The sequence below is a fragment of the Puma concolor genome, chromosome A3 (genome assembly GCF_028749965.1).
Source record: "Puma concolor isolate L17-30 chromosome A3, mPumCon1.1.hap2, whole genome shotgun sequence".
NCBI lineage: Eukaryota > Metazoa > Chordata > Mammalia > Carnivora > Felidae > Puma > Puma concolor.
Genome location: NC_141669.1, coordinates 130,495,559 through 130,639,737, shown reverse-complemented (window position 1 = coordinate 130,639,737; position 144,179 = coordinate 130,495,559). Strand labels below are relative to the sequence as shown.

Genomic DNA, 144,179 nt, shown 5'->3' with positions numbered 1-144,179 from the left:
CCCGTCTCCTTCTTTCAATGAGAATTCCAACGTACCTTTTAAGGAGACACCCTCCCCTCCTCTCCGTGAATCTTTCCCGAGGCCCAGCTGGTTCATACGAGGTTGTCATTCACAACAGCATTATACGGTCACTTCAAGGAGGATTAAGGATGACAACCTTGATGGCTCGTAGGACTAGCGCTGGGACTTGGTCTCAGCTTGTCTCAACATCCTATTTAGATTCAAAACCACGTGTCTCCTCATTTCTCACAGAGACCGCCAAGTTCCACGGGGTAAGTCATGTCCAATGGATTCAACAAGCAACGATTAAGTGCCTGAGGTGTCCTACACGCTGGTGAGAAGCCGTGAACGCAGAGGGTAATAAAGAGGCTACTGTCCTCTCCAAGGCAGACATGAAAGCAGACGATTGCGTCTTATAAAAGCTCCGTGCGACGGGATGTTTCCAGTTACGAGTCATGGAGAAAGGCCACTTGAACTGGCTGGCGCAATGGAGGGGATCGGTATCACGCACGCAAAAAGCGCCGTAAGCTCAAGCCTCCAGGGGGATGATCCAGAAGCTTCACAACGCCACCGGTGCGCAAGAGTTTGCGGTTTCTCAGCTCCGCACGCTCAGCGACACCTCTGCAAGGCCGGCGGCACCCCAGCGGGTCCACCCTTCCGCACGTAGTCTCTTTCCCCAGAAGGCAAGCACAGGACAAAACAAGATGCGCCCTGATTGGCCCCCCCGGGTCACATGCTCTCCTGCGAACCAATGACTGGCTCGTGTGTAAACCCCTGCTCCCTGTAAGCCAATCAGGGCCTACCCCTGGAGCAAGGGGGTGGAGTCACCCATCCCCCAAGCGTGGGCTGCGTGGAGGTGGGGTGCGAGCCTTGGAGGGAATTCTGGAAGCTTGAGGAAGGCTGAAGCGGAAGGAACGGTGGTGGCAGACGCCCACTGACGGTTCTCAGAGGTGGGAGTCGCTTCAGGGTACCCGGAGCCGATGCGCAAGCCCTTCTTGCTGCCTCTATCCCTGGGCTGCCCTCGCTGCACGTGCCCAGTGTGGCTTCATGGTCCCAGTGGCTTTAGCAGCCGCTCCCAGTGTATGTGAAGCGCCTCGTAGCGCCAGATGCTACAGTGCCCCACATTTGCCATCCATGGGCTCACCTAACAGCATCGGAAAGCGTGGTTATTTCCCTTTTGCAGATTAGGCCACTGAGGCCTGGAGAGCCAAAGCGACCTGCCCGGTGTTGTCGGCCTGAACGTACAAGAGTGAAGGGCGCACCCAGTTGTCCTCAGATTCCTAGTGTTGGGAAGGCACTAGTCACATCCTTGGGCTGGGCTCACTGGGTGGGGTTGCAAGGTAGGAAACAGAAGCCACTTCTCTGCTGAGCTGTTACCTTTGCCCTTGAAACAATCCCACGTGTTTGGAAGGATTGCCCCCAGAGTTCTTGGTAAATGCCCGCATTGGCCATCTCTGCTGATGAATTTAACTTACCTTAAAAAAAAAAAAAAAAAAAAAAGGTTTATTTATTTAGAGGGAGAAAGAGAGAATCCCAAGCAGGCTCCACACTGTCAGCACCAAGCCCAACTTGTGGGGCTGAAACTCACCAAGGGGAGATCATGAGCTGAGCTGAAATCAAGAGTTGGATGTTTAATGGACTGAGCTACCCACATGCCCCTAATTTCCCTTTAAACTCTAGGAAAATGTAAGAGAAGTGTCCCCTTCAGACCATATGATGCTCTAAAATCCGTGTGAATTCTGCCTAAAAATAAGCTCAACGTCCCATTACATTGTATTATTAGGATAACAGCAACCATTACTTTTTAGAATCAGCAGAATCAACACGAGTTGTTGACTTTGTCCAGAGGATTGGCAGGGGCCTTGTTTCACAAATCGTATCACTTCAGGACAGGTGTTGGGGCGGGCAGGCAGGCAGAGAAGCAGGGCCAGACAACGGTTGGCCACCGTGGCCTTCTAACTAACTTGTTCCCTTCCAGCTGCACCTGCCTGTCCGCTAGAGGCATGGGTTTGCCTCTCTGGGCTTGGATAAACTCTCAGCTTCTCTCTTCAGCTGGGTCTACACCCTCTCCTCTGGGAGTGAGGATTCCAAGAAACCCTATTCCCCCCCACCAGGAAGTTCTGTCTCTGGTGGGTAGGGGCCAGGGTGGGGCATATGTGTGGGAGAGAATGAGGTAGAAGCTACACGGCTGTCTCCACCTAACAGAACAGGGCACTTTGCATTGAACACTCATCGAGGCCCCAACGCTGGAAGTTTCCACTTGCTTTCCTCTTTCTTGACTCCGGAAATGAGTTGCTTTTGCTTCTGCTGGAAGCAATCTGCTCCAGTTTGGTGGAACTTGTCTCCTGGAACTTTTGATTTCCTCCTCGTGTTCGCTTTACTCCATTAAGCTTCACCTCCAATTCAGCTCCGCTCTACAGGGGTCCCCGGCGAGAAGACGCTCAGCAAAGCTGATAGAGACACAGAGGAGGAACATGCCTTGGGACACTGGAATCAGGGGTTCCCCCCGCCCCCCCCCCCCCAGGAGCTGTGTGGCATTAATCACGTTACTTGATAACTCCTGAGGTTCGGGGCACCTGGGCGGCTCGGTTGCTTGAGCGTCCGACTTCGGCTCAGGTCATGATCTCCTGGGTCATGAGTCCAAGCCCCGTATCAGGCTCTCTGCTGTCAGCACAATCCTCTGCCCCTCCCCTGCTTGCGCCCTCTCAAAAATAAGTAAAATATTTAAAAGAAATACTCCTGAGCCTCATCCGTAAACTGGGAACAAAAGTGGCACTTACTCGTCTGGAGGTACCTCCTCCTTTTCTCTGGTGGACCACCAGCTCTCCATCTTAGGTAAAGGGCTAGAAAACCTCAAACCTCCTTCCGATCAGACTGCCATTCCTCACTCCCTGCCACCCCCGAATTCTGGAGCTGCCGCAGGCCTATTTTATATAGATATTGTGAAGTTTTAATGAGCACATAACATGCCTACCGCAGTGTCTGGGCCTAAAAAGCACCCAACGCACGGTCCTGATTATTATGACCTGATGTTCAATCTTCAGGATCTCTGTGCCTCAGTTTCCTCCTCTGTAAAATGAAGATAAGAGGAACAGAAGGTCTCATGAAGTGAGGTATAAATGAGCTGTTACCACAGTGCCTGGCTCATAGAAAAGACTCAGTAAATGTTGGCTATTAATTAAAAATTGAAATAAATACTTGAGAGACAGCAGGGCATGGTCTGTGGTTTCACATGGTCTCCTTCTAGCATTTACCACTTACTATCGCTTAGTAGAAAAGTTCTCTACCCTCGCTGAGCCTCCGTTTCTACTCCTCCCAATGGCGAAAATGATTATATGGCTTCACAGAGTTTGCTGGGAGGGTTCATTCATTTTAAATGTCTCACTGTGCAAACCCAGTGACCGTAGCAGACCTGGCTGGTCTCCTTTGAAAGACTTGCTCACAAGGCTGGCCCCTGGGTGGCATCTGAGAAGGTGGGCTGCAGGAGGATTCCCACCATTCCCGGATAAGTGTAGCTCACTGGGCCTGAACAGAATGCAGAGAGTGCTTCCTCCTGGGAGATTCGGTACGTGTCAGCCAGACTGCCTATGTGGCCAGCCCAAATAATGACCTTGGGCTCTTGGTACCTGTGCCATGATTAGTCCTCAGAAGTTGAAGCCTCAAATACGGGTTCCTATCATGGTCATGGCTCAATGTCCTTACTTGCAAGAATCAAATCAAAGAGACCAGTTTTCCCTAAAAGTAATTTTTTTTTTTTTAAGTTTCAAATGATATCCAAGAATCTAAGGCTGGCAAGGACACAAATATGAACTCATGAGAGTATTCGTGGCCTCTTTTATCTTCAACCCTAAAGAAAATTCTATCAGCTTTGTTTTTGCTCTCTTCCTCCCCAATCCAGGAAGGAGTCTCGTCTGATTGGTGACTAAGCCTTTTCTCAATTGAACGCAAGAATCCGTAAGGGAGATAAATTAAGGAAGGGCTAGTGGGGGTTCCCATGGGAACTTCGAGGACTTCAGCTGGGGACTTCAAACGGATTGGGGAAATAAGGGAGAGGGATCAAAATCAAAGAGCCCAAGAGGGTTGAGTTAGAGTTTTTTTGGTTTATGTCATTTTGTTTAAGTGGGAGATAAAAACAGGAACAAATAACCTCATGGCAGCCGTTGTATATTGTAGAAAGAAGGATTGTAAAAAGAAGTTTTGATATGTATTATCCGTGGGTCCCTTCTTTGGCACACTATTCAAAAGGCTCCAATATATATTCAAATGACTCTTGGTGAATTTGGGGCTGCTAAACTGTTTTTGTTTTTACACAGATGCCTTGTCATACTGGACCTCAGTGCAACTGGGCTTTACGTGGGTTATATAAGCCATAGTTATTCCGCAGCCATCAGTCATATTCCTTGTGTGTGTGTCTCTCTCTCTCTCACACACATGCAAAGTATTCTATTTCAGAATCTGCCAAATGATATGCACTATCGCTAACCTTCCCTCCTCAGACAGATTTACTTCTCAAGAAGACCGGGGCAGATACAGACATCAGGTACCGCTCACACCTAGACTCAGAAACCTGGGTTGGTTCAGTGATGAACCGCAGTGTGCACCATCATGGCTCCCAGCCTGAGCCCAGCAAGGGTCCCACTGTCTAAATTCTTTTAGGTCCCAATCTCTGACAGTTTAGGCTTCTTAGGCTTCTGAATTTCAGAATCGTCATTATACATGCAAGACACAAGATCAAAATTCCTTAAGGGAAGAGGACCTCAACAAACTCCTAGAGGGCTAACATCTCACAGATTCTGGAATTAAAGACAAATTAGTAACATCAGCAGAACACGGGCCCCTGAAGACTCCTGAGTTTAGAGAAGAAAGGAAAACCAAATTCTTCAAAGGAGGCTGACAGCTGTATCATCCGGGCAGAGTGTGATCGATGCAAATTTAAAAGGTACAAATGTGGGGCGCCTGGGTGTCTCAGTTGGTTGAGTGTCTGACTCTTGACTTCGACTCTGGTCATGATCTCACGGTTTGGGGGACTGAGCCCCACGTTGGGCTCTGTGCTGGCAGCATGGAGCCTGCTTGGGACTCTCTCTGCCCCTTCCCCGCTTGCACGCATGCTCTCTCTCTCTCTCTCTCTCTCTGTCTCTCTGTCTCTCTCTCTCTGTCTCTCTCTCTCAAAAATAAAACAAACATTTAAAAATTAAAGAAATAAATAAAAGGTACAAATGTTATTGGAAGAGGCACCTCACAAAGACACCCAAAATGGCCGTAAGTGTACAAAAAGGTGCTGCTGAGCTTTAATACGTCTCAAACACCAAGTGTTGGCAGACAAATAGAGCGACTAGAAAGCCCCAGCACTGCTGGTTGTGGACAGGTGAAAAATCGGGGCCAACCACTTTGCCAAAGCTATTGCGTTGAATAAATGTGTAACTTTCGGCCCGGCAGTCCCGCTCCTTGGGACTATCCCCAACAGAAATGCAAACGTATGTTCCCCAAACACACGTACAAGGATGTTCACGGAAGTATTATTCACAGATAGTCTCAAAGCACAACCTACCCCCAAAAGCTCAACAAAAGAACAGATGAATCAGATGTGGTATATCCACACAATGGAGTGTTCCACGGTAGGGACTGGGAAATACGGCTTTGTGTTTGTAACCCAGGCTGCTGTTTTTCGTGAATAAAGTTTTATCAGAACATAGCCGTCCATTGGTTTGAAGACTGTCTATGGCTGCTTTCACCCAATGGCAGCGGTGCCGAATGGCTGTGATAGAGATCAAATGGCCGGAGAAGTCTCCTGTATTTAGTATCTGGCCCTTTACAGAAAAAGTTTGCTGAGCCCTGCCCTACATTGAGGGGAAAACAACGTATAACTACCTACAATAATAAGGATGTATCTCCCGATGAGGAATTAAAGAAGAGTTGGTTCTATTTTTATAAAGTTGAAAGCAGGCAACGCTACCCCATGACGTGGATGTGAGAAGTCGGGACAACTTACCCTTGGGACACATGGTGACAGGAGGGGATGTAAAACTTCATGGGTACTGACCGTGCTCCGCTTCTGGATCTGTATGCAGGTGACACGGATGCGTCCTCTCGGTGAAAATCCATCCCGTGGTGCACATATATGCACGCTTTTCTCTCTCCAATGGCTATTTCAGTGGAACGTCTTTTACAAACATCACTGGGGCTCCCTGTGTCCCATATAAAACTCCAAGCCCTCTGCCTTGCTCTCTCATGTGTTTTTGCCTTCACGCAGGTGGAGAGTTCCCCCGGCAGGCACTCCTCCCATTGTCTTTGATAGAATAACACAAACTCACTCTTCAAAACTCAGTTCAGTCGCCCCTCATCCAGGATGCTTTCCTACCACGTCCCAGCACTCACAGACAATCCAGGGGAGAGAGAGAGAGAGAGAGAGAGAGAGAGAGAGAGAGAGAGCGAGCACACCTAGAGGGTGACACTGGATTTCTGGGTAATTTGGTACGTGGCATCTGAAGGCAAACTTAAGTTATTTTTGGAGAATAAAAGAAGTGTGACTGGCTGAATCTTGAGTGTTTGTCACCTGACAGGCCAGGTGGGCATCCCTAGAGAAGCTCAGTAGTTTGTAGCTTAGACCAATCTAAGTTTAACCCATCTAGAGTTGAGGGGAGAGTAGCTTGGTGTGCTGGAGAGAAGGTGGGACATACTTGGAAAAAAGACCTGGTTGGCAGTCAGGAGACAGGGAAGTTCAAGCAACCACAAGGCCAACCCTAACCGCCTTGAGCAAAGGGCAGAATTTGTCTTGCATAACAGAGAAACCCGGGATGGGAAGTGATGCGTTCAGTTAGGGCTCGATCCAGCCTTGGAAGTGACGCCCGTCATCAAGAATCTGCCTCCTCTCTTCTGGCTCCTTTCCGTCCACCCCACCTCCTGGGTTTCACACTCTGGCGGGTGGTCTCCCTGCAACCCCGGAAGCTCCATGTACATGTCTTTAAGCCCAACAGAAAGAACGAGTTTTTCTTTCACAACAATTCATGAGTGGTGGCAGGGCCACATCTCCTTTGCCTTGCTTGGGTCACGTGCCAACTAACCCCTGGATGAATCCTTGTAATCTGGGGATGGAACGTGGAAGTCAAGAATTGCCCCGGCAGCAGGGGATGAGGAGGAGTGGGTGCCATCCAGACCTTGCACGGCCTGAGGGTGAAGGAGGGATAGGCCCCCACAAAGGAAAGTCGAGGTGCCGTGACCAGTGGGGGAGGATGGGAGGCTGAGCAGGTCAGAACTACAGCCGTACCAGCAACTGCTTAATAACTGTGACCTGAAAGAATGACGTTTCCTGGGGTGCCTGGGTGGCTCAGTCGGTTGGGCGTCCGACTTCAGCTCAGGTCACTCTCGCGGTCCTTGAGTTCGAGCTCCGCGTCGGGCTCTGGGCTGACAGCTCAGAGCCTGAAGCCTGCTTCTGATTCTATGTCTCCCTCTCTCTCTGCCCCTCTCCCGTTCATGCTCTGTCTCTCTCTGTCTCAAAAATAAATAAACGTTAAAAAAAAAATTAAAAAAAAAAAAAAAGATGGACGCTTCTCTACTGTCTTGTCTTTGTGTCATTCCCCAGGGCTGGCGATGAGTGTCAGGTGCACAGGCTGCCCACCCTGCAGCCACTATGGAGCCCCCGGCTGTGTAAGGGTCCCTGTCAATCACAGCCACTTGACCTCAAGGAGAATCATTATGCTTTTTTAAAACCATACAATGGAAACAAACAAGAATCAAGCCCCAGATTGATTCAAGCATAAGAGTAGAACACATTTTGTGATCTGCAAGTTAAATGTGGATTCAGACCACATCCTCACTCCAGTTTAATTTTTTTTTTAATGTTTACTTAGTTTTGAGAGAGAGGGAGAGAGATAGGGCACGAGCCAGGGAGGAGCAGAGAGACAGGGAGACAGAATCCGAAGCAGGCCCAGGCCCTGAGCTGTCAGCGCAGAGCCCGACACGGGGCTCAAACCCACGGACCGTGAGATCACGATCTGAGCCGAAGTCGGACGCTCAACCGACTGAGCCCCCCAGGAGCCCCGACCCTCACTCCGGTTTAAAAGTCACATCCTCCTGGGCTGAGGTGGGAAGGGACAGAGGGAGGGGGCAGGAGACTTGGCTTCATATTGTGGCTCTGACTAATCAGTGTGACCTTGGGCAGTCTGCTGACCTACCACAGGCCTCCGCTTTCTCGCCTGTAAGATGGAATCATTGTCGTGAAGATTGCAGGCGTGACTGAAGTAGGCAGAGTTCAGCGGCAGAAACAGAAGAGCCGTCCTACCTGTTTCGAAGAGAAATCGGGAGAGGGTACTAGGTGCCTTCAGAAACCACGGGGAGTTCACGACGAGCGGTCCTGGGTTGGGTCTCCACCAGAAACACGGCAGAACCGGCCCACCAGGGGCCTCCGTGTGTCCGCCTCCGTCAGGAAAGTGGACAGCCAGGGGCTGCCTCCGGAACCGCATGCTTCGGGAACACACAACAAAGGCCGGGGTCCTGGGAGCGAGAGGCCTTCACCGAAGGATCCTGACGCACCTGGCCCACCTCTCGGGCCAGTCCTGACTGACACCATCTAAACTCTCCCTAAAGCCCTCCTGGTGCCCGGCATCAGGCAGGGAAAGAAGGAGGCTGTCAGACGTGTGATGATTAAGGATTGTCCCTGAGCCCCAACCTGCCCTCTGTGCTCTCCCGCGACACTGGGCTGGGGCTCTGGACGCCACCTGTCTTCTCTGCCGGCTGGGAGGGGCTGGAGGATGGGGAAGCACGGTCTCTCCCGTCTGCTTGCCCGTCCAGCACCGGCCTCCTGATGGTGTCAGCATCCAGCCGGGACGCGGTGGCCCCAGCAGGGTCACGGTGCCGCTCTGCCGCCGGCCGGAGCCCCGCTTCAGGCCCTTCGAAGTCTCGGCAGGTCCGGCCTTCCCTGGGACCCCCAGCCCTGGCGCGGCAGACGCTCCCCAAACTCACGCCCTCAGCGGCGGCTTCGTGTTCTCCCTTCGCCTCTGCAGTTCTTTAATACTTAGGTCACCGTCCTTTATATTAAGTGTATGAAGGCAGCTGGTGTGATTTGTCCCGACGGGCCTCTTGGCCACATGCAGGGCCTTTGGTGCCCAGCTCCTCCTTCAGGGGCCGTGGGACCCGCCGGCAAGTGGCTTAATCTTAATCAGCCACAATTTCTTCATCTCTGTAAGAGGGAGAAAAACAGTCTCCCTCCACAGAGGTGGGGTGACAGTTCATCGCGTTAATGGATGTAAAGCAGTTAATACGGCACCCGACAAACGCTGAGCTCCCAACAAGCGTCCGTGGTGGCCCTGCACGCCAGGCCATCCCTGCTAGAGAGTCCTTACCAAGTGTGTAAAGACTTCTGGAAAGATACCTGGACGCCCCCGTGAAGACCCCTCAGGCAGACGCTGCTGGGCGCACAGGACAATCGTCACCCTCCTGTTCCTCCCGTGTGGGGTGGCCGCCTCCTGGAACAGAAAATGGCAGGTGCTCCGTGTCAGGTCTCGGGCATGTGACCTGCCCTGACCAGTGGAGAATGGGGGTCCCAGAGGCTCCTGAGAAATATTTTCCTCACTGAAGGGAGAGTGGGCTGCACTAAGAGAACATTCTGGGGCCTGGGTGGCTCAGTCGGTTGAGCATCCAACATCAGCTCGGGTCATGATCTCCCGGTCTGTGAGTTCGAGCTCCGCGTCGGGCTCTGCACTGATGGCTCGGAGCCTGGAGCCTGCTTCGGATTCTGTGTCTCCCTCTCTCTCTCTCTGCCCCTCCCCTGCTTCGGATTCTGTGTCTCCCTCTCTCTCTCTCTCTCTGCCCCTCCCCTGCTCATGCTCTGTCTCTCAAAGATAAATAAACGTTCAAAAAATTAAAAAAAAAAAAAAAGAACATTTTTGCTCCTACTTTGGGTCAGTGGTTCTCACCCGGGGGTGATTTTTGTCCCTCAGAGGACATCTGGCAATGTCTGGAGACATTTTTAGTGGCTGCAACTTGGGGGAGGGGTGCTGCTAGTGGGCAGAGGCCAGGGGTGCTGGTAAAGCACCCTTCAGTGCACACGACAGCCCCCCAGCAGAGAGTGGTCCACTCCGTATGTCCACAGTGCCGAGGAGAGAACACTGCCCTGGATACAGCTGTGTGAATAGATGACGTTGGGGACGGCGACAACCATTTGGGGACCGTGACGAAAGATTTGGAGAGTCAGAGGCGACCAGGGCCCCGACACGAATGAGCTGTTGATACAATGGCAGAGGCACCGCTCTTCAAACTCCTGGGTTAGTGACACAAAGGCCTCGTATTCAAATTATCGTTCATCGGATGTTCTGTTATTTACCATCCCAATATTCTGACCTCCCCATTTTAGCCCGCGTGCACGAATCCCCACGGACAGCCACTGCTTCGATCCCTTGAATCCTCACCACAAACCCACGAGAGAGGTGAGGAGACGGAGCCTCAGCATCCCTGTGGGTAACTTGCTGAGACGGTGGAAATGGAGACAAATGGGGGGGGGGTGCTCACATCTGTGTAGCACTTGGTGTCATTATGAGACGTTTCAAACATAAAGTGCAGATGGCAATCTAATCAACACCCACCGATACGCCGTCCAGATTTAACGAGTGTGAAAACTTGCCAAAGGGGCTTCGAATGCTGAATTCCTGGCACGTTCCGTGTCTCCCAGTATTTATGCGCTTCTTCCCTTTAGGCGTCAGACCCTCGTGTTCCTGCTGGGAAGATGAGTGTTGGAGTAAGACTACAATTCCCAGCTGCTCCTGCAGCCGAGTGTGGCCACATCACTGAATACTGGCCAATGATAAATGCCGAGAAGGGACGTTTACAACATTTGGGTCATGTCGTTAAAGGATGTGCACGCCCTTTCTCCTTTGCCGCTGGCTAACTCACAGGTAAAATGAAGACAGCTGGAGTACAGATGTGGTGGCAGGAGCTAGAGCAGCCATATTGGGCCATGAGATGGAAACCGTGTCTGGACGATGGAAGAATGAGAGAGAAGGGGCCTGGGTTTCAGATGATTAGGAAGCCGCCCTACTAGCCCCATATGCTTAAGCATCCTGCTGCCTGAGAAAGAAAGATAAGCTTCTATTACATTGTAGCCATTGCCATCTCGGGTCTCTATTTCCGTAGCTGAACCACTTTCTGAATATGTGCAAGGTTCTAGTGTTTTCATATGAAGATTTCATCTGTTCCCCATAACCAGACAGGGTCTAGAACTAAGAAAATTCATTCAGTTGTTCATTCATCCAATAATTTTGGGGTGTCTATAATGTGCCGGGCACTGCTTTATCGGATGTTAAGCATGGAGGGGCGCCCAGAGTTCTTCTACACTGGCTCAGTCTCTGAGACCTTGGTTTCATCCTCTCCCTGTTACCTCTCTAGCCTGCTTCTTTCCAACAGTTTAGGTCAGGCCAGTGTCCATTCCTGCTTAGTTTCTTACACCTGTCTTCCTGCCCCCCCTACTCCCATTATTCCTTGTTCTGGATCTTCTCAGGGCTCCCCACTGCCAGAGAGCAAGAAGTTCAGACTTCTGGAGGTGGACAAGGCCCCGCCCATTCTGGAAGCCTAATCTCTTGCCAGTCTGTTCGAGCCACAATGAACTAGGTGACATTTCTTTCGTGAGTTCACTCGGCTTAGGAGCTCACATTGCTTACTTCCCTAAGGCTCAGAGAAGTTGCACAGACTGGCTCGGAGTGAAGCTTGAAATTGACTGAGGGTCCCCTGAGCCCAAGACACCAAACTGCTCTGAAGCCAGTTCAAAGTCTTAAGTCGCCCCAGTGCTCGGCCTCGGAGCTCTTACTGGCAGGGATGGGAGGTCTGATGTAGAATTCCACAAAGCAGGGTCTTGCGGGTGCCCTGCACCAAAATGCCAGTGGGGAGCAGGTGCAAAACCTAACTTCTCGCCCACCCCAGAGCTACGGAACGGAAGGCCGTGAGGTGAGGCCCGACTGCTGGCATTTTCCACAAACTTCTCACGCGTCACTAAGGCTCGAGAACCTGCTGGGGCTCTGAAAATATGGCCTGCAGGTTGCACTGCTGGTGCCTTCTTTCCCATTTTCCACGTCTCTCCCGACGCCCCAACCAGAGCCCGCAATGAGGGGGTGAGGCCGTTGGTGCTGTTAAGAGCTCTGCACATCCCTCACCTTACCTTTTATAGGAGATTAATTAAAAAAAAATAAGACGCATTCAAACGACTCCGATGGCATTTTCTTTCACCTTGAAAATGTGACACTTTAAGCAGTTACCGTACCAAGGAGTAAAAATGCTTACCCCTTAGCGACAGAGAGAACTAGAAAGGGTTCTGGGACCCACACGTCTTGAAGTTCAAGGAGGGAGGCCCAAAGTCTGAGGCAGGGAGGGACTAGCCCAGGTCCAACACATCCCGGTTGAATCTTGACTCGTCCACTTCCTCTCTGTGGGGTCTTGGTCAAGTTCCTTCGATTCACCTGTAAAACAGGGATAATAACAATCTGCCTCTTAGTGAAAAGATCACGTGACTGGGGGGGTGCACTGGGCACAGATACGGGAATAGCACTGGGGCAATTATTCCGTTCGCTATTCCTAATATTATTTTCAATGTAAGATGGAATGTAGAGAATTTCTCAAAGCTCATCCAACCCTACCAGAGTTAACCTCAAGGGATAGTCTCTGAAATCTGAAATCCTATTTTATTTCACAGTAGGTTAAAGCTTCATTGACCTTTTGCTCAGCATTATTACTGTAGGCAGGCGATGTGTTGCTCTTAATGTCTGTGATTTATCATTTCTAACAAGCCCCCTCTGCCTGGAGACGCTGCCCTTTCCCACATTTTGGGGCACAGACAGCTTACTGCCTCTGGTGGAGAGATGCACCAATGTGAACCAGCACATTTCAACAGAGGGGGAACCTTCCAAAACACAGGGGATAAAGTTAGACATGTCTTTAAAATAATATGACTCCAGGGGCGCCTGCGTGGCTCAGTTGGTTAAGCGTCAGACTCTTGATCTCGGCTCAGGTCGTGATCTCACGGTTTGTGGGTTCAAGCCTCACATCGGACTCTGGGTTGACAGCATGGAGCCTACTTGGGATTCTGTGTCTCCCTCTCCCTGCCCCTCCCCTGCTTGCTGTCTGTTTCTCTCTCTCAAATAAATAAACTTAAAAAAAAAATGATACAACTGGATAAGGGGGAGTTGGGAGAGAAGAACAAGTTTTTCACTTAAAGGGACCCTCCCGCTTTGTCAGTCAAGAGGTGGCAGTGGGGAAAGATCAATGCCACTTGATAAGCTATCGAATGATAGAAAGTGACCAACGAGGTCCTGCAGATTCCCCTCCTCCCCGACATGGCGGCATGACTGCTTCCTCAGAGGGCTCAGGGTGCATCTGGAAGTTTCCTCCCTTGAGGAAAGCAAGGGAGTGGTAGACAGGAAGGGCTCACAGTGGAACAGGGTTAGTGTAGGGCCATCAACCAAAGACCAATGAGAACAGAGACACCAGCTACCACAGCCAACGTGGAAGAACACTGGGGGTGGGGGTGGGAACAGGTCTCCCTCTCGAGATCTCATCGTTTTTGTTTTGTTTTGTTTTACAATTTTTTAAAAATGTTATTTTGTTTTTGAAAGACAGAGTGTGAGCAGGGGAGGGCCAGAGAGAAAGGGAGACACAGAATCCAAAGCAAGGTCCAGGCTCCGAGCTGTCAGCACAGACCCCGACGCGGGGCTCGAACTCACGGATGGCGAGATCGTGACCTGAGCCGAAGTCAGGCGCTTAACCGACTGAGCCACCCAGGCGCCCCAGCATACTTTTTTTTTTTTTTTTTTTTTTTTTTTTTTGCAGATCAGAGTTTGTGGTTGGAAAAATCGGACCCTCTACGGGAGCATCCAAATTAATGCCAGGAAATAAGACCTTCCTTCTGCCAGGGGCCAATGTTGTCCTGTGGCTGAGTCTCAACTTGCTTGCCTGTTTCTTCACCAGTGAAAGCCTGGCTCACCGCTCTGCTGTGTTTCAAGATTTATTGTGGGGATCAAACAAGATACTACGTGTGGAAACACTCTGAAAACAGAAAGCTTCAGAGACGAGCAGTGTGGTGACGATGACGGTGACAGCAACAATGAGCCAGCGGTGGTGATGGGCGCTTCCGAAGCCAGGAGGGTGGCGGGTCTGCCTTCAACACGCTTGGCATTTAAGGGATAAGCGGAAGAGCTGGAAGGGTTCCACTTAGTCATGAAAGAGTCCCACCTCCTTGTGACAACACAGCCCTGGCAGGAAAGGAAAAGCAGATTCTCCCTTGATTGACCAGGCTCGTTTGAATGACAAAGCTGAACGAAGTCAGTAAACCTCTGAAGTCACATTTTGACATTTGGCTGTGACAGCCATGGCAGGGAAGGAAACTCACCAAGAAAGTGAAAGCGTGGCCTTGTCCCCAGGGCTTACGAGCTGCTGCAGTTGCTGGGGAGAGAGACCTTGTCATCGACACAGGAAGGAGCAGGTCCCGAGGGGTACCTGGCCCACGGCCAGAGCCCAACACTGTGACATCAGGGCTTACGGGACCTTAAAATAAGAAGGCCAGAATTCCTGCTTTTATTTGTTCAGCCACTGCTGTCTTCTGGGTGGGATTTACCGTGCTGGGCAGTGTGGCCAGCAGGAAGGGTAAGGGCCAGGCCCCAACCTTCAAAAACCCACAGTTCAAAGTCAAGGATGTGGAGCATGCGGGAGTCCTTACCCGTGGCTGGTGCAGCAAGAAACTGGCACAGACACTTGGGGGAAAAAAAAGTTAAACGTACGTGCCTCCTATGACCTAGAAATTCCCTCCTAGGCGCCTGCATGGTGGAAGTGTGTGCAGATTCTGCCAAAAGGCACGTGCAAGGGTCCTGGGGGCAGCAATTCATTATAACCCCGAGCAGCCGTCAGCAGAGCCGAGGTGAACAAGTCGCGGCACGCACGCACCGTACCCAACCAGGGGCGACTGCGTCCCACGGGGACCGTTTGGTGGCTTCTGGAGATGTTTCTGACAGTCACAACTAGGGAATGCTACCAGCATCTAGCGGGTAGAGGTCACGGGCGCTGCGAAACGTCCTGCAATGCGCAGGGCAGCCCTACAACAAAGACTGACCCTCCCCAAAATGTCAGTGGTGCTGAAGTTGAGAAATCCTATCGCACATCCTGAGAAGGAATGAACTACACCAGGGGAAGGATCAGCTGTGACTGCATATGCACCGTAGGGAAATATTCAAATGGACCATTGAGCAGAAAGAAGCCAGACACAGAGCTGCATGCGTGTATGACTCTGTTTGTATTCAGCTCAACCTCAGGCAGCGAAAACAGAGAGATGAGCCAACGTGTTGAGGCTGTTTGTTGGAGTGAAGTTTTCTTAGAAAGTCTATGTTTGGGGGAGAAAAGACCACCCACCGATTGGCCCCAGGAAGTTTTGGCGAGGGTGCCCGCTCTGTGATCACAGGTAAGTCTCGGAGCCTCTCTGGACCCGTGTACTCCCCTTCGCTCAATGAGAGGCCTGCTTAGCCCAAGAATTCTCTGGTCTGTGCTCATTCCTGTTGCAACAGGCACCTGTCGCTTTCGTCTACGCAGCTTCCATCGCCCCTTTGTCTGGTGATAGCACCTCACTGTTTCTTTGGAGAACCACCCGTCGCCCACCGCACACAGTCCTGGGGGGCTGTCAGTCTAGGTGCCCCGCCCTCCCTCGGCCGTGACCAAAGCTGAGCCCACCAGGCTTTCCCCTGGATGGTGCGTTAACCTGATCTGGGGCCAATTCATCCCTGGAGCAGTGCTCCACAGAGACTGGGGACTGTCATCCCCAGAGGTTCCTGGAGTTCTCCCATCCTTTCCTGGGTCTGGCTCGTCATCTTCCCGTCTATTCTGTGAGCGACCCATGTCCTTTATAAAGTCCCTGCGATGGACCCAATGTTTGTGTCCTCCCCCCCCCCCCCAATCCATAGGTTGAAACCCGCATCCCGACGTGAGTGTAGGAGGTGGCGGGGCCTCTGGGAGGTGATTAGGTCATGTGCGTGGCACGCTCGTGAACGGAATGAGTAACCCTTGCAAGAAGAGGCCCCAGAATGCACTCTCTTTCTGCCAGGTGTGGACACAGGGAGAATCGGCCGGCTGCAGCCCGGAAGAGACTCTCGCCACAGCCCAGCCCCTCTGGCCCTGTGATCTCAGACTTCTGGCCTCCAGAAGTGCGAGAACTAAACGTCTCAGCCACGTAGGCTAGGGTTCTGTTACAGCAGCCGGAAGTGACTAAGAGGGCCCCGTGGCACTCCTGTCCCTTGCAACCCAAGAAGCCCGGCTGCTGCTTCCCAGCACAGGATGTAAATAGTCTGCACAGGTCGGCAGTAACTCCTGTTCTGAGATACGAATGGCCTCCTGTCACCCCAGACCTGCCCCCGGTGCCTCCTGGGCCCTCCCGTGATCCTGCGGCTGAATGGCCGGTGCCTGGCACAGCCGAGGCCTCCGGGCCCTGCCCCCACCCCACAGTTGTCCTGTCACTGTGTCCTGTGTCCCTCCTGCACAAATGACTCCGCAGGCCGCCCCCGCCCGCACACCCCTCCCCTCCCCAGCTCAGCCTCGTCGACTGTAAAATAGGCGAAGCACAGGCACCGCCCTGCCTCTTCCTCAGGGTGACGGAGGTGACAGGGCACTGGGAATTGTGAAAAACGCTCCCCGCACGTGAGGCATTCCTGCCACCGCCCCGAGATCGCACAGCACACAGGGGGCCAAACAAATTTCCCAGGAGAAAGCACCATCTCAAAATAAAAGAGCACCGCTAGGGGTTCTGAAAGGGACCCAAAAATGATAAACACGGCTTCCAAAAAGGCAGAGACTTAAAAAAAGCTCCCCTGCATTTCTAGGCCGGAGCTCGTGTTGGGCTGGGATCTCTGCGGGGGACTCACGTGGGGAGTCTGCCCGGCTCCGCTCTGTGTCCAGACCGGTGGGACAGCATCACTCGTACCTCCCGTCCCTCAGACGGTGACCGAGGGACCGCTTTCTGTCACTCAGCTGGCTCTCCCAGGAAGCCGTATGAGGAGGGTGGGGGTTGAGAGGTGTGAGCTCCGGGAGCAAGAGGCAGAGGCTTCTGGTGGAGTCCCAGGGCCTGCAGGGCTGTGACCCCCTGCTTTGTCACCCGGCGGCCCTCCATCCTCCAGAGGGGACACACGTGGGCAGGAAATGCCTCAGCTCCTCCTGGACACATGTCCCCGGACGAATCCTGGAGGCTCCACTTACTGGGTGTCTGGGGGCAGAGCCTGATGCACGAAGCAGGCGGCGTGGCCCCGGTGTGTTCACGAACCCATCTCCCCCTCCCGACAGTCTTCTCCTTGCCCCCCACTCTGCGGGGAGGCTGGAGGTGTAAGAGCTTGCCCCGAGTCACAGGGCTAGGGGGTGGCAGGGGCGGGCCTCACGTGCAGTCTCGGGGCTCCAGGGCCCAGCCTCTCGGCCACTCTGCCCTCCTGCCCCTCACAGGACAGTAGAGGTGTGGGGAGGTCACCGGGCAGAGGGGCATCTGACCCACAGGAAGTCCTAACGCGGGCTGCAGCCGGAGCCTGTCCTCCCGGAACCAAGCATCCCTGTTCTTCAGAAGGCACCTGCCGAGGCCTGGGCTTCTCTGGGACGAGGCAGACCCTCCCTACACAGACAGCTCTGATCCAGGAAGAGACTCAAGTCCTGTGGCGGGTGGGTATCACGAGTCCCCAGGGGCAGGGCCGGGCGATGCCCCCAGGAAGGCTGGCCAGCCCATTTCTTACCATTTCTAGCAAGGCCACAGGCCAACATCAAGGACACCAGCCCTTACTCCTTGTCCAGGGGAACGCAAACTCAAGAGAAGCCAAAAATGGCTATTTTCACGTGAAGTCTCTGATTTGTGAACATTAGGAATGGGTTTTTTATTTAAAAAAAAAAAAAAAGTCAGCATGACATGGCTCAGGGACCCCCAATTGTCACCTCTTTCCAGCAAGGCTACGACCTGTTTCTCCGACGTTAGGGATTTATCTGATCGATCTGACCAAGCCTCCACCGCCTTGCCCCTTCTGTGAAGGGAGCGCACTGTGGGCACGTTCGGGGTTGGGGAAAATGAGAGGCAGTGAACATAACGTGCTCAGTATAGAGTAAGGCGTTGGTCTCAGCCTGCTCGGGTCACTGTAACAAACAGCCATAGACCGGTGGCTTCAGCAACAGAAACCCATTTCTGAGGACTGGAAGTCTGAGATCAACAGTCCGGCCAATTCAGCTCCCGGGGAGATCTCTCTTCTTGGCCTACAGATGGCTATCTTCTCGGTAGGTGCTCAGAAAGAGAAACAGAAACAGAGATAGGGACAGAGATAGAGACAGAGACAGACAGAGGTAGAGAGAGAGAGAGAGAGACAGAGATCGCGTTCAGCAGTCTCATGGGACTGAGAACCACAGGTTGGAGGTCTCAGCTGCCAAAGCATCTGGAAGCCGGGGAAGCAAGATCCCTGACGGGCTGGCAGGTGAGTTCTACCAACCATTCAAGGGCGAGTTAATTCGTGACCCAGGCAAGTTCTCCAAAAACTAAACTAAACTAAACTAAACCAAACCAAGTGGAAGTTCCAAGCTGCTCGAATGAGGCTGGAGAGGGGAATGTTGTCAGGTGGGGACAGCGGGGAGCCAAGTCAAAGATGAGGGCACATGGGAGCAGGTAAGTCGCAGGCAAACTACACAGGCGAGAGTACACGGGGAGCAAGGGGCTGGCCTCCAGTGACCTTCAAGATCAAGGTGAAGATGTGTAGGCTTGACACTGTGGGTGAGGGGGGCTGATGTGGGGTCCTGGCTAAGGGAATGTTGCAGCACACGTGAGGCCTTTCCTCCCATCCCATCAGGAAGGCTCTGCCCTTCTAAGGGAGCCCTGTCAGGGCCGGGTAACTACAGCCCATCATGCCCGAGAGAGACCCAGTCAGCATCTCTCACCTAAGAACTCCACTAAGAGAGGGGCGCCTGGGGGGCTCAGTCGGTTAAGCATCTGACTTCGTCACCATCTGACGGTCCGTAAGTTCGAGCCCCACGTTGGGCTCTGTGCTGACAGCTCAGAGCCTGGAGCCTGCTTTGGAGTCTGTGTCTCCCTCCCCCACCTGCTCGCTTGCTCTCTCTCTCTCTCTCTCTCTCTCTCTCTCTCAAAAATAAAATAAAACATTAAAAAAAACTGTACTAAGAGATACCAAAAGTATAAACGGATTTGGGGTGTAAGTTTGTTTATTCTCTAAGCAAATAACTTACTGAGCACTTACCTACTCCAGACACTCTTCCAAGTGCTGGTTCACAGGGACGAATAACACAGACCAGATCCCTGTCCCCAGAGCTTACAGCACAGAGGTGGTGGATAATAAATGAGTAGATAAAAAATAGACAAAAATCCTTCCCATTAGCGGCACTTCTCTGAAGGGAATAAAACAATGATGAATGACCTGAGTGGTCACTTGTAACCCGATGGCCAGGAAAAACCTCTCTGAAGCCACGTCGTTTGAATTAAGACTTGAAAGAACAGAACGAGCCTGCCACGCAGAAAGATGAGGGAACAGCAAGTGCAAAGGCCCTGAGGTGGGAACCGTCTCCACATGTTCAACAAATGAAAGTAAGGGCAGTGTGACCGGAGAGAACGAACCAGAGGCGGATGATGACAGGAGGCTGTGGGGGCGGATCACGCTTGGCCATGCAGGCCCCGGTGAGCAGTGTGGGCGTTGATCTAAGTGCTCTGGGAAGATTCTGGAGGGTTTCGAGCAGGGGAATTCCATGAACAGACCTCTTCTACTTTAAAATGCTAACTTGAGGCACAGAGGAGAGTAAGAATAGAACCTGAGAAAATTCTGAAGCTCCTGCAGCTGTCTGCACAGCGACGGTGGCTTCAGCTGGCACAGTGGAGCGGAGACAGAATGAACTTGAGGTTGATTCTGGAGGCGGAATTTGCAGGAGGTGACAGTGAGTGAGTTTTGGCCTGAGCAGCTGCAGGGGTGGGGGGGGGCCATGAAAAGCTGGGGGCATTGCCACATGGAGAATAGGGCTGCCACCAGTTTATCTCAAAGACCCCTGATGAAAGGAACTCTTTCTGTCAATCCTATGCGGCTAGAGAGGTTGGAAGGACAACAAGGGAGCCGGCATTTACCTACCCAGGCGCCGCTAGCCTGGCTCTGGGCGGGGCGCTGGGTGACAGCTGACTCCTCCCAGACATCTGTGGGAGAGAGTGGTTTGACGGATAGATACGCTGAGGCTCATCCAGGGAGTGTGGCCACTCTGGGGCCCCCACAGCCATTAGGGATTATAGCACAGTGAGTTTAGGATTATGAACTGGCTCCCAGTCCAATGGGAGTGGGTGAAACGTGGCCATGCATGGGGTGGCTCGGTAGCTTAAGTGTCCGACTCTTGATTTCGGCTCGGGTCATGATCTCATGGTTCGTGAGTTCGAGTCCCGCACTGGCGCTCTTTAAAAAAAAAAATGAGTTTTGGGTGCTGGGTGGCTCAGTCGGTTGGGCGTCTGACTTCAGCTCAGGTCATGATCTCACGGTTCGTGGGTTCGAGCCCCGCGTCGGGCTCTGGGCTGATAGCTCAGAGCCTGGAGCCTGCTTCAGATTCTATGTCTCCCTCTCCCTCTGTGCCCCTCCCCCACTCATCCTCTGTCTGTGTCTCTTTCTCTCAAAAATAAAATAAACGTTAAAAAAAAATGTGGCCACGCTTTTCAACTCTCTCTTCAGAGATGCTGGCTATGATGTAGATTCAAGAGCCACACTGCCTGGGGTGCCTGGGTGGCTCAGTCAGTTAAGCATCTGACTTCAGCTCAGGTCATGATCTCACAGCTCATAAGTTCGAGCCCCGCGTCGGGCCCTGTGCCGACAGCTCGGAGCCTGGAGCCTGCTTCTGATTCTGTGTCTCCCTCTCTCTCTGCCCCTCCCCTGCCCCTGCTCAGGCTCTGTCTGTCTCCCCTTCAAAAATAAATAAACATTAAAAAAAATTTAAAAAAAAAGCCACACTGCCTGGGTTTAAACCCCAGCTGTGCCATGTACCTGCTGTGTGACTTTGGGCAAGTGACTTGCCCTCTCTGTGCTTTTATTTGCTAAATCCATTACCTGGATTATTTATCCCTCATAAATCTCTGGGGTATGGTGAATCATTATTCTCAGCCAGGTGTCCTAACTTGCTTGAAGCTCACCCGCCTTGTAAGTAACAGGGCTGCACTTTGGAGTCAGGGTCTCAGAGTCTGGATCTGTAGGTAGTGCACCACACTGCCTCGGTCATGGGTCCCGATCTTCAAAACAGCTGCTGCTTTCTGTCCCCGTGTTCCACACCCAGGAGACCAAACTGGGAATTTTCAGGGAAGACGGCTTAGCTCAGCAGGGCCTGCAACTCTCCCTCGCCCAATAAACTGGACCCGGTTTGCGCTTGTCATAAAGCTCAGGTATGATTCTAAAAACCAAATATATGTCCACGGCAACCTGGAGCTCCAGCACCACACTCGCCGTGGGGACGCCTACGGGTAAGAGAAAGTCGTTAGAAGTTTCATGGGTTCCTTCCCCCTCCGAATCAAGCTATATACGGCTTCAACTTTCAAGCGCCCATTTCTACCGCTCAGGTCAGCCACCTGCCACTTGGGGGCAATTTTAGAGAACCCCAGATGTATCTTTTCCTCTACCTTGAACTTCTCACTCAGGGACTCCTCCTGCTCTGTTCCTACTGCTTTCGTATCACTAAGACTGGAAGAAAGTCTAAAATGCAAAGATACACCCAGCAGTGTCTGCCCCAAGAACCTAAGGTCGGGGGATGACAGAAAGCAGGACAAGGGCAACGCTTGGTCCCCAGGGTACAGCGGAGACATTTCAGGCAGCAGTGGGACACCAACTTGGGAGGGAGCTCAACTAGTTCTGGAACATTCCTCTAGTCTGACGACACACTCCTTGGAAGGACTGGCACAATCCTCAAACGTCTATTCAAATTTAGATTGAATACTCTCCACGTATTCTACAGCAGTAGAAAAGGACCCACTTCTCAACTTTCAAGCAGGCATCTCGTTCAACCTTATTTTGCATGTTCCAGACAAACCTGGCAGGTAGATCGCTCAGAGTTCCAAGAAGTCCTCAAGAAGATCCCAGCATTACAATGATGAGCTCCTCTCACCTCCAGGGAAGGAGGTGAGAAGGGGGTGAAGGGGGAACCACTGGGCTTGCATTCTAGGTAGGCCGCCGTACCTTCTGCCTCAACCATCGGGGTCCTCCCTCCTCCCTGGTCCCCTGTTGTCATCTTCACAGCCAGAGGGACCCTGTAGAACCTGAGGCAGGTCACATTTCTCCCCCGCTCAGAGCCCTCCAGTGGCTTCCCAGCACACTTGGGAGTAAAACCCAACCTCTGGCCGGGGCCTGCAAAGGCCTTACTTGGCCTGGCCCCACTGCCTCCCAAGAGCCCCCACAGAACCCAGCAGAGATGGGGCTCTTGAAATAGCACCGTCGGGGACCACTGGGCATCCTCTGGGCTATCAAACACACGAACGATTCTGTCTGTGAACAACCTCAAACAGGATCAAAGCCATCCTGCCTTGCAGACGCCAGCAGAAGTGCCCTCCTGCCAATGGGTAAATTATTCTTATAAATAATGTATTGGCCTGGGTCTGCCTGTACTAGTCCGGGAATAGGATTTTAGAAGCATGTTTAGAGCGGAATCATGACTGAAGCATAGCATAAAGTTCAGCAATGCTCAATGAGGGGAATGAGAAATCAAGCAAAACGAAGTGTGGTGAGCTCTCCAAGGTACATAAATAAATACACCTGCTGTTGTTTCTTACTCCACAATTTATATAGTTAGGAAGCAAGAAAGTCACCCAAAGCCAAACTTTCTACCAGCCAGACTAAATGGGCACTGGACCTGTTGTCCCACCACTCCTCTGGGCCAGGGGGCCCCTTGGGACATGAGTATCTGGATCTAGATTTCTCACAGGTAACACATACACCCCAGACGAGCAAAAAAGCTGCCAGGCCAACAAGCCTGACTATTTGGCACTAAACAAGGATGGCAACCTGGATACGGGTTAGATCAGAGGCGGCCAATAAGGGGAACGCGCACGGCAAATGCAACCTTCTGGAAGCATCTCTGGCGAAACGATAGGATCTCCTCCCAACACTTAGGAAAGACCTTTCTGATGAACAAGTCTGCCCGGGGCATGACAAGGGGAGCCCATCATGCGTAACAGATTATCTATCCATTCAGTCATTCAGCAAATATGGAATGCCCACCATGGGCGAGGCCCGAGGGATGCAGGGTCAAACAAAGGAGATAAGGGCCATGCTCTTCTGGAATCTAGAATCTAAAGCTGCCCAGTGCGGAGCCATGAGTCATATGTGGCTCTCAAGCACTTAAAATGTGGCTGGGCCAGACTGAGATGTGCTATTAAGTGTAAAATGCACACCAGGTTTCGAAGACTTGGTACAAAAACCCCATAAAATATATCATTAATAACACATATTGATTATAAGTTGCAGTGACAATATTTTTGATACATTGGGTTAATAAAATATATTAGTAAGATCTGTTCCACCCATTTGCTTTTTACTTTTTTTTCAATGTGGCTACTAGAAAAATTTAAATTATATATATGGCTACGTTTGCACTTGGGTTATCCTTCCACTGGACAGTACTGATCTAGAGTAGCTGAAAAACAGTAAGTAAGTAATCAAATATCATTTAAGGTGACCTCAGAAAGTGATAGGTGCTCCGGAGAAGATAAAGTAGGATATGGGATAAAGGGTGACGGGCAGAATGAGGGGATTTCTTTTTATTTTATTTTTTAACATTTATTCATCTTTGAGAGACAGAGACAGACAGAGCATGAGCGGGGAAAGGGCAGGGAGAGGGAGACACAGAATCCGAAACAGGCTCCAGGCTCTGAGCTGTCAGCACGGAGCCCGACGCGGGGCTCGAACTCACAGACTGCGAGATCATGACCTGAGCCAAAGTCAGATGCTCAATCGACTCAGCCACCCAGGCGCCCCCAAAATGAAGGCATTTAAGTGGAATGGTCAGTGTTATGGGCTGAACAGAGCCCCCCCCCCCCCCCAGTCATACATTGAAGTCCTAACCTGCAGTATTTTATAACATGATTATATTTGAAGTCAGTAATATATTTGGGGTCTTTAAAGAGATAATTAAATTAAAATGAGGTCACTAGAGTGGGCTGTAATCCAATATGATGCTGTCCTTATAAGAAGAGGAAATGATGGGGTTCCTGGGTGGCTCCGTTGGTTAAGTGTCCAACTCTTTTTTTTTTTTTAATGTTAATTCATTTCCTGAGAGAGAGAGACAGAGTGTGAGCAGGGGAGGGGCAGAGAGAGAGGGAGACACAGAATCCGAAGCAGGCTCCAGGCTCCGAGCCATCAGCACAGAGCCCAACACGGGGCTCAAACTCACAAACTGTGAGATCATGACCTGAGCCAAAGTTGGACACTTAACTGACTGAACCACTCAGGTGCCCCTACAATCCATATATTTCAGTGCAGACACACAATATTTAAATCTTTTGTCCATTTAAAAAAAAGTCTTTATTTATTTTTGAGACAGAAAGTGTACAAGTGGAGGAGGGATGGAAAGAGAGGGACAGAGTTTTCACTCTTATGTGGATCCTGAGAAACTTAACAGAAGACCATGGGGGAGGGGAAGGGAAAAAAAAGTTAGAGAGGGAGGGAGCCACACCATAAGAGACTCTTAAAAACTAAGAACAAACTGAGGGCTGATGTGGGGTGGGAGGCAGGGGAGGGTGGGGGATGGGCATTAAGGAGGGCACCTGTTGGGATGAGCTCTGGGTGTTGTATAGAAACCAATTTGACAATAAATTTCATATTAAAAAAAAAGAAAAAAGAAAAAAGAAAGAGAGGGACAGAGGATTGGAAGTGATCTCCATGGTGATAGCAGACAGCCCCGTGCAGGGCTTGAACCCACGAACTTCGAGATCATGACCTGAGCCGAAGTCGGATGCTTAACTGACTAAGCCACCAGGTGCCCCAAGTGTCCAACTCTTGATCTGTCAGCTCAGGTCTTGATCTCGTGGTTCACGGGATCGAGCCCTGCATCCGGCTCTGGGCTGACATTGCAGAGCCTGATTGGGATTCTCTCTCTCCTTCTCTCTCTGCCCCTTTGCCTTTCTCTAAACATTAATAAACATTTTTTTAAGTAAGAAAATGTAAAAAAAAAAAAAAAAAGAGGCTATGAGGACACAGACACACACGGGGTGGAGAAACCCACTGGCATCTGTGGGTACCCACAGTTTACCTGATCTCGGACCTCCAGCCTCCAGAACCACGAGAAATAAATTTCTGTGGTTTAAGCCCCCCAGTCTGTGGTGCCTTGCTACAAGAGCCCTAGCAGACAAACACAGTTGGGAATAGACTTTCCCGGGAGGTGGCATTGGAGTCGACTGATGACAATGGCCCATCTCACCGACATCTCCGGGAGGACTATCCCAGGTACAGGAAACAGCAAGTGCAGATGCCTGCGGGGACAGGCAGGGACAGGACTCTGTAGCTGGCTCCTGGTGAAGGAGGGGCAACATGGGAGGTGGGGCACTGGTGGTCAGGTTGGAGCAACCAGCCCTCCGCCCCACTCCTAGTGCAGGATATTGTACCTCTCTTCATTTAAGGCCTCCGCTAAGCAGTATTCTCCAGGATGCCTTCAGGAAGGTCTGTATCTTGGAACCCATTTATAGCACTTTCCACAGAGTCTGTCGACCCTGCCACAAGCCAAATGCATCCAGGCGGTCCTGCTTCCCAAGATCAGCTGGTGAATCACTTCAGCAGAAGGCCCCAGGGCCTCCAGGAACTGGGGTCTGTCAGTGAGGACACTCATGGGTATTTTTAGCATCATCTGTCCTGGGGACCCGAAAAAGATCTTGAAGGGTGGAAAAGGACAGTCCAAGAGCTACAGGAATAGGGCTGGTCTGAGGTGGTGACGACCACGTGTAGGGGAGGGGGTAGAGGTTTATTTATTTAAAAAATTAACATTTGGGGCGCCTGGGTGGCGCAGTCGGTTAAGCGTCCGACTTCAGCCAGGTCACAATCTCGCGGTCCGTGAGCTCGAGCCCCGCGTCAGGCTCTGGGCTGATGGCTCGGAGCCTGGAGCCTGTTTCCGATTCTGTGTCTCCCTCTCTCTCTGCCCCTCCCCCGTTCATGCTCTGTCTCTCTCTGTCCCAAAAAAATAAATAAATGTTAAAAAAAAAAAAATTAAAAAAAAAAAAAAATTAACATTTAAGTACCTGCTCCGTTAATCCATTCTCCTTTAAAGTCATAGAACAGTCACAGTTTCTAGGCTCCTCCCTAGATGACCATTGTTACTGTTATATGCTTATTTAAAAAAAAAAAAAGATGTACAGGTCTGATAACCAAAGACTAACGACACTGATTCCCTATTTGGGGTGGGGAGTGGGGGGGGGGGGGAGTCTGATGGAAAGGACAGCCGAGGGAGCGCTGCCTACTGACAATACCATTTTATATCGTTTAGTCTTTTGGAATCTTGGTAATCATCAGCAAGACGAAAATAAAATAATTTATTTTCAATAAAAAAAGAAATTCAGGGGCGCCTGGGTGGCGCAGTCGGTTAAGCGTCCGACTTCAGCCAGGTCACGATCTCGCGATCTCGCGGGATCTCGCGATCTCGCGGTCCGTGAGTTCGAGCCCCGCGTCGGGCTCTGGGCTGGTGGCTCGGAGCCTGGAGCCTGTTTCCGATTCTGTGTCTCCCTCTCTCTCTGCCCCTCCCCCGTTCATGCTCTGTCTCTCTCTGTCCCAAAAATAAATAAAAACGTTGAAAAAAAAATTAAAAAAAAAAAAAAAGAAATTCAATAATATTATATCAACAAGAACAGGGGGCAATCCCTAAAGTTGCACAAAAGTGGAACCAAAGGAAACGAGCTGCATTTGGAGGGTTTGCACAGCCACATGGAGGTTACCAACCGAAGTACCTTCTACAACCAGCACCCAGGCTATCAACCTTCAGTTTGATGATCCTAAAGGACTGTACGTGAATCTTGGACTCTGTAGAGCAGACATGCTGTTGCAGTGGTTTGGGTATAACAATTCTGAAATGATTTTGCATGTGTTGTAGGATTGAGCAAATGCATAAATATTTGGGTTGTGCTGAAAGCCCGGGTTCCCACTGCGGGAGAAGGGAGACAGCAACGTGGAACCCGAAAAGGCAAGGAAGAGCCCTGTGGTACCAGGCTGGTGTTAAAGACATCAGTACAAAGTCACACAGACACGCACAGGCACACGTATATGCTCTCTCCACTGGGAGGTCAAGAGGCAGTGACACCCCAGCGGCAGTGAGCACATCCTCCACTCCATCTTGGTTTCTAAATACCATTCCCCACGGAAAGCAACCGGGGCTCCTTGAGAAATGGCTGAATCCAGGGTCAGGACAGGAGAAGTACAAGGTGAGCCTGAACTAGCCAGCTGTGCAAAAAGCGAGGAAATGTTCCAAAAATGGCAGGATATTATCAAAGGGACCCAGATGGAAGACAGAGGTAGTTCATTTAGGTGCCGGTTCCCAGACGAGACCACCGGGCCATTCTTGCTAGAAGACGCCCCTGGGTCTACAGAACTCTGTTTTTTCCCAAACCTCATTTACTAGTCTTTCCTTCTACCCTCTGAGCACCTTTATAGTGTTCTCTCCTTGTGCCCTCTGAGCACCTCCATAGTGTTCTATCCTGTGCAAAGCCTTTTGCTGTTGCCTATAGCCAAAGGACCCTGTCTGACTGCCAAGTCTCTTTTCCCCCATTCAGAAACTTTATGGTCTTATCCAGAAACATACAGGAGGTCCAGTGAGGATCTCCCTGGCACTCTTTGACCAACACACTCTCCTCCATCGTCCATCCTGGGAGAATTAGGTAGATCACGTTCCTAAGGAGCCTTGAGGCTCCTTAGGAACCACAGCTACCAGAAGCCAACAACAGCAGCCCCACCCTCCAGAATCACTCAGGGGAGTAAATGTTCCATTCGTGTTTCAGTGGGGGTGCTGGTTCCTATTAGAAAGAACACGGTTTAATGTGCCCAGGGGACGCCGAACAACACATGTGCCTCTCTCCGGCCGGTTTCATCGCAATCAGGAGGTGGGTAACGTTTTAGACTCAGTTCGCTCTCCCCAAATTGCCTGTAAAACAACGGGAGAAGATGGAAGTAATTTCCAGCTGCTGCTGAGTGCAAACATCCCACTGGGTGCAGGGTCCAGAGATGGAGGGAGGGGTGCCTCCTCCTGCTTCCTCACTAATTGGCCGGGTGAGATGGGGCCAGCCACCTGACCTCCCTGCACCTCGGTTCCCCACCCAGGATGTAGGGGCGGCCAAACCTGCCTGATCAGCTGTGGAAAGCCAAATCGGTAATAAAACCCAGGAGCACAGTCTGAGAAGACACTGTGAAACATCAGAGGAGGAAGCCACACATTTATTTCCTGCTTGCTCTCACCACTTTTCCCCAGAAAGTAGAAAACACGCATGTCCTGGGAAGGCAGCAAACTCGCTCAACTTATTTCACATGAGATACAGAGGCACAGGGCGCCCGGGTGGCTCAGCCGGTTAGGCATCCGACTCTTGACTTCGACTCCGCTCATGATCTCACGGTTCGTGAGTTCAAGTCCCATGTTGGGCTCTGTGCTAACAGCACGGAGTCTGCTTGGGATTCTCTCTCTCTCCCTCTCTCTCTGCCCCTCCCCCACTCGCACGCATACACATGCTCTCTCTCAAAATAAATAAGTAAACATTAAAAAATAAAAAAGAATAATGACCCCAAACACAAGGTGTCCAAATCCTAATCCCCAAAACCTGTGACTGTGTTACTTCATAGGGCAAAGGGGACTCTGCAGATGAGATCAAGTTAAGGATCTTGAGATTGGGAGACGATCCTGGATTGCCTGGGTTGTAAGAGGGTAGGAGGCAGGTGGGTCAGAGACAGAAGACGCGACGGCAGAAGCGGAGGTAGCGATGTGGGGCCACAGGCCAAGGATGCGGGCGGCCTCTAGAAGCTGGAACAGGCGGGGAAACGGATTCTTCCCTGGAGCCTCCAGAAGGAACATAGCATGGACGACCCATTTCAGATTCTGACCTCCACAGCGAGGTAACAGATTTGTGTTGTGTTAAGTCACAAAGTTTGTGCTACTTTGTTACAGCAGCACCTGCCGGCTCACCTGGAAGGAAATGGATTCTGAGAAATTGCCCTGTGGCCTCAGAGCCGCTGGGAAAGCTGGTGCCACACCAATTATGTGGGGGTGATGTGGCAGACAGGGGGCTGCAGAGACGCGCGCGCGTGTGTGTGTGTGTGTGTGTGTGTGTGAGAGAGAGAGAGAGAGAGAGAGAGAGAGAGAGAGAGAGAGAGACAGACAGACAGACAGACAGACAGACAGACTTGGAGACGGCAGCAAGGAGCTCTGCACACGGCCACCAGCCTCCTTCCTTCCGCTCTTGCTTTGTGAGGGAAGAGTGAGCCCCCCCCAGGATTGGGCTCCGACTCACATTCTGTTTGGGCTACACGCTGTTTTTTTTCCAATTATAACTTCTAATAACAGGAACCATAACGACAACTAGAATCTATTGAGCTCTAACTGGGGACCAGGCGCTGTTCTAAGCTTCCTACCTGTTCCCCCATCCGATTCTTAAAGCCGCCGCATCAGTTATAGGCTGTGACTACCCATGAGAACATCAGTGTTCCTTCACAAAGGAAATTGCTCCTGCAAAGTTCACTTCTCTACCACCCGTACCTCGACTGCTGCCTGCAGTATGGCCAGGGTGTGATACAGACTTGCTGAATGAATGAATGAATGAATGAATGAATGGTGTGGCCTGCAAATAAGCAGGTGGATACCACAAGTCAATGACCATTCCCAGCCCCTGTGAGTCTGTGGTACAATGTGAGGGACAGAATATACTTGGGGGTGAGGGTGATGGCGTGTAAGAAGCAAGTAAGTAGCCAGGGGGGACAGCACGGGAGAAGGCAGTTTGGGGAAGAAAAGCAGAAAGAACTGGAAATTATGGGAAAGGTGCTGTGGCCAGAGAGTTAAAGTGACTGGTGAGCGGGACGGTGCCAAGGCCAGAGGGACTCACGCCTGTTTCCTGTGGCTTCTGTAACAAATCGCCACGCCTGGGTGACTTAAAACAACAAAAGCGTACTCTCTCCCGATTCTGGAGACCGGAAATCCGAAACCAGGGGGCTGCCCTACTCCCTCCAAAGGATTTCGGGGAGGATCCTTCCTTGCCTCTTCCAGTTTCTGGGGACTCATAGTAATCCTTGGGTTTTGTGGCCACGTTGCCCCCATCCCCCCCATGCCTTCACACAGCCATCTTCCCTCTGCGAACTATTCTTGTAAAGACACCAGTCATTGGATTTAGGGCGTGATCCAGAAAAACATTACCTCAGCTCTTGACTCAATGACATCTGCAAAGACCCTCTCCCCATTAAGGTCACTCACGGGACCCGGAGGTTACGACTTGGACCTATTTCCTTGGGGGGTATGATTCAAGCCCCCTCCAGACATCTTCCCACAATGTTTCCAAAGCCAACCTTTCTAGAAGCTACAGGCCCCGCGAAGTCCCCCACTGTCACCGAGATTGAACAAACAAGAAGCAACAGTGTATGCATGGCGACAGGCGCTAGAAATGTCACTCGAAATGTTAAACAGCCTCCTTCCTGTGTCTGGGTGGTATATTTAGGCCAGTGGGAATGCAATTCAGTCAAGGCCCCCCAAACCCATATGTTCCCTTCCCCTGGTTTCTGTAGTTGTGTTTCGGTTGGTGAACACTACAGCCAAAATCAGGATCCCGAAATAAGAATCTAGAATATTTGAGTAAAACGATCTTTGAGTTGGAAGGCATCCCCTATCAGCGTTCGGCCTCTGTCTCCTGTGACCTGTTCGTGGTCACCTAGGAGTCTGCTCTCTGGCTCTCCCTGACCCCGGGACCCCCTGCCCAGGCGAGTCCCCACGTGGGGGCCTCCTCGGCGAGCAGGAGGGAGGCATGACTTCGCTGAGAAAAGCACCCAGCCTGTTCTGAATGGTATTCTCAATCACTCACCATCTTTTTCCAGCCTCTGCTAGATTTAGACTTCCTTTTCTCTCTTTCTTCTAAAGGGCCATGCATTATGGATGAGGGCTATTTCTTATTCAGCAGCTGAGAATCACTCTTCTATCAAAAACAGCTCTGTGATGCGTCCTCGGATAGCAAGGCCCACCCCTGAACTTGGAGAGTTTCCCGGCCTGAGCCTCTGAAGGGGCCCGTCGGGCAACGCTCTGGGGTGACACATTTGAAAGGTAAAACGCACAGGCCGGCACAGTCCTCAGTACGAACGCACGAAGCACGCCTGCTAGACAGACGGTAGCCCCAAACGTCATGGGACCCCTGGAGTCAGCGGAGAGAACTGGGGGTGAGTTCAAGCCTTCAGACAAGCAGTCTCTTTCCCGGGGGGACTGCAGTGTTGACGTGTCCATTCTGTCCTGGGCATGTCCGTTCAGACGCTTGCCCCCTCCTTTGACTTTATTCACCTAAGCCTGCTCTAAGCCAGAGAGGAACAAAACAAAACAAAACAAAAGAGATGCTGGTCAAAGGGGACAAACCTTTAGTCACAAGGTGAATAGGTTCTGGGAGCACCTGGTGGCTCAGTCAGTTCAACATCCGACTCTTGATTTCAGCTCGGGTCACGATCTCACGGTTTGTGAGTTCGAGCCCCACGTCAGGCTCTGTGCTGACAATGTGGAGCCTGCTTGGGATTCTCTCTCTCCCTCTCTCTCTGCCCCTCCCCCTGCTTGTGCACTCTTGTTGATCATGCCTCAATAAAGCTGGGAGGGCGAGTGCTAAAAATAAAAGAGGAAAAAAATCAGGGTACAAACTTTTTTTTTTTTTCAATATATGAAATTTATTGTCAAATTGGTTTCCATACAACACCCAGTGCTCATCCCAAAAGGTGCCCTCCTCAATACCCATCACCCACCCTCCCCTCCCTCCCACCCCCATCAACCCTCAATTTATTCTCAGTTTTTAAGAGTCTCTTATGCTTTGCCTCTCTCCCACTCTAACCTCTTTTTCTTTTTTTCCTTCCCCTCCCAGGGTACAAACTTAATTTAGTACGATCCTCACTACAGACACATAGAAATAAAGGCTGACAAAACTCACCCCCAAATATTAGCAAAACTAAAAAAAAGGGGGGGGGGTTGCCACATCATTTAATTATTTAACATTATTAAGGGAACCAGTGCGGGAAAGAAATAGTCCAAAGATTACTAATAGTAATTACAGTGGTAGTTTTCTTCTTTCTACTTCTAAAATGTCTATTACTATCAGATATTAACTAGTTTTACTATATAACCAGTCCCTTAAAACCTGCTTTCAAACACCACTCATGGAGACACGCAGACAAGGAAGCATGCACAAATTGTTAAATCGTTGCACTGTGAATTTTTTCTAGTCACAGTAAGAAATTCACAATACTAACATGGCCAGTACTTGCCAGGCGCTAACGATGTCTCAGATGCCATTCTACATGTTTTTCAGGAATGACCTTTTTTAATTCCCTATGAGATAGATGTGCTGACTATCATCCCTTTTATTTATTTATTCACTTACTGTTATTTATTTTTTTTAATTTACATCCAAGTCAGTTAGCACATAGTGCAATAATGATTTCAAGAGTAGATTCCTTAGTGCCCCTTCCCCATTGAGCCCATCCCCCCTCCCACAACCCCTCCAGCAACCTTCTGTTTGTTCTCCAGATTTAACAGTCTCTTCTGTTTTGTCCCCCTCCCTGTTTTTATATTCTTTTTGCTTCCCTTCCCTTATGTTCATCTGTTTTGTCTCTTAAAGTCCTCATATGAGTGAAGTCATTTGGTATTTATATTTCTCTGACTAATTTCGCTTAGCATGATACCCTCCAGTTCCATCCACGTAGTTGCAAACGGCAAGATTTCATTATGTTTGATTGCCGAGTAATACTCCATTGTATATGCAGACGACATCTTTCTCCATTCACCCATCGACGGACATTTGGGCTCTTTCCATACTTTGGCTGTTGTTGATAGTGCTGCTATAAACATCGAGGTGCACGTGTCCCTTCAAAACAGCACTCCCGTATCCCTTGGGTAAATACCTACTAGTGCAATTGCTGGGTCATGGAATAGTTTTATTTTTAATTTTTTGAGGAACCTCCAGACTGTTTTCCAGAGTGGCTACACCAGTTTGCATTCCCACCAACACTGCAAAAGAGATCCTCTTTCTCCGCATCCTCACCAGCATCTGTTGTTGCCTGAGTTGTTAATGTGAGCCATTCTGACAGGTATGCGGTGGTATCTCATTGTGGTTTTGACTTGTAGTTCCCTGATGATGAGTGAAGTTGAGCATTTTTTCATGTGTCAGTTGGCCATCTGGATGTCTTCTTTGGAGAAATGTCTATTCATGTCTTTTGCCCATTTCTTCACTGGATTATTTGTTTTTTGGGTGTTGAGTTTGATAAGTTCATTATAGATTTTGGATACTAACTCTTTATCTGATATGTCATTGCAAATATCTTCTCCCATTCTGTCGGTTGCCTTTTAGTTTTGCCGATTGTTTCCTTCACTGTACAGAAGCCTTTTATCTTGATAAGGTCCCAATAGTTCATTTTTGCTTTTGTTTCCCTTGCCTCCAGAGACACGTTGAGTAAGGAGTTGCTGTGGCCAAGATCAAAGAGGTTTTGCCTGCTTTCTTCTCTAGGATTTTGATGGCTTCCTGTCGTACGTTTAGATCTTTCATCCATTTTGAGCTTATTTTTGTGTATGGTGTCAGAAAGTGGTAAAAGTTCATTTTTCTGCATGTCACTGTCCAGTTTTCCCAACACTACTTGCTGAAGAGACTGTCTTTATTCCATTGGATATTCTTTCCTGCTTTGTCAAAGATTAGTTGACCATGCATTTGTGGGTCCATTTCTGGGTTCTCTATTCTGTTCCACTGATCTGAGAGTCTGTTCTTATGCCAGTAGCATACTGTCTTGATGATTACAACTTTGTCGCACAGCTTGAAGTCCGGGACTGTGATGCCTCCCGCTTTGGTTTTCTTTTTCAAGATTGCTTTGGCTATTTGGGGTCTTTTCTGGTTCCATACAAATTCTAGGATTGTTTGTTCTAGCTCTGTGAAGGATGCTGGTGTTATTTTGCAACTATCATCCCTTTAAAGATGAGGGAACTGAGGCACAGAGGTTGAGTGACTTGGCCAAGGTCACACAGTTAGTATGGACTGGAACTTGGATTTGAAACCAAAGGCTCTCAGTTGACATCCCTTACTGCTTCTCTGTGGAAAAGTTCAATGCACATCAATACCAATTAGATAACATATGTTCTCATCACTATCTAGAATACCACGCAGCCATTAAAAACACAGGGTAGTCCTCTATAAACTGACATAGAAAGTCTTCCAACATACAGTATTAAAGAAGGTCTCTGGGGGATGTCCATGGTTGAACTGAAGTCTCCTATGGCAATTCCTGATTTTTCTTATCAGAAGGGAAACAAAATCAGTCCACATTGAGGATTATCCTTAAACAATGTTGCAAACACTTAATATTTTCCAAAAGGCATTTACGCATATCACCACACACGGAGTGTGAAATGCTTGCAGCCCCTGTGAGGAATGTCCCCCTCCCCAGAGACTGTGGCATCTTGCTGTTCAATGTCAGTGTTAAGAAAGAGAGTCCTATTCATGGAATGGGCCTCAACTTGGTCACTGCCATTGTGATTGCCTGTTACTGTGGTCACCATGGCCACCCAGGGGAAGTAATGATTAAAAAAAAAAAAAAAAACAGGTAGAGGCACCCGGGTCGCTCAGTCAGTTAAGCGTCTGACTCTTGACTTCGGCTCAGGTCATGGTCTCACAGTTCATGGGTTCAAGCCTCACCGACAGCACAGAGTCTGCTTGGGATTCTCTTTCTTTCCCTCTCTTTCTGTCCCTTCCTTGCTCTAGATCTCTCAAAATAAATAAATAAACTTAAAAAAAAAGGAGGGGGGGTTTTCAGAGTCCAAGGCAGGTCCCCTCCAAGCCACGGCATCATCCTTCACCTTCAGGGAGACGGCTTTCCAGCGCACGAGCTCAGGGGCGCCACCTGCAGGAGGGAGCTCTGAGCTTCTGCGTTATCACGGCCCTCTGAACACTCATGAACCATCCCATCCATCAGTTACGAAGTGCAGACAACTCCCTCCAAAGTCCAAGCACCCTCCTTGCCCTGGAAGCTCCCCAAGAAATAAGATTCCTCTTTTGTGGCGGTTTTCATACTGCCCAGCATATATGTTATATTTTGTTTTGTTAATATGTCTCCGTCGCTACCAGGATGTGAACTCCATTCTGGCAGGGTTTTAGGCTTGTTCACTGCTGAATCCCCAGCATCCAAAGCTATTTCTAGCATGTGAAAAATGCTCAGTTCATATGTGTGAAATGCACAAATGAAGCAGCTTCAAGTTGCACCCTTAAGGGAAAGGGGCGTGCCCTCGCCTCCCTCCTTTTCCCTTTCCACTGGCTGGAACTCTGACGTGTTAACTGAGCACCTGATCTGTGCAGATGAAGACACCTTTACGGATGGTGGAGCCCTAGGGCACCAGGCACCTGGCTCCCTGCACCGAGCCGCACGAACCAGCATGAACTACACCTGTGATATTATGGGGACAAGAGCTGAGAACGAACGCGTGTCGGCCAAGCCGCTCCCGCTTTGGCCTCTGATGCAGAGGGCTAACCCCCAGCAAACAATTGCAGCATCCCATGAGAAGTGAGCTCTGAGGAGAGGCACCGGGTTCCGCTTGGATGGGCATCGGGGAACTCACCCCTGATAAGAACATGGTGACCGGGTCTTGACAAGTGGACAAAAGGAAGTGACGACGACCCTAGCAGAGCACACAAGCCATGCAGAGGTCTAGAAGGACAAGGGCCCCAGCATGCGCAGGGGACAGCAAGTCCGTGCGTGTGCTGGGCTGTCAGGCCGGGGGCGGGGGTAGGGGGGGCGGGGAGATATGTGGTGGATGCAGGCAGGGTCTTTTGAAGCTCCGAGTGTGCTCAGTTTTAGGGCAAATGTTCTTTCTGGCTCAGGCTTCTCTGGCCTGCGTGAAAAGTTCCATGGGTTGTGCCTTGCATGGAAAACCAGTGAGCTCTGGGATTTGGGTCGGAGGCCAAAAATGCTGGACTGGTCTCACCTGGGCCAGACTTGGTTACCAGAGAAGGACTAGAGGCCAAATCACCAGACCCCTCCGTCAGCAGGGCTTTGCCCCAGGCCTGGAGAGGATCGGGGACATCCTAACACCACGTATCGCTTCTGTCTCCCTCTGACTTCCAAACCCACCTTTGGCTGGTCTCTGACCTCCCACTGCCATTCAGATGTGTAAAGTGCATTCAGACCCTCAGCTAACCACGTGCCCAAACTTTGGCTCAGAAAGTACAACCATTCCACGTATAATCTCCAAAATGAATCTGACGTTGTTAGAGTGGTTCGCACCCAAGCTGGAGCCAACAGCCCAGGAAGACCCTATATTCTGCCCCTGAAAACCAATGACCAAAATGACCCAGGGAGATGTCACATGACAGCTTTGCCCCAAAGCATCCTTTGTCCTTCTAAAATGCGCTTTTCAATGTATGCTCTGGGGGAGAGTTGGCTTGGTTCCTGAAACTCTGCTCTAATTGTATATAATTTTTATAAATATAGTAATCAGGACTCACTATGCCTCACAATTTAAATAGAATTGCATTTTTATGGGAACACGAGAATTTGACGGAAAGTGTGCCAGCACCCTTGAATCCACAGACCTCACTCCTAACGGGAAATCGGCAGTTAAGATGCTCCAGAAACCACTGCCTTCTTGGTGGCCACTTGGGAGCAGGAAAATAACAGAAGAAAGTCCTGTCTTAGCTCTTACCAACCATACAAATCCAAACTCAGAGAAAGGAAGTTACAAGAGAGCACCCTATGGTCTCCATTTTTTTTTTTTTTTTTTTTTTTGCCTTTTAATGGATTTTGTTTTTCTCCAAAAATTAGAAAGAAAAACCTCTTTCAAAGTCAGCAGACATATTTTTTCATCGTCATCTCTGGAGGAGAGTGAACCATCCCAGGTGGTCTCTGGGGGATTTCAGTGCCCCCCACGACACAGCCCCTAGGCGTGCTTGGGGTCTCCACCCTGCCCCCTTCTCTCCAGACTCAGAAGAAGCAAACACAGAAGCAAGCTTAATTTTTTTATGTTTCCTCACTGAGTCAGAATAACCTGGAGATGACCCCCATGGGGGGCTGGGGTGAGCCGGGGGGCCTGCGGTTCAGGGAGGCAGTTTAACAGAGAAACCCATTCAGAGGCTTGAAAAAAAAAAATGTCCCTTCTTTTTTCTTTTTCTGTTGCTTCACGACTCCCATCTGTAGCAACAAGCTGTTTTGTTTCATTAAAAATACCCTGAAAGCAGAGAAGTCCGGATTAATTACCCCCTTACCCTAGACTGTCAAAGAAATCAGGGCACCAAGATCGCTGAGAGATGCTGATTACCAATGGCTCCTGTCTTACCCCAATCAGGCAAACGGTGAAGGGATGAATTGCACCTTGTGGGGAAGGTTCATGACAAAGTTATCAACATCTGATACACAGGCAAGAGGGTGACTCAAAATCACACCAGAAGAGTTCTGCCCAGGGATCAGCTCTCGCTCTTGGACAGTGGTTTTCGAAACGTGCTCCCTGGTCCAACGGCACCAGCACCACCTGGGAACTTGTTAGAAAAACAAATTTTTGGGCCACCCCAGACCTGCTGAATCAGAAATGGGGTGGGGCCAGCAAGCTGGGTTTTAATAAGCCCTGTGTTGGGGGATGCTGATGTTGACCCAAGTTTGAGAACCAGTGGTCGAGGGGAGATGTAGCTTCGTTGGACTGTCTGGGTTTTTTCTTGATGGAAGCCAAGATTCTGGCTACATATGATGGGTCCTTAACTGTGTGATTCTGATGTTAAGCCCCGAAAGGGAGGGCCTCAGGCCCTTCGCCAAGAAGAGTTCTTGGCTTTGCTCGAGAAAGAATTCAAGAGCAAGCCGTTTAGAGAAAAGGAGAAAGATTTATTAAGTATAAATTATTATTTATTAAGTAAGAAATGAGCTACTTCATAGACCAAGTAGTGGACTTTTCTCCCAGGTGAGTAAGAGAACCCTCCTTTGCCTCTAACAAAGGATTTTATGTTGTTGTTGTTTTTGTCGTTGTTGTTTTAATTAGCTAACTGTATAGGAAGGGACTCACCCTTAAACTTTGGGTTTAACATTTACATTGGGTGGTTGGTTTTTCCATTGTCTTAGGGTTGTGGAACCACTCACAGGGAGAAATTTTCAAAAATGTCCAGCCTCTGTGGCTTTTGTTGTTGGAGGGAGTGTGGTCTTGTGATTCCCCATGAGTCGGACCTTGAAACTCTTTTTAAGACCTCCTGGAAACAGGTCACGATCTTGCGGTCCGTGAGTTCGAGCCCCGCGTCGGGCTCTGGGCTGATGGCTCGGAGCCTGGAGCCTGTTTCCGATTCTGTGTCTCCCTCTCTCTCTGCCCCTCCCCCGTTCATGCTCTGTCTCTCTCTGTCCCAAAAATAAATAAATAAACGTTGAAAAAAAAAATTTTTTTTTTTAAAAAATAAATAAATAAGACCTGCTGGTAAAGTGTCAGCCTAAGACTGAAATGGCTTTACTTTGGTCAACTTGTCTCCCTAGTCCCCTTTCCCTCCTGCCTCAATTCCATTAGGTGAAATTCCAAAACAGGAAAGATGGATCAAGGGTGCAAAAATGTTCCATGTCTCATCGATACAGGTGTATACGTATGTAAAATCATCAAGCCACACACTTAAGATTTATGTACTTAAAAAATATGAAAACATAAAATTCCATGGGTGATCCTGATGCCCCGTTGAGACTGGGAAAAGACACCTACTATGTTACTCAAAGGAAAACTGTTTTAACCTGAATCCTGCTAATTAAGAACTAGAACTTTCAATAGCTCACACTGCTTTGTTCTGAAATCATCATATGCAATTTTTGAGCTTTGCAAAATAGATGATTTGGTTGGTGATTATTTACTTTGCAGAAGTGTTCACAACAGGGGTTCTTTAAATGCCAGGCTCCCTTAGGTACATTTGAAAAACGGGATCTGGGGCGCCTGGGTGGCTCAGTCGGTTAGGCAGCCGACTTCGGCTCGGGTCATGATCTCATGGGTTTGTGCGTGGGTCCGGGTTCCGGCTCTGTGCTGACAACTCGGGAGCCTGGAGCCTGCTTCAGATTCTGTGTCTCCCTCTCTCTCTGCCCCTCCTCGCTTGCACTCTGTCTCTCTCTCTCTCTCTCTCAAAAATAAATAAACATCAAAAAACTTATTAAAAAAAAAAAAGAAAAATGGGATCTAAGTTGCCGAAAGGCTATGTCTTCACAAATCTTAATAAATGTTAATAGATGCACAAAGTGATGGTGATTTATGGATTTGGGGGTTAGGGGGAAGGGGTGGAAGGAGGGAATCCAGCGTTAATTCTCTGGAGAAAGGCCAGGGCTCCCCAGAGCAACAGGAAATTACTTTCGCCGAATGCTCTGGGTATGGAGTGTTGTTTCATGTGGGTGGAGGGAACCCCCTCAAAGACGGATAGTGCCCAGTGTGGAAGGTGAACGAGGGTATAAAGGCAGAATGTTTCCAACTTCAACATGCATCGGAATCACCTGTGATCTTGTTAAAATGCAGGTGCTGGGCGGGGTCTGAGATTCTGCGTTTTCTACAAGCTCCCCTCCCCCCTCCAGTCCCCCTTCCCGGAAGCCAAGGCTGCTGGTCTGTGCTCCACACTCTGAGAAGCAAGCACATAAGAGAAATAACTTCTATGGCTTATCTCACTTCACCTGTACAACCGTGCTCTAAATATATATTATTATCCTTATTTATAGATAAGGTCATTGAGGCACAGAAGAGCTAAGTCACCTGCCTAGCAGCTGGGGTTTGAACTCAGGTCTGTTGGGTCCTTGCCTTGCTGCCCACACATTCAGGATAGAGCCGAGCTTGAGCAGACAGGGCCTTTCTTCTTCACCCTGCCACCCCCATCCCTGCTCCCACTCCCCCACCCCAAAACTCTGAAGGTACACAGTCAGCTAGCTGCCAGCCAGCCAGACTCTGTCTCCAATTATATTCAATTACAATCGGAAGACTATTCTTGGAGAAACGAATATAGATGAGGACTGTAGTAACATCTCCTCCCCTCCCTGCCACCCTTTCCGTCCTTACTGAGGCTAAAATGCCAAAAAGAATACCAGTAATTAGGACCTGGCAAGAGGCCAAGGTGCAGAACTTACTCTTATCCTTCTAGGCATGACCTTGGGCCCCATCATCCGCTTTAGTCTTTAGGTATGTTTCCCCTGGAACCTTGGAATGCTTCCCCTTCCCCCCACAGCCCACTTTGCAAATTACACAGCGGGGGCGGGGGGAGGTCATGAAAAAACTTCTTTAAAAAACGATTACACCTACAGATCATCTCTCTACCTTCCCTCCAGTACTCACAGCAAGTATTTTAAAACGTGAGTTTCTGGGGTTGCCAAGGGCTCCCAACAGTGAAGAGAGGTTGGAAACATGGAATGATTTAAGTCCCAAGTCAGAGGAGCCTCTGAGGCCACGGTGGCCTCCGGCCATCCCTGTCTCTCCCTGAAATCTCTAATGGCAGATATACAAGTGCAGGTGGCCATAGATCTCACGCAGATGCCTACTTCACTGACCGTGCTGGGAATCCAGAGGCCCGTCTTCCGCTGGGCATGGCTCTATGCAACCACACTGGTCAATGTTTAGAAAAAGACACAATTCCTCCTGCTCCCCCTCTCCTACTCCTGCACAAACACCAAGTAGCTATATTAACTTCAGACAAAGCTGACTTCGGAACAAAGACTGTTCTAGGGATCAAGAGGGGCATTACATAATGATAAAAGCACCCATTCTCCAAGAAGACCCAGCCATTCTGTGTGTGTACGTACCTAACAACAGAGCATCAAAATGCACGAGGCGAAAAGTAATAGCGCTGAAAGGAGAAATAGACAAAGCCACAAATGTAGTCGGACACTTTGACGCTTCTTGGTAATTGTTGAACAAGTAGGCAGACAATCATTTTGGGTACAGAAGACCGAAACAATACTACCAACCAGCTAGACCTAATGGACGTTTTTGCTACACTCTCCCCAGCAACAGAGGAACACATATTCATCTGAAGCGTGGATGGAACATTTACCAAGATACATATAATCTGGTCCACAAAAACAAAACAAAAAACCTTAACACATTTAAAAGAACAGCAATCATACAAGTCATGTTCTTAGATCATAAAAAAAAAAAAAAAATTAACGAGCACCCACATAGAGAAAGATGGATGGAACATCCCCAAATGTTTGAAAATTAAACAACGCGCTTCTGAACAACTCATTGAGACTCAAAGAGGAAATCTCAAGGGAAACTTAAAAATATTTGTGCTGAATGAAAATGAAAATAAAACATACCAACATTCATGGAATGCAGCCAAAGCTGTGTTTAGATGGAAAGTTATAGCATTAAACACATTTATTCGAAACGAAGAAAAATCTAAAATCAGCATCCAAAGCTTCCACTCGAGAAACTAGAGAAGGAAGAGTAATTAAACCCCAAAGCAAGCAGAAGGAAAGAAGTAGCAAGGATTAAAGCAAAAACCAATTAAGTTAAAAACAGAAAAACAATAGAGAAGAGTGCAAAACTAAAAGCCCGTTCTTTGAAAAAAATCAGTAAAATAGATAAACCACTAAAGAAAGTGAACAACAACAAAAGAGAGAGAGAAAGAAAGAAAGAAAAGAAGGAAGGAAGGAAGGAAGGAAGGAAGGAAGGAAGGAAAGAAGGAAGCTCCACACTCACGTGGTTTTACTGGCAAATTCTCCTAAACATTTAAGGAAGAAATAACACCAATTTTGCGCAATTTCCTCCAGAAAACAGGAGAAGAGAAAATATTTCCCAACTCATTTAATGACGCCAGGATTGCCCTATACCCAAACCAGATAAAGACATTATAAGAACACAGGTGAAAAAAAAAATCTTCAATAAAATGGCAGCATATATAACCCAACAATCTGTAAAATGTAAAGTGTGTAAGAAGGATACCATGACCAGTAGGGTTTATCCTAGGAATGCAAGGCATTCAAAAACCAACTGAAAAATGTTAACTAATTAAAATTTAAATTAAAAAAAAAATAGAAAAAAAATCAACTGAAAAAAATCAACTGATGTAATTCCCTATATTAACAAACTAAATAAGAAAAAATATGATCATTGCAATAGATACAGAGAAGGCCTTCAACAAAATTCCACATTTGCTCAGGATCAAAACTCTCAGCAAACAAGGAATAGAAGGGAACTTAACCTAATAAAGGGCATCTACAAAAATCCTACAACTAACAGCACACTCAGTGATAAGAGAACGCTTTCCCCCTCAGATCAGCATCTAGGCAAGGACTGCCTCTCTCACCGCTTCTCTTAGCCATCATGTTGGAAGTGTGGACAGGTTGGAACCAGTGAAGTTAAGAAAAAAAGATAAAAGGCATACAGATTGGAATATATTCCTATTTATACCCAACATGTTCATCTATGTAGAAAACCTGACTAAATCTGTAACAGATGCCCAGAATAAACTCCTGGAACAAGTTCAATATGCAAGAGTAAATCAATTAGAACTTGAAGTTCCAAAAATACTATTTACAATAGATACTTAAGTATGAACCTGACAAAATGTGTGAAGCCTCTATATGCCAAAAGCTATTAAAACACTGAGGAAAGAAATAAAAGATCTCAATAAATAGAGAGATATATTGTGTTCATGGGTTGGAAGTCTCAGTATCATTAAGAGGTTAATTACAGTTTGATCTATGAAGTCTGCAATCCAAATAAAAATCCCAGAAAACTCATTTTTAAGTATTGACAAGCTAATTCTAAAATTTATATAAAAAGGGAAAATGGCCCGGAACAGCCAAAATCATTCTGAAAAAGGAGAACGGAGTTGGAGGAATCTCGCCGCTTGGTCTCAAGACTTACCACAAAGCTACAATAATTAAGATGATATAGTATTGTTGAAAGGGTGGATACATAGATCAACAGAACAGAACAGAGAGCCCAGAAATTGACCCACATAAATACAGTCAACTGAGTTTCTGACAAAGACACAAAAGCAATTCAATGGAGAAATTCTCATTCAGAGAAGGGGCCTCCGTCCCTGGGATTGATGAGGGACCCAGAAATGCACCCAGGCTTGAATTATCCTCGGCTTGGGATGGAATGACCCACCTAGGAAGCCAAGAAACCATTTCTCAAAGAGTCACCACATCCTCCTGTCTGGAGGTTTTTCCTATGTCAAATACACATTCGCCCAGCCATTTCCTCATTCACTCATTTGCTAAATATATATGTTCTTACTAATCACATTATGTCTGCCATGTTCTCTGTGCTGGGGATACAAAAATAAATCAGACACCTTCGCCGTCCCAGAGGAGGTTATGGTCTAGGAGGAACTGTCATAGACATTTGTGTTTTCTAGAGCTTCTAGACCAACTCTTTCTGAATCTCTCTCGAGTTCAGAGGAATTCCTCCCTTTCTTTGGCTCAAGCCAGACACTTACTTTCCCAGCATCCCTCGCACCCAGGGCATAGTCATGTGACACAGGCCTCACAAATCAGACACTGTACTGTGACCCTTTAATTCAGAAGTAAGCCACGGAAGACACAGACACCCAAAGAATCTCCTTTCAGGGAGGGTGTCGGGCTTTCCGGGCAGCGGAGGCTGTGGTATTTAGTGAAATTTTAGCTTTATTCCTGGCTGCAGTCTCCAAGCTAATTCTGGTGGTCTTCCCGGAGATTCTGTGAATTATCTAAACTCCTTTTAATAAGTCTTCCTTCTATTTATTTATTTTTTTAAATGTTTTATTTACTCTTGAGAGAGAGAGACAGACAGACAGAGCATGAGTGGGGGAGGAGCAGCGCGAGAGAGGGACACAGAATCAATCCGAAGCAGGCTCCAGGCTCCGAGCTGTCAGCACAGAGCCCGACATGGGGCTCAAACCCACAAGCAGCGAGATCATGACCTGAGCCGAAGTCGGATGCTCAACCGACCGAGCCACCCAGGTGCCCAGTCTTCCTTCCATTTAAATGTCTAGAAAGGATTCTGTCATTTGCAACGAAGAACTCAGGCTGATAAGGGGGCAAAGACAGGAAAACGGTTAACTGGAAAACAACAGGGATGGGACGTAGGGGGATATAAGGGTATCCAGGGTCTGTGGTCTCAGCCATGAGAAGAACAGACTCCTAGGACAGTGACATTGCAGGCTGATAAGGTAAACCCTGTGAGGCTCTTAGCATGGGTCAGAGGACAGAATAGTCCCCTTGTCCACAGGGGATACATTCCAGGACTCCTGGTGGATGCCTTTAAACCACAGATAATACCAAACCCTGTATGTACTACATTTTCCCCTATACGTACATACTTATGATAGAAGTTCATGTATAAGTTAGGCACAGTAAGAGTGTAACAACAATATCAGTAAAGTAGAACAGTTATAACAATAGACTGGAATAAAGTTACGTCCCTCTCTCCGTCTCTCTCTCGTGATAATGTGAGCTGATACGATGCCTACCTGACGAGATGAAGTGGGATGAATGCTGTAGGCACGGGACGTAGCACCAGGCTACTATTTACCTCCCGACACCACGTCAGAAGGAGGATCGTCGGCTCCCAGGCGTGGTTAACCACAGGTAACTGACACTATAGGGGAAATACTCCAGGTGAAGAAAACAGCCCACCCACAAGGCTCAGCAGCAGAGCGGCTGTGAGCACAGTCCTTAGGGTCACAGTCCTGGATCAAAATCTGACTCTGCTGGGATGCCTGGGTGGCTCAGTCGATTGAGCTTCCGACTTCAGCTCAGGTCAGGGTCTTGTGGTTCGTGAGTTCGAGCCCCGCGTCAGATTCTGTGCTGACCAACAGCTCAGGGCCTGGAGCTTGCTTCGGATTCTGTATCTCTCTCTCTCTCTCCCTCCCCTGCTCATGCTCTGCCTCTCTCTGTCTCTCAAAGATAAATGTTAAAAAAAATCTGACTCTGCTACTATTTAGCTGTGTGGTGTTAGCTCAATTAGTCAACCTCTCTGAGCCTTAGCTTTCTTTCTTTTCTTTGAAATGGGGACAACAATACCTAACTCAGATGAGGCTTGTGATAATAGAATAGTCTTTGTAAATACATATTAAGCATGATAAAGACTTATTAAATGGCAGTTATGATCAGCATTGTCCTCAACCCAGCCGGCCGTGCTGGGGAAAGTCAGGAAAGGAATCTCAAAGGAGAGGGCAATTAAGCTGGACATTAAAGAATCAGAACCACACAAGAACATACCACACAACTAATGCACCTGTTATGCTGAATTATCTGGGAAACGGACTGGTATATTGGTGAGGCAGGACTAAACCTTACCTCAAACATACAATATGAATCTCTTTTTTAAAGTTTATTTATTTATTTTGAGAGAGAGAGCACGAGCAGGGGAGGGGCAGAGAGAGAGGGGGAGAGAGGGAGAATCCCAAGCAGGCTCTGCACTGTCAGCACAGAGCCTGATGCGGGGCTCGAACTCACGAACCGTGAGATCGTGACCTGAGCTGAAATCAAGAGCTGGATGCCGAGGGGCACCTGGGTGGCTCAGTCGGTTAAGCGTCCGACTTCGGCTCAGGTCATGATCTCGCGATCTGTGAGTTCGAGCCCCGCGTCGGGCTCTGTGCTGACTGCTCAGAGCCTGGAGCCTGTTTCGGATTCTGTGTCTCCCTCTCTCTCTGCCCCTCCCCCGTTCATGCTCTGTCCCTCTCTGTCTCAAAAATAAACATTAAAAAAAAAAAAAATTTAAAGAGCTGGACGCCCAACCGACGGAGCCACCCAGGCGCCCCCATAAAAATACAACATGAATCTTGAAAGCAATATGCTGAATGAAAGAAACCAGATGCATAAGTGTCTATTCTGTGTGATTGCACTTGTGTAAAACTGTAAAACAGGCAAAGCGGATCCACAGCGACAGAAAGAGCATCAGATGCTGCCAGGGAAGGAGGCTGGGGGCGGGGAATTGCCTGCCAAGGGGCATGAGTGACAGAAAAAAAATGCCTGGGGTGCTGGAAAATTCTACATCTTGACGGTGGTGGCGGTTACACAGGTGCGTGCATTTGTCAAAACCCAAACCGTGGAGGTAAAATGGGTCCGTTGTACATAAATTACACCTCAATGAAGTTTATTTAAAGGGCAAGCAATATAAGGCATTTGGAACACAGGAGCCTTGATAAAGCCCAGAATCCTCTTGCTTCTGTCCCTTGACAACCCGTCCCAACCGCCAGGAGTTCCTTTTTCCACTTCTGCCCCTTCTCTCTCTCTCTCTCTCTCTCTCTCTCTCTCTGCAAATTGATGGCTCCAAGCAACACGGTTCCCAGAGCATCATCACAGCTTGTTAACTTACAGTCACTCAGACAAATTTCTTTCCCTCCCATCCAATTTTGAATTAAGTCAGGAAAAGAAAGATTGGCCAAACATTACTAAACAGAGTTGGAATTTATGACAGCGGCTAATTTTTCCAGAAGCCTCTGCTAACATCTCCCCTCTGACTCAACGAAGCTCTCGATCTCCGTCTGGCTGCTCCCACCGTCTTCCCCGGCTGCTCTAATCGCGGTTCTCCCGCGCAAGTGCTTTTGGAGGGCGCCTTCTGCGTGCCAGATGGTGGAGTCTGGGGATACAGCGGTGAGCGACGGGGTGGTCCCTGCCTTCACGGGGCCGGGTGAGAACCCAGACAAGTTAAAACAGATCACGAGACAGGATGGAGGAGCTCTGAGGGAGGACAGCACAGAACACTGGAGGAACGTGGAAGAGATGGGAGGGGGGGAGGGAGAAGAGGAACCGAGAAAGGCATCTGGAGGAAGTGACCCTTGGAATGAGTTTAGGAGGAGGGACAGGCGCTCAACAGGTCCTGCTTTTTTAGTACTTTTTCATAACCATTCCCTGTGGACCATACCCAGGTTCTGGGCTCAGCTTTTCGCACGTTTTAATGATCAGTGATCATTTCAATGATAACAACCACCTTCCATCTTCCAGACGGAAGTAACGAGGACTCAGAGGTAAAACGACTTGCTCAAGGTCACCCAGATCAAAAATAATAGTAATTACAGCTAACGGTCCATATCGCCTTCTCTTGGCCGGCTCAGAGTTCTTTCACTGCTCGGTTATTTCACTGAATCCTTTTGACAGTCCTACAAAGCAGATATTGCTAGTAGAGCTTTTTATACCTGAAGGCACTGAGGCTCAGAGAGGTTAAGTGACCCACCCTGAGTCACACAGCTAAGAAGCAATGGACCCAGGATACAACCCCTCATTGTCCAACTCCGAATCACATGTTCTCACCCATGACACTATGCTGCCAGACTTGCTCCAGGGGCCTCGTTGTCAGGACCGTGAAAAGCACAGTCTCCCGTGAGAGTGCTGTGCAGGGTGAAGAAGGTCGATTCTGTACGACTCTTAGCATGTGTCTGGCACACCGCGAGCACCCCGTAATGTTGGCTGCTGTTATTAAAGAATGATGCTCAGGGGTGCCTGGGTGGCGCAGTCGGTTAAGCGTCCGACTTCAGCCAGGTCACGATCTCGCGGTCCGTGAGTTCGAGCCCCGCGTCGGGCTCTGGGCTGATGGCTCAGAGCCTGGAGCCTGTTTCTGATTCTGTGTCTCCCTCTCTCTCTGCCCCTCCCCCGTTCATGCTCTGTCTCTCTCTGTCCCAAAAAAATAAGTAAACGTTAAAAAAAAAAAATTTAAAATTTAAAAAAAAAAAGAATGATGCTCAGGCATTCAAAAGTGACCTGTCCTTCCAACATGCTTGCCAGGCATAGCTTGGGCACTGGGGACGCAGCGGTGGAAGAGACAAGGGTCCCAGAGTCCGCAGAGCTTGCTGCTTACAAAGTACACACAATCCTATCTATTTTTTTAATTTATTCTTAAGTTTATCTGTTTGAGAGAGAGCGTGCAAAGCAGGACAGGGGCAGAGAGAGACAAAGAGAGAGAGAGAGAGAGAGAGAGAGAGAGAATACCAAGCTGACAGCATGGAGCTGGAAGTAGGGGCCCATCTCACAAACTGTGAGATCGTGACCTGAACTGAAATTAAGAGCTGGACCCTTGGGGCGCCTGGGTGGTTCCGTCGGTTAAGCATCCAACTTCAGCTCAGGTCATGATCTTGCAGTTCGTGAGTTCAAGCCCTGCGTTGGGCTTTGTGCTGACAGCTCAGAGCCTGGAGCCTGCTTCAGGCTGTGTCTCCGTCCCTCTTTGTCCCTCCCCTGCTCTCTCTCTCTCAAAAATTAAAAATTAAAAATATTAAAACATTGGACGCTTAACCTAGTGCGCCACCCAGGCGCCCCACAATCCTAGTTAAAAAATGCTTTCATCCGAAGGGTGACCCAACACACACAACAGGAGATACAATTGTATTTATAGTACAATCTCAGGTTATGTTTTAGGGGAAAAAAAAACAAAACAAAACCTTAGCAGAGGAAGCAAGGCAGGGAAAAGAAATGCTCCATAGGAGTTAGCTTTGGGTTTTTCCCCTTTAATTCCTTCCCCTACTTTACAATTCTAAGGGGAAAATGTCCAAAAGGTGAGAAATGGTGATGGTCCAGGAGCAAGGGCGACAGCAGCTGTGGGGGCACCCCTATTTCTGCCTCCCTGGCCCTCCTGAACCCCCAGCCCTGCTACCTTGGAGGCGCAGAGGGTCCCGCTTCCCCCTCCAGAACCCTGTCTCTGGCATCATAAGCGTGAGTCCACGGACCCTCCTCGCGTTCCACCCCTGCTTCCCCCTTCCCTTGAGTTTTGAGTTTTCTCCCCCTCTTGACATTCAATTTCATCCAGAAAAATAATGAGACAAGGGTTCTAAATTGGAACGAATAAATGACATTGCGATTCATTATTTAATCTGCTCTCAGACTTGAGTGAACACTTTCAGGGGTAATTACCGCACGACTCCAAATCCATTTCTAAGAAGCAGTCGCCGGTGGCGTGTGCAGAAGGTAACGGAACAAGTCAATATCTATGCAGCAACATTTCCCAAGAATGTCCGGCCTGAAGAAACCTCACCCCGTGATGATGGAACCGTTCAATTGTTTTTTGGTGCGCACGGGCACACACACACACACACACACACACACACACACACACACACACACACACAGATTGTGGCCCTCCATCAGTCTAACTCCTAGGGCAATAGGGGGACAGAGTGGGGAGCAGCATTCTAACAAGGGCCCCCAAAACTAGAGAGAGAGAGAGAGAGAGCCCAGGAAGGTCACATGTTCATAGACGTGCAAGCTACTTTTGTTCTGAAGGAGTTCAGCTACTCAGGAAACATTTTTTTTCGATTATCTACACAGCAGGTGCATAGCATGTTTCAAAAACATGACACAATTCCAGTTCCATCCACGTTGCTGCAAATGGCAGGATTTCATTCTTTCTCATTGCCAAGTAGTATTCCATTGTATATATAAACCACATGTTCTTTATCCATTCAGCAGTTGATGGACATTTAAAACTGGAAGGTATTACGCTGAGTGAAATAAGTCAGTCAGAGAAAGATACCGTATGTTTTCACTCACATGTGGAACTTGAGAAACTTAACCATGGGGGAGGGGAGGAGGAAAAAACCAGTTACACACAGAGAGGGAGAGAGGCAACCCGTCAGAGACTCTTAAATACAGAGGACAAACTGAGGGTGGACCGGGGGGGGGGGGGGCGGGGGGGTGGGGAGAGTGGGTGAGGGGCATCGAGGAGGGCGCTTGTTGGGATGAGCACTGGCTGTTGTATGTAAACGATGAACCACGGGAATCTTCCGCCAAAACCAAGAGCACACTGGATACACTATATGTTAGCCAACTTGACAATAAATTATATTTCAGGGGCGCCTGGGTGGCTCAGTCGGTTGAGCGTCCGGCTTCGGCTCAGGTCATGATCTCGTGGTTTGTGAGTTCGAGCCCCGCGTCAGGCTCTGTGCTGACTGCTCAGAGCCTGGAGCCTGCTTCCGATTCTGTGTCTCCCTCTCTCTCTCTCTCTGCCCCTCCCCCGGTCATGCTCTGTCTCCCTCTTTTTCAAAAATAAATAGGGGCGCCTGGGTGGCTCAGTCGGTTAAGCGGCCGACTTCGGCTCAGGTCATGATTTTGCGGTCCATGAGTTCGAGCCCCGCGTCAGGCTCTGTGCTGACAGCTCAGAGCCTGGAGCCTGTTTCAGATTCTGGGTCTCCCTCTCTCTGACCCTCCCCCGTTCATGCTGTCTCTCTCTCTGTCAAAAACAAATAAACATTAAAAAAATTTTAAATTATATTTCAAAAAAAAGACAAAAAAAAAAAACCCATGACACAAAAGCACTAAGCATAAAAGAAAAACTGGGTAAACTCATCAAAATTATGACCTTCTGCTCATCAAAAGACTCCATTAAGGAAGTAAAACAGTAAGCCACAAACTGGGAGATAGTATTCACCATACGTGTGTCTGACAAAGGACTTAAATCCAGAATAGACAATGAACGCTGGCAACTAAATAGGAAGACAAAAGCCAATCTTAAAATGAACAAAAGATTCGAACAGACAGTTCAAAAAGGAGGCACAAACACGGCCAGGGAACACATGAAAAGATGCCCAGCATCTTAGTCATCAGGGATGCCTTAGTCACCAGGGAAACGCAAAGTTAAAACCACAACAAGCTACTCCCCCATATCCGCAGAACTAGCACAAGTTAAAATGTAAGACAGCCTGATGATAGCAGGTGTCGGAGAAGATGTGGGACAACTGGAACTCTCACACATGGCCGGCAAAAACGTAAAGTGGCAAACAGGTCAGCACTTTATTATAAAGGTAAGTAGGGGGAGGGGAGGGAGAAAAAAAAAGAGAGGGAGCGAGCCAAAGCATAAGAGACTCTTAAAAACTGAGAATAAACTGAGGGTTGATGGGGGGTTGGAGGGAGGGGAGGGGGGGTGAGGGGCATGGAGGAGGGCACCTGTTGGGATGAGCACTGGGTGTCGTATGGAAACCAATTTGACAATAAATTTCATATTAAAAAAATTAAAAAAAAATAAAGGCAAGTATATACCTATTATATGACCAAGCAGTTCCACTCTTAAGTATTTAGCAAGAGATTGAAAAATTAAAAGACTCGTACATGAATGTTCACACTAGCTTTACTCATTAATACCCAATAACCGGAAACAATCTGAATGTCAATCAATAAATAAATGGAGAAATAATTGGAAGTATAGTCATCCAGTGGAACACTATGTGTCAAATAAAAAAAAGGAACAAAATACTGATATAAGCAGTAACACGGATGATACTGCAAAACAAAATGCCAAGCTAAAGAATAAAGAAGCTAGACAGAGAGGCGCCTGGGTGGCTCAGTCGGTTAAGCACCCGACTCTCCGTTTCAGCTCGGGTCACGATCTCACAGCTTGCGGGTTCGAGCCCCACATCAGGCTCTGCGTTGGCAGTGCGGAGCCTGCCTGGGACTCTCTCCCTCTCTCTCTCTCAAATTAAACAAACACTTTAAGAAAATAAAGAAGCCAGATATAAATGAGCCCAAACACTGTGAATCCATCTATGTCATGTTTGAGAAGAGGCAAGACTAACATATGGTGATAGAAAATGAATCAGGGGGCACCTGAGTGGCTTCGTCAGCTAAGCATCTGACTCTTGATCTCAGCTCAGGTCTTGATTTCAGGGTCATGAGTTCAAGCCCTCCACTGGGCTCCTCGCTGGGAATGAAGACTACTTAAAAAAAAAAAAAAAAAAGAATCGGGATCACTGGAGTGGGGCAGGGGTTGGAGGCTGCCTACAAAGTGATACTACTGAAGTGACAGAAATGCTCTGTATCTTTTTTTTTTTTTTTTAATTTACATCCAAGTTAGTTAGCATCTAGTGCAACAATGATTTCAGGAGTAGATTCCTTAGTGCCCCTGACCCATTGAGCCCATCGCCCCTCCCACCACTCCTCCCGTAACCCTCAGTTTGTTCTCCATATTTAGGAGTCTCTTCTGTTTTGTCCCCCTCCCTGTTTTTATATTATTTTTGTTTCCCTTCCCTTATGTTCATCTGTTTTGTCTCTTAAAGTCCTCATATGAGTGAAGTCATATGATTTTTGTCTTTCTCTGACTAATTTCGCTTAGCATGATACCCTCCAGTTCCATCCACATAGTTGCCAATGGCAAGATTTCATTCTTTTTGATTGCCGGGTAATACTCCATTGTATATATATCCCACATCTTCTTTGTCCATTCATCCATCGATGGACATTTGGGCTCTTTCCATACTTTGGCTATTGTCGATCGTGCTGCTATAAACATTGGGGTGTATGTGTCCCTTCAAAACAGCACACCTGTATCCCGTGGAGAAATGCCTAGACTACCCTACGACCCAGAAATGCTCTATATCCTGATTGAGGTGGAAGTTACAAGAGTATTTACATTTGTCTAAACTCATCAGAATGTATGCTTCAAATGTGTGCTTTTTATGATCAAGCATCATATCTGATTAAGTGAATTAAGCCTGAAAGGAAGGACCATTCCCTCCGATTCTAAAACCTTATAAATTCTAAGACTCATCTAGCAGTCTCCCATGAGAAAATTAATGAAGCAGCCCGCATACACAGACCAACACTTCCCGAGAGCACTCCAGCCCTTGTCTGTATCTCGCTGCTCTGTGAACATGCATTAAGTGTCCTGCGTGCATTACATGTCAGGGAGCAATGTAGCAAATAGTTAAGAGCACGGCTTTGGGGACAGTTGGTTCTGAATCCAAGTCCTACTTATGGCAATGCCGGTGGCAAAGCCCACAAAGACTCCTGGAGTCCACTCGAGGCATTTGCAGGTATGGGTAGCTGTACCTTCTTTTATGGCCACGTGACTTCCCGGAATAAAGACTACTTTTCCCAGTTTCCTTGCAGCTCGGGGTGGCCATGAGTCATCCCATTGGTCAGAATTGAGGGAGAAGTACACAGCTGTGAAGCCTCTTCCAGGAGCCCTTACTATGCGTGTCTCCCCCCACCCCCGGCTCTCTCCTGCCCTCCTTCCTCTGTACCTGGAAGCTGTATGCCGCCATATTGGATCACGAGGCCACACGCTGCAGAGCAACGCGACAGGGGGCGTCAAATCACCACCACCAGGCAGCCACCGTGCCTCCCAGCCCTGGCCACGTGCACCTGCACTGTTATGGGGGAGAAGAAAGCACCCCCTTTATTCATTTTCGATCTCTGTCAACTTCCAACCAAACCAACCTTAACCGAAGTGAGCCTGCCTTGACAAAGTTGTACACTTAACACGTGACAACGTCACAAGAGGGCTCCACAAACTGTTTAAGGAATGGAAAGCGGCTCCGCGTGTCTGGAATAGGGCATTTGAGGGGGCAAGTGGGGAGCACAGGAGGAGAAAGGCAGCTGGGAAATGGGCAGAGATGAGGCCACCCAGGACACCGCAGGCTGCGTGAAGGGTTTGGGTGATGGTGCAAAAAAACCATGAGAAGCCACCGAGGGAATTGAGCCCGGCAGTAGCAGACCGGCTGGGCGTTCTACACCAATCTCCCATCTGCTTCATGGAGGATCAACTGTAGGAAGCCAACTGTGGAGGCGGGTGGGCTCCCCCAGGCCGTCCCTTATCTCCCACGTGTTGTTATGGCTGATGAGAGAACTTTCTATCGTTTCTTAGGGACACAGACATCTCAAACCCAAATGCCTCACAGAGGCCCCAGTGGAGGAAGCAGGCAGGACGTGGGACCACAAGGGACGGGGGCATTTGCAGCTCGAGAGCACGCACTCCGCACAGGCCGTGACCACGCGCAGCCCCTGCCTATCCGTCAACTGCCGCCGGGTGAAAACAGTCCCGGAGCCCCACGGGGCTTCTAAGTTCTCAGGAGAGGCTCCAAAGGTGGATTTTGGGGTGGGAACCCAATTTCCCTTTTAGGCACGACCCTTCCTGCGAAGATCGAGACAAGCTTGTCCTGAGGCGGAAGCTGAACAGCAGGCTTCCAGTTCCTTGCTCCTGCTCCTCGCTCGGTGGGGGGGTGGGGGGGAGCACCACCAAAATTTAAAATGCAAATTCTACAACAGGCAGAAGGCAGAGGGCTCTGGTCTTTGAGGCTGGTGGCTCCAGGGTGCTAATCAGCTTGCAGGAAGAGCTGGCACCCCCTTCTAAACTTCACTTTCTCTCTTGTCTGGGGTGGACGAGAGGATTTTAAAACAAATGCAAGGGAGAAGTTGAGATTTCCCTCTGAAATGCCAGGGATCCTCAGAAACCCCCAAGGACGGGCCACCCACTCCATTCAAGGCTTGGTCCCCCGCACAGGGATCTCGCCCGGCCTCACCCACGCTCTCTTGTCCTGAAAGTTCATCCTCACAGAACTTGGTCAGTAGGAATCATGCTTCTCTTTTCCCTCATCCTGGTCCCCGAAGGCTGGAGACGAGAGGCTGTTCCGCTTCGTAGATACTTCATAATCACTGACAACTGCCTTTGGGGCCTGCCTGCTGCAGCCACTGTCGGAAAACCCTCTTCTTCCGGAACTTACTATGATAAAACACAGAAACGTGGACTCTAGGGAGACTTTGATCCGGCCCAGCAGGCAGATGAAGTGGCATGCACACGCCCATGGGTGTAGACGGTGAGCTGCAGCCCACAGACCAAACCCGGCCCACCACCTGATTTTGTCAATAAAGTTTTATTGGAACATGGCCATGCTCATTTGTTCCTCTGTCACCCATGGCTGTTTTCCTTCTAGAACTGCGGGGCTGAATAGTTAGTTGGAGCAGAGACTGTATGGCCCACGAAGCCCAAGATACTTATTAGCTGGCCTTTTGTGAAACAAGGTTGTCCACTTGCGAGAAGAGAACCAGCAGATACTGAGGGCCTGCCGCGTGCTGGGCAGCCGTGTTAGCGGCAACACACATCAGATCGCTTCATCCTCAAACATTTCTTCAGAGGGAAGATGTATCGTCCCCCATTTTAGGAAAAAAAGAGGCTCAGCGAGGCTCTCCAACTTACTCAGGGACCCCAAGGGGATCCGCCCACCTGTGTGGGGTTCAAATTAAGCCCAGGGTCTCCCCCCAACACGTGTGGGTCTTCATGGAGGCGGAAATGCCCCTGGTAGTTCGCAGGGGCATTTGTGGGACACTACTGGTACTCAGAGGGTGAGGGACACAGGACACAGTCCTGAAGGAGAGAGAACCACCCCGTGTACTGTCAGCACCACCGTCCGTGGCAGCTGAGTCACCAAATAACACACCTGTACCAGTGTTTGTGGCTGTCACATTCACACAGCGAGCCTTGCACGGCCCTAGTTTTCTATAAAATAATAAGTGCCAAAGAGGTCCAGTTGAGTATTTACAAGATAAAAGAATGTACGCCCACTTCGTCTGATTAAGTCATAAAGAGCATTTGCTTAAGTACATAATATCATGTAAATTACTTTCCTTTTATTTCTTTCCTTCGTGTTTTGGCATTGCCTTATTCATTTATTTATTTATTTTTTGAGACAGAGAGAGACAGAGCATGAACAGGGGAGGGGCAGAGAGAGAGGGAGACACAGAATCGGAAACAGGCTCCAGGCTCTGAGCCGTCAGCCCAGAGCCCGATGCGGGGCTCGAACTCACGGACCGAGAGATCGTGACCTGAGCTGAAGTCGGACGCTCAACTGACTGAGCCACCCAGGCGCCCCGGATATTGCGTTATTTTAAAAAATATGCGTATACAGAAGTTATATTATCTGTGAGTAGCAGTTTAGGATGGCAAAGGGGATGTTACAAAATAGTTGCTCTCAAGAGAGCATGTTAGGGGGGCCTGGGGGCTCAACCGGTTGAGGGTCCGACTCCTGATTTCGGCTCACGTCATGGTCTCGTGGTTTGTGAGATCAAGCCCCCAGGTGGGGCTCTGCACTGACATCATGGAGCCTGCTTGGGATTCGCTCCCCCTCTCGCTGCCTCTCTCTCTCTATCCCTCTTCCTCTCTCTCTCTCTCTCTCTCAATATAAACATTTTTTTAAAAAAAGAGCATGTCAAGTCTGGCAGCTGAAAACACGCCCCACAGGACGCGCAGATAATTAAGATACCGTCACGCCCCATCTTTCTCTGTCATGCTCTATCATGTCCCGGCACACTCCATCATGTACCACCCGGATCCCGCAGTGAAGACCTCCATCACCTGGCAGCCATGGGGCTGGGAGCAAGTTGCAGACTTCTCTGCTCTTCCTCATCTGTTAAAGGAGGAGCTTATATCACCTCTTTCATCGCGGTTTGTGAGTGCGCGTGACAGTGGTGAGTGGGGCTCTTTGGAAGGATCCCCAGGTAACCAACAGTAGGAAAGAGCCATTCTGGCCACGAACACAAGCATCACACAAGATGCCCAGGGCTACATTCCTGGGGGTAGGGGCGGTAGAATGTGGGGCAAATTTCAACCAGTCTCCTAAGAATTATTCGTTGAGCAACCATACACCCCACTGGGGAGCCGGCAGTGATCCCGCAGAGCTGACACTCCAGCGGGTGACCAGATGATAAACAAATCAGGCAGATCGATTCAACATGCGGCAATGCCACGAATGAGGCAAATCAACAAAGTGACGCCCTAGGAAATAAACTGCAGAGGGGGATATTATTGACAGAAAGGTTGAGAGGTCTTTCCAAGGAGTGACATTTAAGCTCTAGGACAAAGAAGACGCGGGCATGTGAAAGGCTGGGACAGAGCATCCCAGGCTGAAACAGCAAGTGCAAAGGTCCTGAGGTGGGAAAGTGGTTTGGTGTTGAAGTGAGCAGAGTGCTGACGGCACACGGCCTTGTCATTCCCAGCAGGGAACTGCATTTTAGCCTCAGAGCAACGGGAGGCAGGAAAGGCAGGAAAAGTAAAAAGAGATTTGGGGGGTTCAGAGAACAGCCTTCAAGGAGCAGGGGTGCATCCTGAGGAAATGCAGTGGGAAATGAGATGAAGTCAGGCCAGGTCATTGATACTTTATGCCCGCGGAACCAGACTCCACTGCGTTTTAGCAGCGCAGGGAATGTGGTATCTCAGTATCACTGCAACAGGACGGACAGGGGCAGGGAGAGACTGCAGCCAGGGAGGCTTCTGTTAGATCAGCCACGAATGGATGGAGGGCTGAGTGAGGGGGGCTGGCGGGCAGGATGGAGGAGAAGCCAGGGGGCAAAGCCTGACAGAAGTGCATGAAAGGGTCTGGGGGAAGGAAGCCCGGGGCAGATTTGATTGCTCCGCAGAGGGGAAGGTCCCAGGTGCCCGGGGAGGGCATGAGGGACAGACTCAAACACATACACCAAATGTGCTCAGGAAACACAGAACATGTTGGGATAAAAGAAATATGTACGTATATTTGAAAATTCTTTTAATGTTTATTTATTTTTGAGAGAGAGAGACAGAATGTGAGTGGGTTGGGGCAGAGAGAGAGGGAGACGCAGAATCCGAAGCAAGGCTCCAGGCTCTGAGCTGTCAGCACAGAGCCCAATGTGGGGCTCGAACTCATGAGCCGTGAGATCATGACCTGAGCCGAAGTCAGATGCTCAACCGACTAAGCCACCCAGGCGCCCCAAGTATATATATTTTTAATCTCTCAGTCACTTAAAAGCATCATTTAGTGATGGGGGAAGGCTCTTGGAAATGTTGACCAGGATGCCGTGTAATGTTAGCAAAAGTCCCGGGCAATTCCTTTCTCCGGGTCAAATGCCTGACTAAGTGAAACGCCCGCCAGGTCCCTTGTTCTGTTGCACCGCCCTTCCATCCTGACAATGACCGACGGTCTGGTGGCTATTCTCTCCTCATCCTCCTCCCCCATCCCTTCCCGCCCACCCGCCCACCCTGTCTCTTGGCGGCGGATGGCTTGCTCTCCATTCAGACCCACATCCTCCTCCAGCTACCACCCTGTTTCTCTGCCCCCTTTACAGATAAGCACCTTTACGAGGGGGACTCTGTGTACCACTTCCCCAACCTCCCCGCCCAGCCTCCCGAGCCCTCTCTGACTAGGTGTCCTGGCGCGCCCCCCGCGGAGGCAGCTCCTGCCCAGGTCACCGGTGGCTGTGGCTGACTGTGGCCCCTCCAGCAGGTACTCTCACTTCGAACCCCACTCGGCCACACCCTGGCACGCTCAGGCACGCCGTCTACCCAGAATCCCTTGCTGCACTAGCTTCCGGACACAGCCTCTCCCTCCCCTGCACACTCCTTCTCCCCCCCACCCTGCCCCACCTCCCTGGCCACTCCTGCTGAGTCTCCTTTGCTGCCTCCTTCTTCTCCCTGCAGCATCTAAACATCAGCGGGTTTCCAGGGCCAGGTCCCCACACCTCTTCCTAGGGACTGTCCCCCAGCACTCTCTCATTAAATTGCCTACCCCGGTGCCCCCCAAATGCCTACCCCCGGGGCCAGGCCTCTGCCCTGAATCACAGAGCCACAAATCTAACTGCCATTTGACATCTCCACTTGGATGTCTCAAGGATCTCAAACTCTTGACCTTGACCTACCTCCTCCCTGACCTTGATCCAACCTTGATCCTGGGGAGTCTTTCACCTCCGGAAACGGCGGCTCCAGACGCTCACGTCAAAATGTCGCAAGTCATCCCCAGTCATCCTTGCCATTTCTCTCCTGTCCCGCATCCAATCCTGTCCCCAGGTGTGTGACCAGTACCGGCAGACGAGAACCCCACCCGGTTTCCCCAGGGGTGAGACCTCAATGCAGGCCCATCTGTGCAGGAGTGAGAAGACTGTGGTCAAGTCCTAGGACCTCCCACTGCTTCCTTGCTATGTGACTCTGAGCACCCGGCATCTCTGAGCCTTGGTTCTCCCATTCGTAGAATGAGACGCCAACACGGGGCCTGGCTTGGTCAGCAGGGGGGCTGTGACAGCCCAGGGAGACGTTGCAACTACACTGCCAAGTCGCACAACGTGACCATTTCGGTTATGGCCGCATCTGCTTCTGCGCTTGGAACCCACAGGGACAGCTGTGCTGCATGATGCTGTCGCGTGGTCTTGTCATCAGGAGTTTCCCCAACACCGAGCTCTTTGCGGCCACAAAGTTTTGCTACACAGAAGACGTGGAACACAGGCCACCCCCAACCCCGCCTCTCTGGATAATTCCCCAACAGCCTCCCCCACATGAAACCTCTGTGAAATTCCATCTTCTGAAAACTGCAAACAGGTCGTGCGAGAAATGACCAGGGGTTCAAAAAAGCCAGACTATTTGCCATTTCTTCTTTTTCAAAGGTCTCTCGGGAGGTGATTAGCAACAACTGATAGGGGAGGAAAGGGCAGAAACGAAGCCCCAAGGCTTTCCCAACTTTCCTCAACAAGCTGTGACTTAGAACAAGGGCTCAGACCTGGGCGGCCAGCAAAGTATGATGAATAACACTGCTCATGTGAGTCCTTTGCTATCCATTAAGACCCTGCCGGTGCCCCGACAGCAGGGCTTGACGTACCAGAGGTGCTTTCATATTCCCCGCAGGGCAGGGCGCTGCACGATTCCGTGAGTGGCTAAGCTGCCCCACTCACTTGCTACTTGTGCACAGACTGCTCCACAGAATGCTGTGGACACAGCCACTGGCAGCTGACAGCTGAGCTCACAGCTCAGACACTCTGACGACGAACGTAATAAAGGTTAACTCAACACCTACTAGGTGCTAAGCGCCATGTTAAGTGCTTACCCTGCCTTAGCTTCTTTGACCCTTTCAGGCAAGGATACCAGCAGCCCGTTTCACGGATGGGGAGACAGAAGCTTGGAGGAGTGTAGTCAGACAGGGGCCCAAGGGCACGTGGCTGCCATGACTCGATCCCCGGCCATTTGCTTCCAAAAGTCATGCCACTTTCAAGCCGCCTGCCGGGGGATTTCAGACTCAAGTGCTCTCTGGGACAGGCAGGTAAAGTAAATGCAGGCCGGCGGGGACAGTGGTGCCTGGGAACACATGCTTATCTAAGGGGACAGCAGCTACTTGGGAGATACACGTGATATGGATGAATCTCAAATGCATCACCTCAGTGAAAGAAACCAGCGTCAAAAGGCTACGTAATGCATAACTCGATTTACACGACATCTTGCAAAGGCAAAACTATAGGGACAGAAAACAGATCAGCAGCTGCAAGGGGCTGAGGCTGGGGAGGGCTTGACCATGAAGAGGCAGCAGGAAGAAATCTGGGAGACCAATGGAGACGCTCTGTGTCTCCACTGTGGTGGTGGTTATACACCTGGACGTTTGTCAAAGCTCCCAGAACTGTATGCTAGAAACAGGTGAGTTTTACTGTACGTGAATGATCTTCAACAAAATGAGGCAAAAACCAACTAGAGTTGAGGGGTGGGCCCTAGTGTGTGATCTCTGCCCTGAACTGCCCTGGAAAAGCTGTAACAGATGACCAGTCATGGGGACACGGGACAGTCCATGGGTGTGGCTGGAAAAAAAGCGAGGAGGAGAAGGAAGTGACTGGTTGGCCTGGAACCTCACCCTGACCCACCACTTATTGGTGGGCTGACCCTGGGCAAGTGGCCTCCTCTCTCTGAGCCCCTGTCCTCTCTCTATAAAATTGGGATGATGATACCTTCCTTTATATGGCTGTTATCAAAATTAAGCAAGGGGCGCCTGGGTGGCTCAGTAGGTTAAGCTTCCAAATTCAGGTCCAAGCTCAGGTCATGATCTCTCAGTTCGTGGGTTCGAGCCCCACATCGGGCTCTGTGCTAACAGCTCAGAGCCTGGAGCCTGTTTCCGATTCTGTGTCTCCTTCTCTCTCTGCCCCTCCCCCACTCACACTGTGTCTCCCTCTGTTTCTCTCTGTCCCTCAAAAATAAATAAATGTTAAAAAAAATTTTTTTTAATTAAACAAGATTCTAGAGGTAATGCTTCTAGAGAGGATGCTCCATAAGTCCTCCTGTCCTTTAGGAGTCACATGGACTGAGCAATCATTCCTCTCGGTGGCTAGCTCTCCCAAGGGGTCCTCCTAGGTCATCCTTAACCGGCTGGCCAAGCTGGGAAAAAGCAAACTGTGACTTGCTCTTTCTAGACAGGAGAACCCCTAGAACATCCACCTGTAGAGACCAGGATGGGATCCTTAGCCCACCCCCCTCACCACATTATCACAGCTGAGTTTATCAGAGCAGCTGGGTATGGGAGGTACCACGAAGGCAGAGCAGCATGGTGGTTAAGAGCAGGGACTCTTCAGCCAAAGGGCGGTGAGTTCAAGTCTTGGCTCTGCTGCTTCTTCGCTAGAAGACCTTGAATAGGTTACTTAAGCTCCCTGAGCTTTGGTTCCCTGTCTGTAAAACAAGGCTACAAATAGCACCTGTTCTCAGGCTTGTGGACAGGATGGAGTGAGACGCCCCCGCAGCACCCCAGCACCCCGTAGGACTTAACTAGACATTGCCTGGGGCGCCCGGGTGGCTCAGTTGATTAAGCGTTCCACTTCGGCTCAAGTCATGATCTCACGATTCATGAGTTCGAGCCCAGGGCCGGGCTCTGTGCTGACAGCCTGGTGCCTGCTTCAGATTCCGTGTCTCCCTCTCTCTCTCCCCTCCCCCGCTCACACTCTGTCTCTCAAAACTCAATAAACGTTAAAAAAGAATAACTAAACATCACCTGCTTTCCTAGACCTAAGCCCACTGGGCATTACTCTCCCCGGAGACCCTCCCTTGATGAGTATTTGTACGGATTAAATAAAGTAAGTTCTCAGTGAGGCACCTGGTGCTTAATTGATGCTTAATAAATTGCAGCTCTCAGTATTACTGCCATTGTTCCTACTGTTGAAAGATCAAACCGGAGACATCAGGGCAGGCACAGAGGCATACATAGGGGACAGTGGATACTTGAATCCAAAATGCCAGAAACACGGTTACCAGAGAAACTGAAAGTATCTGGGCCCCATTGTCTCAGACACGAACCAGAAGAGACCCAGAGGACTCTTCAAACACCGAGAAGAAACAAAGCATTGATCTACCCAGGATCCAAAGGACAAGACTTTGGACAAAGACCAAATCCCTCACCAGAGGTCACCAAGTGAGGCAGGACTAGAACCCAGAAAAGGATCTGATCCTCCCAGCTCCTCCCAGATCGTCATAGCGGGCCACCCGCTTCATGAAGGGGATCCATAATCAAAGGAGGGAGGATAATTGAGCAGCAGCACAAAGGGAGCCTGGAAGAGAAGACTGAGTATCAGCGACCCTGACCGCCAGGAGGGAGATCCTTTCAGACTCTGAGAAGTGTTGCTCTCCTCAGCTGTTCAGAAGCTATGTGTTTTGTTCCCCGGGACACCCAGCAGGAGCTGATCGGGACAATGGAACCAGTATACATTCTTTTCTTGCCAGAGCAACATTATGCAAACTTGGGGACAGGGTTCTAAAGTCCTTCATGGGATTAGGACGATGGACGGACTTGGACTTACTTCTACTCAGAGTATGGCTGGATTTCCTCCTTCTGGACCAGAGCGGGGCCTGGGGTGTCTCCCTCATTTCCTTCTCCTGCCTGAGGATGTTTCTGTCTCCGCAATCACTGAGCCCCTGGCACTGCGTGCACACACACACACACACACACACACACACACACACACACACACACACACACACACACACACGGAAGGCTGCCCGGGCCGCAGGGGCTCTGTCCAACGCTTCCCTCATTTATCGGGGGGGAAGATGAAAGAATATTTGGATTTAAACCACGCTCCTTCCTGACCATCTGAAAATATTCCTTCTCCTTGCTTGCCAGTCTCCTGAGCCACCCCGGGGAAAGCCAAGCATCTCCCTCTGTCTTCCCGCCTTGGCCCCCCGCTCATCATTCACGTGCCATCCGAGAGCCTCCTCCTCCGAGAAGTCCTTGGCCATGTCACCACAGATCCTCCTCTTTCCTTCAATGAGCAGTTTAAAAATATCTTAAGAAATTAAAAAACCCATTTTATGGTGCCAGAAGCTATGTTTACAGCCACAAACAAGACACTCCGCGGCCCACAGGGTGCTCTCTGGGAATTGTATACACCACACCCAATGCGGCCCCTCGCCCCACACGTGTGTCCCACTCCAGCGAGTCTGAGTGGGTAAGCAGCAGAGTAAGGCACCTGCTCTGTCTCCTCCTACCTGTGCAGCTTCGAGCAGCTCACTAAGCCTCCCTGACCCTCTCTTCCTTGCCTGAAAATGGGAATGATGGTAACTACCACTTGGGATTATTGTAACTGGGGGTTAATGCAGGTCAAACACCCAAATCACCACCTGGGACATTGCAAGCACTCAGTAAGTATTCTGTTGTCCTAACACATGTTGGATACGCTATTAATATTTTCATCATTCATTTCAACTGAATATTACATGACTGCCTTCATTCATCTTGTCAACTCCTTATGGGCAGTAATGTTTCTCTGTCCCCCACAATCCCTGCTGGCAGAAAACAGAGCCACTGGGAACACCATACGTGTTGATGGTCATGAACTTGATTAAAGATTAAAGATTAACAGCTGCAAACATTTTCCTTACAATAGCGGCCAACCTTTTTCATACGAGCAGCTTATTGTGTGGCTATTTATCTGTGGACATCATGTCATGGAGCCCTCGAGGCAGTCCCAGGTGCTCCAGACTCCCATGTCCAGGGCCACCGGAACACCTCTTCCCTTCCCCTGCCACAGCCTTCACCACCTGGCCTCTTACCCTCTGGGATTTTGTGTCTCGCTTCCCCAGCTCCTTAAGAGGTTAAGACCATAGGCTCTGGAGTCAGATGGACCTGGTCAGAACCCAGCTCGCATTCTTCGCCAGCCATGAACAAGTCAGGTTATCTGCGACCAGACAGGCTGTCCAAGGGCCTTTGCCAAAGGCTACTGAAGGTCGAAGGCTTGAACATACTGGTGGGCCTGGCTCGCAGAAGACTGTGTCCTACTGCATGGCCCTCATGAGTAGTGTCACCAGTGTCAGGACTGTGTTTCAGGGACAATGGGCTCTCCCATGTTGACACGGGCCCCAGGTGAGAGGTGTGTGTGTGTGCGTGTGTGTGAGAATATTTGGGAAGTGCCGACAGAGAAGGCCAGGGTTGCAAGTCTCCATGCCTGCAGTGAACAGAGGCAGCCAGAGTAAATTAGCAAACCCACCGCCTGCTGATTCCAACACATTCAGCCATATGACTGCTCAGCTCACTGCTCCTTCTGATTGGACTAAAGGTGGGCACTGACTCGGGGCACCTGGGTGGCTCAGTCGGTGAAGCATCTGACTTCGGCTCAGGTCATGATTTCACGGTCCGTGAGTTCGAGCCCCGCGTCGGGCTCTGTGCTGACGGCTCAGAGCCTGGATGGAGCCTGCTTCGGATTCTGTGTCTCCATCTCTCTTTCTCTGCCCCTCCCCCATCCTCTCAAAAATAATAAATAAACAAAAAAATTATAAGTACTCAGGGCACCGGGGCGGCTCGGTCGGTTGAGCGTCTGATTTCGGTTCAGTCATGCTCTGGCGGTCCGTGGGTTCGAGCCCCGCGTCGGGCTCTGTGCCGACAGCTCGGAGCCTGGAGCCTGCTTCGGATTCTGTGTCTCCCTCTCTCTTTCTGCCCCTCCCCTGCTCACACTCTGTCTCTCAAAAATGAATAAATGTTAAAAAAATTTTTTTTTAAATACCCTTCAGGCATGAGGAGACGGGAATTAAATAAAACCCTTAAATGGAAAATTACACAGCGCTTAAAAGAAATGAGGACACTCAACCTGTACGGACATGGAAGGGTGGAAAAGGCACAGTGAAAATGAAAAGCGGGTTACTAATCCATACATACAGCACGATTTCACTCTCATCTTTGAAGAGATATATAAAGCAATGAACTACATATAGCAACATGAATAAATCTCAAAACTGAAGGCTGAGTGAAAAAAAAAAACAGAATGAGACTTATAAGACAAAGCCATTCCTATGAATTAAAAGCACCTTCACACTAGAACTACACTAAGTATTTCACAATATACTTACACCTCCAACTACCTAAATCACACCCGTGATGCCCACGGCAGGGATGGGGTGGCGGTGAGCAGGGTGAGTGCATGAGATCAACAGTGCAGTAGGAAACAGACATGAATTTAAAAAATAAAAATGGGACACCTGGGTGACTCAGTTGGTTAAGCGTCAGACTTCGGCTCAGGTCACAATCTCAAGGTCCATGAGTTCGAGCCCCGCGTCGGGCTCTCTGCTGAGAGCTCGGAGCCTGGAACCCGCTTCAGATTCTGTGTCCCCCTCTCCCTCTGCCCCTCCCCTGCTTGTGCTGTGTCTCTCTCAAACAATAAATAAACATTAATAAAAATAAAAATGAAGGGCTTCCCATGAAAAAATGACAGCGTTGCCTGGCAGAACTTTAAGGAAGCCCAGTGAGCCCTGCCTCTGTGTAATCCCCTCCCCTTGAGGGCAGACAGGACCTGTGACTGGCCTCCAGCCAACAGCATGTGACAAAGGCGAAGAAAGAGTGTCTCCCCCGTGAGACCGCACTAAACAGCAAACATGACCCATAGCCGGTCCCCCGGCTGCGAGGCTATGGGAGGCCCCCTCTTGGCAGACCGGAGTGAGAGCTACTCCTGCTGGCTCTGAAGACATGAGCTGCCAAGCCGTGACAGCCCTGTCACGCGTCATGACAGGGCCCCGTGGCAAGGAGCTGGGGAGGCCGCCAGGAGCTGCGGGGGACCTCTTCCCACAACGGAAGTGGTGCCTCAGTCTTACAGCCACGAGGAGCTGAGTTCTGCCAATGGGCTCTTGCGGTTCAGAAGAGGGCCCAAGTTCCAGAAAGCCACGGAGCGCTGCCCACACTGACTGCAGCCTGGGGAGCCAGGCCAAACTCTGGGCCCCGTACAAAACTAGAGGTCGTGCGTTGACGCTGATGGAAGTGAAATCTTCGGTAATTCAATAGCCGGCAACACATAACTAATACAGCAGGCCACGGCTCGGGGAATATGAGGAGTTCGACCGCCTGCTCCGAGGTGAAAGAGAAATTAAAAGTAAATGTACACGTTAGGATACACATTAAAAACGTTCCTTAGGGGCGCCTGGGTGGCTCAGTCGGTTGAGCGTCCGACTTCGGCTCAGGTCACGATCTCGCGGTCCGTGGGTTCGAGCCCCGCGTCGGGCTCTGGGCTGATGGCTCGGAGCCTGGAGCCTGTTTCCAATTCTGTGTCTCCCTCTCTCTCTGCCTCTCCCCCGTTCATGCACTGTCTCTCTCTGTCCCAAAAATAAATAAACGTTGAAAAAAAAATTAAAAAAAGAAAAGAAAAGAAAACAAATCAGGGGGCGCCTGTGTGGCGCAGTCGGTTAAGTGTCCGACTTCAGCCAGGTCACGATCTCGTGGTCTGTGGGTTCGAGCCCCGCGTGGGGCTCTGGGCTGACGGCTCAGAGCCTAGAGCCTGTTTCCGATTCTGTGTCTCCCTCTCTCTCTCTGCCCCTCCCCCGTTCATGCTCTGTCTCTCTCTGTCCCAAAAATAAATTAACGTTGAAAAAAAAAAATTTAAAAAAAAAAAAAAAAAAAAAAAAAACGTTCCTTAGGGGCACGTGGGCGGCTCGGTCGTTGAGCCTCCGACTCGATTTCCGCTCAGGTCATGATCTCACGGCTCATGAGTTCGAGCCTCGCGTCAGGCGCTCTGCGGGATTTTCTCTCTCTCTCTCTCTCTCCCTCTCTCTGCCCCTCCCCTGCTCCTGCTCTCTCTCTCCCTTAAAACAAATAAAGTACTTAAAAAGTGTTAAAAGAATGTTCTTTTTTTTTAACAGAACTTTTATTTTTATTTTAGATTCTTATTTACATCATTTTTTAATTTATATATATGTATAGAAATATATATACATGTTTTATAGCCCAACATTTTTTATTTTAGATTTTTATTTACATCATTTTAAAATTTACATATATGTAAATATATACAAAAAATTAAATATATATATATTTACATAAATGTATATATATAAAAATTTAAATTCAACTTAGTTACCATACAGTGTCATCTTGGTTTCAGGAGTAGAACCCAGTGATTCATCTCTCCCTTTTTTTTCTTTTTTTAATTTACATCCAACTTAGTTAGCATATAGTGCAACAATGATTTCAGGAGTAGATTCCTTAATGCCCCTTACCTGCTGAGCCCATCCCCCTCCCAGAACCCCTCCAGCAACCCTCTGTTTGTTCTCTATATTTGTCTCTTAGAACTTTAATTTTTTTTTTTTTTTGAGAGAGAGAGAGAGAGAGAGACAGAGCACGAGCAGGGGAGGGGCAGAGAGAGAGGAAGACACAGAATCCAAAGCAGGCTTCAGGCTCTGAGCTATAAGCACAGAGACTGATGTGGGGCTTGAACTCACAAACAGCAAGATCATGGCCTGAGCCGAAGTCTGATGCTTAAACAACTGAGCCACCCAAGTTGGATGTTTAACTGACTGAGTGGAATGTGTGGCCAAAGCTGGGTTCGAAACCCATAAAGGCTTTCCTAATGCAGAACACAAGAGAACTTCTGACCTTATCTATCACAATCTTTGATCTGGAAGACAGTCTCCCATGACCACTGTTCCTCCTGCGGTTTGGGGGAGGGATTATATCTGACCCACACTGCCTTATCTCACCCCGAACTGATTTTACATGAATTTTGTGAAGACTCTTTTCTGGGGACCTTGGGATGTTATTTAAACCAAGTAGCATTTACTGAATACTTCCTATGTGCCAGGAACCGCGACAGATCCTTCACCTACATTAACTCATTTGGTCCTTAGGGCAACAGCACTATGGGAAGTAACACTATCTTTGTTTCATAGAAGAAAAGACTGAGTGAGGCTCAGAGAGTTTTGACATGCCCATGGTCTGACATGACTGATGGGACTGACAGAGCCAGGATTCAAACCCACATTTCCCTGACTCCCAAACCCACATCATCCCTGCTTTATGAGGAAACCACTGTTTTCGTTCACAAATCAGTATAAACTCATTTCATTCTGTTTTTCAAATAGTCTTTTCTCTGGTTGTTCAAAGCTCTTTGAATTCTATTCCTGTCTTCCGGGATATTAACACTGCCTCTTCTGTATCAACCATGTGTTTCTAAAGCATATTCTCAAATCCTTCACCCAAGTTGCCAACAAACACATCAAGCAGAACAGTTCCCAAACGTTTTTGGAGAGTCACTATCCAGTCGAGATTCTCAAATGACCTGTTTATTCACCTCTCCATCACTTCATTACATTTACGGACCACTTGCTGCACCTGAACTAGGAGGTGTCAGGAGCCCTTGGATACAAGGATCTCACAGCCCAGCTGAGCAACACAGTGTGGTTAGGGCCACACTTACCTACAGAGTCAATAAAAAGGACAGGGAAAATGTTCACTGTAACATTATCTGCAACAGTAAACCCTCTAAATATCCTACCAGTAAACTACAATTGCCTATCTGATGGAGTGTGGAACAGTCATCGTTAATACATTTTTGTTGGCTTAAAACATGAGAAAGGGGCACCTGCGTGGCTCAGTCGGTCAAACATCCGGCCTTAAATTTTGGCTTGGGTCATAATCTCATGGTTCATGGGCTTGAGCCCCACACGGTTCATGGGTTTGAGCCCCCCATGTTTCATGGGTTTGAGCTTGGGATTCTCTGTCTCCCCCCCTCTCTGTGCCCCTCCCCTGTTCTCTCTCTTCTCAAAACTAACTAAATAAAACATTAGGAGTGCCTGGGTGGCTCAGTCAGTTAAGCATCTGACTTCGGCTCAGGTCATGATCTCAACGGTTCACGGGTTTGAGCCCCGCATCAGGCTCTGTGCTGACAGCTCAGAGCCTGGAGCCTGTTTTGGATTCTGTGTCTCCCTCTCTCTCTGCCCCTCCCCTACTCACACTCTGTCTCTCAAAAATAAACGTTAAAAAAAAAGTTTTTAATAATGGTATTGTGGTTATGTTTTTGTTTTTTCTGAAAGTCCTTATCTTTTAGAGATACTTAAGGAAATCGTATGATGCCTGATATTTGCTTCAAAATAATATGGGGGAGGGGCGCCTGGGTGGCTCAGTTGGTTAAGCCTCCAAATTCAGCTCAGGTCGTAATCTCATAGTTCATGGGTTCGAGCCCCACATCGGGCTCTGTGCTGACAGCTCAGAGTCTGGAGCTCGCTTCAGATTCTGTGTGTGTCTCTCTCCCTGCCCCTCCCCCTCACTCTCTCTCTCTCTCTCTCTCTCTCTCTCAAAAATAAATGTTTAAAAAAATTGTTAATAATAATAAAACATGGGAAAAAATACCAAATAATGTTAAGGTGCCTGTATTGTCTACATAGTATGTTTATAGACAACCTCCATCTTAAGATTTAATTAAGATTGAACAATGGTCAAAAGTCACAAATGTTACAGGCAGACTATGAAAATAAAAGAAAATATACAAAGTAAATAAATGCCTTTACAAACATCAAATACATAAACCTAACACATGTAAAAACTGTGTGGTCAGTGAAACTTTGCGGAGATCGTCAGATGTGTAGGTGGGCTGGACAAACTGGGAATTAATATATCAATTCAACGGAGTGTGGATCAAAGACATCTTCTTTTTCAGACCAATTTCCCCAAAGCAAGTATTCTTCCATGTTCCAAAGAACTTTCATTCGCATTCATTGCATTCAAAGTTAGCATCAGCCTTCTCTAAAATTATCATGACGGGTCCACAGATCACACTCCTGAGCAGCAAAGTTCTCTAGAAGGCACAGCCTTTGGCCTTAACATTGTAATAACAATCACACACCAGTTATAATGATAATGAGGTCTTCTCTGACCAGGCCTTTATTTTTTTTTTAATGTTTTAACTTTATTTATTTATTTTGAGAGAGAGACAGCGCACAAGCAGGGGAGGGGAAGAGAGAAGGAGAGACAGAATCCCAAGCAGGCTCTGCACCATCGGCTCACAGCCTGATGAGGGGCTCGAACCCCACACACTTTGAGATCGGGACCTGAGCCAACATCAGCAATCAGACACTTAACAGGCTGTGCCACCCAAGCTCCCCCGGTCACATCTTTAAAATCTCAATATCCCCACTCCTTGCCCCGTACACAAGGAATTCTGTTGTGTCCCCATCGCCATCCGTCACACCACCATTTTTCATTGCATCCAAGATCCTATTTGCTCTGAGACACAGCATTATTTTAGGCACCACTAAAAATGAAAAAAAAAAAAAAAAATGTTGCCAATCAAATGGCATGATGCTTTAATACTAGTCCTGCATCTGTTACAAAAATCAGTGACACCAGCCTCTCAACGTTTTAACATTTCTTTCCCCTGGGGCGCCGGGGTGGCTCAGTCGGTTAAGCATCTGACTCTTGATTTTGGCTCAGGTCATGATCCCAGGGTCATGGGATCGAGCCCCATGTCAGGGTCTGCACTGACAGCATGCAGCCCGCTTGGGATTCTCTCTCTCTCAGTCTCAAAATAAACAAATACATACATACATACATTTTTTTAATAAAAAATAATAAAAAGCATAAAATGTCTTTCCTCTTTCCAGGGATATTTGGTCACTTCCTCTGTCTTTGCTAGTGCTGACGGGCACATGGTAGGAGGTCCCTGGTTAATTTCAGCGACCAGCCGCAATACAGTTGCACTTTCCTTGAGTATTTCCCTTGTTTACGTCTATGAAGCTCTTGGGTATTGCTTTATAATAAAAAATGGAATTACGATTATCACTTCAAGTGATGTCTGTTTGTGTCACTCACATCCAATACCCTGTTGTTCTCCTCTCATACCCTTCTGCATACGTAACAGAGATGCTGAATCCAACAGAATGTAATGTTACGATATTTTAAATGGAGATTAAGCTCAGCACATGTCGTTCCAACGGTGCACATAACTCGGCAGAAGGGACAGCCATCAGAACAGCTATGATGATGTTTATGTATGAACATACAATGACAACCACATATGACAGCTGTCTCCCCGAGAGCAAGCACGGGAGAGCAGTTCCATTGACTGCAAAATACAATGTATCCCGGTTTCTGAGGTATTAACATGGGGAGGGGATCACAATTTAGAATTTATGAAATGAGGCCTTTACTTTACTTGTTCTTCAGCCCCCCAAAACCACGAGAGGGAAATCTCGTTGAGGGCAGACATTCTCTCTCCTGTTCTCTGCTATATTTGCAAAGTGGAGAACAGCGCCTGGGACAGATCCATCGATCAATCGATCAAACGATCAATATTTGCTGAATGAATGATTCGGTTCTGCCCCAGACGTGACCCAATATACAGACTGTATACACACATTCCACTCCTACCGCGTGAGTCTTACTTACACTAATTTGGCACAGAGCTACTTCATTTGGGGCGTCACACGTAAACCTGAACCAAAATAAAAACTTGAACGTACATCTATAACTTGGAAGCATTTTTTTAAAGGACTCGTTTGGACCCAAATCACAATCATCCACCAACATCTGTTGACTACAGTGGCCCTTCTATTCAGAAAACCATGCTGGGTTCTCGGGGTGCAAAGAAACACAAGGCAAGCAGGAGAGTTAGGGAGTGCACAAACACAAGGACGCGCACTCGTCCTGTTTGTTAAGCACTGACCCAAGTCAGGAGCAAACAGACCAGTGGTCCTTGCTTCTGTCTCCAGCCCCACACCCCAGATGAAGGATCCTGCAGGCGCCCAGTGGCAACTTGGAGAGGGGGAGTGGGGGTGATGTCCGATACTGACCAGACCTGGCTGTAATTTCTAGAACCCTCCTCTTCTTAAAAACAAGGTCAAGTCTCTGTTGCTCAAATAGAGTCACAGCCCGTTCCATTTCTATCTCACCTCTTCCCTTATCCATCTGCATTTAATTTTTTTTATTTACATTTATTTATTTTTGATAGAGACAGAGCTCAAGTGAGGGAGGGGCAGAGATAGGAGACACAGAATCCGAAGCAGGCTCCAGGCTCCGAGCTGTCAGCACAGAGCCCGACGCGGGGCTCGAACTCACAAACTGCAAGATCATGACCTGAGCCGAAGTCGGACGCTTAACCGACTGAGCCACCCAGGCGCTCCTCATTTGCATTTTTTAATTACAGAAATCACACATGCTTGTAAGTCTGTAGTGAATTCAAAATAAAAAGTTAAAAAGTGAAACATATTCATTGAATTTAAAATTTTAAATCAAACACATGGACAAATTTAAATTTTATTTAACGTTTATTTATTTTTGAGGGAGAGAGAGAGAGAGACAGAGCACAAGCAGGGGAGGAGCAGAGAGAGGGAGACACAGAATCCAGAGCAGGCTCCAGGCTCTGAGCTGTCAGCACAGAGCCCAACGTGGGGCTCAAACTCACAAACTGTGAGATCATGACCTGAGCTGAAGTCGGACACTTAACCAACGGAGCCACCCAGGCGCCTCACATGCAGACAAACTTAAAGTGAGGGTTTCCCACCCATTATTCAAAGGCAAACACTGGTTACAACTTGCTATTGAGGACACTGCATCCGTATCCATGCTCATAGCTCTGTCTATACTGTATCTACTCACATCTACAGCCACACCCAAAGCTAATTCATTCTTTTTAAAAGCTGAATGTTCTCTTGTATGAATGCACCCTGAGTTTATTCAAGCACATCTTTCTTACAGGTCATTTCCACACAAGACCGTAAACACGCACACGTGTTGCCTCTTTGTGAAAATTTCTGTATTTCTGTATTTCCTGTGAGAAATTCTAAAATTTTTGTAAATTCAGTAAGGCAAAATGACGTGTGCGTTTTAAGGTGATGAGACTGATAAAACCGTCCTCCAGAAAAATTGCACCGACATACCTCCATTCTTCCCGATGCACTCAAATATTAACTGAGCATCTTCTATGCACTAGTCTCTTTTCTAGGTGCTGGGAATATAGCTGTGAACAAGACAAAGTCCCCGCCCTTGGGGAGCTTACAGTCTCAAGAAGGAAGCTAGGTAATCAACAGATACAAAAGCTATGATGTGTCACATGACAAGAGATACAGGAAAATCAAGCAGGGAAAGGGATGGAATAGGGAAGAATGAGTGGGGACCATTTTATTATTTTTTTTAAATATAGTTTGTTGTCAAATTGGCTTACATACAACACCCAGTGCTCATCCCAACAAGTGCCCTCCTCAGTGCCCATCACCCATTTTCTAGTGGGGACCATTTTAGATAAAGTAGTCAGGAAACTTCTCTGAGAGGTGAAGGAAGGGAGGTGATAGATATGAGGGAGAACATTCCAGACAGAGGGAATAGCACTCCTGCCAAAAACGTAAGACTCTGTTTACCCAAGCCCTCACTAATACGGCTGATACTATTCTCATTCTCGTTCTCCCTCTCCCTCTCTCTCTCTCTCTTTCCCCTTCTGTCTCTCTCCCAATTGTTGGCAATCTGAGGTAAAACAGATACATTTTATTTGAGATAAAACATCTTTCCCCATGTTTCGTGATCATTTATAATTCTGTGGATTGCCTGTTGTAGGACGGGTGCTCGTTTTTCTGTTGTGGGGTTTGACTTTTCCTTATAAATTTGTAAGAGGGTTTCATTTTGAGGATATTGAAACTTGTCAGTTAGAGAACAAATATTTCCCAGATCTACAATTTTCCTCTAACTGGATTCTCATGCCTTTTCCCACAGAGAAGTTTAAAAGTCAATTGTTTATGATTTGGGACTTTGTGGCTTTTATTTTTTTTTAATTTTTTAATGTTTATTTATTTTTGAGAGAGAGAGAGAGAGAGAGAGAGAGAGAGCAAGCAGGGGAGAGGCAGAGAGACAGGGAGGCACAGAACCCAAAGCAGGTTCCAGGCTCCAAGCTGTCAGCATGGAGCCCGATTGCAGGGTTCGAACTCATGAACCACGAGATCATGACCTGAGCTGAAGTCGGACACTCAAGTGACTGAGCCACCAGGTGCCCTAAGGGATTTTGTGGCTTTTAAAATGGGCTTCCCCAACCCCAAACTATATGAATACTTTCTAAATTGTTTACTACTTTTGTGTTTTAATATGTTTAAGACTGGAACTTTCTGGGGGGGGAGGTGGAGGGGTAAGGGGATATATGGTATGAGGTAGGCAATCTCTCTTTCTCCCCAGCTGAGATCTCAAGTATTCTGGCACCATTTATTGAACACCAGTTTGGTGGTCGAGACCGTGAACTCTGGAGCTGGACCGTCTCGGCTAGAAAATGTCTCCACCCATCACCGGCTACGGGACGTCAGGGGTGTCTCCTAACCTCTGCGCCTCAGATTTCTCACCTGTCCAATGGGAATGATACCGGCATGTGCTTCTTCAGGTTGTCCTGAGGATTAAGTGAGAGTACAGGAAAACACCTAGCATAGTGCACGACAAATGCAAGTTATTGGTTCCTCCCCTAACTGTGGGTGCCACTGTGAGCGTGCCCTAAGCTCCCACGAGCCTACATGAGCTCTCACTCTGGTCCCTCCCTCAGCCACGACCAGGCCGCGTACACTGTCCTTGCCTCGTGGGTTGCTTTTGTTGGTTTGGGTTTGGTTTTGATATTTGAAATTGTATCTTCCTTCCTTCACTTCCTTTTTTCAAGATTTCTTAGCCAGGTCGCATTTTGACTTGTTATTGTCCATAAACTGATCAGGGTTTTATTTGGGGGAAATGGTCATAGTTGTTCTACTGATTCTCCCCATCCGGGTGCAGAGCAGGCTTCTGCGTTTGCCCTCCCCTTCCGTGTCTTCCCCGGGACATGAGGGCGCTCTCTGCACAAGGTCCTTCAGTTGCCTGTTTGATTTATTCCCAGGCCTTTCAGAGGTCCAGATCCTGCTGTACGTGAGATCTTTTCCATTTCAGTTTGTAACCTGGACGCTGTCGGCCCATTGAAAAGCCCCTGATGTAAGTTATGCCCACCCCCCTTCCCAGTTCCCATGGTGCTTCTATTCATCTGACCCCTTTTTCTCTTGCTAACTCCTTACGATTCTAGAACGACCTAGAGCGTGCAAGAAATTTCCAAGTACGCTCTCTCATCAATTCTCACAACAACCCCAAGTGGTCAGCAGAGCATAGTTTTGGTTTTTGTCTTCATTGTGCAAATGTGGAAGGCGAGGGCGCAGAGAAGGTATGTAACCTCCCCAAGGTCATGGTCCCTGTGGTGATGGAGTCGGGACTTGAACTCAGGACCATCTGACTCCAAAGCACTGCCCTCATTCATTAGGGCTTCGTCATTCTGCTGTTACCCTGCAGTTCCCTGGCCCCCAAGCCGCCTCTCTGTCCCTCAAACATGCCGTGTTGACTGCCTCATTAGCATGTGAGGCCCCTAAGGGAGAGCCCTGGTCTGTTTCACCACCTTTCACGGTGCCTGGGGCAGCGCCCAGCCAGGGCCACCTTCAAGGGCATGTGACCTGCGCAGTCACACAGACCCTGCGTTCAGAAGTCCCCCACACTTGCTTCAATTTGCTGCCCCCTTCTAAATACTCTTAACCATCTGACCATTGACTTTATGACTTCTAAGTGGAGTCTGACGGGACAACGGAGCATGTGCACAGGCAGAGGAGATAACACGCAGTCCGTGTGCCCCCTCCTTCTTCACGCAGAGGATTCAAAATGCGCCTTGGACACAGGCTTGCAGCAGACTCAGGATGCACGGTGGATCGGTGAGGCCCAAAGTGAGCACAAGGTACGGGCTAAATCTAAGCAGTAAGCCCGAGAAGAAGCCCGCTTCATGGCTGTATACCTGAACTAGGCTAAGAGAGCTTCCGCCAAAAAAGAAAAATAAATAACCATGCAAGGTGACAGATGTGTTAATTAACTCAGCTGTGGTGATCATTTCACAACCTATACGTCTATCAAATCATCGCGCTGCACACTTTAAACACAGACAGTTTCATTTGCCAATTACACCTCCATGAAGCTGGGGAGAAACTTGCTTCGAACCCAGAAAGAACACAATGACACTCCAAGAAACCTGAACGATCCGGGAGCCCTACTGTCCCCGTCTCCATGTGTCTGAGAACTCTCGTGTTAGCCGTTTGCGCTGAAGAAGATGCCGCGGAAGGAGAAGGAAAGAGGAGATCACCCACAGCCCCATGTCCTTTCTGTCCTTCCTTACTCACCAGTGAAATGGAGGCAGACAGTGTTGGCACAATGTGCCCGGATCAAGAAGCGAAGTAAGAGCAGTTGAGTTTGGGGGCGCCTGGGTGGCTCAGTCGGTTAAATGTCAGACTTCGGCTCAGGTCACGATCTCATGGTTCATGGGTGCGAGCCCCGCATCGGGCTCCATGCTGACAGCTCAGAGCCTGGAGCCTGCTTCGGATTCTGCGTCTCCCTCTCTCTCTGCCACTCCCCAACTCACACTCTGTCTGTCTCTCTCTCAAAAATAAATAAATGTTAAAAAAAAAAAAGAAAAGCAGTTGGGGCACCTGGGTGGCTCAGCCGGTTAAGCAGCCGACTTTGGCTCAGGTCATGACCTCACGGTTCGTGAGTTCGAGCCCCACATCAGGCTCTGCGCTGACAGCTCAGAGCCTGGAGCCTGCTTTGGTTTGTATGTCCCTCTCTCTCTGTCCCTCCCCCGCTCACGCTCTGTCTGCCTCTCTCGCTCTCAAAAATAAACGTTAAAAAAAATTTTTTTTTTTTAAAAAGCAGTTAAGTTCATTTTGTGCAGGTTCCCAGTCTTGGGGCACGAACAAAACATCTATCCAGGTATAAGCTATAGAACACAAACTGTAATTTTGGTAATTCCACGAATGAATTAAATGCTTATATCTGCATTCTAAACAGGCACTGCACAATATAAAGGTGAACAATCAAAATCACACTAATTATTTAGAATTCAATTTTGCTTTACTTAGAACGACATTACATAGCAAGTACAAAACACTATGAGAGAGAGAGAGAGAGAGAGAGAGAGAGAAGGAATAAGCTCTGTATTTCAGGCTGAGTCCGTCCTGGCACAGAGCAGGTACCCCACAAATGTCTGGATGAATCAACAGATGCTCCGATCATCGACCCCGATGAAGTGCCGTGTCAGGGGGAGATGGCACAAGAGAGGTGAACCTGTACCAATCAAGCGAGTGAGAGATGCATGGCCGTTCACCCAGCCCCACTCCTACTGACTGTGCACAAATCCACGTGGGGCTGGACCTGGTCCAACAAGAAGCCATTCTCCTTGCAAATGCCTGCAGGCGAAGAGGAGCAGCTCACAGGGCCCAGGCACTTGGACATAAGGAACACCTTCCAGTCGGATTCTATGAACATCGGCCCTAAACTCTCTGTGGCACCGGGCACTTTCCTGCCTCTCATTCCCAGACACACCCTTCTGCAAACAGCTTCACATCTGCTCGGCCAGGACGGGGATTTTTCCTGTGTGTCTCCCAAAAGTAATGGTTAAAGCTGCCAGGTGGTATCTCCTAAGTTCTTTGAGGAGCCAGAGGGAGGAGCCCAGGGAGGAGCCTGGGAAGGCACCCGGGTTTCTTAGTTCCAGACCTTCTGCATCTTTAGCTACAGTCCCTGTTATCTGTTGACTTTCTAGCTGGGAAGTGCTCCGGCCGGTGATTTATGGCTTATCTTTACTGAAAAGACAAATGTAAAGGAAAGAGCCTGTGTCCAGCCTCCTTCCTGGGGGTGTTTCTGTCCAGACCCAGGGGATCAGTGGTCCCTGCAACCTCCGTCCCTCCACCCAGCACCGCATGGTCATGGGCTCCTGTACCTTTCCGTCTTTGCAAGTTAAGGCTTCGGCCTCTCCGATCTCATGCCCCACAGCTGTGCTATTTAGTTCCTGGCCTTTCTCATTAGCTAGACTCCTTCCACTACCCCTGGCCGTTCCAGTTGCCCTTGAACTCGGCATGAAGCTTGGTCAGCCAGCATGGGCCTCTTGCTACCCTCCTAGCCGTGTCTTCTTGCACACCCATGGCGAGGACCACCCACGTGTGCCCTGATGTGTGCACGCACATGAACGAGATTTCCTGTCGGTCGCAGCTGTCACCAGCGGGGACTATGGGGCTGCCTCGCCCTCTGAATGCGTTATTTTGTTCCTCAGAGTCACCCTGTGAAGGGAGGAACAGTCATCCCCATTTCACAGAAGACCAGACTGAGGCACAAGGAAGCCAGGAAACTGCTCCTGGGTGAGGGGCCGGCCTTCTAACTCCAAAGTCCACCCCCACCCCCCACATGCGCAGTTCTAAGCAAAGAATGACGCTGATTGAGTATCCTCGTGAGCCAGGCGTGTGACCTCGTTAGCCACATGTCCTCCTGGCCTCCTCAATCATGACATGCTCTCCACGGTGTCCTTTTGTTCTCGTTCTTTACCGAGTGACATTTACCAGATACAGATGGAAGAATCTCCATCTTTCTCTCTTGCTAGGATTTCCCTTCTACCCTGTAGGACTATATCTGAATTAAATTCTCAGCAGCACGATCCCTGAGCCAGAAGTGCATGGGGATCTCCCCAGTAGGGATCCCTGGAGCCCCAGATCTACTGAGTGGGGGCCTCTGGCAATGAGCCCAGGGATCTTCATTTTAAAGCACATCCGTGTCACTGTCACAAGCTGGTGCGTTTTGGGGAACCCCAAATTCTTTACCTTTACTGTGGGTAAGAATTAGCTGAGATCTTATTGAAATGCAGGTTCGGGGTGCCTGGGGGGCTCAGTCACTTAAGGGTCTGACTTCGGCTCAGGTCATGATCTCACGGTCTGTGGGTTCGAGCCCCACATCAGGCTCTGGGCTGACAGCTTGGAGCCTGGAGCCTGCAATGGATTCTGTCCCTCTCTCTCTCTCTCTCCGCCCCTCCCCCGCTCATGCTCTGTCTCGCACTGTCTCTCAAAAATAAATAAATGTTAAAAAAGAAAGAAATACAGGTTCTGGTTCAGCAGGTAGGGCCTGAGAGCCTGCATTTCTTATAAGCCCCCAGGTGATGCTGATACTGTGTCGATGTCCACAGACCACGGAGTACTGAGGGTTTAAGTCAGTGGTTCTCAGCCCTGTACCAACATCAGAATCACATGGGGAGCTTTTAGAGCTAAACTGCCCAGACTCTACCCCCAGGAATCACGGAATGGGCCTAAAATCAAATCAGCATCCCCCAGCTCAGTTGTTGATTGGAGTTACCCTGCCCTGGCTTGCAAAGCCCTATTGTTAAGTTTTCAGGAATTTTGTGAGCCAGTTGGTAAACAGATCCACTATTAACCATTATATTATATAAACTCAAAATTAAATTTTTAAAAGGTAATAAATACTCAAAACACATCACTTGATAATTATTTTACTACATTTAACTATTGTACTTCAAAAAAATTGTTTTTAATGTGTATTTATTTCTCGGAGAGAGACAGAGTGCGAGCGGGGGAGGGACAGAGGGACACACAGAATCCGAAGCAGATTCTCAGACGCTTAACTGACTGAGCCACCCAGGCGGCCCTAACTTCTGTACTTCTGTGCTCTTGAGGTCTTGATGCCTGTCATACCTGTTCGGTGGAAATACTCTGTCATGATATGCTAGTGTATTTCTTCTCCAAGGTCAACACTGTCAGCCACCATAAGAGCATTTACATCTAAGAAATTTGCAAATGTTGCAAATCAGGATTTACTTTCCCAGAAAACTGTCAGGGCACCTGCATTCCCCAAATACCTGCATGCACTATAATGCCCTGGGGGGCTTGATAAAAATGCATTCGGCTAGAGACCACTTGAGACTTCTGAATCCAACTCTCTGGGTGTGGGCTGGAAGATCTGGGAATGTTTTAAAAAAATGTGACCCAGGCGATTTCTTATCTCCAGTAAAATTGCCTTAGAATATCAGTGAAATCTTCCCATTTGGGAAAATTCAAATAGGATGAAGACTATTCTCACTGGCACCCTCTCCTTGTTAAGAATTCATTTCTGGTGCATTTTGAAAAGGCTTTTGATCTGGGATCCTGTCAGTTGCTGTCCCACCCAACTTCTGGGCAGAGCATTTCACCCCAGACCCCAACAGAAAGGTTCATCAGGAAGCTCAACACGGCCTTGTCCCCTAAGTGTCCTGGCTTCTGACCCCACACCCCAGAGCATCTGCCTCTGATTTTTCCCTGGTGGGGTGCCCAGAATTTTACATGCTCAGCTGTCTCATCAGACTTAGGTCCAAGTTCAAAGTTCAGACCCTTTTGCTCATGGTTGGAGAGAATCAAGGCTCAAGAAACTAAATGACTAGGGCATAAAGAAAGTTCTACCAGATTGTGTGGTCTAAAGCTTTACTGAGATCTGCCAACGTTCGCCCGTCTCTGGGGTCACGGAACTGGGCAAATGTGACCCTTAGGGGAATTGATCCTACCGCCCAGAGTTCTAATTGACAGTTATTAACCTCAATATTTCCCTCATGTTAAGTAGGAACTCACATGTATTTCCTCATTGTTCCTCCAGGAACTCTACAAGCACGTATTCCTGTCACCAGGGTCCAAATGAGGAAACAGTTTAAGAAACTTGTCTGGGTTGATGGCACTTCTGATGTCCTCATCTCTAACCACGTGTTTGTTTTCTCCAGCTGCATAACAAACCATCACAAACTTAGCAGCTTAAAACAACACAACACGGTCTCCATCCGCATGCCAGGAGTCCAGAAAAGGATTCCCAGGTCCTCTGCTCAGGATCTCGCCAGAATGAAATCTAGGTGTTGGCCAGAGACGCAATTCTCAACTGAGTTTCTGCCAAAGACAAGTACTGCTTAAATTATTATTTACTTGATTTTTCTTTAAACTCACTTTATAAAAACTCAGGCTTGTCCTAGCCATAATGTCTATTTGAAAGTACCAGCTTTGGGGCGCCTGGGTGGCGCAGTCGGTTAAGCGTCCGACTTCAGCCAGGTCACGATCTCACGGTCCGTGATTTCGAGCCCCGCGTCAGGCTCTGGGCTGATGGCTCGGAGCCTGGAGCCTGTTTCCGATTCTGTGTCTCCCTCTCTCTCTGCCCCTCCCCCGTTCATGCTCTGTCTCTGTCTGTCCCATAAATAAAATAAAAAAAAAAAAAAAAAAAAAACGTTGAAAGTACCAGCTTTGATGGTCAAGTTCTTTTTTTTCCCTAATGACGTATTAAAATAAGCATATTGTTCTTAACAAAAGTTTTAAGGGTTCTATCTAAAAATCAACTTATGCACCAACTGTATCACATTCTAGAACTTCTTGTCGTGCCCCATCCGGACTTCCTGACACCACAGCAGGCACTAACAGGTCCCGGGCACCTGACAAATGATTTCTCTGGCCAACCAGCCACACAGAAGCTACCAAGTCCAGCCGGCCAGACCCAGGCAAGTGCGGACCTGCAGACAGGTGAATATTTTTTCATACAAAGGCCTCCACATATTATCAGCACCAGAAATGAACTTGCACAGCAGATCCCAGCGTTCGCAGATGTTTTGAGAGCTTTGGAAAGCATCTTCCAACACCACATATCATTTTATCTTCACCAACCGTGAGGTAATTACCATCCTCACTTTACGGGTGAGGAAACTGGGGACGGGGCAAGTGGCAGGTTGAAATGCAAACACAGGTCGTCGGATGCATTCAGCAATGTGTTCCGTGGCAGAGCCGCTCTTTCCCAAACAACCTGCTGGTTTTCTCCAAGTGATCATTTTCCTTTCTTTCTGACAGCTGAGAACATGGCTGATAGGGATGAAGACTACACCTCCCAGCCTCTCTTGCAGCCAGGCATAGCCGTGTGACTATGTGGTGGCCAGGTGGGATGGGAATGGAAGAAATGTGTGCAACTACTGGGAAAAGTCCTTCAAGACTCTTGCTCTTTCTCCTTTCTGTTGGCTGGAACGTAGCCATGATGGCAGGAGCTTCAACAGCCCTCTTGAGCAATGAGGTGATCTTGGAAAATGGACACCAAGCACAACGAAGCAACAAGCTAGAGGGACTCACAGTCCCCGAGGACGTTTTGGAGCAGAACTGAACAGCCTCCCTCTGGACTGCTACATGAAAGGGAAACAAACCTTTGCCTGGTTTAACCCACTCTTATTTAGGTCCGTGTTATTTATAGCCAAACCTTTCTATAACTAATATAAGGTCACAGCAAGGAAGGGAAACGCCAAGGTTTCACTGTCCCCAATTCACAGATCGAGGCCTTGTTTTCTTGGAAACCGAACACCTGGCTGGGGGGGCTATGGCAACAGGAGAGATGGCTGAGTCATGGCCCACAGGTGGTACTTTGTAAACGCTTCTATACTTCGGTGGAGCCTGGACCAGAGTCCTCGTACCTGCCACCTACAAGCAATCTGGTGCCACAGATCCATTCCTTCTGACAGCTCCTCTTAATAATGTTTCCTGTAAGCCAGCTCCTCGGCAGAAATTTAAAAAAAGAAAATCAAAGCAGCCCCACCAAGCGTGCCAGGCACTGACAGATATCAGATCAAAGCCAGCTGGGCTGGCAAAATTCTGACACCTTCTTCCCTGAGCTCTTCGAGCATTTGGGAAATGGCAAATGAGGGGAATCAAAACTTCATTAGGGAGTGGACGGAAAATGAGCCCAAGCCAAATAATACCCACCCAGAGATGGTGGGGAGAGGAGGAGGAGGTTTGGCAGGAATACACTGGGCGAGCACAGAAGGTGTTGTTGGCCAGAGAAAGAAGAGAATTGTCGTTTCTGGAAGCATCTCCAATGTTGACCTAACGGCATCAGGTCTATAGCACTGGCCCAGCCCCTGGAGTCCCGCCATGATATCTTCTCACTTCTCAAATTGGGATTTCACACATCAGTAACAACTGGAGGTGGAATCCTTCCCAAGAGCAGCTGCCTCCAGCCTTAACTCCCCACTGGATTCTCCCCAAGTGGCTTCCAATGGCGCTGCGAATACGCAATTTCTGGAGTATTGATTTTCTCCATTCTCCGTTGGCTCCAACAAGGGAGACAAGATACTGCTGGCCCGGCAGAAGGAAAAACAATTAACTGGATGTCAGTATCCAGAATTGGAGAAATAATGGTAACTACCACTATTTACTTGTTGCCTATGAGGTGTCAGACATTGTGCTAATTGATGTAAATCTTTAGTCTAGTGAAAATGGCTAATATTTACGGAGTATTTGCTATATGCCAGGTACTATGTTAAGCACTCACAAAAACTCTGAGAAGTAGGTACTGTTCTTGCCTCTATGTTACAGATTAAAAAGAATGTCTGAGGCACAGAAGTGGGGATGTGACTTTCTCAAAGCCACATAGCCAAGAAGCTGAAAGCTAGCACTGACCCAATACAAAGCATCTTCTGTCACCTGAAGTGTGGAAAACACGAACAGGAACAGGATAAACGGGAGGCTGAGAGCCTAAGACATTTGCACACCCCCATCTCCGTCAATCCCCCTACTCAGCTTTATCTTTCTCTATAGCACTTATCACCATGTTACAAATTGTTTACTGTCACATCCTTCCTTCGCGCATCAGCTCCACGAAGGCAAAGATCTCTTTACGATTTGCTATGTTCCCAGGTCCGAAAACAGTGCTGAGCACACAATAAATGCTCGGGAAATGTTGGAGCAAGGAAGGGTTGGAGGGGGTGAGGGAAGGGAAGGAAGGGGGGGAGAAGTGGAGGAGGAATGTTCAGCAGCATGGAACACTGGAGAAAAAGCAGCTGTGAGCACAGAGTCACGGCGGAAGGAAAGGATAGGCAAATGGGCTACAGAACGACTCTGGGCCCAGGCTCGGGAAGGGTTATGAGGAAAAGCTGGAACACTCTGACTGGAAATAAAAGCCCACAAAACCACACTGAAGATGATAAGAAGAAATTGACCATTGGCTTTAGTCTGGGGGAGACACGAGGGAGGGGTGGGAACAGCAGCAAACTAGAAAACCCAGGCTCTTTTCAAGGGGATCTGGGGTGGAGGGGTGGTCACACTTAACTCTGACCGGTTCTTGCCACATAAGCCTCCAAGCCAGATTTTGGTGAAACAGTCCACCTATTCATGTGGGCGTCAAACTCCAAGTTGTGACCACTGTTATTGTTATTCAGTGTCATAGGAAGGGGAGTGTAGCTTGGTTGGACTAGCTCTCCTACACAGAATTATAACATCTGGACAACATATCTTTAAAAACAACTACTTGAAAGTTCTGGAGAGCAACCAGAAGTCGGTGGAAAGCCGAAGAGACCTTACCCTTCGAAGGCGGGGAATTGGATGTGAGGGATTTGCACATTTGTGACTTTTTGCCTGAGGGCACTCACCAAACTTCAGGCAGCTCAGAGTGACAACAAGCTGCAGCTTACTGGCTTTAAGTACCAAAAGTCAGAGTTCAGGGCTGGAAAAGCAGCCAGAAATTTAGGAAGGGAATCCTGGAAGGGAAAGAGCTATAGCTAGAATGAGCCCCAACATCTGCATATAAAATGCACCCAAATAATTGGCTGAGTATAAACTATATTTTCAGAGGGAGGGGAACATAGGAACTACAGAAGAAAAAAAAAAAATCAGGTAGAAATAGAAAGAACTGAGCAGAGTTTTCAGCTCCTGTTGACCATGAGGGACGTATGGTTTGGGGTATCAGTCCATCCAAATTAACTGCCTGCTACCACAAAAATCACTCTTCAGTGGAACACAACAGAATCCAAAATCTTTATAACATATCATACACGATGTCCAACAGTTAATCATAAGTCACCAGACAGGCAAGGAGGCAGAAAAATGTGATCTATCATCAAGAAAAAATAAAGCCAACAGACAATGATCCTGGGTGTTGAAAGAATTTCACACAAGAAGTTTAAGGCAGCTATTATAAATGTGTTTAAGGATTTAAAGAAAATATGTACATAAGGAATGAATAGATGACAAATCTCAGTAGAGATAGAGAAACCAAAGCAAAACAAAACAAAATATCAAATATAGATTGTAAAGCTGAAAATAAAATAATACCTAAAATGAAAATTTCACTAGACGAATATAACATCAGATTAAAGGCAAAAGAGCCACTGAGTTGAAATCTCAGTCAATAGGAATGATCCACTCTGAAGAAGAGAGAGACAAAAGATTGACAAAAAGTGAACAGAACCTCAAAGACCTGTGCGACCATAGCACGTGGCCTAATAGACATGAAATTTGAAGCCTAGAAGGAGAGAAGAGGGAATATAGGTGGGGAAAAAATAGTGGAAGAAAAAAGCCCAAGACTTTCCAAATTTGCTAAAAGACATTAACATACAAGTCCAAGAAGCTTGGCATACCCCAGACAAGATAAATACAATGAAAACTACACACAGATATATTACAATCATATTCCTGAAATTCCAATATAAAGAGAAAATCTTGGAAGCAGCCGGGGGGGGGGGGGGGGGGGGAGACACATATTATATAGAGAGATAATCATATGAATGACGGCTGACTTCTCATGAGAAACAATGAGTGTCATAAGAGGATGGAACGTACATCTCCACAATGTTGGAAGAAAAAAGACCCATCAACCCATAATTCTTTATCAAATAAAACCATCCTTCAAAAAGGAAGGCAAAATAAAGACATTTCAAATAGACAAAGGTTGAGAAAACTCATCCCCAATAAACTTGTACAATAAGAACTGCTAGGGGTGCCTAGGTGGCTCAGTCGGTTAAGCATCTGACTCTTGATTTCAGCTCAGGTCATATCTCATGGTTGGTGGGATCGAGCCCTGCATCAGGCTCTGCACGGACAGCATGGACCCTACTTGGGATTCTCTGTCTCTCTCTCTTCCCCTCCCCCCTCTTTCTCTCTCAAATAAACATTAAAAAACAAAAACAAAAACAAAAAAACCTGAACTGCTAAAGGGAGTTTTTCATGCTGAAAGGAAATGACACCAAATGGCAGTAATTCAAACCTACAGGAAAAAATGCAGATCACCAAAAACGGTATATGTCCCAAACTATCCTGCCGGAATGATCTCATGAAAGATGTGAACGACTAGCCAGATGAGTGAGGACGGTGTGTGCGAGCCTCTCCACCAAAGAAGCGATAGAGGGTTAGCCTTCTCTAACATCTGCCTCCCAGCTGCGAAAGCCAGGGCGTGTCAAGAAGAGGGGGGAGAACTCCATGAAGGGCTTCCTCTCTCCCTTCACTTTCTGATCCTGCAGACAAGCAGAGGTTGTGTGATCCAGGCCATGCTGAAGACCCATGTGGTGTGTCCACAGCCCCTGAGCAGTAGGGGTGAGCTGGCTTAGGAAGTTTCATTGGCCTCCTGCTGCCTCTGTACCTATAAAGCGGGTAGAAAGTCTCCCAAGATCAAGGCAAGGCGTTGTGAATAGGGACCCTGTAACAGGGAAAAACTCAGCATGTCTGGCTCTGTGTTGCTTCTATTTCCCTTGCTGCTGCGACCTACAGGCTAGAAGCTTCTGCTTAGCCTTACACATAGGCATGTTAATCATTGAATGAATTTTGCCTACAGCTAAGATTTACAAAACCACTTTACTCAAAACCTACCTCACCTGAGGAGATAAGGATGTCACCAGAGGGCTTATCATCATAATTCCTTTAATACTGAGAAATGGGGGTGCCTGGGTGGCTCAGTCGGTTGAGCATCCAACTCTTGATTTTGGCTCAGGTCATGAGCCCATGGTCATGGGATTGAGCCCCACATAAGGTTTCATGCTGATCAAGGAGGCTGCTTAAGATTCATTCCCTCTCTCTCTCTAGGGGCGCCTGGGTGGCGCAGTCGGTTAAGCGTCCGACTTCAGCCAGGTCACGATCTCGCGGTCCGTGAGTTCGAGCCCCGCGTCAGGCTCTGGGCTGATGGCTCGGAGCCTGGAGCCTGTTTCCGATTCTGTGTCTCCCTCTCTCTCTGCCCCTCCCCTGTTCATGCTCTGTGTCTCTCTGTCCCAAAAATAAATAAAAACGTTGAAAAAAAATTTTTTTTTAAAAAATAAAAAAAAAAAAAGATTCATTCCCTCTCTCTCTCTCTCCTCGTCCTCCTCCTCCTCTGCTCCTCTCCCCCACTCATGTTCTCTCTCGCGCGCTAATAAAAAATTAAAAGGCTGAGAAATGATCATAACTCAAAGGGGATTGAAACCATGCCCCATAGGGTTAATGAGGTTGAAATTAGAAAAAAGTTTAAAGCTTGTTTTTCAGAGAACTGTTACCCCGAATTGGCTATTGTGTCTTTTCAGACCCCACTAACTAATCCAGCAGCTACCTCTGCAGAAACCTGACTCAAGGTCAACTGATTTGGTTCCGGCCTGGGAACAAACAAGGCCCCGCCTTCCTCGCCGGAGAGAACAAGCCCAAGGCCCAGTTAACACCAGCTCTGAGAGCATGCCCATGGACCCTTCTCCCTGTCCTGAGATAACCTGCTGACATCAGGGGCTGGATTTCACCTCGTCTGGATGTTAAGTCCCCACCCCAAAGTAAACGTGGTACGCACGTGACGTGTGTGTTTGCTCAATATGCATACTCCAGCTTTCCTCATGAACAGTCATAAACTTCCCTGCTGTTTTCACTAATACGTAATCATGTAATCTCAACCCCTCTGATTATAGAACCTTGTTCCCTCCTCCTTCAGGGAGGCAGATGTGAGCCTCACCCTCTCATCTCCTGGTTTGGCTGCCTCTGGAACGAACCTTCTCCCAATGAAGCCTTCCTTGTGGCACATGCTGTGTCTCAGTGAATGACTTAGCTGCACGAACTTGGGTTCAGTTACAACCCCGTAAAAGACAAACCGTTAGCTCTAAGGAAAAAGGCCCAAAGAGAGACTGGAGTTAGAGCACGGAATCTTCTAGACTCTCTGAGATGGTTCTTCTGCTTCACCCTAGATGCAAAACTAAGTCAAGAGGGAAGGACTCATGAGGGAAATGGGTGGCCTCAGCCTTGTCCACTTTGCCGTGCTGTTGTGAGCATGCAATGTGCAACTGCTCAGCAGAAGTGTCTGAAGCTCTTTAAAAAACAAAGCATTATGGGGGCACCTGGGCGGCTCAGCCAGTTGAGCCCCTGATTCCTGGTTGCGGCTCAGGTCATGATCTCACAGTTCATAGGTTCAAGCCCCATGTCGGGCTCTGAGCTGACAGCGTGGATCCTGCTTGGGATTCTCTCCCTCTCCCTCTCTCTGTCCCTCCCCACCCACCCACCCCAAAATAAATAAATAAACTTTTTTTAAAAAAAGAGCATTATACGAAGAAAGTCCCTTCCTCTACACACACTCCACTATTCTCAGGGCGTAAAAATCCAAGGCTTAAAACATAGTATTGGTGAGGATGTTGAGAAATTGGATGACTCAAGCTTTGCTGGTGGGATTGTAATATGGTGGGGCTACTGCGGCCGACAGTACGGCTGTCCCTCAAATCGGTCAACGTAGAATTAGCATAGGATGCAGCAACTCCGCTTCTGGATAGAGACCCAGAAGAATGGAAAGCGGGGACTCCAACATGTGTCTGCACAGCCAGGTTCACAACAGCAGCACTCACAGCAACCAAAAGGTGAAACAACCAAACGCCCATCGACAAGGAGCAGATAAACCGAGTGTAGTCTACACGTGCAGTGGGACACTAGGCAGCCTTAAAAAAGGAAGGGAACTGAGACACAGCCTTCACACAGATGAGCCCTGAAGGCGTGCTAAGCGAAACGGGACAAACAGTGCAGGATTCCACTTATTCGAGGTACGCAGTCGAATTCACAGAGGCGGAAAGCAGAATTGAGGCTCCCAGAGGCTGGGGGAGGGGGAGGCGGGGATTTGTTATTTCATGGGGACAGAGTGGCAGTCTGAGATGATGACAAGGTTCTGGAGACAAACGGCGGTGATGGTTGCCTAACAGTGTGAACGTACCCTTAAGATGGCTAAAATGGTTACGCGTGTTTATGTTATGGATGTTTTACCATGATTAAAAAAGTAACAACCTTTATAAAAAAAAAAAAAAAGCCAGGGGGAGCCACAGAGGAGCCCCCAAGACACAATGATTTCTTTTTTTTTTTTAAAATTTTTTTTCAACGTTTATTTATTTTTGGGACAGAGAGAGACAGAGCATGAACGGGGGAGGGGCAGAGAGAGAGGGAGACACAGAATCGGAAACAGGCTCCAGGCTCCGAGCCATCAGCCCAGAGCCCGACGCGGGGCTCGAACTCACGGACCGCGAGATCGTGACCTGGCTGAAGTCGGACGCTTAACCGACTGCGCCACCCAGGCGCCCCAATGATTTCTTTTTTAAGTGAAATTTCCATGGGGTGTGGACTCCAGTGTCCCAGACCTCAGGGATAGGTGGTTGTCATTCACAAGCCTGCAGGCACAGGGACAGTGATGCCGAGGGTCCAGAGAGCAGCAGAGGCGGAGACAGCCACATGCAGTCGTTTGCCCGGCCTAGAGGTGCTCCCCCACTGGTGTTTCCTCCCAACGTGCCCCTTCCCTCCCCCATCACGTCGCCGGGACCAGGCGTGTGTAATATCATACTTATTTTTTTTTTTTTTAATTTTTTTTTTTCAACGTTTATTTATTTTTGGGACAGAGAGAGACAGAGCATGAACGGGGGAGGGGCAGAGAGAGAGGGAGACACAGAATCGGAAACAGGCTCCAGGCTCTGAGCCATCAGCCCAGAGCCCGACGCGGGGCTCGAACTCACGGACCGCGAGATCGCGAGATCCCGCGAGATCGTGACCTGGCTGAAGTCGGACGCTTAACCGACTGCGCCACCCAGGCGCCCCAATATCATACTTATTAATGCAGCCACTTACTAGGTAGACTCAGTGATTCCTCACGACCCCATGAGATAGGAACCACCACTGCCTTTGCTGTACAGGGGAGGAAACTGAGGCACGGAAACGTTCAGTCCCTTGCCAGAGTTTTCACCAGCGTTTGGGGATAGACACAGGAAGCAGAAATAGGCCAGCTGGCCCTACAGCCATACTCTGAGTCATAACGCCTACCGCCAGCCTAATACAAGAGGTGCCTGTAGCCAGGAGTAAAGGGATTTCCTAACGCAGGTGAGTATTTTATCGTTGATTTGTCTGGGGTTTTGTGAAGTCGGGCCTCGTGGGAGAAGCCAGCCACCTCAAGGGTGCTGATGAGGACGGCCGCCCCCTTGTAGCGAACGCTGCGTCCCGGGTGCCATCGCCGTGAAGCCTCACAATCCCCCCAGGAGGGCAGATAATGCGCCTATTTCACAGACGAGGACAGCGGGGCTCAGAGTCTTTGACCAACTTGTCTGCGTCGACTCCTGAGATGGGACCAAAATCCAGGTGTGGCTGACCTAGAATCCCTACCCCTAAACCCAGCAATCCTCAAAGGGGCCTATCGGGGCTCCCAGGGGACTCTTGGCATCATCTAAAGACATCTTCGCTTCTCTGGACTCAGCGAAGCAGCTGAACGCCCCAGTGGGCAGGACACACACCGCCCCCCACGCCCACGAGGAACCATCCAGCTCAGAACGTCAACAGTGCTGAGGTTGAGAACCCTGTTTCAACCCTCAGCGGTACTGGGTTCTCAGTTTTAGGTTCCTAAAAATCTCCCCAACGTCTTGAAATACACGCTGTGGCACGTCAGGCGTGGCTATCTCCGGGTGGTTGAGTTGTATTTTTTCTTTTGGCAAAACTGCGTCTTCTCAATTATCTTTGGTGAATATGCATGAGTCTTGTAAGTAAGTCTCCGCTTTTTAAAGAAGCTTTAAGTCGGAGAACCCTTCTGGGTTGCCAGTTCGTTACCTGATGCTGAGTTTCAGGAAGGCAGGTCAGGGTCAAGGTCTGGCTCTGCCAGTTAGCGGAAGCCACCCTGGGACTTCGCCTCTCTGGACCTCTCTGTGGCCTCATCGGCGACAAGGAGACCAGACCTTTGGCACCTGTGCCTCAGTCACCTGCGGTGCCCGGCCAGGCGCCAGGGACTGTGGGGCTGAGCGTCTCACACACGTTAGCTCTGTTCACCTGCCCCAAAGCCCACAGGGTTGGACCCTGGAGCCAAGGAAGGAGCAGCAGCCTGCCCAAACTCACGCCCGTGGTAGGTGGTAAACCTGAGGCTAGAACCCAGGATGTTTGCCTCCCAAAGGCCTTTCGTCTGCACAGCCCACTGCTCCTTTTCACGCCAGCGAAGGACTCAGCAATGGCGTCTCTGCTTTCCTGCCCGTGGGGGTGCTTTGCACAGGCTGCCCCTGAAAGACAGTGGAAGAATCCCGCATATGGCTGGCGGCCTCCAGCTCCTTGAGCATAAAGGGCTGTGTGGCACCCATCTCGCCCCATCCTTCCAGGCCCAAGGGATCTGGGCTGACTCAGGAAGCTGCCTTCCTTAACCCTCACAGGCAGGGGCGAAAGGCCGAGTTCGGGGGGGGGGGGGGGGGGCCAGCGTTCTGCAGAAGCGGGGTGAGGAGGGCTAGCTGACCGGAAGAGGAAAGAAGCCAATCGCGAGGCTCGGAGGAAACTGCATGGAGCTCGTCGGTCTTGCTTCCCCCTCCATCTTGTGAAGACGGGACCCTGCCCGCAGCAGGCGGAGGGCCGAGCTCAGGTGAGCACTGAGGCACGTGCTCCGCCACCCAGAGGCTGTCAGCTCCAGGCCGTGACCCCACGGAGGTCGGGGTGCCCGAGTTAGCAGGTGTTTTAGTACAAGCATGTTTGACGCAGTATCTGGAACATACTTATACTTAAGAAATTATCTGGGGCGCCTGGGTGGCTCAGTGGGTTAAGTGTCTGACTTCAGCTCAGGTCACGATCTCACGGTTCATGAGTTCAAGCCCTGCATCAGGCTCTGTGCCATCAGCATGGAGCCTGCTTCGTCTGGATCCTCTGTCTCCCTCTCTCTGTCCCTCCCCCTCCTCTCTCTCTCACATGTGAGTGCACGCACTCTCTCTCAAAAATAAACATTTGAAAAAAAGAACTTGTTTATTTGAAGTTCAAATTTAACTGGGCATCCCTTATCTTACATGGCAGCCCCACATGGGACAAACAGGGCTGAAGACCTCAGTGCTGGCCCTTCTCGTGACAATTCTATCCAGACTGGGTCACAGTGGCCCTTTACGTACTGGCACTGGGACCTGAACCCTCAGCCTTGGCATCTTTTTAAATACACGTTGTCTTACCCGCCTTTCCTGCATAATATCCTTCCTTGGCTCCCCCATTAGCCAAGGCTAACGGCTCACCTCCTTGGCCAAGTCTGTTCCATGCCCTGCTGTGCCCCCAGGGCCCAGACACAGAGCAGGGCAGTGAACATTGGCAGAATGAACAGATGCGCCATCGTCTACAGGAGGATGGCCCCAGCTACCTCCAGCCCGACTTCTCACCCCTCCCTCCCTCGCTCCCTGGAACCACACCCAGCTTCTTTCACTCCCCACCGTCACCCGCGTCCCACCCCAGCTCATCCTTCAGTCTCAGCTTTCCTGACTTCCACCCCAGGTTCCAGAGTAAAAAGAACGCCTTCCCATTCTGAGCACGCGGGCGATGTCGCACTGCTCTAAGCGCTCCGGGGTGGTTAATCCTCCGGACATCAGGGTGAGGTGCGCAGTTCCAAGTGTGGACCACCTTTTCATTCTCAGTGAGGGGGCGGCCAGAATTCCCGGCCACGCGGTCTGGCTCCCAGCCCATACCTGCACATGGGACTTTCCGCCCTGGGCTCTGATTGCCTGTTCGCTAGTCTGCCCCCTGCGCTTCATGAGGGGAGGGACGGCGCCTTGTTCCCTGCAGAACCCCCCCAGCACCTGTCACAGACCATGTCTGGTAGTATCAATCAACATTTATTGAGCGCTATGTTCCAGGCACTTTTTTTAAATTTTATTATTTTCGAAAGAGAGAGAGAGCATGTGAGCAGGGAAGGGCAGAGACAGAGGGAGACAGAGAATCCCAGGTAGGCTCTGTGCCAGCACAGACGCGGGGCTCGAACCCACACACGGTGAGATCATGACCTGAGCCAAAACTAAGTCAGACACTTAACCAGTTGAGCCACCCAGGCATCCCCCAGATACTTTCTAAATGTTTTCTGTGCTTCATTCAATTTCCATGACAATCTCAGAAATTGTAAGCACTATTGTTAACCCCCGCCCCTTTACAGATGAAGAAGCTAAGGCACAGAGAGGTTAGGATAGTAGCCCAAGCCCCACAGCCAGTCACGGATCTGGCAGCCAAACTTGCTGATGTGGTTGAGTGAATAAAGGAGCTTTTCTGGAGACTTAACAAGATCCCAGGAACCAGCTGGTGAAATACAGGGGGGTTACTACAGACGTGAGGAAACAGGCACAGAGGCGCCCCACACCAAATCGCCTCTGGACAGAACAGGCTCTCATCTCTAGAGGCCAGGACCGGCTGCATTCACACCCTTAAAAGATTCTGAGACCCTGAATACTTATCTAATACTTTATCCTGTTTGATATTAATGAATAGCAAACCAGAGTAACAGTAGCTGATTTTGAGAACACGCTGTCTGCCCACTGAGTGCCGACTGCCCCACACGCCCTCTGCCACCGAACTTGTGGCTATGACCCTCAGTTTATCAAGGAGGTTCAAAGCAGCAGAGTGGCTCTCCTAAGGCCATGTGGCTCCTTGGTGACAGAGCCGGGATCTGAGAGCCAGCCTTGAAACGAGGGTTTCCATCTATGAACAGGTGGTGTTGTGGGGCACCGGGGGGCTCAGTCAGTTAAGCTTCTGACTCTTGATTTGGGTTCAGGTCACAATCTCACGGTTCGTGGGTTCGAGCCCCACGTTGGACTCCGTGCTGATGGTGTGGAGCCTGCTTGGGATTCTCTCTCTCCCTTTCTCTCTGCCCCTCCTGTGCTCATGCTCTTGCTCCCTCTCTCAAAATAAAATAAAAATAAAACTTTAAAAATAAGCAGTGTGACAAACTGCGACACTAAAGTTCTGTACAAGACATGCCTCAGGGAGGGAGGGTGGCCCCCTCTTTCGCTGCAGAGCAAACGTCCCTGGGGAGAGGCCACGACAGCTTCCCTCTCTGTCCCCAGAGGCAGCCACGGATCATCGGGAAGCTGCGGTTTTTACCAGAAGGATCTCTAACAAAGCTGACTTACTTCAATTTACTCCACACTTCCCAAGACGAGGGCCCAAGCCAACCGAAATAAAAGTTCATTTGTTGCTTTTCTTTCATTAACTGGTGGCCAGTGAACACCTGTGCTGGGCACCTAGGAGTTATCAGGGTCAAGTCACAGCTCAAGCTGGTGCAGGGAGAAAGTCGAGAAGACGGGAAAATAAATGGCTGGGCAATGAGGCACCAGTGACATCCACGCAGGGAGGTACGGGGGCCACAGAAGGTGCCCCAGCCCACCTGAAGGGGACAGAAAATAAAACCCAAGATGAAGCATGGAGAATAAGTAGGACTTGGCCGTGAGGAGACGTTGGGAAGGAGGAGGGTCAGAGGGACAGCATGTGCAAAGGCCAGGCGGTAGGCATGAGGAAGCCTGCTCTGATGCCTAAATTCCCTCATCCCCGCAGAGCACGGACGGTACAGTGGGGAGTGGGGAAAGCCTGGGCAGGCAGGTGCACACTTGACGCTGAGGACAAAGGGAAGCCACGAAAGGCAGGTGCAAAGACACACTGACTGCTCCCTGCTGACCCAGGGCTCCCTGGCCTTTCCCAGCCCCCCACATATGGGGAGGGGGGGCTTGTGATTCCTTCTAAGTGTGGCCAACGGGCTGTGAGCAGAAGGGAGACATGTCCCTTTCAGGCTGAAGCACCTAAAACAGTGCGTGGGCCTGCAGGTCTCCTCCCTGCCATGGGGACCCTGGAGCCACAGGCACCTAAAAGACAGAGCAGTCGGGGGTCTGAGTCGCCATTCCACAGGGAGCTTCCCCTGAGAGGCGCCAGGTCCACAGCCGACCTCATGGGAGTGAACAGTAAACTCTGGGCTCAGCCACTGAGGTTCTGAAGTTTGTTTCTAGAAGCACAGGCACGGCAGAGTGAGTCTAGCCTGACTAAACCAGAATATGACATCCTTGCTGACTCACAGTCAGAGAGAAGCTTTGGTTAGACAAGCCTCATAGGTATCAAAAGTCGGATCAGAAATACTTAGGTTTGGGGGCACCTGGGTGGCTCAGCTGGTTAAGCCTCGGACTCTTGGTTTCAACTCAGGTCATGATCTCGCCATTGTGAGTTCGAGCACAGAGCCCGCTTGGGATTCTCTTCCTCTCTCTCTGCCCCTCCCTCACTTGTGCTTTATCTCTCTCAAATAAACTGAAAAAAAAAAAAAAAAAACTCTTCAAGTGTCAATTTCCATCATTTAACATAATTTTTTTTTAAAGACAAAAAAAATATGGGGCGCCTGGGTGGCTCAATCGGTTGAGCATCCGAATTCAGCTCAGGTCATGATCTCGCAGTTCATGGGTTCGAGCCCCATGTCGGGCTCTATGCTGACAGCCAGGAGCCTGGAGGCTGCTTCAGATTCTATGACTCCCTCTCTCTCTCTGCCCCTTCCCTGCTCATACTCTCTGTCTCTCTCAAAAATAAACAAACTTTTTTTTTAAAGACAAAAAAAAAAAAATTTAGGTTTGCAGTAAGCACCTGCAAATGGGTTTGTGCCCACTGGGATTTGATCCTGGTCTCTGCTCCACAGGCTGAAATCTCTCTCTTGTGCATCGTGGTCACATGGTGACTAAGTAAGCAGTGGCATCAGGAGAAGACAGGGGGTGGGGGGGTCCAAGGCCGCCTCGACTCAGCCCCTCAGAAACCGACAGGAGGGCCATCAGGGCTCGTGTTCTCACTGCCCACCACAGTGGACCGCCACCCTCCCACCAGCGCCTTTCTCCTCGGCCTCCCGCACTCGGGTCTGGGATGTGCTCCCTCCCGGCCACCGGATGAGCAGGTCTCTCAGAGGCTGCTAGAAAAGCGTGTCTTGGGGCGCCTGGGTGGCGCAGTCGGTTAAGCGTCCGACTTCAGCCAGGTCACGATCTCGCAGTCCATGAGTTCGAGCCCCGCGTCGGGCTCTGGGCTGATGGCTCAGAGCCTGGAGCCTGTTTCCGATTCTGTGTCTCACTCTTTCTCTGCCCCTCCCCCATTCATGCTCTGTCTCTCTCTCTCCCAAAAATAAATAAACGTTGAAAAAAAATTAAAAAAAAAAAAAAAAGCGTGTCTTCTCAGATCAAAAGGCACAGGCTGGGGCCAACCGGTGGCCAACTCTTGTTTTCAGCTTGGGTCCTGACCTCAAGGTTCTGTCCCGACAGTGCAGAGCCTGCTTGGGATTCTCTTTCTCTCCCTGCCCCTCTCCACTCTCTTCCTCTCTCTCTCTCTCTCAAAATAAACAAACTTAAAACAAAAAAGACACAGTCTTGCAAAGACAGCCCCTCGCCACAACGCTGCTCCCTCCCTAAAAGGCATCTGGGGGAAGGTCGGGGTCCCCGTGACTCTCTTAGAGCACAAGGTATCCTTATGCTTTGGTCTCGAAATTTCTTACTAGAGGAGCAAATATTCTAATCTTTTTAGCTGCTGCAAACAGGGTTTTTGCGACTGGTAGCCTAACACCCCCGAACAAACAGGCTCGTCTCCTTTACAAATGTGATTGATCAATAGCATCACGGGTTCACTCAGCCCCAGGAGGACGGGGACCAATGAAGGCTCAAAAAAAAAAAAAAAAAAAGCCAGCTGTCTCTGCAGGCTATTTGGCCTGGCCACCTCGGGTATGTCTGGAACCTGAGAGACAGAGCAGCCGGAACTCAGGTTTCTGCATCTCCTCAGTGTGGGACCCCGGGCACCACTCCTGCAGGTCACGGGCATTCAAGCTCTGTGTTAAAAACTGCACAGCCGCATCCCTGTATCTGCAGCTGATCTGATGCCAGCTGCCCCGCTTTCTCACATCTCCCTCCCCGAGCTCAGCGCGCAGCCCCACAGCCATCTGCGGAGGGAGCTTTGTGGGCAAGTGTAATCGTTACGGATGCTTTGTGTGTCTGCAAGGGGCAGCCGCACCCGCATGGGCTGCTCTGGCCTCCCACAAACGCGCCCCTGCTCCCCGTGCACTCGGTCCTTGGCCCCACTCCTCTCCGCCTCAACAGACAGAACTCTGAGCCCAGCAGAGTCTTCTCAGTTTCTCCTTATTTGGTCTCATCTCACTGACGAATCCTAAATTCACAGATGGCAAGAGCGGAAGGGACTTTAGGAGGCAGGGGGCCCAGAGTATTATTCATTTTACAGATGGGAAGACTGAGGCCCAGAGGGGAGGTGGAGCTGGCTCATGCTATGACTTAAGAGACAAAGCCAGAACTAAAACCCAGGTCCCCGTGATATAGAAAAATCTCCTAAACCTAAAGCATGCCTTATGCTTGTGGTCAAGTGCACATAAGGTAGAAACGCTACTCAAACTGGGTTGATTATTTAAAGGTCTCATGGCCTCCCATACCTGAGAAGTCCAGAGACATGCCCAGCTGGGTCCTGTAGGTGAAGAAATCTCTCTGGATTCTCCATCTCCTGGCCCTGCTGCTTCCACGCTGCTGGTGGACGGGGTCTCCCCATGAGCTGGCAGGACAGCCCTCGGCATCTCCAGGCCGTCGCATCCATCCACCTCTACAAGCCCAGAGGGAAGAAAGTGTCCACCCAAGGCCCAGGGCCGACCCACCTCTGAACACCTCTAACTGTGGCTCTCCCCCACCCAACCACCTGAACAGGAGTGAGGGGGGCCCTCCAAGGGCACCTGGTGCTGTGGTCAGAGGAGGGGACAGGGGTTCACAAAGCATCAGATGTCCGCCACTGTAAGGACCATGCATTATAGTCCCTTTGTGTCGCCCACAGACCCTGGAACCAATGTCTGCCACGTATGAATAAACAAGATGAGTGAATGGATGGTGTTTCATAAACATTCACCGACCTGCTGATCCATCAGCACTGTGCACTCGGGCTACAAAGCCCCAGGGACCCCCTGATCTCACCCCACATCCCCTACCCCCACCCCAGGTGCCCTGCAGGACACTGGACAAGCCCATGAGTCGCAAGGCAGGAAGCTGCCTATTTCAATCACTCTAATGAATCGAGAAAGCCCCCTGCCCAGGGCTGGCCCAAAGCTTCTCCCCCAAGCACTCCCCACCGCGACAGGATCCCCGACTATAGCAGCATAAACACTACTGCAGAGTAAAGAACACAGGTTTCCGAATCCAACAGACCCAGGTTCAAACCCCAGCTCTGCCCCTTAGTAGCTGAGCGTCCTCCTGCACGGTGGGACCCCTCCGTGTCCTTATCCATAGGGTAGGCATACTCATAGGGGCACCTGGGTGGCCCAGTCAGTTAAGCATCTGACTTCAGCACAGATCAGGATCTCGCGGTTCGTGAGTTTGAGCCCCACCTCGGGCTCTGTGCTGACACCTCGGAGCCTGGAGCCCACTTCGGATTCTGGGTCTCCCTCTCTCTCTCTGCCCCTCCCCCACTCGCGTGCACACATGCGCGCGCTCTCAAAAAATAAACAAACATAAAAAAAAAAAGTAGGCATAATCATAGAACCTACCTTGGGGAGTAAGGTGAGGGTGAGGTGACTGCATGGGAAGTCCCCGGTGGCTGGGACACTTCATGGGTGGCCACTGTTAGCTATTCTGGGTCCCAGAGGACCATTCTTAACCCAACAACATCCAACAGATTCGTCACATAAGCACTGCAGAAAGCAGACGCTTCTGGGCGCCACCTTGACAATAAGGAGTGGGGAAGGGGTCCGGAGTAGGGGAAAAGCAAACCCATGGGGCCACCACCGTTTCCAAAGGACTTCTGCAAACATTAACTCGCTGAATCCTCCCAGTAATGCTGGCGTGGGCTGCTACCGCTCCCTTTACGCAGACGAGGAAAGCCGAGGCTCAGAAAGTCAAAGTCCTCTATTTGCACGTCTACCGCACCCACGCAGTTAGATGACCCCAAGATCAGTCCTCTAGCCACAGTCTATCATATAGGACCTGCTCCCACTCACGGAGCCACTCGCCTCTCCCGGAGAGAAACCCTCCGACGCGACCCAGGCAGAGGTTCACGAAGCAGATGGCAACACGCCGCGCTCCTCGCAGCCCTCTTCTCCCCCATTAAGAAAGTCTACCACTTCCTGCTGTGACCTGGGACAAGCAACTAAGACACCCCGAGCGTCCCCGCCTTCTCTGTGGGGTTGGGGTGACACCGGTGCCTTCCTCATAGGCGGCTGTGCGCTGAAGCAGGGAGAGAGGTCGTCCCCACCTGCTCACCCCCATCACTTCCAAGGGGAGCGCGTCCCTGAGCCAACACAGCTGCGAGCCACCTAGCCCTCCCCCTCCTTCAGAGGCGGCACGTGACCCAAGTCCATCCAATCACGGCGCCCCAAGCGCCCGCCTTGGTGCCTGGATGGGCACATGACCCAAAGGGGCCAATCCGGTCCCTTGCAGGAACTTGAGGAAAAGACCTCTCCTGCCGCAGGAGTGGCTAAAAAAGGACCCGCTAGAGGTCACGCCCCCCACGTGCAGCTGGGGGCGGAGTCAGAGCCAACTGAAAGAAGACGACTGGGAGTGGGGGCAGGGAGGTTCTCCCCAAGAAAACTGAGATGCTGTTTCCGGAAGAAACGGGAACGCGGGCTGGGGTTGGCCAGAGCGGCAGATGGTCATCACATACCTTATCATCAGCAGGTTCTAGGAACTGAGCTGACATGTTGCCAAAAATCAGACCATTGGCTCCCTGGTGATCCCAAATTCCTCAGGCCACCTCCCAGTTTCTGGAAGGAGGATCCTGGTCAGAAAATGATTTAAGGACCCCAGACAATGCACGGAGTATTTGAATTCAGTCCCCAGCTTGGATGCGGGGCTCAGATGATTTCAGATTTATTTGCAACTCACCGCTCTCTTGCTGACGCTGTAATTATTTTGTCAGGATACTTCTTTAGCACCAGGGTTTGCTTTTGCCCGGCGGCCTCCCCAGGGCTTGTCTGTAAACAGAAGGTGGGATGTAGATGCTCCAGGAGCAGAACTGCAGCGGTGAGACTGTGGAAACCGCTGTGCACCGACTGCGGACGGGCTGGGGGGGGTGGGGCTTGAGTGTCTCTCTGCAGGTACACCTCCGTCACCTGCTGCCCCCCAGAAGCATTTGTTGCAAGTGACCTAATACTGCCAAGTGCCTTCCACCAGCACCTCCACCTGCCAAGGCAACTCAGCACCTGGTCCTGTCCTTCCTCTTAAATCTCTCTCAAATTCCCCACTTTTCAACCCCGTCCTGGTCTCTGTCACCATCCACCTGTGTTGATTGCTGTTGCTTATGAAAAAGTCTCCATATCTAGTGGCGGAAGCTCTCCAATTTTGTCATCTTCCTCGAGATTGTTGGGTTAGTTGTTCCTGGACATTTACATTTTCATATAAATTAAAGAATCAGCTTCTCAATTTACACACACACACACTTGTTAAGATTGTGAGGGATTGTATTGTACCTGTACATTAATTGGAGGATAGTTAACTTCTTTATGCATTAAACCATCCAATTCACAAATATATCTTTCCATGTATTTATGTCTTTTAATATTTTCCTAATATTTTATAATTTTCTGCATAGATTCTTACACAGATTTCATTAGATTAATTCCTAGGTATTTGATTTGTGATACTGTTACGGTGTTGTCTTAAAATTTCATAACTGTGGCGCCTAGGTGGCTCAGTCGGTTAAGCATCTGACCTCGGCTCAGGTCATGATCTCACGGTCCGTGAGTTCGAGCCCCGCGTCGGGCTCTGTGCTGACAGCTCAGAGCCTGGAGCCTGCTTCAGATTCTGTGTCTCCCTCTCTCTCTGACCCTCCCCCGTTCATGCTCTGTCTCGCTCTGTCTCAAAAATAAATAAAACATTTAAAAAAATTTAAAAAAAAAAACTTCATAACTGTTGGGGCACCTGGGTGGCTCAGTCGGTTAAGCGTCCGACTTCAGCTCGGGTCATGATCTCGTGGTTCCTGGGTTGGAGCCCCCACTCAGGCTCTGCGCTGACAGCTCGGAGCCTGGAGTCTGCTTTAGCTTCTGTGTCCCCCTCTCTCTCTGCCCCTCCTCCACTCACACTGTTCCTCTCTCTCTCAAAAATAAATAAACATTAAAAAAACTTTATAATTGTTTCTTGATGTTATATAGAAAAGCAATTGATTTTTGTATGTTGACTTCGTATCTAGAGACTTTAATTAATTTAATTTAATGAATTTAACGTTTATTTATTTTTGAGACAGAGAGAGACAGAGCATGAACGGGAGAGGGGCAGAGAGAGAGGGAGACACAGAATCAGAAACAGGCTCCAGGCTCTGAGCCATCAGCCCAGAGCCCGATGCGGGGCTCGAACTCACGGAGCGTGAGATCGTGACCTGAGCTGAAGTCGGACGCTTAACCGACTGAGCCACCCAGGCGCCCCGAATTTAATGAAATTCATTTATTTATCAGTAATTTACCTTTAGACTCCTCTGGATGTTCCAGTTACTCAAATAAGTCATCTGTTGATGATTTTATTTCTTCCTTTCAATTCTTACACATTTAATTTCTTTTGCTTTACTGTAGTTGCTGGGACCTTAGTACAATGTTGTATACCAGCCATGATCGCAAACATGCTTTCAACATTTCATCAAGTTTTTTTTTTTTTTTAGATACAGCCTATCAGATTAAAGAGGTTCCCTTCTGCTCCTAGTTTGGTAAGAATTTTTAATGACTGGTTGCTGGAATTTACCAAAAGCCTTTTCTGCTTATATTGAAATAATAAAATGATACTTCTGCCTTTATTCTGTTCATATGAGAAATTGCCTTGATTGATTGTAAATGTTGAACCTTGTATTTCTCGAATAACTTTGATTGGTCGTGACATGTTTCTTTTTAATGTATCATGAAAGCTGATACACTAATACGTTTAAAATGTTTGCATCTATGCTGAAAAAGGAGATTGGCCTATGATTTTTCTTTCTTGTAGTGTCATCAGGTTTTATCAAAGTTATCATATCCTCGTAAAGTGAATAAGGAAGGACTCATTCCATCTTTTTGTATTCTCCGGAAGAATTTTTGGTATTTGTATTATTCCTTCCTCAGATGTTTCAAACATTTTGCCAGTGAAGCCACCTGGACCTGAAATTCTCTTTGTGAAATGGTTTCAAATTATAAATTCAATTTCCTTATTAGATAAAAGACTCTATCCGACCAGCTAGGCTAAGCCGGGGCCAGACGGCCAGCTGCCTGAACCACCGACATTGGAGATGTGTTCCTTTGGGTTTGGTTGACGCATTTGCTAGTGATTCTTGTTTCAAATATAAACACTCTTGTTGGAATCAAGCATCCTCATTAGCACCCTGATGCCTCTGCCCCCGAGAATGAGCAGAGGCCAGTGTGAGCGTCAGAATAGGGAGGTAAGAAAGTGAGAACTTTCACTTGGGTGCCTGAGACTCCAGAGAGCGGAGAGCATTTTGTAGGAGGAGTCAGATGCATTTTTCACAAGCATCCACAGCCATTTTCTCTGGGCCCTGAACCTTTGTAAAGGATGACCTGATATTCACCAACCTCTAGCTTTCGAAAGCTTCCTGAGTTCCCGAAATGAAGGCCACTGATCGGATGAGGAGAAAGTCACTGAGAAAGAGTAAGGTCTGCACGTGCCACAAGCCGTGAGGTGACAAGGAAGGCTGATGGTCTTGCCGGCCACACTGGCCTGAGATGACTGACTTTGATTACCCTCAAGCCACCGAGACAGAATCACCCACCCAGCGCCCAGCCTGAGTTTAATTTCACATCGTGCGGCTTTCGCAGATGAGCGATTGGAAGCAGTGTTTATCGGGGAGATCTTTTTACACACAGCCACCAAACCTAGGCAGCGTTTTTCTTCTTTAATTTCCATCTTGTGCTTCCTGTGGAAACAAGTAAGAATGAGTAAAGGAACCACTGCAGGAAGGCAGGGAACATGCATGTGTCAGAACCAAGAAACACCTGTTCTTAGGAATGGAAGCTCAGCAGAGGGGCCGAAGGAGGGAGGTGGTCCCCAGAGGGTCCCAGAAGTCAGCATTCAGCAAGTGTGCTTTGTTTGGGACGAGCAGTGCGGTTGGGTTTGTTTTTTCTTTTTTTTTTTAAACACGTTTACACGACACAACAATTCAGAGATTTGACAAAAACCCCGCTGTCTGGCTTCTCTTGAAAACTCAGCTCTGGTGGGCAAGAGGGCGACAACCAGGAAGTGAAATAACCAAGGTGCACACTCTCCAGTTTGCCTCGCGGCACGCTTCATTCACTTCTGTTCCTTACTGAGCGGTCAGCTGGTCTCAGTTTGCCCTGGATGGTTCTGGTCTTCACACTGCAAGTCCCATGTCCTAGGAACGTGCCCAGTCCAAGCCAAGAGCATCTTAGATACCTGCTTGGCCCCAATAAACAGAGTAGATAATATTCACATAGCGCAGGTTACATTTAGGTTCTGGGTCTTTTAACCAGATTAACTCAATCCTCACAGCACCTGTGTGAGGCAGGTACTGTATCCGCCCCCATTTTACAGGGAAGAAACTGAGACACAGGCAGCGGGAGTCATACACGGCCTGGGGGACTCCACTATGAGTTGGGACTTCAGTATCGGTCCCTGGAGGGGGTCTCTAACCCAGGTGAGCCCAGACCCCTTATCTTGGGCTGTTGAGAGAGAAGGAGGCCGACGACCCGCTCCTTATCCACTCGCCACTATGGCTTTCTCCGTGGCAGGTGCTGTTCTTTGCGAACCCAACGGCTGGTTCCTCCCCTCAATTTGTTGTGGGGCCCAGCGGGTTCAGGGAAAGTGATACCTTGCCCCAGCCCCAGAGGATAAACCTAGATGGTCCCCAGCATGGTTACTCTCCTTTTCTTGGTTTAGGGCAAGGTATGCAGCCCAGTTCTGAGCAAGGAGAGGCACGAGAGATATGGGGAGGCTTTTGTTCCTTGGCAGGTTTTTACTCCCTGATGAAAGTAGTGACAAGAAGGAGGCCTCCTGCTGCTTGCTAGTTTAATGAGATTGTGTGATGGTAAGATGCCTGGAGCCATGGCAGCCATTTTGTGACTGAGGGACAAGCCTGAGGATGCAAAGTCAACAGATTCAGGACAGTAGAGCAGGAGAGTAGAGGGAGCCTCAGTCGTTGATGACATAATTCAGCCACCGAACCACCTGTGGAGTGACCCTCCCCCAGATTCCTTTATGAACTACTTAGGACGCTGTTAGTTCATGACGCTGTTACTTGCAATGGAACATATCCTAACTGATACACTATGGAACCCTCAAGAACTCCTTTGTTGGCATAAAGTCTAGAGCAGTTTACTCCCTATTTTTCTTTTCTCTGGGATCCACCCTGATCTTGTGGGGACTTCCAAAGGTCTGGGGAGATCTCCTAAGCACAAGGCGCCCCCAGACCCAGTCTCACCATGCCAGCCACATTGGAGAAAAAACTGAAAAGGAAATCAGTTGGTTGATACGCCAAAAGCTCACCATGGGGGAAGAGAGCCAGCCTAAGAGAAGGGACGTTCCCCCCCCCCAAACCCTTCATTCAGTAAGTAATGTGTTGAGGGCCTCCAAGGACCAGGTACCACCCCATTTCTAGCCCCTCCCTGCCTCCCCCAAACACCCCTCCTTCATCCCGGTGTCTTCAAGCCCTGGCTCTGGCACTCACTGGCCGTGTGGCTTTAACAAAGTCCTTTGCCTTCCTGTGCCTCAGTTTCCCCATCCTTAAAGTGGAGATGAGAATAACTGCAACCTCATAGTGTCTTTGTGATGACTGTAAGAAGATAACGATTGCAACGTTTGCCACAAGGCGCCTGGCACACAGAAGGGCCTGTAAATGCTTGTGGTTGCCATTGCTGCAGGGCGGGAAGTGCAGTAAGAAAAGACTCAGGCAACAGTGTTCCCGTTTGTCGGTAAAGAGCTTAAACTCTGAGAAAACTCATTTTATCAAGTCACCCAAATAATAAGTAAATAAATAAATTTGATTTTATAATTTTTTAATGTTTATTTTCGAAAGAGAGAGAGAGAGAGAGAGAGAGAGAAATAGAGTGCAAGCAGGGGAGGGGCAGAGAGAGAGGGAGACCCAGAATCCGAAGCAGGCTCCAGGCTCTGAGCTGTCAGCACAGAGCCCGACGCGGGGCTCGAACCCACAAACTGTGAGATCATGACCTGAGACAAAGTCGGATGCTCAAACGACTGAGCCACCCAGGCGCCCCAATAATTCGATTTTCAACTCAGATTTGTCCAAATTCAAACCTGTTCTAGAGAAGAATATGATTTCGAAGTAGGTGGTGAAGATGAAGAAAAAACAGAATTTTCATTCGTATTTGGGACCCTAACGATAAAGACAAGCAGAGAGAATCCTGTACAGCTGGCCGCATGTGATCGCTTTTGATTCAAGACGATCACCCTTGGTGTGAGAATTCAGCTAATTCTGGCGTATCGAGAAAGTCAGCCCCTAATGGCAAAGGAATGAAATATCCAACCAGCTACGGCCAGATGGTCTCCGGAGCCACAAAACCACAGGACTTGATTACGGGACAAGGAGAGGGTCGTGGGCCCCAGGCTGGAGGAGAACAACATCCAAATAATTCTCCAATGACTTCAAATTAACCGTGAGCTAAACCAGGCAGTTAGTTGCATAAGCATAGATCTTTTTGTGGTCTTAATTAAATTTCCTCGAGTATAAATACTGCTCTGAGATTTTGCGGAAGGAAAACATAATGCTCAGGAAATGCATCTGGACCCAAACTGTCTGTGTTGTGTAATTAGGGTTCAGGCGAGCTGTCACCGATCCCTGCGGCGGGTGTAAGGACTCTTTGGTTGGGCGATAATTATTAATCATTATTATTAGCAACATCCTCATAAGACCTGCGCTCCTACCTGTCGATCCCCACCCATGCCGTACACGACAGCAAACAACAGCCTTTGGGCCAAATGTGGCCGCTGCTCGTTTTCGTAAATAAAGTTGGGGAGCACAGCCACCTCATTCATTTACATACTTCTTAGGGCTGCTTTTGGGTGACCACAGCAGAGGGGGAGACCTTATGTGGCCGCGAAGCCTGCAATGTTTGCTGTCCGGTGCGTCACAGAAGATGTTTGCCGACCTTTGCACGGACAGCGTGCACGGACAGGGAGACCCGCCGAAGGCGTTGCTGGCCGTGCCCAGGAGGCGACACCACCCAGGAGGCGATAGGGAGCCGCTGCAAGATCTGGAGGTTCAGGTGAAGTGGCCTCTGTAGCAGATGCTGTCAGCCAGCGCCCCCACCCCATCCCTTCATGGTCCTTTCTGCCTGGATAAGGCTGCTCAGTGTAAACACCTCTGAGCCTCCCTGGGCATTGCAAGCCTGTCCTGCCCGGAAGCAGGACCAGCCGAAATGGTGGGGGGCGGGGGGTGGGGGACAGTCCCCTCCCCAGCGGGCTGCAGCCCTCAGCCAGTGGCAGCCAGGGAGGTGATGGGTCCATACCCCGGCTCCCCGTCCCACACTGTACCCAGTGCTCCCAGCAGGACGGAGCTCTGGATGCCCTCGCAGTAATGGTAACTTGCTGGAGACGACAGACCCTCTCCACCACCGGGCCCCGGACCCACTCACCGTCCTCTCTCACTCAAACAACCGACAACTCCTCCCGGAGCTTCCTAACTCTGCCCTTGGCTTCAATACAGCAGCCAGACTGGTCTGGTTCCTCCCTGCTAACTTCCTCCCATAGCCCCCACCTCACTCAGAAAAAAACCCAACACCTCCCTCAGACCTCTAGGGACCTAGGTGATCTGCCCCCTCGTCACCACTCTGACTCACTCGCTCCAATCCTCGCCGGTTCCCAAACATGCCAGGTTCACCCCAGGACCTTTGCATGTTCCTCTGCCGAGAACACTCTTCCTCCACATGTACATCGCTTGCCCCTCAGCTCCCTGAGTTCTGCTCAAACATCACCTTTTCAGCAAGACTGTCCCCGGCCACCCTGTTTTAACTGCATGTCCCCTCCTGACACACAACCCTCCTTCCCTGCCTCGGTTTGTGTCCACAGCACTGACCATCCTCTGACCTAATGATGTCTTTTACCTGCTTCCTTAGCTCAGTGTTCATCTCCCCCCACTACAGTATGAGCTCCTTGGGGGCAAGAAATTTAGTTTGGTTCGTTCACTGCAATAGCCACAGAGCCCGGCAGTCACTGTGTACAAGGATCCTCAATAAACATTTCAGGGAAGGAAAGAAGGAAGGAAGGGAAGGGGGGAGGGAGGAACTGTTCCTCCTATTCCTTAATGAGCTGTATCCACCCCGCTGCCCCCCCCCCCTTCCCAGGCACAGACCCTCTCACCACACCCCCAGCCAGGCAGGAAGTAGAAAAAAATCAGGAGGAAGCAGTACCTGCCGTAGGTCCCAGCTCTCACCAGTGTCTCCAGCTGTTACAAGGTAGAAAGACCTCTAGAGTCAGCTAGACTTGGCTTCAAATTCCAGCTTCTCCACTGACCTGCTGAGTGACCTCAGGCAAGTTGCCAAACCTCTCTGTGGCTGACGAGGCGGGCAGGCCAACTTTTCAGGGCCTTCGGGGCCACGCGAGGAGAACGCAGGTGCCGTGTGCTATGTCCTTGTTTGAAAGACTATCAAGGGGCGCCTGGGTGGCGCAGTCGGTTAGGCGTCCGACTTCAGCCAGGTCACGATCTCGCGGTCCGTGAGTTCGAGCCCCGCGTCGGGCTCTGGGCTGATGGCTCGGAGCCTGGAGCCTGTTTCCGATTCTGTGTCTCCCTCTCTCTCTGCCCCTCCCCCGTTCATGCCCTGTCTCTCTCTGTCCCAAAAATAAATAAACGTTGGAAAAAAAAAAAAAATTAAAAAAAAAAAAAAAAAAAGACTATCAAGAAGGAGCGTAGCTGCTGATTCTGCCACTGTTCTCCAAAATCTCCTTCGGGAAGTGCTGGGTCCAAGAACCGAAGTCTGTGGCCTCGTATTTGCTCTGGGATTCGGGTAAGTGCACCCCCACCTGCCTCCACCTGTTTATTATGTTTTGATTCAAGCAAAGGATCATTTTCGTCGGGAAAGTTCACCAAAAGGATTAACAGGGAGTTATACAAACTCAAGGGAGAGGGACCCACTTGGCTCAAATGACAGCAAACCACATCGGAGCTTGAGCAAATGCCATTCTCTGCCCCAGCTCAATATTTCCAATGAAGATTTTGAGAAACAAAATCAGATTTTCAGTGGCAGGGATGCACTTTAACACGTGCCACAGCTGCGTGGATTCAACTTGCTACATCGAAGTTGCTATTCCCTGGCCGGTTTGAAGGGGGAAATCTGGAACTCACAGTTTGCATGAACCCAAGAAGGGAAGTAGGCCTTTTAGTACTAGGCAGGGTGGGGAGGGTTCTAGCCGGGGACTTAAAGCCCTGAATTCTGAGGGACTCACTGAATTGGGAGAAATGATGACCCAGCTCTCAGGAATGTATGCTTTTTGAGCTAGAAGAGATTTTAGACATCACCTAGAGCACCTGGGGTTCTGTAACCATGGGCCAGAGGCTGTTTTTAAGAGTTCAAGAGCCAGCACTAAAGTGATACTGTATTCACCTAGTAAGAAAGGTATTTCATGCTGATTTGAAGGGGCACGTGCACCCCAATATTTATAGCAGCACTACCAACAATAGCCGAGTTACGGAAAGAACCCAAACGTCCATCGACAGATTAATGGATAAAGAAGATGTGGTTTACTGCTGTTTAACATAGTGTTGGAAGTCCTAGCATCAGCAATCAGACAACAAAATGAAATAAAAGGCATCAAAATTGGCAAAGAAGTCAAACTTTCACTTTTCGCAGACGACACGATACTCTGCACGGAAAACCCAAAAGAGTCCACCAAAAGTCTGCTAGAACTGATACGTGAATTCAGCAAAGTCTCGGTACAAAATCAATGTACAGAAATCGGTTGCATTTTTATACACCAATAATGAAGCAACAGAAAGAGAATTAAAGAAACTGATCCCATTTACAATTGCACCAAGAACCATAAAATACCTAGGAATAAACCTAACCAAAGATGTAAAAGATCTGTATGCTGAAAACTACAGAAAGCTTATGAAGGAAATTGAAGAAGACACAAAGAAATGAAAAACATTCCATGCTCATGGGTTGGAAGAATAAATATTGTTAAAATGTCAGTGCTACCCAAAGCAATCTACACATTCAATGCAATCCCAATCAAAATTGCACCAGCATTCTTCTCGAAGCTAGAACAAGCAATCCTAAAATTTGTATGGAACCACAAAAGACCCCGAATAGTCACATATTGAAGAAGAAAACCAAAGCGGGAGGCATCACAATCCCAGACTTTAGTCTCTACTACAAAGCTGTAATCATCAAGACAGTATGGTACTGGCACAAAAACAGACACATAGACTGAATAGAATAGACACAGACACATAGAATAGAATAGAGAACCCAGAATTGGGCCCACAAATGTATGGCCAACTAACCTTTAACAAAGCAGGAAATAGCATCCAATGGAAAAAAGATAGTCTCTTTAGCGAATGGTGCTGGGAGAACTGGACAGCAACATGCAGAAGGTTGAAACTAGACCACTTTCTCACACCATTCACAAAAATAAACTCAAAATGGATGAAGGACCTGAATGTGAGACAGGAAACCATCAAAACCCTAGAGAGGAAAGCAGGAAAAAACCTCTCTGACCTCAGCCGCAGCAATTTCTTGTTCAACACATCTATAAAGGCAAGGGAACTAAAAGAAAAAAATAGACTATTGGGACCTCATCAAGATTAAAAGCTTCTGCACTGCAAAGGAAATAAACAACAAAACTAGAAGGCAACCAACAGAATGGGAAAAGATATTTGCAAATGACATACTGGATAAAGAGTTAGTATCCAAAATCGATAAAGAACTTACCAAACTCCATACCCAAAAAACAAATAATCCAGTGAAGAAATGGGCAGAAGACATGAATAGACACTTTTCCAAAGAAGACATCCATGGCCAACAGACATATGGAAAGATGCTCAACATCACTCATCCTCAGGGAAATACAAAGCCACACTGAGATACCACCTCATGCCAGTCAGAGTGGCTAAAGTGAACAAATGAGGAGACTATAGATGCTGGAGAGGATGTGGAGAAACGGGAACCCTCTTGCACTGCTGATGGGAATGCAAACTGGTGCAGCCACTCTGGAAAACAGTGTGGAGGTTCCTCAAAAAATTAAAAATAGAACTACCCTACAGCCCAGCAATAGCACTACTAGGAATTTACTCAAGGGATACAGGAGTGCTGATGCACAGGGGCACATGAACCCCAATGTTTATAGCAGCACTTTCAACAATCGCCAAATTATGGAAAGAGCCTAAATGTCCATCAACTGATGAATGGATAAGGAAGATGTGGTTTATATATACAGTGGAATACTACCTGGCAATGAGAAAGCATGGAATCCTGCCATTTGCAGCACCGTGGATGGAACTGGAAGGTATTATGCTTAGTGAAATAAGTCAGTCAGAGAAGGACAGATATCATATGTTCTCACTCATATGTGGATCTTGAGAAACTTAACAGAAGACCATGGGGGAGGGGAAGAGGGGAAAATAGTTACAAACAGAGAGGGAGGGAGGCAAACCATCAGAGACTCTTAAATACAGAGAACAAACTGAGTGAGGGTGGACGGGTGAGTGGGGGAAAGGGGAACATGGGTGATGGGCATTGAGGAGGGCGCTTGTTGGGAAGAGCACTGAGTGTTGTATGTTAGCCAATTTGACAATAAATTATATTTTTAAAAAAGGGAATGGGGGGCGCCTGGGTGGCTCAGTCGGTTAAACGTCCGACTTCAGCTCAGGTCACGATCTCGCGGTCTGTGAGTTCGAGCCCCGCGTCAGGCTCTGGGCTGATGGCTCAGAGCCTGGAGCCTGCTTCCGATTCTGTATCCCTCTCTCTCTCTCTGCCCCTCCCCTGTTCATGGTCTGTCTCTCTCTGTCTCAAAAATAAATTTAAAAAATGTTGAAAAATTTTAATAAAAAAAAAAAGGAATGGAATAAATGGAATACTACTCAGCGATGAAAAAGAATGAAATCTTGCCATTTGCAATGACATGGATGGAACTAGATTATATTATGCTAAATGGATAAGTCAGTCAGAGAAAGATAAATATCATGCGATTTTACTCATATGTGGAATTTAAGAAACACAACAGATGAACATAGGGCGAGGAAAGGAAAAATAAGATAAAAACAGAGAGAGGGAGTGAAACCATAAGAGACTCTTAAATACAGAGAACAAACTGAGGGTTGCCGGAGGGTGTTGGGTGGGGGGACGGGCTAGAGGGGGGATGGGCATCGAGGAGGGTGCTTGCTGGGACAAGCATTGTTGTTGTACGTAAGTGATGAATCACTGGGTTCTATTCCTAAAACCAATATTACACTACATGTTACCTAACTTGGATTTAAATAAAAATTTTTTTACAAAGGTATTTCAGGGGGATCTGGGTTGCTCAAAACTCTTCATTTCAGCTCAGGTCATGATCCCAGGGTCACAGGATCGAGCCCTGTGTCAGACTCCTCACTGAGCATGGAGACTGCTTATGATTCTCTCCCCCTCTCCTCTTGCCCCTCTCCCCCACTCCCCTCTCTCTCTCTCTCTCTCTGTGTCTCTCTAAAATAAAATTTATATTTAAAAATATTTAAAAGAAAGTTATTTCCTTTCCAATCAACCCTTTTCATTACATCCAAGAGCCTCTGTGATTAAGATATGTTTAATTATTTATAAATTGCATAAGGATGCCACTTTTAAATTCTATTATACAAATTACGACACATGCAAAAAACTAAAATCTCGCATTCTAAGATTTTCTCCCCACGCCCTGCCCTGCCCACACACCTTCTGTGTGACCCGCCTCGCAGAGGAGCTGGGGGCCAGTGGAGGACACACTCACACCTGCAAGCTGTTGTATGGGGGTGAGCACGCAGTCAAGGTGTGACTGTGTTTTCTCATGGGGGAGGGAGGCCCAGGGCAGTTGGGGACATCCTTGAGAAAGGGGTGTGCATGGAACAGAGCCCGGAGCAGACTGACAAGGAGCCTGGAAGTCCCAAAGGGGTGGTCCCTCGGAGCAAGGCGTTGTGGGCCCCCAGCTCTCATTCCCACCACTGCTGGGGAGGAAGAGGGGACCGGAAGTCTGAGATGCCCGCTCGGGGCCATTTGTCCTGGCACATCATTCTAGCACTGCCTGGACAACTCCCTCCCATCTTCAAGTTAGCCTGAGGGTTTTTCCTTAGTTCCCATCCTGTGTTCAAGGAAGCCTGCACATCTCAGCCAAGCCGCCCGTTGGGCCTTTCTGGCGAAGAGCCCAGCTTCATCATGACTTGAGTGCTGCCCTTTGGTGCCTGTGTGGAACATGGAGACAAAGCCTGATGGTTGGGATTAGGATTTAGGGCCTTCAGCAGTAGGTCCGTGGAACACTGAAGCCTTAAAGGGGCCCTACTCCTTACAGGAAGAGGCAGACAGAAAAAAACGCTGGAGAAGTATTTGTGGGAAGAATGAATGCAGGAATGAATGAATGAATGAATGAATGAATATTTTCCCAGGTCCTAGCTCCACCGTTTCAGAACAAAAATAATCATAAGAACGGGAGCTAGGTTTTATTATTTCTAATTCTGACAGCAAGCACATAGCAGAGATCGTTTTACCAAAGCAGACACTGAGGCTCAGAGAGGAGACGCCTCCCCAGCATCTCCCTCAGTTGGCAAGGGGCAGAGCTGAGCCGCAGCCCCAGGCCGCCTGACTCCAGGCCACCTTCTCATCCTCTCTGCCAGTGGCTTCAACCTGGGGACCGGACGGGGTTCCAGTGGCCTTGTCAGCCTAATTATCTGGCCCCCGAGTGTCCTCTCCCACAACTCTGCTATCTGTTCGCCCAGAACCTGCGGGGGTATCTCCAGGGATGGGGCTCCCGCTTGCACCTTTGGAGAGCTGGAAAATTCTTCATTTGGGGCTGTAATTGGTCTCCCTGTGACATTGCCTACGGGTTCCACTCTCAGGAGCTTTAGAAAACAGGTCTATTCCTTTAGATACATGACTAATTGTGTGTGTGGCCAATTTTGATAGGAGATAGATAATATGATGTTATCCTAGCTTGATAGTATATTTACATATAATTAAGATTTATTGAGTGCTTAATATTTGCCAGACACTTAACAGATCACCCCCACTTAATGCTCCTAACACCATTCTTCATCATCAGACGCCCTTCTTCAGATGAGAACTCCAAGGTTTGGAGAGCTTGCCTCTCAGGCCCAGAGCCCCACCGATAATACACACCCGCGCAGCATTCACACCCAGGCCCAAGGTGACCTTGGCACCCTGCTCTCAGCCACCATATATCCTTCCGCCCTCACGGGCTTACAGCCTGGTTCTTGGCCTCTAAAGAAATTCCATTTGTGTCATTCAAATAATCGCGTTCTCCTTAGAATAAAGTTAGGAAGCACAGAATTCACCCATCGTACCATCACATGGAGGTAAGGATTATTAATATTTTCCATATACAATATATGCACATTCATATGGATGCACATATATACATTCACATGTATACATTTTCATTTATATATATAATCCGTCTGTAGGCAGATGGGTTTGTTTTTCACAAAACCAAGATCACACCAGGCATGTTACTTTATCACCTTATTTTCTACCCAACAATATATCTGGAGCATCTTTCTATAGCATTACATAAAGTGGTGTGGCAATTTTATGACTGCTTAGAATTTGCCACGTGTCTATGCCACGTGGTTATCTCCTGTTGGACCTCAACTTTTCTCCAAATATAAACCCTCCAACACACACCCTGGCAGGTACATCTTTGCACACGTCTCCCACTACCTCTTAGATTACTGCCTGTAAGGAAAATGGTTGGGGTCAAAGGTTACACCCGCCCCTAAGGCCTCCTAAGAATCCAGGCGCTCCTCCTAGCCAGCAGTGTGGACGAGGACTCGTTTCCCCACCCCCAACCCACGTGGAGTATTATTATCTTTTCTTTTAAATCCTGGCCTGTCTTTCAGCCAGGGAAATAAAACAATAAAACTACATCTTGTTTTAATGTGCTTATCTTTTATTACCAGTGAGATTGAATTTCTTCCAACGTCAGCCAGGGGCAGCCTGTTTTAGGCTTCTTGAACGTTACCGCAGTGTCTGTAAGGGCACAAAATACCCCGGGGCGGGGGGGGGGGGGGGGTGGTTCCAGCCAGCACAGGACTGGGAGGCGTTTAGCCAGTGGGCCTCTGCCAGAACGGGCTGACTGGTCCCCCCAGGACATACTGCCCAGCTGCCGGGGTCCTAAAGGACCTCAGAGGTGGGCCGAGACTGGACGAAATTCCCTGCAACCCAGACACCCCAGGGTGGCATTCGGCCCTGCTCTGGTTTCTGTCAACTTGACCTCCGCTAAGGCTGAACCGCGTGGCTGTATTCACTCACAAGCCTGCTGAACCTGTTCCCACTTTGCAAACTGAAGACCTGCTTCTCATTTATGTGCTCAGTGTGGGGCGGAGGGGGGAGACAGACCACCCCCCTCCCGTGATGGGCATTATGTGCACAGACATCTGCTGTCCACCTGCCCAGCGTCCCTCCCTCTCCCGTGGAAGCAGCACCTCTGTTCCCCCCGCCCAGACCCTCCTCTTCTCCTTCCCACGGCCCACCTCCAGTGTGTGGAAGAGGCTGGGCTCTGGATTCAAGTCCCACACTGCCAGGTGCCAGCTTAGCTTCTCAGAGCCTCAGTTGGCTCATCAGTAAAATGGGGGAATAATACCTATCTCACAATGCTGTTTTGAAGATTAAATGAGAACATGTTGGTTAACATCATTTTGGAAACAACAATATGCAGAGGCGATTTTGTTTGTATTGTACAACTACCTGATTGAGTAACTGGCTGCATTTTAGTCTAACCACTTCCCAAATGCAAGGCAGCAGTGGGAAAGCCTTGGAAGAGATTATAGTTATTTAGTCTCCATGCCTCCCTCGGGCCCTTCTGTGGCCTCAGGTATGGGCTGTGACACTCTAGGCACGTGATCACTGATATTTGTTGGCTTGAACTGAGATAAGGTAGGTATGAACCTTCGAGTTCCCTCTAGGCTGCAACAGCTCAGTGGTCTGTAACTTGGCGGCTGGACCTTGTCTTTTATCCAACCATTCGCAAGCATTGGTGAGCCCCAAATGTGAAGTTCTATGCGTAGGAGATCCCAAGAAGAACAAGGCAACGCACCATGGTCAAGGCGCATCATGCAGAAGAGGACAAACCCAGACACCCTAGCCTGCGCCGACAATGGCCAGACCATATATGACAACAGAACTCGGACCCCACAACACGGTGGGACTTGATCAGCGACCAGCAGCTTCCCCAGTCGGTCTCTGCGTGCCCATTTCACACAATCTCCGTATGAGACTTGCTTCAACAGAGGTGCCATCCAGCTGTGAATGAAGGGGGGCTGGGAGGCAAACCCAGAGCGTTCTTACCACCGGGCTCTGCGGCCTGGCCTGGGAAGAAGGGAAAAAGAGAAGAAGGAGAAGAAAGCAGGAGAAGGAGAACACTAGGCCCTCAATAAAGAATGACACATTCTCAAAAAAAAAAATAAAAATAAAAAAATAAAAAAAAAAAAATAAAAAAATAAAAAATAAAAAAAATTAAAAAAAAAAAAAATTAAAAAAAAAAAATTAAAAAAAAAGAATGACACATTCTCTCCCACACACACGTTTTGAACAGCCACATCTTCCTTACAGTAAAATTAACTCAGTCTAGCCAAACTTGGGGACATTCAAGTCACCTGGAGGCTTGTTAAGCCCTTGGCTCCTAAGCCCCGCCTCTAGTGTCTCAGTCAGCCTGGGCTGCCACGGCCAAGTACTGCAGACCGGGTGGTTAAACTACACACACGGATTTGTCACAGTTCTGAAGGCTGGAAGTCTGAAACCAGGTGCCAGCATGGCTGGGCTCTGGTGACAACCCTCTTCCTGGCTTGCAGGCGGCCCCTCCCTCGTTGCATCGTCCTGTGGTGGAGAAAGAGCTCAGGCGTCTCTTCTCATCAGGGCATTAATCTCATCACGAGGGCTCCACCCTCGTGACCTCCGCTGAGCCTAATGACCTCCAAAGGCTTCATCTCCAACTATCATCACCTTAGGAGTCAGAGCTTCAACATACAAATCTGGGGTGTGGGGGGATCACTAGTCAGTTCATTCTGCACCCCCTGGCTCCCAAAATTAATATCCCTCTCACACGCAAGATACATTCATTCCATCTCTTCTGGCATCAACTCTAAAACCTGAAGCCCAAAGTCTCATCTCAATATGATCTTTCAGGTGTGAGTGAGACCCAGGGTACGTACAACTCATCCTGAGGCGGAGGTCCTCTCCAGCTGTGAGCCTGTGACACCAGACAAGTTGTGTGCACCTGAAACGCAATGTTGGGACAGGTGTAAGATAGACGGTCTCAGCCCAAAAGCAAGAAATGGAAAGAAGGGGTGACACACCTAAAACGTAGGAAGGTGATTCCGGGAGATTTTAGGCTTGAGAATAATCCTGAATCTGTGGGTCTGAGCTGGGGCCTGGGAATCTACAGTTTTCATCTATGTTCTCAAGGTCCCTGCGCCTCAAAATGTGGTCCTTGAACAGCAGCTTGGTTTTCACGTGAACCTGTTGCAAATGTAGACTCAGGTCCCACTTTTAACCCACCAAGTAAGGATCTATGTTTAAACAAGACCTACAGTGTTTCTTGTGCACATTACGGTTTGAGACGCCCTGTTCCCAGTGATCCTTATTTGAGGAATCCAAGTACCACTTGAAGCAGGGCGCCTGGGTGGCTCCGTCGGTTAAGCGTCCGACTTCGGCTCAGGTCGTGATCTCACGGTTCATGAGTTCAAGCCCCGTGTTGGGCTCTGTGCTGACAGCTCAGAACCTGGAGCCTGCTTTGGATTCCGTGTCTCCTTCTCTGTGCCCACCCCCCCTCCCCCTCTTGCTCACACGCTCTCTCTCTCTCTCTCCCACTATCTCAAAAATAAATAAACATCAAATACCACTTGGAGCATAATAAAACAATAGCGAATGACTGACAAGGCCGTGTTTGTAGTGCTTGATGTCTAGTAATTCATTTATGAGTCAAAACAATTCCATGAGGCAGAGACTATTATTATCCCCATTTCACAGATGAGAAAAGTGCAACACAGAAAGACCAAGGTCTCAAAGTTGGCCTGGGCTGAAGCTTGGACGCCAGCCCAAGCGTCACTGGCACCTGCTGCTGGTACTCAGCTGGCATGCTCACTTGAGAACAGACAAGCCCTGAATCATCCTGGCTGCCCTCCAGGGCCCAGACGCCTCAACCAAGGCATTCAGCACCTCTGCAAAAGCAGCAAGAGGTACACGGCTCCAGAATGTCCTACAGCTAAATAACGCACGCAAATTACATCGATTTTCAGGAAGAAAGTGGCTGTGCAAATTTGGGTATAATTATTACATGTTTTAACTCAGCCAATTTGGAAAAAAAAAAATCAGTGCATGCAGGAAGACATCCTGGGGGCTCACGTGAGCCTGACAATTAAGTCAATGCTCTATCTCCATTCTGCTCTGGGGATTACATTCCAGAAGGTTCTGGGGCAAAAAATGGAGGGCAAAGCAGGTAAAGAGCCATTCGTCCTGGCCTCCATCTGTAAGGACTCATTTGGACATTTTCATGTGGTCTGCCCTCTGGACTGAAACTATTTTAGAAAACCAAGCTGTGTTCTCTGAACTTGAAATGTCAAAACAAAAAAACATAAAACAGGGCTGAATTGCTTCAGCATGCCTCATTTCTGCCTGCCAGCGCTCTTCTCTTTGCAACTTTGTTTGTATCCAGAGATTCTTTGCTCCTACCACTGTTGCAACTGAGTTATTGGGTTGTCATGCTCCCAAGTGACATCAGCCTTTGGATTTAGTCCCACTTCCCCAAAGACAAACAGCCATAGGATGGTCAGAAGTCATTAATGTCCTTCGGCCAAGGAGAGCCCCAAAGTAGATTAATATAACCATCATCCTGAGAGGTCATTCTCCCCAAGGCTTCCGGGGGCACAATCCTGAGAATGGATGAAGCCATTAGCTGCTTGTTCATAAGTCAGAAGGCTTTAGCAATGCATATTGTAAGACAAAACAAGGCTGGCAATCAGTGTCAGCAGTGGGAGCTTAAGGCTTTCTGTGTCCTAGCAGAAGACAGAGAGCCATGTCCCTACAGAGATGGATGGCTAAGGGCCTGAATTCTTGAGGACCTTAGGAGATGCCCCCTTGTCCCCGCCCCCCACCAAGTTCTATGAAACAAGAAAGACAAGGGCAATAAATGAAGATATCACACATGCAACAGAAACAGAATGGACTGAGTTTAAATGCCAGGAAAAGGATTCCCTATTGATTGAAAAGGATTATGTGTTTGTACATCTCAGCAGAGAGCAGACCCTCCTTCCAAGAGGCAGAGAGTGACAGATTGGCCCTCGGAGCAGCCCCGGGCCCACCAGTCGAGGCTGAAATCCGTTTGTCTCTGGCATGTAGACACAAAGCGTGCTGGCAAAAGCTGAGCCCGGCCAATCAGAACTGTGGCCAGGAGACTGCCCTTTGGGACAGGCCCATTGAAAGTCTGACCAAGCTCAAGCACAGTTTTTAATAAAAGGTAAAGAGCTCACGGCAGCACCGTTTATAACAGAGATAAAAAGTTGCATGATCAACAAGAGGCTGGCTAAATAAATGTGTATCTAACCATACAGTGAAAATTAGATTTCAAAGAGTCTCTAATAAATTGGGAAAACACTTATGACATAATATTAAGCAGGGGGAAAAAAAGCAGGACCCAGAGCATATAACAGATTTTTCTGTGTATATATAGATACATTTTTTAAGACCATAAAAAAAAACACAAAAAACAAATAAACAAAAAATCAGAAACAAAACAAAAAACCCTCAAAGAATAATTGCCAAAATGTTAAAAGTATCTATCTTTAGTGAAAATACGGGGGGGGGGGGGGGGTTCTTTCTCATATCTGTCTGCATTTTCTAATTTTCTATAGAAAGCATGTATTACTGTTAGAATTCTAAAGGCTGACATTGAAAATACTGTTTTTGATGTTGCTTCCTAATAACACTTACTGCTTATTGAGAGATTAATATATGCCTTACATGCATGGTTTTGCTTAGAGTTAAAAAAATTGGGGGCACCTGGGTGGCTCAGGCAGTTAAGCGACTGACTCTTGAATTCTGCTCAGGTCATGATCTCAAGGTTCATGGGTTCGAGCCCCGCGTCAGCAAAGCCTGCTTGGAATTCTCTCTCTCCCTCTCTCTCTGGCCCTTCCCACGTTCACAGTCCTCTGTGTCTAAAAATAAATAAAGTTAAAAAAAATGGTTAACTATTTTTAAAAATTGAGAGAGAGAGAGAGAGAGAGAAAGAGAGAGAGAAAGGCTTCACTGACTGGTACAGGTCAGCTGCCTGGAGCAGAGAGCCCCATAAAAGTGAGAGAGGCCTGGGACTCATAGACTCCATTAAGCAATAGTGCTGAGCACTTAGAAGCCACACTTTGGGCAGTGCCCACACTGGGTGCGAGCACGTTTCTGAGTTCCCTCTATGTAGAGTCTGGCTTTGCTGTCAGCAGTCAGGGTGAGAAGTGATTCACAGCCCCCAGCCCCACAGCCCCACCCTACGCCATCCCTGCCTTCCTGGGACTCCTTTTGACCACCACACGGCCTTCGGACCCAGACGCAGGCCAGTGGTTCTCAGCCCCATTAGGATCATCTGGGGAGTTTCAAAATCATACTCACGTTTGGTCCACTCCCGGAAACTCTGGTTCATTCGGCCAAGGTGGGCCCAAGGGTGGGTATCTATGCCAGCTCCCCAGGCGGCCCTAAGGTCTACGTAGGGCTAACCGTCACTGCACGCTGGGCCACCCACGATGAACCGAGTGCTGGGGATGGTGGGCTCCACAGGGGTGGATGTGGGATTCGTCTGGCAAACAGAGACACCAGGGGAAAGCCTGCATGCAGGATCGCTGAAAGGCCTAAAAAGCTCAGGTCGGAGAGCGCACGGAAAGAACAATGCAAATGTCACTTCCTTCCCCAGAGTCAAGCACACTGGCTCACTTGTCACCCACACCTGTGATCTCATTTAGTCCTCAGAACAGTTCTATAAGGTAGATATCATCATTGTCCCCATTCGAAAGAGAAAGGTGACATCTTTCTCAAGGTCGCCAGCTAGTTAATAGTGGAGCCGGGACTTGAACTTGGGGTGTTGGGGCTCCAGAGCCCCAGGCTCTCAATCTCTTCTTTATTTTATCTTTCTGCTTAGAGAGGAGGCCAGGCTGTCCTCCAGTCTTGCGTGGCTGTCCCCCTGTCTTGAAGGCCAGTCTCGTCTCTACCTGCTGGTGGTAACCCACCCAGGAAACAGCTCTGGTCCTTTCTAGGCGCTTACAGACCGCACACTGAGTGCCCTTTCATCCATTCCTTTCTCGTTCTGCTGTTCGGCACACATGTGCCGAGCATCCACCTTTCCAGGTGCTTGCCTGACACTGGATATAAATGCTGGGGAGCCTTGGTGGAGCCTGAGATCCGACAGGGGAGACCAAAAACAGACAAACTGCAGTGACAGCCCCAAAGCAACCTTCTGTCTCACCCTGAGCACAGCAAGAAGCCAGCTGGTGTGACCACATCCGTCTGGCTGGCCGTGAGTGGAAGATGCATTGGCTGGGGAGCTTGTAGTGAAGTCGGGGAGGCCAGGGAAAAGGCTAAGGTTGGAGGCGGAGGAAAGAACCAGGTGACACAAGAAGGGGCCTGGCCCAGCATGGGTGAGGGTGGACATCTTCCAAAGAAACTTGCTGCCCACTGGATGGATGAGTGGTCGACTTGCTTCGGCCCCGATGACATCTGCAGTATTTTGCCCTGTGGCTGGTTTAGAGTAAGCACCCCTTCCAGAGTCACGTACAGAATGTTTAGCAATCAGGAGCCTCTGGAGGGCTGACCAATCAGAACGGATGATGACTCCTGGGCTGGGGCAGGGTCTCCCACTAAGCCAGGCGTTAACCCTTTCACTGCTGGGTAGTGCGGATTTCCCGGCGCGGGCGGCGGGGCGGGGGATGCTGGCCTGGGTAGAGGAAGGCACTCCAGGGGCTTGAGATGAAGCTCAGTATTTGTTGTCAATATTTTAAGAACTAGTATTAAAACCAAATGGTTCGTACCAGCCAAGGCTTGCCCCCTCACTAGATTTTCAGCCTCTAGAAATCAAGGCGAGACTTAGTAAAGATTGATTAGCTAGAAATTAATCAAACGGGCAGCCCGTCCCCCAGAGACAACCCCCTTGTGCAGTCCTGGGTCCCCTTCGGGGCAGGTGTCCAGGTTGACAGCTCAATCTGGAATCTCTGAGATGAAACGCAGAGCCTGCTGGAACTGACTCCTGGGCGTGCAAGGGCTGTGTGTCCTCCGAGCCCAGGACTCTGGAGGAGAAGGTGTGATCTGTGGAGGATCCCTGCCCCCCTGGGAGAGGCTGTTCCGTGCAAGGACACGTTGACGGTGGGCGCTCTGCTCCTGGGCAGACAGGCCTGGGAGCCCAGCCCAGAAGGATGAGGAGGGGCCTCGAGGGAGCCCAAGCCACTCCTCCTTGTTTTTGTCCTGCACTTTGTCATGTTGAAGTTCTGACATTTTGCAGTAGGGGAAAGAAAAAAAAAATGGAGAAGATCATGGTTAGGAACAAAGAGGCAAAGAAATCCGAGTGGCACTGGGCTCGCTCTGGCCTCCTCTTACCCAAGCAGGTACTCTGTTCCCCACCTACGACATGGGTAGAATTTCTTCTGCCCCCCTTTGTTCTTCAGGAGGATATTCGGAAGATGGATGAGATTATATTAGTAGCCACCATTTTCGCGGGTTCCTCCTTCCTCCCTCTCTTCTTCCTTCTCCTTCTTCCGGAGGCATTTGTCAAGCACTAATTTGGATAATGGGAGCACACGTACACAAAGCCCTGCCATTGGGAGTCTGTGTGTTTCTAGTAGGCTCCTTCACCTCATCCTGGCAACCAGCCTGGAGGTGGTGTTCTTTTTGTCATCCTGACGCTCAGAGAGAATGACCCACAGAGGTTACACTGCCAGTGAGAGGCAGATCTTGTATTAGAACCCTGGTCCCTCTGCCTCCCCAGTCCAAGCTCTTGGTCTGCCTATCAAGGCCATCCCTATACACCTCCCCCTAGAAAAATCCATTTTAAAAAGGAAGATGCTCCACAATTTTAAATCACGGTCAGCCTAAACAGCTTGAAGAGTAGAAAGAGTGTATTAGACTTGGACCAACCTGTGTTCGAGTCCCATCTCCCCACTTACCGGCTGTGTGACCTCAGGCAGAGTGCTTAACCTCTCTGAGTCACCACGCCTATCAAAAGAACAAGGATAGCGTGGCTTTGAAGAACACAGAAATAAAGGCCTATGCGCTGGAGTATCATCCTCAGTGGGGAAAACCTGAGAGGTTTCCCCCTAAGATCAGGAACACGACAGGGACGTCCACCCTCACCACTGTTGTTCAACATAATACTGGGAGTCCTAGCCTCAGCAATAAGACAATAAAAAGACATGAAAGGCATCCAAACTGGCAAGGAAGAAGTCAAACTTTCACTCTTTGCAGACGACATGATACTCTACGAGGAAAACCCGAAAGACTCCACCAAAAAAAAACCTGCTAGAGCTGATACATGAATTCAGCATAGTCACAGGATGTAAAAATCAATGTACAGAAATTGGTTGCATTTCTGGAATTCTCAAAAAAAAAAAAACAGAGAAGGCTTTGGTCAGCCCTAAAGTCCAGGCTTATTTGGCTGCCTAGTGGCTGAGGGCCTTGGACAATGTGCACAAGCATTCAGGGCCTCTATTTCCTCATCTGTAAAATGGGGACAAGGGGTAGGTGTGAGAATCAAATGTGATCGTTCCCATCAAGTCCTACCACTAAGCTGATTCTGGGCATCAGTCCTTAGGAGGGAGGCATCTGCAAAGGCCTCCAAGCACTTCGGCCAGCAGGGCAAACCCCTACTGCCAGGGCCATCCGAACACCAGGCAGGGACGCCTCTGCATGGTGGTGAAAGCAGGAGCCTGGGGCCAGATGCCTGAGTTTGAACCCTGGCTCTGAGGCCTTCTGGCCCATGACCTTGGGCAAATGTAGCCTTCCTGCGCCTGAGATATTACATCAACCTCACAGATACGTCAATGCCTTGGGACTGGGCTGGGCATATCAAACACTCAAGGGAGGGAGAGGGACTTCCTGTAATTATTGTTTTTTTCTCACCTTGTGTTTGGTGATCTCCAAAAGAAGTGGCTCTTTGCTGGGGAAGGTGCCCTAGGGATTATGAATCATCCTCGCGCACCTGAAAATACTGCTGTCTTACCCCAGAACGTCAGCTCGTCTGAAATCTCCCTCCCCCTCATGCCTTGGAGTCATTGCACATTGGAGGTAATTCAGCTGAAACTGGGACTTTCTGGGCTCCACCGAGGGGACACCTTTCCTCCAGTTGGAGTCCCTGGCCACATGTCACTGCTTCTCAGGGGTTTCTTCCAAGGGCTGCTTTGCTTCCCGTCCCGACTCCGCTGCGGGCTTTCCAGGCCTGCCTGATACGTATAAATACACTTAACTTTTATGGGGTGTGTAGTGTGCTCAGCATCAACCATCTCTTCCGTCCCTCGGGATCCGGGGAAGGGCTGGGACATGGAAGGGAATGTGTGTGTGTGCAGCGAAGCCGGGACAGAGTCCGGGACCTGCACCACCGGGCCCTTCCCCAGCTAAACAACGGCCTTCGGATCTCCCCCAGCGCATCCGTGGCGGGTACGGCAGGACCCAGGGGTCTACCCGACGTGGGTTTACACCATCAAACCCCACTTCTTTCCATCTGGTCGTCGGGGCCACCACAGAGGACGGCTCGCTCCAGTTCCCGCCCGGGCGATATTTTACAATGTGGCCTCCCCTTGTTCCAGCCCTGCTGTAAAGCTGCACAGCCTCTCAGAGGATTGCTCTCAGAATAAACGTCCCACCCACGCCCAGCTTCCAGGGCCCTCCTGGTCCAGCCCTGCCTTTATTTTTTTCAACGTTTTTATTTATTTTTGGGACAGAGAGAGACAGAGCATGAACGGGGGAGGGGCAGAGAGAGAGGGAGACACAGAATCGGAAACAGGCTCCAGGCTCTGAGCCATCAGCCCAGAGCCTGACGCGGGGCTCGAACTCACGGACCGCGAGATCGTGACCTGGGTGAAGTCGGACACTTAACCGACTGCGCCACCCAGGCGCCCCCAGCCCTGCCTTTAAATCTTAACAGATAAGCTGATCTCAGTAATCAATGGTTAGGAGTATTTCCTTTCTGTTTTGCAGATGAAGTAGCCGCTAAAGCCATCAGCTCTGGACTCTCATAGCTCAGTCAGTTAATCAATCAGTCAGCAGAGAGCCTGGGCAGTAGAGGGAGAGAGAGAATCTTAGGCAGGCTCCACGCGGGGCGCAGAGCCCCATGCGGGGCTCGATTCCATGACCCTGAGGTCATGACCTAAACTAAAATCAAGAGTCGGACACTTAACCCCCTGAGCCAACCAGGTGCCCGTGGTCTTGAAATTCTTCACCAATCAGTTCTTAGTCACAAGGGCCCGATTTTTATTTTCTCGTGGGGCCCCCAAATCTTGTAGCTTCCCTGGCCCTTCCCTCAGAGAACTCACATTCTAGTGGGGTGACAGACACTGCACAGAACCTAATTTCAGGCCATGAGAAATGCTATGAGGAAAGGAAGCTAAGATGTGTGCTGGCGAGTGACTGGTGACCCTGGCAGGTGGTGGGCAGAGAAGCCGTCCCTAACAAGGCGATGGTGGGGGCCGTTCACCCAGGCAGTGGTGGGAGATGGGTAGGAAGAACCTTCCAGGAAGGGGAAGGGAGAGCGGCCACTTGGGCCCCGAAGCAGGAGCACGTTTGCCGAGTTGGAGGGACGGGTGGAGGCCTGTGTGGCCTGAGCTTGGAGAGCTGGAGGGCGAGGTGGAGCCCCCAGGCCAGGTCTGCACCCCACCCTCGGCCCCATCACTCCACCCAAAGTCAAGCAGGGGCTGTGGAAGGCAGCTTGACCGGGTCCTGAAACCCAGCTCTGGAGCCACGGAGCCCCACCCCTGAAAACCACGCCATCTCTGCCATGAGGGGGTGCACTGAATGACCCCCACCACGTCTTCTGGTCATAGCAGAGTCTGTGACAGCGTTTCCCGCCCAGCGTTGCACTGGGTCAGCTCAGGGGCGTGATCATCCCGGGAGGGTCACCCTGTCCCCACGCCACAGAGGCGGTGCTGGGGGAGGAGGGGCCACCTGCTGTGTCTTCCCGGCCTGGGTTGAGGGGCTCCCGGCTCAGGGGTACAACAGGCCCCGCCCCATAGTCCTGGGTTTCCAGGGAGCTTGGCTGCACTTGCTGAGAGCTCCTCCACAAACTTCAGTGGACCCCAAAAGGCCAAATTTGAGTCCCAGATGCAGTGCTCCCCAAAGCCTTTCATTCAAGAACTATGTTCACCATATACAACTGTACTATTATTTAATTTTTTGTGAATTAATGATTTTTACTTAAGTGCTCTGATTTATTTATTTATTTATTTATTTATTTATTATTTTTAATTTGAGAAAGAGTGAGTGCGAGCAGGGGAGGGACAGAGAGGAAGACAGAGAATCCTAAGCAGGCTCTATGCTCAGCGCAGAGCCCAATGCGGGGCTCGGTTCCATGACCCTGGGATCATGACCTAAGCTGAAATCAAGAGTCGGACACTCAACCGACCGAGGCACCCAGGCCCTCCTTAAGTGCTTTGATTTTAAAAGGAAACAATATATCATTACCATATAATAAATACTTGCCATAAATAGGAGGTAACCGCGAAATAAACACTTTGTAATACCCGCATCATTAAATCCTAAAATCCTAGCTGGATACTGACACTGGCCTCCAGTCTGCTCTGTCCTTATTTAAAAGGGAGATTCTCTCACTCTTATGCGGATCCTGAGAAACTTAATAGAAACCCATGGGGGAGGGGAAGAAAAAAAAAAAAAAAGAAGTTACAGTGGGAGAGAGCCAAAGCATAAGAGACTCTTAAAACCTGAGAACAAACTGAGGGTTGATGAGGGGGTGGGAGGGGGGGGAGGGTAGGTGATGGATATTGAAGAGGGCATCTTTGGGGATGAGCACTGAGTGTTGTATGGAAACCAATTTGACAATAAATTTCATGTATTAAAAATTAATAAATAAAATAAAAGGGAGATTCTCATGGCGGGGGGTGGGGTGGGGGTGGGGAGGGGGTCCTTTCATGGTGTATACATAGATCAAATTGCCACGGTATACATTTTAAATATCTTACAGTTTTATATGTCAACTATAGCTCAATAAAACTGGGGAAAAAATACAATAAAAGGGAGATTCACAGGCATTAGAAGGAGGGTAAAGGGATTTAAGGACCTAGAAGCAAACAGACCTCCTCCTAACGAATCAGAAAGGTCGAAGGAGAATGGAAAAGGGAACATTTCTCTCTGTGACTTGATCTCATTTAGCATCATCTTAAGATTACCTTCCTCCCTGAGAAACAAAACCCAAGCCTGTCCGACTTAAGACAAGAGTGTGTTCCCGGAGCGCCCTGCGGAACTGGCCCAGGGAAGATTCCGGAATGTGCCAGCACACCACCACCACCACCAGCAGGGCTGGACCCCCGCCTCTGACAGTGCACCTGTTGCCATTACCGCCCCTGAAACAGGAGAACAAGCGTGGTCCCTTCTTGTCCCTGTCACTGGCTTCCAGTTCCAAATCTGGGTGGCCTCGTCCGATTGGCAGGAACTGAGGTCACGTCACCGTCCCCTAGCTTCAAAGGCGGCTAGGAAAACTAGTATTTGAGATTTTCGGCGTCTCTCACGAGAGGTGGATTTTTGTCTTGCAAGTTGGGAGACTCCCCAGGCACGGAAAGGGGTTTCGAACACCCGAAGGTCAGGGAAGGAACAGAAGACGACCGTTACGTACACGGCTCGTGCAGAGGAGAGCTCCCCCAGCAGCCCCAGCTGCTCTGTGAAAGGCCTACCTGTAAATTTGGCCCTCGGCTGGTACCCAGAACTTAGATTTCTGTAGGGGGTCCCAGCCACCATCAACGAGAACGGTGGCTCACTATGCCGCAAGTGTTGGTACAAACAGGATAGTTCGGGCTGCACGCCTGCTTTCTCTCTGGGAGCCTGAAATTCTGGTCCGTGCCAGACAGAGGCTGCCCGCGTGAGTCCCTGACGAGTTCCCCTGGTTGACCACATCGCATAGATGTGGTCAGAATTCGTTGCTGGGGGAATTAATCGCTGGTGGGAGTCACCCAGGAGGAGACCCTTGGCAACTGGCCGTTGTTTTCTCCAAACTTCAGCCATGTGACTTTCCCTTTGCTGATTTCTTTGCGTCTTTCACTGTAACAAGCCCTGAGGGTGGCCACGTGCTAGGAGTCTCTTCTCGAATCATCAGTCCAGGAGGTGGTCTTAGAAACCCCCAAGCACACCACCCATGTCACAGCCTTTGAGAAACACTGACTCAGGCTAACCTAGCAGCCCTCAGGGGCTGGGAAAGTCCAGACGTGCTCTGGATTTTTAACTTCCAAACCCTAATGACTCTTGGAGGCAAATGTGTGCCGTGGATCAGGTAGTCTGAGAGCCCAGTTCACAGACTGGGAAAGCGAGACTCAGGCAGGGCCGTGATCTGCCAGGACCTTAGGGCCAGTGCATGTACAGCTGAGGCAACCGAGCCTGCTCAGTCAGGCTCCTTGAGCAGTGCTCGCGCCCTGCGTCCCTCCCTGCAAAGCTCTCTCCAACCCCGGAAGCCTGCGTCAGATTGATCCCCTCGGTGAGCACGGTCCAGGAGCAAAAGCATTCCGGGTAACCTGAGCCTTCCTGCAATCGTGTGTGTTGTTTCAATCTGCACCAAATGGAGTGTGAGACTGGAAAATTTTTCCCTCACAACCATCTAACAGTTCAACATGAGTTCCCCGCTACACCAGCATCCCTCCCCGTGGTTCTGAGGGTCCACAGAGAGCCCGCATCTGAAGCAGAATCACCTGCTGTGCTCCTTTAAAATGCAGCCTCCCGACCTCAGCCTCCAGGAATCTTACTAAACGAGAATCCGTAAGAGAGGAGCCCACAACCCGCACCTAACAAGCTCCCGGAGGAGGAGGGTCGTTTAAACTCGGCACAGGGCCTGCCACATCGCAAGGCCTCATGAAAGAAAACAGGACCGCGGACGACACAGATGGAAAAGCCCCTCGGGCCACACAGCCATACCCCTGCCGGCAGGGCCCCGCCCCCGCCCCATAGCAAGTTTGCAGCTCTTTCTGAATTTGTAAAAGCTGAGGTTGTCAGAGATATCAGTCACAGCTGGATACTTGTTCTCAGCTCAACTCAAAACAGAGGTGAGGTTTTGCCTTTCTGTGGTTGCTTTCAGTGTGAGAACCTGGCCCACCTTCCTCAACTGTTGTAGTGGGGCTAAAGGGTGGCCCCCGAAAGACGCGCCAGCATCGAATGTTACCTTACACGGTAAAAGAGGGGATATTACCTTGTATGGCAAGAGATGTGATTGCTTTAAGGATACCGAGAGGAAGAGCTTATCTTGGATTCCCTGGGCAGGCCCTAAACCCAATAACAAAATCGCTCTTATAAATCTACTTTTAAGAGCGAGGCAAAGGCACGTGTTTGCCAGATGGGAGAGGAGAAGGTGATATGAAGGCTCAGACAGAGATTGGAATACTACAGTTGCAAGCCAAGGAACAGCAAAGATTGCCAGGAGCCAGCCGAGCTGGAGGAGGCAAAACACAGATTCTCCCCTAGAACCTCCAGAGGGAGCATGGCCCTGCTGACCTTGATTTCAGACTCTGGCCTTCAGAAGTATGAGAAAACACACTTCCGTTGTTTAAAGTCACCCAGCGTGTGGTGATTCACTATAGCAGCCCCCAAAGCTAATGCAACCATGAAGAAAATTATTCCAGATTCTGAGAAGTAATCAAACTTGCCCCACCTCAGGGCCTTTGCACATACTGACCTTTCCACTGCCATTCTCTGTCCCAGCTCACTGCATGCCCAGCTCCTCATAATTCCTGTTGCTGCTCAAATGTCACCTCCCTTCCTCCCAAGGGAGGCCAAAAGACTTCCCTGACCCCCAGTTCCTAATAGAAGGAGCTACCACTCACTCTCTAAGCCTTACCACATTTTACGGTTCCCTTGTCCTTACCATAATATAAAATGATCTGTCAGTTGATCCACTTATTGTCCACATGCGAGTGGGAACCTGATCTGTCTTGTTCATGGCTATATTCCCAGTGCCGAGGGGCTAAACAAGCATGTGTTCAATAAAAGGAATTAACGTTATTTGATACTAAAACACAGAGAAACGCAACCTCTGTATGACAAAACTGAATACTCGAAAGAATTCTTTAGCTACGACACGTCTCTTGGCCACATCCCAGCTCCCTGGAGCACGCTGTCACTTTCTTGTGCCGTAAGTTCAATTAGATGTTGAGGGGGAAGATTTGACCTCTGCCCCTGTCCTACGAGTTATGGCTGTGTGGGCTTATCACCTCCCGCTCTGAGCCTCAGCAAGCTCCTTAGTAGAGGGAGGGGCTTGATTTACTGTTGGCTAGGGATCCTATTTATGGAGCTGTTTGTACGTGCCCATCCCTGGGCCAAACCATTGACATATAACCTCCCCTTTGGTCCTCCTGATAATCACATGCAGTAGGTACTATTATTGAACCCATTGTATGGGTGAAGAAACTGAGGCATAAGAAAGTTTCATCACTTGCCCGGGGCTGCATAGCTAGAACCCAGACTCCTGAGTTACACAGTAGGATGCTGTACTATTCAAGATGCCCACAGCTTTCAAGCCTATAACTCACTTTGAACAGTTGCCGGGGAGTTACTTAAGTTGCTAACAAATGCATATATGCACAACAGCGTGCTTGCTAGCCTTTAATCAGAGTAGACGTCTGGGCAAATTGTTTTCTTGTTCCCTTGCTCTTTAAAATGTGTAATAAGAGCCAGCGTGCTCAAAGTGTGAACTGTCGTGCCCCTAAATCAAAGGGCAGATGCAGATTGTGTTGCCCACGGCACTATGTAAACACACATGGGGGAGAATGTTCTAGCCATAATGGCCCTTACATTTTTATTCTCTGGCTCCTGCTTCTCTCACACAGCAGGCAGATATACTGATGTACTGGCGGGGGAAGTGTAAAGGCTACTTGAATTATTTACTATTAAAAGGCACTGAGTTGGCAGCTTTCTCCCTGAATTATTTAGCACTGTCATATACAGCTATGTATGTGCAATATTGACATGTTATATCCACATTAACTCTGTTATAAGTGGCTCCCTTGTAAGTAGTGTTGCAAACTCCCTTGCCACTCTGGCATCAGCTACCGTCTCCGTCCTGAAGTCAGGAATAGCTAAGGGTGTCTGCTCGGGGCCCAGAAGGTTCAGAATCAGGTCTGTCAGGAAACACAGAGGGATTCATGCTTCCCAGAAAAGGAGAGATGGCGGGGTCCCCCTTGCAGGGACAAAAGGCAGAGCAACCCACACCAGCAAGTTTGAACTGTCTGTTTTCTGAAAGCCTATGGGAGGCTCGTCCAGTCTTTCCCTCGAAACAGAAGATACCAATCCCGCCTCTCCGGAAACAGGTGCCATAACCGTAAAGAGGATGCACGTATGTGAGAACCGGAGAAAAAACAGAAGGGGATTCAGCCAAGGTCTCCCACTTCAGCCGGGTGGTCTCTGACCCTTTGACCTCTTGGAATCTTGGATTCTACATCTGTGACGGGGGACCAGTATGCCGTCCTCACAGCACTGTGGTTACGATGAAAGGTCGTGCAGAATATCTAGTAGACGCTCTCCGTTTACCCCAGCTTAGGCTGACACAGCCTAGGCACCAGGAAGCATGCAGGGGATACGTGAAATGAATACACGAAGAGACAGGCAGCTGGTGTCCGATGGGACGGAAGGACAGAGAAAAGCCCACGGTGGTTGAAGCTTGGAGAAAATGGTAGCGGAGACACTGGGAACAACTTTCCTTATTGCTTCCTTCTTACAGGCGCCGAGCCCTCTGCAAAGCGCATGGGGCGCAGAAGTGCATTTACTGCGTATTTATTGAGCACCTATGAAGTACCAGGCACTGTTTTAAGCTGTGGGATGATGGCAATGAATAAAAACCAGAGCAAAATGCCTATACACTCTGGTAGGAGTCACTGGCCTCAAGGGGCTTAGGAAGGAAGACAAGCAAAGACGTCATAGCATAGAGCGTCACAGCACTGAGAGGGCCCAGTGAGGGGACAACGGAGCAGAAAAAGGAGACATGCTTGGGGCTGCAGGGAGGGGGGAAGTTCAAGAGCAATGCCATAAAGGAGGATGATCTAAGCTGAAGTTCAGGACTATTCAACTGCCGTGTGCACGACCCAGCAACGCCAAGGGAGAAGGTGCTGGGGTTTGGCTAAGGATGGGATGCTTAGCTGAAGTACCAAAGGGGAGTTTCAGAGATGGGTCCTTACACTGCCATAATAGATGAATTTCTATGTTAACTTTAGGAGGTAATGAAAATTTTAATTAAACATCTGCCGGGTTACAAAAGGGCAGCCATCATGAAAAAATAATCTATGTCATTTCCTCTTGAAAATGGCCAGTTTCAAAGATGGTCTTGGAAAATAAATGGGGAAAAGAAGACTGATAAAATGTTAAGACGGTGTCTCGGCCAGGCTGCAGAGATTCGACATGGAAAGTTAGGACACACGTTTTCTTTCTCCATCCCCCTCTTGAAGGTGTCTGTTTGCTTAGATGCCTATGAAAAGGCCTTGAGGTCAGCCTAGTAGTGGAATTTAGGGAAATTTCTGCATTTCTGGCTGGCCAGAGGGGGAGGAGTTGAAAGGAGCTCAAATGCCAGGGGTAGACATGGGACCCGGAACTAGCAGAGACTGGCTTGAATGCAAATGATAGAAACTCAACTCAAACGTGCAACCTTCAGGAATGAGTGGATCCAGGTGCTCGTGACATCATCAGGAATGTGTCTCTGGCCATCTCTGGTCTCTGTTATCCCCTGTGTCGGCTTCTTTCCTGGAAAGTACCCCACCATGTCCATGCAAAATGGCCTCTACAGTCCCAGGTGTACTTCCCACCCACTGAGCAACCACAGCAGAGAAGTCCTGTCTTTGCTAATCATTCCTGCAAAAAAGTCCTGGGATTGGCTGCGATTGGCCTGACTTGGTCACATGCCAATCCCTGAATCAGCCTCTGTGGCTAACGGGAATAAGCAATCTCACTGGTCAGGCCTGGTCACATGGCCACTCTTGGCACCAAAGATCTGGAGTGAGCCCTTCTTTTTTTTTTAATTTTTTTTTTCAACGTTTATTTATTTTTGGGACAGAGAGAGACAGAGCATGAACAGGGGAGGGTCAGAGAGAGAGGGAGACACAGAATCGGAAACAGGCTCCAGGCTCTGAGCCATCAGCCCAGAGCCTGACGCGGGGCTCGAACTCACGGAGCGCGAGATCGCGAGATCCCGCGAGATCGCGAGATCGTGACTGGGCTGAAGTCGGACGCTTAACCGACTGCGCCACCCAGGCGCCCCTGGAGTGAGCCCTTCTTGAACAGCAGGGACTGAGAGTGGAGAACAGGTAGTTCCCCAAAGTAAAAGTGAGGGTCAGTTAGCAAAATAAAGAGGCCGGGATTCTGGGCAGACCAGAACCATCGTCATCCGGATGGGCTCCGGAGAGAGTTGTCTCAAGGACGGAATCTGACTCAGCAACCGAACCTGGGATTTGAAGGGAAGGAGTGCTTCCAGGTACAGTGTGAGGTCTAGACTTTGGCTTCACCTTAGATGACCTTGACCGCGTGCACTCACCCTGAGGAGGAACAGGCAGTGTGTATAACTCGGACAGTCATCTCCCCAAAGACGGTGCCGTGCTGGGGCCCCAGCAGCTCCCTGGGTGACCTCCGCTAGTAGATGCCCCAAAGGCAGGAACCTCCTTAGCTGCCGGGCTGACCAGGTACCATGAGGACGGAAATCTGGTGGCCAGGGTGACCAAAGGGGCCTGCTCCCCAGCATGGGCAGGACTAGCAGGGCTTAGAGTCAAGCAACATCCCAGAAGAGGCACCCACACGTGGAAGCCATGTGCATCTGGGACTGATGTGTGTGCACGCGTGAAGCCCCAGCTACAATCAGAAACATTTGACAAGCCAGCAAATTCGGGCAGCGGTAATAACGATAACTGGAATCCACCTCACCCCAGGTGTCACACTGAGCAACCTGACAACAGACCCATGAGAATCATGATCTCTTACCGGTGAGGACACTGAGGTTCAAAGACATTGATTCACGTCCCCAAAGTCAAACGACCAGAAGAGACAGAGCTGGGATTTGAACCCAGGTCTTCTTGACCACGAGGATTCTTCTGCTCTGGCTTTGTTATGTTACTCCCCCCTCCCCGGTCAAATGCTTTGCACGCATCCACCGGGGAGGCCCCGGGCCCTGCAGGTTACAGAGAAAATGAAGAATCATCCATAGTCCAGAAGCAGACATTCCGTGATGGGGCCACCGTGCAGATCCTGGCTGCACCTGTTTTGAGCTGTTGACCTTTAACAACTCCCTTAAGTCCCTCCCAGCTGTTTTATCGCCCGTAAAAAGGGGATAATAATATCCCGGCCATCCCACCCGTGATAGTGCGCGTGGATGTGTTGGGAAACCGTGAAGCGACGTGCAGACGTAAATAATCGTAATAATGTCCTGTGCAGAGGAGGCCAGCTAATGCATTAAATACTTCTGAGGGAGGAGACGGTGTGTGTTGATATCATCACACTTTCTCAGCCTGAACAATGCCATCCGCCTGCAAATATTATGATATGGAAAGGAAAAAACAATCTTTATCCAATTAGCTTCCTTATCAAGATGTATCAAAGTACAATTAATTCTCTAACTATTCAGAAATATTCTCTTAATTAGCAGTAAAAATAGACATTTCTTCCCGATGCCTCTGCTATTATATACTAAACGCTGCTTCTCCATTCGTAATATGCTAATATGCTGGTAATTAAAAGCTTCAAGATTCCATTTAATGACGGCGTCTGGTTCGTTGGGGGTGGTTACATCTGCTACCCACTCTTCTGGAGTTCCTAGCTGGAATCTAGGGGACAAATGGCACAGAGGGACGAGAGGAATCCTTCCCTGCTGAGGGTGGGGTCCCCTTCCAGACATGTCTCCTCTGGACTCTGACAGGACATAGACTTGAGAGCTTTCTTCTTTCTGAAAAGAGAGGCATTCTCATGGCATGAGCATTTGCCCCAGTTCTGTGCCTTCGGATGTGACACGTCACCCTTCCCTGATTCCCCACGCCCAACCTACGTGCTGAGGATGTCACCAAGCACAGGCCTTCCCAGCCCTGGCACTGCTGATATTCTGGGCAAGGTCATTCTTTGCTGCAGGTGGCTGTCCCATGCACCTGGGGTATTTACCAGCAACCCTGGCCTCGTGCATCTAGTGAACTTGTTTCACCAGGGATAAATCAGTCCCGTGTGAAAAGACGCAGAATGATGTTCATGCAAAAAAGCCAGGGTGCGTAACAGTATATATCGTAAGCTAACTTTTGGGTTCCATTTATTTGTATATTTGCTCATATATGTATAAGACGGCAGGAGAAAAAAAGGCATTACCACTGCCCTCACCAAAAGTCTCTCCAAATAGAAAGAGGAACCCTTTTGCACTGCTCGTGGGAATGCAAACTGGTGCAGCCGCTCTGGAAGACAGTCTGGAGGTTCCTCAAAAACCTAAAAATAGAACTGCTGTGTGTGACCCAGGAATTGCACTACTAAGTATTTATCCAAAGGATACAGGAGGGCTGTTTCAAAGGGGCACATGCACCCCCATGTTTACAGCAGTGCTATCGACACAAGCCAAAGTATGACAAGAGCCCAAATGTCCATCGACTCACGAATGGTAAAGAAGATGTGGGATGTATATACAGTGGAGTATTACTCGGCCATCAGAAAGAATGAAATCTTGCCATTTGCAACAATGTGGATGGCACTAGAATGTATTATGCTAAACGAAATAAGTCAGAGAAAGACAAATATCATATGACTTCACTCATATGTGGAATTTAAGATGCAAAACAGATGAGGGGCGCCTGGGTGGCTCGGTTGGTTAAGCGTCCGACTTCAGCTCAGGTCATGATCTCATGGTTCGTGAGTTCGAGCCCCGCGTCGGGCTCTGTGCTGACAGCTCAGAGCCTGGATGGAGCCTGCTTCGGATTCTGTGTCTCCGTCTCTCTGCCCCTCCCCCACTCATGCTCTCTCTCTCTCTCTCTCTCTCTCTCTCTCCCTCTCTCTCTCTCTCTCAAAAATAAATAAACCTCAAAAAAGAAAAAAGGAACAAAACAGATTAACCCAGGGGAAGGGAAGCAAAAAATAAGATAAAAACAGAGAGAGAGAGACAAACCATAAGAGACTCTTAAATACAGAGAACACACTGAGGGTTGCTGGCCAGGTGTTGGGTGGGGAGAAGGGCTAAATGGGTGGGGAGCATTAAGGAAGGTACTTGTTGGGATGAGCACTGGGTGTTATATGCAAGTGATGAATCACTAAATTCTATTCCTGAAATCATTATTACACTATATGTTAACTAACTTGGATTTAAAAAAAATAATAATAAGTCTCTCTAAATATTGCCAAATGCCTTCTGGGAGAGGCACAAAAATCACCCTGAGGTGAGGACCACTAACCTAGTGTAGAAAGATTAGCAACATTTTAAAAGTCTATTCCTAGGGGATCCAGGAAACAAATCCATGTGCCATAAATGGCACATGCAGTCAGCAGGGCTAAATCAGTCCCATATGAAAAGCCACAGAACAATCTTCATGCGAAAAAGTCAGGGTGCACAACAGTATATATCGTAAGCTAACTTTTGGGTTCCACTTATTTGCATATTTGCTTTTACACGTGTAAGATGGCAGGAGAAGGACACAGTGACCTTCTGGGAGGGTAACTGACCAGCTGGACGTGCGTGGGAGGGATACACGCTCCAAGTTCACAAGTTTACATCTGTGTACGAAGTTTGTGCCCTGGTAACGCATTACTTACTTAACGAGTAAATATGATCTTAAAAATAAACACCTACCACATTGTCTGGCTAGGAACATTCTCCGTACATTCTATTCCCACTCCTGTCTCCCCTGTCACTCACTCTCAGCGAGCCTCAGACAGGATATTTCTTTATCTGGCACATTCTGTCTGCCTGAACGTTATCAACCGTTCACGTCTTGAGAGCAGCTTCAAAGCCCTGCAGACCGACACCTCCCGGGCAAGGAAGGCCACGCGGCTCTTCAGTTTTCAGAGAGCGAAACTGGGTTCTCCGGCTTGGAAATGTCAGATCCCTGATTCTGAGATGGCTTCTCGAGTCCTCAGAGAGCCTTCCGAGCCGGGCCGCTGCAAAGGCTGAAATATGCAATCCAGACACACAAATGATAAACTAGAAGGGGAGCTGGAGTCCCTGCTTTATGACAAACACATTTGAAATGGGACTCCTTCAGTGAACCCTTAACAGAACGAAAGTGTGGTTTGCCTGAAAAGGAGTTTGATTTACTTCGCCCTTTGTAGGAAAGTCTCTCTCCGATGACAGACATTTAAGTCCTGGCTCATAGAAGGGGTGTCAATTAGGAAATGTTAAGCAAAAGGCAACGCCTCGTCATAAAATAACCTTGGAAAAACTGGATTAAAGGAAGTGAGGCACGTTTCTTTATTGCAGGACTTCTCAGCACCTTTATTGAGGATGAAAGAATAATTTTTCTCTAAAAAATTAACGTCTCGGTGTTTTCCTCCCTACCTTTTCCCAGGTCCTGCTCCTAGAAGGCATGGGGGCCCGTTTGTGCTTTCTGGCCTTGGGGGGCTATCACAGGGGAGGAAGAGAAGCAGCCTGTAACCCGAGTCTCTTTCTGCCTTTCGTGAGTCAGGTGAAATAGCGTGGAAATGCAGGAGGTCTGGCAGCAGAGAAAGGGTAATGGGTTTCGAATATTGTGGACTGAATATTTATGTCCTCCCCAAATTCCTAGGTTGTGACAGATTCCAGAGGTAATTAGGTCATGAGAGTGGAGCCCTCAGGCATGGGATTAGTGCTCTTGGAAATAAGACCCGAGGGGGGCACCTGCTCAGTCAGTTAAGCATCTAGCTCTTGGTTTTTCGGCTCAGGTCGTAATCTCACGGTTGCTGAGCTGGAGCCCCCACTCGGGGCCCTGCGCTGACATCCGTGGAGCCTGCTTGGGACTCTCTCTCCTCCCCTCTCTCTGCCCCTCCCCTGCTCACATGTGCAGACTCCATCTCTCTCCCCCTCTCTCAAAGATAAATAAATACAACCTAAAAGAGAGAGAGAGAGAGATCCCAGAGAGCCCTCCTGCCCCTTTCACCAAAAATGTCTCTGCTTTAAGGGCACATGTGATTAGGTTGGACCCACCTGCATGATCTAGGCTACTCTCCCTATTCCAAGATCTATAATCTTAACATCTGCAAAGTCCCTTTTGCCAGGCAGCATAACAGATTGACAGGCTCTAGGAATTAGAACGTGGACGCCTCTGCAGAGTCATTCTGCCTAACGCGGACCTGATACCCTTTCCTCCCAATTTCAAAAGTTCTTTTTTTTAATGTTTTTTTTTCAACGTTTTTGATATATTTTTGGGACAGAGAGAGACAGGGCATGAACGGGGGAGGGGCAGAGAGAGAGGGAGACACAGAATCGGAAACAGGCTCCAGGCTCCGAGCCATCAGCCCAGAGCCTGATGCGGGGCTCGAACTCACGGACCGCGAGATCGTGACCTGGCTGAAATCGGACGCTTAACCGACTGCGCCACCCAGGCGCCCCTTTAATGTTTTTTTTTTAAGAGGAAGAGAGAGCAGATGTGAACGGGGAAGGGGCAGAGGGAGAGGGAGAGAGAACCTTATGCAGGCTCCCTGCCCAGTGCAGAGTCTGATGCCGGCTGGATCCCATGACCATGAGATCATGACCTGAGCTGAAATCAACAGTCGGACGCTCAACCGACTGAGCCACCCAGGTGCCCCAAAAAGTTCTTGACCCACGCCCCCTTCTTGCTCACCTGACTCCTTACATCAGAAGGGGCTTCTTATTCTGCACCCAACCCGGAGAAGCCCGAGCTGTCCCATCTCTAAACATTTGCCCGGAGCTGGAAGGCACCTATCGACTCCAGCCTCCCAAGCTGGGACCCATATGGAGGCGTTTGATTATTTTCTCTACAAGAAAACTGTACCCACAAAGAATTCTGATGAGTGTATGTGCAGCCAACACTAAGCAGGCTGCAAGTACCCCAAGCAAACATGAATCCAGGGGCTGTGGGGGGGGGGGTGCGGGGGGATGTGCCTTTCACTTTTCATCTGCTGCCCTCATCTCCCTGTCAGACTTTCGAAGCAGGATGATGTCTTCCTTCCAGATGTGATCCTCAGAGGCACCCGGGAGCCACAGCTGAGGAAGCCTGATTCCTGGGGCCTCACCTGCTGAGTCAGACCCTCTGGGCATTCAGGTCCTGCAATTTGGGTTTTAAATGCGTCTGCCTTTCCCCCTATGTGATTCTCATGCACTTTCTTTTCCTTTTTTCTTTTTCTTTCTTTCTTTTCTTTCTTTCTTTCTTTCTTTCTTTCTTTCTTTCTTTCTTTCTTTCTTTTCTTTCTTTCTTTCTTTCTTTCCTTTCTTTCTTTCTTTCTGTGAGCAGGAAAGGGGTAGAGAGAGAGGGAGACACAGAATCCGAAGCAGGCTCCAGGCTCCAAGCTGTCAGCGCAGAGCCCGACGCGGGGCTCGAACTCACGGCCGCGAGATCATGACCTGAGCCGAAGTCGGACGCTCAACCGACTGAGCCACCCAGGCGCCCCGCATACACACCATTTAAAAGGGTGTCTCCAGGGGCACCTGGGCGGCTCAGTTGGTTGAGCGTCCAACTCTTGATTTCGGCTCAGCTCATGACCCCAGAGTTGTGGGATCGAGCAACACCTCAGACTCCAAGCTGAGCATAGAGCCTGCTGAGGATTCTTCCCCTCTCTCTCCTCTCTCTCTCTCTCTCCCTCTTGCCCTCTCTTCTGCTCCTGAGGTCTTTCTCTCTCTCTCTAAAAGAAGAAAAAAATGAATGAATGAATGAATGAATGAAGGAGTGTCTGCAACTGTAAAGCCTGAGGGTAACGGATGAGAAAGGCTTACCCGCCTGCGTGAAGGGAGTCAGAGGGCGCTCTGCTCTGAGCCCTGAAACTACTGGGGCGGCAGTAGCTGAAGGGCAGGATTACTGGTGAAAAGGAAGAGAAGCCAGCGCCACGGAGGAAGACAGATGGAGTCCTCCCGAGCGGTGATCTGTGCTCAGGGCAGGAGGGAGCGGGAGGGGCCATTCGGAGAGGACACCCCTCAGCCAGAGCTATAGTGAAAGGGGGCACCGCATGGTGCCCCAGAGCCCAGGTTCAGGGCCCAGCCGGACCTGGGCTCACCAAGTTCACCAGTGTCTTACGCGGGGAAATAGCGTGGGGATTGTCTCCTTATCTGCAAAACGGGGGGCATAACAGTCCTTACTTGAGGGGGCTCTTGGGTAGATTTGGGGGGTGGGGTTTCCCAGAGGCTGTTGAGCTTGTAAGCGGTTACACCGGCTAAGAACTTTTGCTCTTTGCTGCAAGTAACAGAAAACCGATGTCAAAAAATCCAGAAGTCGGGTCTTCCTGGCAACCACTCAGCAGCTCGACAACATGAAGACAGAGGTCTTTGTGTGACTCTCCAGGCAGGGGAGGCTCGGGCGCATTCAGTCCATCTGGAGTGGAGTCTAAGGTTCTGCATCTCCAACAACCTGGCCCTCAGACTGTGAATAACAAGACACTTGACCTTTCTCCCGTGGCTGCAAAAGGGCCACTCCAGCAGCCAGCCTCACATTGGCAAGCAGGGGACAAAAGAGCAGTGCCAGCCCTATCTGCTTCTTTCATGGGAGAAAAATGAAGCTTTCTCAACCCCCACCCCCCGCCGTCATTGGTCTACACACCCCGGCTCAGTCATTCACAGCCTTCCCTGGAAGCTGGGGGAAGAAAAACGAAAAACAAGGTTGTGAGGTTGGGTTTAAGGCTTAAACCTTAAAACAATCATGATTCACCCAGAGCTGGGCGTATTGCCACCCAGCAAGAGATCGGGTTTATTTAGCAAGCGAGGAAAGGATGGACACTGGGGAGCAGATACTACATTCTAGCAACGCTCCACACTGTTACATAAATAAAGCACGTAACACCAAGTGAACTCTCAATGATGGTAGCAGTGTGCTCATCAGCGTCTCATTAATATGTAATGAGAGGACAAGGTGCAGCCTTCGCCATCAGCCTCCCCTCCTCCGTACCCCAAACAACCCCACGCAGAATGGGGGTGGGAGCCGCTTTCCAGGGGCACAGGGTTCTTGCTTCCGGGAGAGCTGGGCTCCTGAGCTGGGCAGAGCATTCAGGGTGCTGGGACTGCCTCATGCAGCTCAAGGAGAGCGTTCACATGGCTCCATACCTAAGCGTCCTGGGGCAGAACAGTTAGAGGTAAGTCCCAAGATAAACGGCCTGGCTGCTTGTCCGTCTTTGCTGCTCACAGCTCCCTGATGGGGTGGATTTCCAACTTCAACCGTTGACCTTGTCCTTGACCCCAGCCTTAGACTCATAAAAGGCAACGTGGGGTCCTCCTTGGGTCTGTTGCCCTCCTCTGAGCTGTATAAAGGAGACAGACACACAGCAGGTGCCACTTTGTGTGGGAATTTAGCTGAGAAGAGAAAGCACCTTCTTGCAAAAGGGAGTGAGTTGACTCCCTTTTCCAGGGTCAAAAGGAGCGTCTGACTTCGGCTCAGGTCATGATCTCACGTTTCATGAGTTTGAGCCCTGGGTCGGGATCTGTGCTGACAGTTCAGAGCCTGGAGCCTGCTTCGGATTCTGTGTCTCCCTCTCTCCCTGCCCCTCCCTCCTCTCTGTCTCTGTCTCTGTCTCTGTCTCTCTCTCTCTCGCTCACTTGCTCAAAAATAAGTAAATATTTTAAAAGTATTTTTGAATTTAAAAAAAAAAAAGGACAACCGGAGAACCCAGAAGCTCTGGAAACTGAACTTGAACTCCTAGCTGCTTCTTAGAAGAGACACAGTGTTCCTGCAAAAAACCATCTGACCTTCCAGGGCCCAGTGGACAGAGGCCTGGTTGATTCTGACCTCCCTGCAGCTTGTCATTTTAGTCTTGTTTCGGACTGAGCGTCTGCCCTGAGCAATGTCACATCCTGGTTGGGATCACAAAGTCGATTTTACAGACAGAGAGAAATGCAGAGACCCAGACAGGAAGTTCGGAAAGTTGTTGGAGTCCTCTAACCGTGGAGGGCCTTGTATTTAGGTCTGGTTGACAACGTAACCGGTGTGGGAGTGTTTCAAACATAGAACACCTTCCACGATGCAACCACAGGGCATGAGGAAAATTCAACGAGATCTGGAGTCGGAAATCTTGAGTTTCAATCCCGGGGTTTTTTTCCACAGCAGTTCTGGGATGAAATGGAGCCAGCTTTGCTGATTTGGTCTATTTGGAAACATTGGTGACGAGAAGGAGAATGTAATCCTAAGAGCGAACACAGGAGAGTGTCCAGGAGGCATTGCTGTACGTGTTCCGATTGCTGTACGTGTATTAGCCCATTTTGCAACAGCTGTGAGGCGAGTAGATACCATTTTCGCCCTCGGTTTTCAGATGGGGAAATGGGGGCTCAGAGAGCTGAAGCAACTTGCCCAAAGTCACACAGCTGATAAGCAAAGAGCTGATTCCAACCCAAGCACTTGGGCCTTTCAGCCCAAGCTTATTCCCACTGCACACCACTGCACTTTGGAATCGTTATTTATCTTTTTACATTTTTTAATGTTTATTTATTTTAGAGAGAGAGAGAAAGACAGACAGACAGACCGTGAGCGGGGAGGGGCAGAGAAAGAGGGAGACGCAAAATCCGAAGCAGGCTCCAGGCTCTGAGCTGTGAGTGCAGAAGCTTTAATGTTTTATTTATTTTAATTTTGTTAATGTTTTTATTTATTTCTGAGACAGAAAGAGACAGAGCATGAGTGGGGGAGGGGCAGAGAGAGAGGGAGACACAGGATCCGAAGCAGGTTCCAGGCTCCGAGCTATCAGCCCAGAGCCCGACACGGGGCTCGAACTCACGGACCGTGAGATCATGACCTGAGCCGAAGTCGGATGCTTAACCAACGGAGCCACCCAGGTGCCCCTGCACTTTGTAAACTTTGAAGTGCTGGGCCACGTGGGGTATGATTTTGATGTTTGGGTATTATCACCCTCATCCTACCCAGAAAGGTCTTATCCAAAGACACAGAGACCGAGGGAACAAGAAAACATCTCCTCCGGGCTTCTATGCCCCCTCCCTTTCTGCGGCCCACATCCCCACAAAGACCCCCACGCTGGAGCCATCCATCCCCACTCCTCAGGGTCTCCACTGGTGCTGAGGGCAGTCCCTGCAGCCAATGACCCCAAATCAAGGGGGCAGGCATCCATTCATCCCACTGGCAGGAAAACCATTTTAGCATTTCGCTATTTTCATTTCTGCCAAGCCATAGGGGTGTTGCAAAGAACAATTTTTCTCTCTCTCTCTCTCTTTTTTTTTTTGCATTTAATAATACATAATTACCTTCCCTCAATCATCCTGTTGCAATGCGTGCTTTTCAATCCAGCGCTGAGGCTTTTTGAGAAATGGGGTGGGGAACGGGTGAGACATGTTTTCAGTGTCCAGAAAGAACCTTCTGCGGTCCCTGGAGGGAGAGTGAGAAGAAAAGGAGGTCACGCTTGTGCTGTTGATCTTGCTGTTCCTTGCGAGAGACTGTCATGAATAAAAGATATGAGGCAGGGGGTGGGGTCGGGAGTAGACCGACCGGGGCCGTATGGCTCCTCGCTCATCACACTGTCTGAAGCCACTGGCCTGAGAAGCGGCCTCCGGTACCTCAATTAATCCATCTCCGTGGGGACAGGGCATCTGATGCCAAAACCCAACTGCTCCTGCTGTTCTGGACCAACATGTTTGTCGCTACTCCGGTCCTCGTTCTAAAATGATGGAAGTACACATAATCCACGGGAAGAGGGGAAAACCACACAAAACAAATATTCCCCGGTGGGCTTAGTACGGCAGATCCGACGGGGGCTGGCCTGTGGAGCTGAATCTCAATTAAAGAAGGTTTTTAGCTGTTTTTTTTTCTTTTTTTAAAAAAGAGGGCCCCAGTGGGAGATCTATAAAGAAGAGAGAGACGCCTGCCTTCATAATGTAGGTTACAAAATAACGAGATTAATGATACAGAAATCTATGTGGGAACTATACTAGAAGCAACATACGAATGATGGTGGGCACCTGGCTGCCCGTGAACTGTTTCAGCCACCACTAGGCCCCCAGCCAGCTAGCATCGATGGTAATTGTGTTGCAGCGTTCGGGAGCGATTCTACCCACACCTAACATTTAGTGGAGGATTACGGTGCTACGAGCACTTCAGGAGTCTTGACTTCATTCCCTGTTCCAACAACCCTCAGGGGTAGGGACTGTCATTGTCCCCATCTGGCCAAGGAGGAAACTGAGGCGCAGACAGGTACATTACTTGCCCAGGTCACTCCGCTAGAAAATGGCGGGTTCTAACCCAAGGACACTGACTTCGGAGGCCACACGGTCCATAGTGATCAGAACAGCAGGAGTTAGGGCAGTGGCTGAAAGTACGGCTCTGGAGGCAGACGGGCCTGGATGTGCGTGCTGGGTCTGCAACCCTCAATTCTGCCATGGAACTGCAGTATTTAAAACCTGGATGGGGGCGCCTGGGGGGCTCAGCCGCTTAAGGCTCCGACTTCGGCTCAGGTCACGGTCTGGTGGTTTGTGGGTTCAAGCCCGACGTCAGGCTCTGTGCTGACAGCTCAGAGCCTGGAGCCTGCTTTGGATTCTGTGTGTGTGTCTCTCTCTCTCTCTCTCTCTCTCTGCCCCTCCCCTGCTCATGCTCTCTCTCTCTCACACACACAAATAAAGAAACATTTAAATAAATAAATAAATAAAACCTTGGTCAACGCTGGAGATGGTCTGTTTAAACTCCTTGGTTTCCCAAGTACAGACCTGTGGGAGCAAAAGGGAAACTCCCGTGGCGGCTCAGACAGCTACACTTTGCAGGTCCCGCTGGGGCCGAACGGGCCCCATCACCATTCAGCTGGAGGGGGGGATCCCCGACCTCAGTGCAACCTCCTCCTCAGCGGGTCTGCAGCCTGACTATCCCCACACCTGGAAAGGGTGCTGGGGTGCAGGAAGCTGAGGAGGACCCAGGACTTCTTGAGCTGCACAGCAGCCGCTTAGGGCCCAAGGAATCTGCAATTATCTGGCATCTCCCTGAGAACCTCCCGGACCAAATCCTGGCGCTTGGGTTAACTCCAAAGGCTCCACTGGGTTGAGCAGTACCGCATCACCAAGGAGGAAACATAAAACAAAGTGACTCACAGCTCAAAGAATTCCTTGAAAGTTTGATCTTTTAATTAAAAAACAAAAACAAAAAAACACTTGGGGCACCTGGGTGACTCAGCTGGTTAAGCGTCTGAC

At 49.3% G+C, this 144,179-nt stretch overlaps 3 long non-coding RNA genes across 3 annotated transcripts in view; all 3 read right to left on the bottom strand.

Moving 5' to 3' along the window:
• Positions 1-389: 389 nt before the first annotated feature.
• LOC147582806 (uncharacterized) lies at positions 390-5,078 on the bottom strand. The gene is made up of 3 exons (XR_015249532.1): positions 2,975-5,078; positions 1,589-2,450; positions 390-1,475 (listed from the first exon to the last, which is right to left on the bottom strand). It is a non-coding gene; the product is annotated as an uncharacterized LOC147582806 (long non-coding RNA).
• A 49,218-nt stretch (positions 5,079-54,296) lies between these two features.
• Positions 54,297-98,901, bottom strand: LOC147582805 (uncharacterized). The gene is made up of 3 exons (XR_015248786.1): positions 98,147-98,901; positions 97,052-97,213; positions 54,297-54,546 (listed from the first exon to the last, which is right to left on the bottom strand). It is a non-coding gene; the product is annotated as an uncharacterized LOC147582805 (long non-coding RNA).
• Positions 98,902-142,243: 43,342 nt separating this feature from the next.
• The window catches only part of LOC147582804 (uncharacterized), a 24,450-nt gene continuing 22,514 nt past the window's right edge, over positions 142,244-144,179 (bottom strand). The window contains exon 5 of the long non-coding RNA XR_015248785.1: positions 142,244-142,374. This is a non-coding gene — a long non-coding RNA (uncharacterized LOC147582804). The remainder of the gene's footprint in view (positions 142,375-144,179) is intronic.